At 37.1% G+C, this 144179-nt stretch overlaps 3 protein-coding genes across 20 annotated transcripts; 2 read left to right on the top strand and 1 right to left on the bottom strand.

Moving 5' to 3' along the window:
• The first annotated feature begins 28863 nt into the window (after positions 1-28863).
• On the top strand, positions 28864-76784 carry SUPT20H (SPT20 homolog, SAGA complex component). Of its 15 annotated transcripts, none has more exons than XM_058548022.1 (27): positions 28864-28958; positions 30358-30501; positions 31102-31199; positions 33828-33863; positions 34498-34556; positions 34816-34882; positions 37279-37408; positions 38396-38499; positions 40789-40905; positions 41028-41081; positions 43379-43518; positions 46564-46720; positions 46818-46874; positions 55961-56032; positions 56811-56968; positions 59344-59370; positions 59943-59975; positions 60522-60639; positions 61184-61286; positions 61435-61593; positions 63302-63608; positions 64106-64260; positions 66338-66393; positions 68270-68389; positions 73994-74099; positions 75592-75695; positions 76458-76784. In XM_058548022.1, exons 3-27 carry the CDS (start codon positions 31197-31199, stop codon positions 76593-76595), a joined length of 2580 nt encoding a protein of 859 aa, XP_058404005.1. In that variant the 5' UTR covers positions 28864-28958; positions 30358-30501; positions 31102-31196; the 3' UTR covers positions 76596-76784. The 15 variants fall into 15 exon arrangements, with proteins under 15 accessions (XP_058404005.1, XP_058404009.1, XP_058404012.1 ...); XM_058548029.1 differs by having other exon boundaries at positions 28870-28958; positions 33831-33863; XM_058548035.1 differs by having other exon boundaries at positions 28870-28958; positions 37282-37408; positions 63539-63608.
• Positions 76785-76872: 88 nt separating this feature from the next.
• Positions 76873-83858, bottom strand: EXOSC8 (exosome component 8). The gene is made up of 11 exons (XM_058548043.1): positions 83799-83858; positions 82642-82678; positions 82334-82397; positions 81696-81769; positions 80364-80409; positions 79518-79623; positions 79383-79428; positions 78478-78574; positions 78064-78184; positions 77439-77545; positions 76873-77089 (listed from the first exon to the last, which is right to left on the bottom strand). Exons 1-11 carry the CDS (start codon positions 83813-83815, stop codon positions 76974-76976), a joined length of 831 nt encoding a protein of 276 aa, XP_058404026.1. The 5' UTR covers positions 83816-83858; the 3' UTR covers positions 76873-76973.
• A 1137-nt stretch (positions 83859-84995) lies between these two features.
• On the top strand, positions 84996-132173 carry ALG5 (ALG5 dolichyl-phosphate beta-glucosyltransferase). 4 transcript variants are annotated; one of them, XM_058548039.1, is made up of 11 exons: positions 84996-85102; positions 88810-88981; positions 89366-89412; positions 90635-90703; positions 101037-101129; positions 104966-105079; positions 116927-116986; positions 122714-122865; positions 129676-129761; positions 130499-130553; positions 131962-132038. In XM_058548039.1, the coding sequence occupies exons 1-10, from the start codon at positions 85037-85039 to the stop codon at positions 130522-130524; spliced, it is 885 nt and encodes a 294-aa protein (XP_058404022.1). In that variant the 5' UTR covers positions 84996-85036; the 3' UTR covers positions 130525-130553; positions 131962-132038. The 4 variants fall into 4 exon arrangements, with proteins under 4 accessions (XP_058404022.1, XP_058404021.1, XP_058404024.1 ...); XM_058548038.1 differs by lacking the exon at positions 130499-130553 and having other exon boundaries at positions 131962-132173; XM_058548041.1 differs by lacking the exon at positions 131962-132038 and having other exon boundaries at positions 130476-130523.
• Positions 132174-144179: the final 12006 nt, after the last annotated feature.

Here is a 144179-nt window from a genome sequence, read left to right as displayed (position 1 = left end):
TTTCCATTTATTTATGTCTTCCATTTCTTTCATCAATATCTCGTAGTTTTCAGTGTACAGATCTTTCACCTCCTTGGTTAGATTTATTCCTAGGTATTTTAATCTTTTGATACAATTCTGAGTGGAGTCATTTTCTTAATTTCTCTTTCTGATACTATTAGTGTATAGAAACACACTGATTTTTGTATATTGATTGTGTATCCTGCAAATTTACTGAATTTGGTTATTAGTTCTAATGGTTTTTGGGTGGAATCTTTAGGGTTCTCTATATATGTCACCTGCAAATAGAGACAGTTTTACTTCTTCCTTTCCAATTTGCATGCCTTTTTAAAATTTGTTTCTTGTCTAATTGCTCTAGCTAGGACTTCCAATACTATGTTGAATAAAAGTGGCATGGGCATCTTTGTGTCGCTCCTGATCTTAGAGGAAAAGCTTTCAGCTTTTAACCATGGAGTATGATGTTAGCTGTGGGCTGGTCATATATGGCCCTTATGATGTTGAGGTATGTTCCCTCTACATCCAGTTTTTGAGAGTTTTTATCATGAATGGATGTTGAATTTTGTAATATGACTTTTCTGCATCTGTTGAGATGATCATGTGATTTTTATTCTTCACTTGGTTAATATGCTGTATCACCTTGATTAATTTGTGAATGTTGAACCATCCTTGCACCCCAGGAATAAATCCCACTTGATCATGATGTATGATCCTTTTAATGTAACACTGAATTTGGTTTGTTAATATTTGGTTGAGGATTTTTGCATCTATGTTCATCAGTGATATTAACCTATAATTTTCTTTTCTTGTAGTGTCCTCGTCTAGCTTTGGTACTAGGGTAACACTGGCCTCATAAAACAAGTTTGGAAGTATTTCTTCCTCTTCTATTTTTTGGAAGACTTTGAGAAGGATCGGTATTAACTCTTCTTTAAACGGCTTGTAGAATTCAACAGTGAAGCCATCTGGTCCTGGACTTTCATTTGTTGAGAGTTTCTTCATTATTAATTCAATAACCTTACTAGCAATTAGTCTGTTCAGATTTTCTATTTCTTCATGATGCAGTCTCACTAGCTTGTACATTTCTAGAAATTTATCCATTTTTTCCTACATTGTCCAATTTGTCGACACATAATTGTTCATAGTAATCTCTTATGATCCTTCATATTTCTGTGGTAACATTTATAATGTATCCTCTTTCATTTCTAATTTTATTTATTTGAGTCTCTCTCTTTTTTTCTTGGTAAGTCTAGTTAAAGACTTGTCAACTTTGTTTATCATTTTTTAAAAAACCAACTTTTAGTTTCATTGATCTTTTCTATTGTCTTTTTAGCCTCTATTTCATTTATTTCCACTCTGATATGTTATTTCCTTCCTTCTACTAACTTTGGGATTAGTTTGTTCTTTTTCTAGTTCCTTGAGGTGTAAAGTTAGGTTTTTTACTTGAGATCTTTCTTGTTTCTTAATGCAGGCATTTGTTGCTATGAACTTATCACTTAGAACTGCTTGTGCTGTGTCCCATAAGTTTTGATATGTTGTATTTTCATTTGTCTCAAGATATTTTTTGATTCCTTCTTTGACCCATTGGTTGTTCAGGAGCATGTTGTTTAACCTCCACATATTTTGAATTTTCCAGTTTTATTTTTGTAATTGATTTCTGGTTTCATACCACTGTGGTCAGAAAAGATGCTTGATATGATTTCAGTCTTCTTAAATTCATTAAGACTTGTTTCGTGGCCTAACATATGATCTATCCTGGACAATGTTTCATGTGTGCTTGAGAAGAATGTGTATTCTGTTGCTTTGGGATGGAATGGTTTGTACATGTCTGTAAAGTCAAGCTGGTCTAATGTATAGTTTAAGCCCTATATTTCTTTATTGACTTTCTGTCTGAATGATCTATCCACTGTTGAAAGTGGAGTATTGAAGTCCTCTACTATTATTGTATGGCTATCTATTTCTCTCTTCAGGTCGTTAATATCTGCTATATACAATTAGGTGCTCCCATGTTGAGCGATTATTTATAAATGTCATATCCTCTGGTTGGAATGACTCCTTTATCAGTATACAATGACCTCCTTTGCCTGTTATTACACTCTTTGGCTTAAAGTCTATATTGTCTGATATGGGTATAGCCACTCCTCTTTTTTTTTTTTTTTTGGTTTCTATTTGCATGGAATATTTTTTTCCATCCCTTGGGTTTCAGTCTGTGTGTGTCCTTAAAGCCAAAGTAGGCAGCATATACTTGTTTTTTAATCCATTCAACCACTCTATGTCTTTTGAATGGAATAGTTTTTACCATTTTAAATTTCAAATACTAGATATTCAAGATGAGATGTTGATGAGTCTGGAGTTTGGGGGAGTAAACTAGGATGGATAAATAAATATAGGAGCTGTTAAACTCTAACACTAACTCTCCTTTGCCTATCTTAACCTCTGCAATTTCCTCACTTTTTAAGTTGGACTACATGTAATTGCCATTTTTTTAGGTCAAAGTAGTAAAATATTGGTTAGTGACAGCATCATGGCAGAGTGAGCTTTTTCCTTAGTCTCTCCCCCCTAAGATAAAACAAAAAGGAAATTCATAAACCAACAGAGGACATTCACACAACACAACAGACATCTGAGAGATCCACACAGCCACATGTCTGAAGGAAGGGGTGCTGGACTCCCCCAAGAGGCAGTAGAAGGAGGTAAGGGGATCTCCTCTCCCTCCCAAGTGGCAGCAATCTAGGGCACAGGACCTCGTGTGGCAGCTGGTATGTGAGCCTGAGAAGAGAAGGGGGAGAAAGCAGCCCTCCACGGGAACACTTGCAGTCTCGGAATTGCCTCCCAGCTTGTGGGAACACTCCACACCGAGATGGCTAAGCAATTGTGAGGGCGTCCATGCCAAGCTGAGCATCCCAGGCGGGCAGGCAGTGAATGCAGAGCAGGGGCGCGCAGGATCACACGTGTGAAAGAAAGTGCTCCTCTTCCCCTTCCAGCCTGGTGTACCAGCTTGGCCCATCAGCCAAGCAGGGGATCCTTGCCAGAGTGCCTGCACATATGCATGTAAGGCAGCAGCGACTGGCAAGCAAATGCAGACAGGCCTTCTGCTAGGGGCACCACTTCCAACAACATCTGCTAGGGGTCACAGAGGGCTCAGAAAACACAACTCCTGCCCTCCCCACCAGTGGTGGCAGGTGGAATCTGTGAGCAGATACAACCACTATGTGACAGCAAAAGTCCACCCCATCAAATAGCATGAAGAACTATATTAAGAAGTATATTCCTTCTGGTCACTCCAAACCAGAAGGAAAATGACAAGCACCCAGAAATCAATCCTGAAGTCACAGAAATTTACAATCTAAATGACAGAGAATTCAAAAGAGTTATCATAAATAAACTCAACGAGTTACAAGAAAACTCAGGAAGATAGTTTAATGATCTCAGGAATAAAATTAATGAACAGAAGGAAGTCTTCACAAAAGAGATTGAAACTATAAAAAATAATCAGAAATGTAGGAGATGAAAAACACAATGGGGACCGGCCCGATGGCACAAGCAGTTAAGTGCACATGCTCTGCTTTGGTGGCCTGGGGTTCCCGGGTTCGGATCCTGGGTGCGCACTGATGCACCGCTTGTCACGCCATGCTGTGGTGGCGTCCTATATAAAGTAGAGGAAGATGGGCATGGATGTTAGCTCAGGGCTAATCTTCCTCGGCAAAAAAGAGGAGTATTGGCATCAGATGTTAGCTCAGGGCTGATCTTCCTCATGAAAATAAATAAACAAATAAATAAATAAATGAAAAAAATAAAAGAAAAACACAATGAATGAGATAAAGAAAAATCTGGAGTCCTTAAAAAACAGAGCTGATATTATGGAGGACAGAATCAGTAATTTAGAGGACAGAAATACAGAAATGCTGCAGACAGAGGAGGAGAACTAAGACTAAAAAGAAATGAAGAAATTCTCCAAGAAATATCCAACTCAATTAGGAAATGCAACATAAGGATTATAGGTATTCCAGAGGGAGAAGAGAGGGAAAAAGGAGCAGAGAGCTTGTTCAAAGAAATAATAGCTGAAAACTTCCCAAGCCTGGAGAAGGAGCTGAAATTATATGTAAATGAAGCTAACAGAACTCCTAATTACATCAATGTAAAAAGACTTCCTCCAAGGCATACATTAGTAAAACTGGCAAAAGTCAATGACAAAGAAAAAATATTAAGGGCAGCAGGCAGATGAAAATAACCTATAAAGGAACCCCTATCAGGCTTTCAGCGGATTTCTCAGCAGAAACCTTACAGGCTAGGAGAGAGTGGAATGATATACTCAAAATTCAGAAAGACAAAATGCTGAGCCAAGAATACTCTATTGTATCTGAAGGTGAAACTATCCTTCAGATACGACTGAGAAATAAAAATTTTCCCAGATAAACAAAAGCTGAGGGAGTTCATCACCACAAGACCTCCTCCACCTACAAGAAATGATCAAGAAGGCCCTCACACCTGAAGAAAAAAGAAAGGGTTTACAAAAGCCTTGAGCAAGGAGATAAATAGGCAGAAAAAATCAGAAAATTGCAGCTTTCTATCAGAACAGCTTAGCAAACAATTAATTATAACATTAAAGATAAAGGAAAGGAAAGCATGAAAAATAACTATAATCACTTCATTTTAATCACAAACTCACAACACAAGAAGGAATAAGTTGTGACAACAATAACTTAGACCAGGAAGAAGAAAAGGATGGAAGCTGCTTAGACTAAGGAAATGAGAGGCTATCAGAAAATGGACTATCTCATGTATGAGATATTTTATGCTAACCTCATGGTAACCACTAAACAAAAAATCAGAACAGAGACACAAATGGTAAATAAAGAGAAAACTGAGAAAACCATCACAGAGAAACATCAAACTGAACTGGCAGTCAGAAATACAAGGGAAGAGAAACAAGGGAAATACAGAAAAACTGGAAAACAAGTGATAAAATGGCAGTATTAAGCCCTCATATGTCAATAATCATTCTAAATGTAAATGCATTGAATTCTCCAATCAAAAGACACAGAGTGGCTGGATGGATTAAAAAACAAGACCAAAAAATATGCAGCATCCAAGAAACACAACTCAGCTCTAAAGACAAACACAGGTTTAAAGTGAAGAGATGGAAGACAATACTCTAAGTTAATGGCAAACAAAAGACAGCAGGTGTTGCCATACTTATATTGGACAAAGTAGACTTCAAGATAAAAAAAACAATGAGAGACAAAGAGGGGCAGTATATCATGATAAAAGGGACACTCCACAAAGAGGACATAACACTTATAAACATATATGCACCCAACACAGGAGCACCAAAGTACATAAAGCAACTTTTAACAGATCTAAAAGGAGAAATTAACGGCAATACAATTATAGTAGGGGACCCCAACACCTCACTTACATCAATGGATAGATCATCCAGACACAAAATCAACAAGGAAATAGTGGAATGAAATGAAAAACTAGACCAGATGGATTTAATAGACATACGTAGAACACTCCATCCAAAATCAACTGAACACACATTCTTCTCAAGTGCACATGGATCATTCTCAAAGATAGACCATATATTGGGAAACAAGGCAAGCCTCAATAAATTTAAGAAGATCAAAATCATATCAAGCATCTTTTCTGACCAAAATGCTATGAAACTAGAAATCAATAACAAGAAAAAAGCTGGGAAAGTGACAAATATGTGGAGACTAAACAACCAATGGATCAATGAAGAAATTAAAGGAAACATCAAAAAATATCTGGAGACAAATGAAAATGAAAATACACCATACTAACTCATATGGGATGCAGCAAAAGCAGTCCTAAGAGGGAAATTCATAGCAATACAGGCCCACCATAACAAACAAGAAAAATCTCAAATAAGTGATCTTAAACTACACCTAACAGAACTAGAGAAAGAAGAACAAACAAAGCCTAAAGTCAGCAGAAGGAGGGAAATAATAAAAATTAGAGCAGAAATAAATGAAATAGAAACCAAAAAACAGTAGAAAGGATCAATGAAACTAAGAGCTGGTTCTTTGAGAAGATAAACAAAATTGACAAACCCCTTAGCCAGACTCACTAAGAAAAAAAAAAAAAGAGAAGGCTCAAATAAATAAAATTAGAAGTGAAAGAGGAGGAATTACAATAAATACCACAGAAATACAAAGGATTATAAGAGAGTAGTATGAAAAACTATATGCCAACAAATTGGACAATCTAGAAGAAATGGATAAATTCCTAGACTCATACAACCTCCAAAAACTGAATCAAGAAGAAATAGAGAATCTGAATAGACCAATACAAGTAAAGAGATTGAAACAGTAATCAAAAACCTCCCCAAAAAATAAAAGTCCAAGACCAGATGGCATCTCAGGAGAATTCTACCAATCATTCAAAGAAGATTTAATACATATTCTTCTCAAACTATTCCAAAAAATTGAAGAAGACAGAACACTTCGTAACTCATTCTACAAGGCCAACATCACCCTGATCCTGAAGGCAGACAAGGACAACACAAAGAAGGAAAATTATAGGCCAATATCACTGATGAACATAGATGCAAAAATCCTCCACAAAATATTGGCAAACCGAATACAGCAATACCTTAAAAGGATCATACACCAGGATCAAATGGGATTTATACCAGGGACACATGGATAGTTCAACACCCACAAATCAATCAATGTGATACACCACATTAACAAAAAAAGGAATAAAAACCATATGATCATCTCAATAGATGTAGAGAAAGCTTTTGACGAGATCCAACATCCATTTATGATAAAAACTTTCAATAAAAGGGGTATAGAAGGAAAGTACCTCAACATAATAAAGGCCATATATGACAAACCCACAGCCAACATCATATTCAACAGGGAAAAACTGAAAGCCATCCCTCTGAGAACAGGAACAAGATAAGGGTGCCCACTCTCACCACTCTTATTCAACATAGTACTGGAGGTTTAAGCCAGAGCATTTAGGCAAGAAAAAGAAATAAAAGGTATCCAAATTGGAAAGGAAGAGTGAAACTCTCACTGTTTGCAGATGACATGATTCTATATATAGAAAACCCTAAAGAATCCATCAGAAAACTATTAGAAATAATCAACAACTATAGCAAAGTTGCAGGGTACAAAATCAACTTACAAAAATCAGTTGCATTTCTATACTCTAATAACACACTAAAAGAAAGAGAACTCAAGAATAAAATCACTTTTACAATCGCAACAAAAAGAATAAAATATCTAGGAATAAATTTAACCAAGGAGGTGAAAGACCTATACAATGAAAACTACAAGACATTATTGAAAGAAATCAATGATGACATAAAGAAATGGAATGATATTCCATGCACATGGATTGGAAGAATAAACATATTTAAAATGTCAATACTACCTAAAGCAATCTACAGATTCAATGCAATCCCACAGAATCCCAAGGACATTCTTCATGGAAATAGAACAAAGAATCCTAAAATTCATACAGGGCAACAAAAGACCCCAAACAGCTGAAGCAATCCTGAGAAAATGAACAAAGCTGGAGGCATCACAATCCCTGACTTCAAAATATACTACAAAGCTATAGTAATCAAAAAACCATGGTACTGGTACAAAAACAGACACACAGGTGAATGCAACAGAATTGAAATCCCAGAAATAAAACCACATCTACGTACAGCTAATCTTCGACAAAAGAGCCAAGAACATACAATAGAGAAAGGAAAGTCTCTTCAATAAATGGTGCTGGGAAACTGGACAGCCAAATGCAAAAGAATGAAAGTAGACCACTATCTTTCACCACACAAAAATTAACTTAAAATGAATTAAAGACTTGAAGGTAAGACGTGAAACCATAAAACTCATAGAAGAAAATATAGGCAGTATGCTCTTTGAGATCGGTCTTAGAAGCATCTTTTGGAAAACCATGTCTACTCGGGCAAGGGAAACAAAAGAAAAAATAAACAAATGGGACTTCATCAGACTAAAGAGCTTCTGCAAGCCAAAAGAAACCAGTAACAAAACGAAAAGACAACCCACCAACTGGGAGAAAATATTTGCAAATCATATATCTGACAAGGGGTTAATCTCCAAAATATATAAAGAACTCATACAATTCAACAACCAAAAAACAAACAACCTGATCAAAAAATGGGCAGAGGATCTGAACAGACATTTTTCCAAAGAAGATATACAGATGGTCAATAGGCACATGAAGAGATATTCAACATCACTGATCATTTGGGAAACGCAAATCAAAACTACAATGAGATATCACCTTATACCTCTTAGAATGGCTATAGTTACTAAGACAAAAAATAACAAATGGTGGGGAGGATGTGGAGAAAAGGGAACCCTCATATGCTGCTGGTGAGAATGCAAACTGGTGCATCCACTATGGAAAACAGTATGGAGATTTCTCAAAAAATTAAAAATAGAAATACCATACAACCCAGCTATCCCACTACTGGGTATTTATCCAAAGAACCTGAAATCAACAATTCAAAGAGATTTACACACCTCTATGTTCATCACAGCATTATTCACAATAGCCAAGATGTGGAAGCAACTCAAGTGCCCTTCTAAGGATAAATGGATAAAGAAAATGTGGTATATACATACAATGGAATACTACTCAGCCTTAAAAAAAAAAAGACAAAATCGTCCCATTTGCAACAATATGGATGGACCTTGATGGTATTATATTAAGCAAAATAAGCCAAACAGAGAAAGACAAACACTCCATGATTTCACTCATATGTGGAAGATAAGCAAACACACGGACAAAGAGAACAGATTAGTGGTTACCAGAGGGGAAGGTGGTTGGGGGGAGGGCATAAGGAGTAAAGGGGCACATATATATGTTGACTGACAAATAATAATGTACAACTGAAATTTCACAATGTTATAAACTATTATGACCTCAATAAAGTAATAAAAAAATAGTAAAATATTAGCAATTTCATATGGTTCAACCAAATATAAAATGGGAAGATTCCTACCTATTTCACAAGGCAGTTAAAATGCTCACGTGAGATTAACATATGTGAAAATTTACATAGTAAATGTTTAAAGTACAGTTATGAAAGAGCTTGTCTGGTAACAAATTAGAAAAGGCATTTTCATAACTCAGGATTCATTCTCATGCAAAACACACATTGGAAGATGATTTCACATTATCCATGTGGAATCTGTTTAGGGAGGCCCCATGACCAGGTAAATGCATTTAGCAAATGTCTGAATGCTCACTGTGGGCCAGCACAAAGCTCATCACCTGTTTGGGTAACGGCTCTTAGACAATGCTAGGGAGATACAATCTATCTCCACTTGCTTTTTAAAATAATCCAGTCTAGACTAATCCAAATCTGGATCAATACCCCTAATTAGCATACCAAAAGGTGGCCCAGTCGTGACCCAGGGCCTGCTGAAGTCGGTTTGAAATCCACTCAGTGCTGGGTACCTGGGTAAGACATTCTATATCTGGCAGCAATATCTTAGTTTGGGTCATTTCTTTTACCTTTGTTAACTAACCATTGAGCCCTACAGTTTTCTTACTGCTCCTGGAATGTGCCAAGGATTCCCCTGTTTCCCCCTACTCATTTTCCCATCTTTTCACTTTTTGTGGATTCACTTCCTCACCTCCTTCAGATCTTTGCACACATGTAAATTACTCACGGAATCCTTCATTAACTATCCTTTTTAAAATCAAAACTACTCTTTCATCCAACACTCCCTATCCCCTTTCCCTGCTTTATTTTTCTTCTTCATGGCATTTATTACCATCTGAGAAAGCGAAAGTCCTTGACATCTGGAAATTGGCCTGACGCTCACAGCTAGGCCATGGCGTTCTGTTGGACATAAACAATCTCACAGAATGTCAACAACAGACAAGGACACTCAATTATAGAACTGTCCCTGCTTTCTGACAACATCCAATCCAGAGCAAATGTCCACTTCATTAGACCCTCCCCAAAACTACTCAGCCAAAGCCTAAATCCTATAACAGGTTCTTTCTAACACCTTCTTACTGAGCATCCCCATGGTTCCCCATGATGATAGCTCTCCCTCACTGCAACAATAAACTCCAGTTGTTCAACTACAGGTGTTTTCCTGGTGATCTTTGCCTGAAGGACAGACACATATATATGTTCTTCCTGTTTATTTGTTCACTGTCTGTCTCTCTCACTAGGATGTATCTCTATGAGGGCATGAATTTTTGTCTGTTTGGTCACTGCTAACATCCCCAGCAATTAGAACCATGCTGGTATATTATAGGCTCTCAACGAATAGTTGTCAAATGAATGACTGAACATTAAGCACTCAGATTTCAGTAGGCATTAGAGACGCAAACACAAATCAGAGCAAGTCCTTGAGATGTTCAGAGAAGTGGCCCAGTTTTACCAATATGGGTTCAGTAAGTTTGCCTGAGGAAAGGAAGAAAGGGACGGAGGCAGAAAGTCAAATTCTGCGTTGGGGACTGCTGCGCTACTCTACTTTCCATTCCCACTTTATTTTCTTTTCCTTTACTTCCTTTCTTAACCAGGGTCATCCTTGGGAAAAAGTCAGACAGACTCTCCTAAAACCAGCGCCAGCTAAAGGAAACTTGAGTTTAGCCTGTGCCAATTAGAACTGGACATGCTATGGAATCTTATGCCAAATCTACAGAACATTCTCTTGATGGCTTCACTGAGACAATATTCAAGAATTACAGATTCATTCATCACAATTTATAAATCCCTCTTATGGTTCTCAAACTTCAGGGCACCTAAGAATGCCCACGAGTTAGAAAAAAAGACTGTTTTTAATGGAAACAAAATGTACTATTTATCATAAAATTAGCAAATTGAGCTTAAAGTCTTAAAAGATATAAATTTACAAGTTCACAACTTTAATAAATTGAATAGTCATTAAAACACTGCCAACTATAAATAGGTTTTTTAAGCCCAAAATCTTCCCTCAAGACAATTAGCGATACAACTGACATTTCTCAAGGTTCTTTGCAAATCCTTTTGCCTTCACAGATGACACACACACCTCTTCTTTATCTTGGTTTCAATTACCATCTTTATGCCAATTATTAATAAATTAATAATTCCGATTTAGGGAATCTCTTAAAAGTGTGGTAAGTTTCCAGACCTGGTGGGGCCTGTGGTGATCCAGCCAGGAGTTGTCTCAGGTAGGATCTACCCCAGTGGATAAAAGCATCCTTTAACAATACCGTTAGCCTTTTACCCTCTGACTGCAACAATGTTTATTTTAGGTAAACTTTAAAGAAGATATATAAAATATGGATTTCTAAGAAGAGGATAATTTGTTCAAGGAAAATACTAATACAGTATTGGCTATTCCATTTGGTGCCACAAGATGTCACTGATACACAAGAAAACTCTCCATATGTAATAGAAACAATTTTAATATTTTTCAGCAAACATTTTTTGAGGCCCTAATTTGTAAGGACACCGGGATATGCATTCTCGATGATAAAACTATGAACACTACTTCACGGTTCCCAACCTCAGAGGCCTTAAAATATCACAGATAAACAGATGTGTGTTCAAGTAGCTAAATATAACGCATGGTACATATAATACAATGCCAGAAATACGAACTGTCAAAGCAAAAATTGCCCCAGATAAAGTTAAAAAGGTAAGGAAGACTTTATTCAAGGCTACCTAAATAGGTAAGAGAGAACAGAATGCAGCCTGAACTTGACTCCACTGAAACAAAGGATAGGAGAGTTGTTTCAGGGGCTTTAAAAATTTTTTTTTTTTTTGGTGAGGGAGATTAGCCCTGAGCTAACATCTGTTGCCAATCCTCCTCTTTTTGCTGAGGAAGATTGGTCCTGGGCTAACATCCATGCCCATCTTCCTCTACTTTATAAGTGGGACACCTGCCATAGCATGGCTTGATAAATGGTGCGTAGGTCCATACCAGAGATCCGAACATGTGAACCCCAGGCCGCTGAAGCAGAGCGTGCAAATTTAACCACTATGCCACCAGATCAGCCCCCTAAAATATTTTTTTATCATGGTAAAATATACAAGCAAAAAGAGGAAGATTGGCAACAGATGTTAGCTCGGGGACAATCTTCCTCACCAAAAAAAAAAAATTTACCAGTTTAACCCATTTTAAATGTACAATTCAGTGGTATTAAGTATACTCACAAATGTTGTACAACCATCAGCACTATCTATTTCCAGAACTTTTTCATCTTTCAAAATGGGAACCCTATACTCATTAAATAATAATTTCCCATTCCTCCTTCCCCACAGCCCCTGGTAAACTGTTCTATCTTCTATCTCTTCAAATTTGACTCTTCTAAGTACCTCATTAAGTGGAATCATACAATAATTGTCCTTTTGTATTTGGCTTATTTCCCTTAGCATAATGTTTTCAAGGTTCCTTCATGTTGTAGCACATATCCGAGTTTCATCCCTTTTTAAGGCTGAAAAATACTCCATGGTATATATATACCACATTTTGGTTATGCATTTATCTGTTGATGGACATCTGGGTTGCTTCCACCTCTTGGCTGTTGTGAATAATGCCACTATGAACCTTGGTGTACAAATATCTGTTCAAGTCTCTGCTTTCAATTCTTTTGGAAATATACCTAGCAGTGGAATTGCTGGATCACATGGTAATTCTATGTTTAATTTTTTGAGGGACCACCATAACGTTTTCCATAGCAACTGCACCATTTTACATGCCCACCAGCAATGTACAAGAATTCAGATTTCTCCAAATCCTTGCCAACACTCATTATTTTCTGTTTTCTTGATAATAGCCATCCCAATGGATGTGAGGTGGTATCTTATTGCAGTTTTTATTTGCATTTCCCTAATGATTAGTGATGGTGAGCATCTTTTTCATATGCTTATTGGCCATTTGCATATCTTTGGAGAAATGTCTATTCAAGTCCTCTGCCCATTTTTTTCCCCAGAGTTTCTTATTGCAATTTATGAGTTGCAGAACAGAAACTGAAGTGGTAACAGAATTGCTTTGAACATAAACATCATATTATTTCACTGGATTGGTGTTTGCATAAGATGATTAGTGCTCTCATCAGTTGAAAGAAGTTATCAGCACTAAAGAAACAATTAAAAGTATTTCTGATCCTATGAGGTGCAGGCTAGTAAAACTACTCCCTCTTCGGGGGAAGGTGCTTGTCCGTATGAGGTAAATTATCTCCCAAGAGAGCCAAGTGATGATAATGTAATAATTCAGCAATGAGTAAAATTTTTCCATAGCAAATATGAGTTTCGAGTATTTATAGATTCCCCAAGCCTTTCACATTAGAAATATAGCAAATAGCCCAATAATTTGATATTTCTAAACTTAAATGCATTTACCCAACATGTAGCTGGTTATTAGAGGGCACAGCAATATTTATGACATGAGTTTGCTGGCTCTGTTGGTGTATACCACATAGAGGCTTGATGACATCATGTAAAACTTTAAAACAATGAAAATTGTTTTACAATACACAGTGAAAATTGAGTAATTACACATATGTCACACACATCTATTCCCTCTCAAGGGTACAGCTAAAAAGTCTACCACTATTCAGTCAGACATGTTGCCACTTGTCATAAATATTTTTATTTGTTTTCTATTATGGAGCTAGTACAGTGGATGCTGAGGCAGGTGACTGAAGTATATTGTTTCCAGCGTTTTCTCCAGCTTCTTTTTTAGGAGTATTATTGGATCAATCTCATTAGCAGGCCTTCCAAATAAATTTACAGCAGATCTCCATAGGGCTGATGGGCAATTATGCCTATGGGCAGTGGGTACTTAGAATGGTGGCAAGCAGTGAGTCTTCTCTAACAGGATATTTAGTTCTGGTACAGTCAACGAAAAAGAAAACATAGCTGAGTCTTCAATAAAGCTTAAGACAGTCTTCCTTCAATATTATACTGACTGAAGTATAAAGGTTCAAAGCCAAAACAGCAAAATCTATAGGAGAGAAAATAGTCCACTTTCTCATGTAATGAAAAATATATCAATTTATCACATAGTATATATTCTTCTAGTCTGACTTCCATTTTTTATAAAAGCAGAAAGAAATTGTAGATGTCTTTCAAGGCAACTTGAGAAACTATTGCAAACTCATCTCAGGCCTGGTCTTACCATTACTTTCATCTTATTTTCTCATTCTCTCCAAATAGCATTCTCTTGTGTTTCAAAAGATCCCTTAAATAGGTTATTATTCAAATGCTCTTGACATAACCTCTTTCTTTTTAAAACGACACAAATGATCATTCAGAAGAATAAGCTTATAGGAATCACCAGAAAAATCATTTACCAGTTTATTATAATATAAAGGATATTATAATGGATACAGGTGAACAGCCAGATGAAGTGGTATACAGGGCGAGGTCCAGAAGGGACCCAGGCACAGGAGCTTCTGTCCCCATGGAACTGAGGTGCTCCACCCTCCAGGCATGTGGATGCATTCACCAACCCGGAAGCTCCTCCTTTGCCCATTTTTCAAATAACTTGTATTGTTGTTGTTGTCATTGAGTTATAGGAGTTCTCTATATATTTTAGATATTAACCTCTTATCAGAAATATGATTTGCAAATACTTTCTCCCATTCTATGGGTTGCCTTTTCACTCTGTTGATTGTGTCCTTTGATGCACAGTTTAGCAGGAAAGGTTTTAAGAGCTGGGGTGAGGGAGGTGTAGGCCTTCTGTGCTAATTGGCCTTATCCAAAGGAAAAGTAAATTTTCTCTTATCTTCATGACGGGGGTAATTTTACAACTTGGAGCTAGGCATAGACAGAAATTAGGCTTCTACTCTCCCAGCAGACACTGGGAAATAGGGGTGTATGTTACTTGATGATTACCTTTCAAAGAGATGGCTCCCAGCTCCTTCAGTCCTGGGTTGTAAAACTGGTTGGAGGCTTTTTAAAAATCGTATATCTCAAAGGGGCAGAGAAAGAACTTTTACAAGTTTTCCAAAGTAAATGCTCTAAGAAAAGAGAAGTCAGGGGCCTGGAGTCAGCAAGAGCTTGTCTAAAGTTTAGTCAACCTGAGAGGAATTTTAGGCTTTTTTGGTCAAAATAAAGCATTTGGCGGCATCAGAGATGAGAAGAACGAATTCGAACTAGGGGAATCCCAGACAGTGCCTCAGAAGTGATAACGTTTATGTTGCCTAGAAGGCAGTGTAAGATTCAGCAGGCAAACTTACTGAGGAAGAAAATGCCAAGTAAGGTAACATCATTAGTATTAAAAAGAGAGAGAGAGAGAGAGAGAAAGACCAACGAAAGTTCAAAACGAGATAGGGCAGTACAGCTAATAATATACCAGTGTGTAAAAGGAGTTATTGTGGAATGCTCTGTCTGGAAACATGAGTGAAATCAGACTGTGTAGGGCCCGAATGTCATGTTAAGGAGGCAGACTTTATTTTGTGGACACTGAGGGCTCAATGAAAAAATTTAACAGTGGGGATACCACATGATCTGAGTTTTGGAAGTATGGAAAGCAGCTAAGCGAGGCGGGGGACAGGCAGGAGAGGAGGTCCTGCCCGTCAGGCCTTCCTGTTGCCACCATTGTGACCAGCACACCTGGCAGGACAGCTATCCTTAAGCCAACAGGTAGGTTCTCCTGGAATATTGCTGCAACCACCCTCTCCCTGCACTCACCATCCCCTCTCCCCGAGTCCTGTGAGGAGCAGCCTGAGCCAGAAAAGAAGCTGTGACAGGAGCAGCAAGGGCACCAGGTAGCCAAGCATTTCAGAAGGAAGGAGAAGGTGACAGGAAAGAAAATAATCTCCACTCAGAGCAGAGCCATGCAGTCAAGCCTTCAATTCTAAAATTGAAGACACCCTAATGTGTCAGGGCAGGCAACAGCCCTGACAGCAACCAGGGAAGGACTGTGAGGCCCCTGATGAGTAACTTACATCACAAGTGCCAAACACAGCCAGATTTGGGCAGGTCTCCTGTTTTTTTTGGGCACCACCACTGTTGGGGACTGTAAGAAGAGAGAACATTTGTAGAACGTGTGATGCAGAGACTCACAACCTGTGAGTCTCTCAGCTGTGTGATCTGGGGCAATTTAATTAAACCCTTTAAAATCTCATCTTCTTCATTTGCAAATTGGGGATAATAATAGAACTTCCCCCATAGGATTGTTGCAATTGTTAAACGTAAAGCCCTTAGAATAATGCATGGCACATGCTCCGTAACTACTGTTCAAGAAAAAATTATTCTGACACTTGTTAAAAGTGTAAAGAAAACTTCATTCCAGACTATAGCAATAGGTGTAGGTGTCAAGACTCTCACAATAGGGGAGGCTGATGGGGCTCAACTCCAAATAAAACAAGGAAAAGTGGGGATTTATAGCCAAGGAGCAGGCTGTGGGAGTGGTGTTAGTGGATAGAAAATTACTAAGAGAAAACATCAAAGATAGGGGGATTCTTGCTAAATTGACTTAACAGGATTCTTGCCCAAGGCAGGCCAGGTCATCAGACATCAAGGGTGGGGGGTTCTCTCTAAACTGATTTAGCAGGATTCTTGCTAAAACTGTGCTATACAAGGACAGCCGGGGGAGGAGGAGTGACAAGGGAGGGTAAGGTTGAGAGCTAGTCCAGAAGAGGGCTCAGAGGAGCCTGACTAACATTTGGTCAAGAAGAGAATCTGTCACTGTTAAGTGTTGTTTAATAACACATAGAGTTATGAGGATTAAATGAAAGGATACATATCAAGCATTGAGAATTATGCTCAATAAACATTTTTCTCTGAGTAGCAGTATAACTTTAGTTATTAAGATCATTATCTCCGGAGCCAAACAGTCTGGATTCAAAACCCAGCTCTGCCATGATCATACCTCAGCCTCAGTTTTCTATCTGTAGAATGGAGATAAAAATTATACTTCCCTAGTATGGTCTTATGAGGGTTAAATGAAGAAATTAGTGTAAAGTAAAAAGTAAATGAGTTTTGCTATTATTGTGATGATTTGGAGGTTAGTGGTATGAGGTACAGCTTATCAACCTTTCATTAATTCATTTTTTATTAGGCAGCTTCTCGGTGCCAAATACCCTGCTAGACGCTGGAAACAGAGTTAAGAAATATAGTTTTAACCTTAAAGTGTTCAAGATCTAGCAAAGGAGAAAGACAGTTACATTCCAGCGTAAGTGCTGATAGAAGGAGGCATAGGAAGCCAAGGAGCTGAGAGTTGGAGCACTGAAACCAGGCATAGTAGGATAGTAGGGAAGAATGGTTAGTGATTCTTTCTAGCTATGACACTTGAGCAGAAACACACAAGGCAACCCAGGTTAGGGGAAGTGGGAAGGAGGTTATAAATGTATGAAAAGATGTTCACCTTCACTCATAATTAAAGAAATGTGAGGGCCAGCCCTGGGGCATAGTGGTTAAGTGCATGTGCTCCGTTGCTGGCAGCCAGGGTTTGGATCCTGGGCGCACACCGATGCACTGCTTGTCAAGCCATGCTGTGGCGGTGTCCTATATAAAGTGGAGGAAGATGGGCACAGATGTTAGCCCAGGGCCCATCTTCCTCAGCAAAAAGAGGAGGATTGGCATGGATGTTAGCTCAGGGCTGATCTTCCTCACACACACACAAAAAAAACAAGAAATGTGAAGTAAAACAAGATCATACTTTCACATAGACTGGCAAGATCAAAGAGTTTAATAACACAGCTTCGGTGACAGAGAGGAGAAAGAGACATTCTTGGAAGTGTTTGTTGATGTAAATTCTTAAAGGAATATTCTGCAATACTATGATCTAACAAAATTTAAAATGCATATATCCTTTGATGCAGCAATTCTACTATTTCTACTAACAATTTATTCTACAGATAAAGTCTCACACCGGAACAAGAATTTATATATAAAGACATTCATTACACTACTGTTTGTAATTGCAAAACTATAGTGAAGAACTATGTAAATGTCCACAATGGAAGCCTTGCTTAAACAAATCATGGTATAATCATCCAACAGAATGACTGCATATGTTAGAAGGATCTGGTAGATCTGTATGTGTAAATATAGAAAGAGTTCCAAAATGTATTGTCAAGAAGGGGAAACAGTATAGACAGGTATGCTCTTTTTCCATTCATATGAAAGCAAAAGAGTATATATCCATACATATGCCTACACACAAAGGTTGTATATGCATAGAAAATTAATGGAAAGTTAAATAAACATCCTGTTAACAGTGGTTGACTCTAGGGAGAGAAGTAAGGTATCTGAGGTGGCACCATAATAAATTTTATTATAAAAAATTTCAAACATGGACAAAAGTAGAAAACAGAGAGAATCGGCCTCCCATCCACCAGCTTTAACGATGATCAATTCATGGCTAATGTTGATTCACCTAAACTGACACCCATTTCCTCCACTACTGTCCCTATGTATTATTTTGAGGCAAATCTGAAACATATAATTTCATCTACAAACATTTCAGTATGTACCCTTTCAGGATGTATCTCTAAAACATAAAGATTCTTTTAAAAAACAAGCCATGGTACCATTATCACATCTAAAACATAGCAATAATTCCTTAATATTATTGGATATGTAATGTTCAAATTTATTATCTCAAATTTTTATAGTTTGTTTTCAACAATTTCTTTCTTTTTTTTTTTTTTTTGTGAGGAAGATCAGCCCTGAGCTAACATCCATGCCAATCCTCCTCTTTTTGCTGAGGAAGACTGGCCCTGAGCTAACATCTGTGCCCATCTTCCTGCACTTTATGTGGGACGCCGGCACAGCATGGCCTGACAAGCGGTGCATTGGTGCGAGCCCGGGATCCAAACCTGGGCCGCCAGCAGCAGAGCACACACTTAACCGCTACACCACCGGGCCAGCCCCCAACAATTTCGTTTAATATGTAAGTTCTCCTTCCCCTCTGTTTTTTCCTTGTGATACATTTGTGAGGAAACACCATTACATGTCCTGCAGAATTTCCTATATTCTGGATCTTGCTAATAGGGACTGCATCCCTATTATGTCATTTAACATGCTACTTTGTCTTCTTTATTCTTTATAAATAATTAGTTAGATATAGAGGCATACTTGGATTTTTTGCTTTTTGCAAGACTCCTTCCTACGTAGTTCTGTGTACATTCGTCAGAAGGAACGTGTCTGGTTGTTTCTCTTTATGTGATGTTAGCAACCAATCAATGCCTAGACGCATTATTTCATTTGGAGTTTCAAAGTGATTCTGATTCTATCAATCTTTCTGCATTTATTAGCCTTTACTCTTCTTTAAAAAGAAATTTTCGGGGCCGGCCCGGTGGCGCAAGCGGTTAAGCGCGCGCGCTCCGCTGCGGCGGCCCGGGGTTCGCTGGCCCGGATCCCGGGCGCGCACCGACGCACTGCTTGGTAAGCCATGCTGTGGCAGCGTCCCATATAAAGTGGAGGAAGATGGGCACCGATGTTAGCCCAGGGCCGTCTTCCTCAGCAAAAAAGGAGGAGGATTGGCGGGTGTTAGCTCAGGGCTGATCTCCTCACACACACACAAAAAAAGAAATTTTCACTCATGATGAGGTACACTGAATTACAAAAACAGGATAAATGCTTAATTGTATCTCTTTATTTGCCAATTTCCATTAGTATTGGTAACAGGAGGCATAAATATTTATCTGTATTTATATATATTATATTGTATACCATATTAAAAAAACAGAATAAACCAAAAATCTAAAATATAATAGTTACCAATCAAGGGAGGGAGGAACAGGATGAGAGAACTGGAATAGAAGCTAGAATTTCTAAGTTTAACCTTGTTTTGTAGATTTGATTAGTAACCATATAATTATTTTACATACTTATAAAAATAAATCATTAAAAAATCAATTCCTAAAAACAAATATCTCTGTATATCAAGTTGTTGACATAACCAACCAGAAAAAAACTATTTTAAATGACTTAAAAAACACACATAATTTGTATATGCATTTCCAGTAGTATACACTCTAAGGACAAAAAAATCTTCAAAAATTCTTTAAACGTGTCAGTGAACATATTGTTGATGGTAGCATTGCTGTTGTTATTCTGAGACAGTTGCAAATGTTACGTTGGATAAAGCAATGAGTCATTATTTTGATGCAGTTGGGGACCAGCATTTTCAGTGTGGGAGAAAGGCTATACAGATGCAAGATGAAGAGGTTAAATAAAAACCCTATAGTACTAAATTTGAATTGGAATGCCCATATAAGTCCATGATGTATGTTATCATATATTTATATTTTATTTTTATTTATACTTATATTTATTTCCTACCTCTGTCCACTGAAATACCTAGAAACAATGATAATCCAGTAGCCATCAACATTATTATGCCAGGTTGTGCTCTACTTTCCCACTAAAAGGAACTAGAGCTCATTACAGGTGTAGGGCTTTTTTCACATAACAATAGATGCTATAGACAGAGATAGTCCTCACTCCTTTTGATGGCCACAGATTACTCTATTATGTAGCCCTATCACAGTTTATTCAAGTTATCTTTTAACAGAAATTTGTTTCCTTCTAGATTTGTGCTATTATAATATAGTGTGCTATTTATAAATAATGCTACAATGATAGACTCACTTTTTTTATTGCTATATACTTTTGCACTGTTTCATGTTTATGTATTATCTGTCCACTTTCTTAAAAAGTTATGAGAAAAGAAAGACTAGCAACAATATGAGGGAAAGTGGGAGTGGGAGACACTGGGTGAGAGAGGAAGCAGGGACTAAAGGTAGCAGGTACCTGTGGCCATCCAGCTAAGAATACCTCAAACCAGAGCAAGAGCTGTGGAAGTGACCCTAAAGGAGAGGAGAGGCCAGACCTGTGAGGGATTTAGAAACGGAACTCCGGGGACTTGAGGACCAGTGGGATGTGGGGCCTAAGAGAGGAGATCTTTAAGCCAGACTCTTGTCTGTGAGAAGTTGACAATCGCGAGGAGGGAGAATACAGAAAATCTGAGGAAAAAGATGATGAATTCACTTCAGACATTTTACGTTTGAAGACCTTTGGTACATCAAGTTAAAATGTTGAGTTACCAGAAATGAGTAGAACTAGACTTAGAATCCTCAGCATACGGGCAGTAGCTAAATCCATGAGAGTGGATGAGTTTGAGCCAGAATCCTGAGATAAACTATATTTACATTTGGCATATATTGGCATGTTGCATGTATGTGTGTGCATGCACATGTATGTATGTTTCACTGTTTACTGTGGACATTTTCAAACATATCAAAAAATGGAAATATAATGAACCACTAATACCTCTTAGTTTCAATAATTACCAACAACTTACCATTCTTATTTCATCTACCATCTCCTAATTTTTTTATCTTAAGTATTTTAAGCCAGATCCCCAAATTCGTAATTTCACCTGTAAATGTGACATTTTATATCTCTAATACATAAGGTCCATTTGTCTTATTCTCACAACCAAAAATCACTATTCCACCTAATGTTACTGTATTAGTTTGCTAAGGCTGCCATAACAAATACCACAGACTGGATGGTTTAAATAACAGAAATTTATTTTCTCAGAGTTCTGGAGGCTGGAAATCCAAGATCAAGGCCAGAGCATGGTTGATATCCTCTGAGGTCTCTCTCCTTGGCTTACAAATGGCCCCATTTTCGCTGTGTTCTCACATGGTCTTTTTTCTATATGCTCGAATCCCTGGTGTCTCTCTGGGTGTCTTAATCTCTTCTTGTAAGGATACGAGTCATATTGGAAAAGGACCCACCTTAACAGCCTCATTTAACTTAATCACCTCTTTAAAGGCCCTGTCTTCAAATACAGTCAACACTCTGGGGTACTGGGGCTTAGAGCTTCAACATATGAATTTTTGGGGGGACACAATTCAGTCCTTAACAGTTAACAGTAATTCCTTAGTATCATGCAGCCAGTTCACGTTCAGTTTTCCTACAGGGTTTACCACATTGTGTACTGGGCAGATTGTATTATTATACTACCACTTATGTTACACTGTGCCTCTTTTTTCAAGTAAACTGGTAGTTATAGCTACCAGTGAAACTATTTCATAAATAGTAATAACGCGAAATACATCACATCAGGAGACATATAATACTGATTATCTCACTTTTAGTATTGTTAAGATTGATCAGGTTGTCCTCCTGATCCATTCCTTATAAAGTTCCTTTTCAATCTTCCACCTAAGAGTTATTTGGCAACCATTAGTGATTATTTCCTCAGCTGTGTCCCGTCTACTACGAGGCCCATCAAAGGCATTCTTCATTTCTGTTTTGGTGTTTTTTACCTCCACCATTTCTTTTTGGTTCTTAGGATTTTCATCTTTCTGCTTAAACTGCCCATCTGTTCTTGCATGCTATCTACTTTACCCAGTAGAGCCGTAAGCATAGTACTCATAGATTTAAACTGCCAGTCTGATAATTCCAACATCCATGCCATCTCTAGTTCTGATGCTTGCTCTATCTCTTCAAACTGTATTTTTAGCCTTTAGTTTGCCTTGTCATTTTTTCTTGATAGCTGGACATGATGTACTGGGTAAAAAGAACTGCTGTAAATAGGCCTTTAGTTATGTGGTGGTAAGGTGTGGGGGGGCAGGGCGTTCCATAGTCCTATGATTAGGTCTCAGTCTTCTAGTAAGCCTGTGTTTCTGAACTGTGAATTTAACAAGCGCTTCTCAGACTCCCCCACCCATAGGTGGGACAGGATGGCTAGAATGGGCTAGATAGAGGTGGGTACAGTCGTCACTCAGTATCTGTTGGGGATCGGTTCCAGGAAGCCCCACAGACACCAAAATCTGAAGATGCTCAAGTCCCTTAGAGATAAATGGCATAGTACAATGAATACAGTTGGCCCTCCATAACCACGGGTTTTACACCTGTGGATTTAACCAACCTCAGATGGAATGCAAAACCCATGGATAGGGAGAGCCAACTATATTTCTTTTTCCCCAGGTAAACTAGGCTCTGATAAAACTCCAGCAGATTAGGCTCAGGTTAACTAGCTTCCCCTGAGGGCAGGCCTTGTTAAGAACAGAGTGCTGTGGTGCATTTTAAAATGGTTCCTTTTCCCCTCCTCCTGCCTGAAGCACAGGGCAGGGGATTTTTCTCTGATAGTCACTGTGAGAACCTGATAGAGCTCCTGGAGGTAAAATTTACAAAAGCGTGGGGATTACCTTGTGACTGGGTGCTCCTGGAATTTTTTTTTTTGTGTGAGGAAGATCAGCCCTGAGCTAACATCCATGCCAATCCACCTCTTTTTGCTGAGCAAGACCAGCTCTGAACTAACATCTATTGCCAGTCCTCCTCCTTTGTTTTTCCCCCTTCTTCTCCCCAAAGCCCCAGTAGACAGTTGTATGTCATAGCTACACATCCTTCTAGTTGCTGTATGTGGGACGTGGCCTCAGCATGGCTGGAGAAGTGGTGCATCGGTGCCCGCCCGGGATCCGAACCCGGGCCGCCAGTAGTGGAGCGCGCGCACTTAACCGCTAAGCCACGGGGCCAGCCCCTGGAATTTTTAACTCTCCGAGTTGTCCACACTGAACCTCCAGCAATTCATCAATTACAGTTTAGGTTTCCCTTCCTCAGCACTGGTTTCCATGGAGGTTACTGCTTCATTAAGTTGTGATTCTATATTCACTTGTCAGTCTCTCTTATTTGGGGACAGCAGTTTGCCCTTTTTACTTGTCAGGATGAAGTGGTAACTTTCAAGCTCCTTACATGTGGAACTGGACAGATTACTGCCTAGAAGCATTATTTTCTTACAGGTTGCAAAATGGTGATAGTCTATCATTCCTCCTTTATTTATTCACTGGACTTTTTCTATAAAAAGTTTTCCCTCATCGACAATTTGGTTACTCCAAATTTCAGTTTGTGTAGGAAAAGGGGGACAATTTTGATTTTTTTTTCTTTTTTTGATGAGGGAGAGTGGCCCTGAGCTAACATCTGTTGCCAATCTTCCTCTTTTTGCTTGAAGAAGATTGTCCCTGGGCTAACATCCACACCAATCTTCCTCTATTTTGTATGTGGGACGCTGCCACAGCATGGCTTGATGAGCGGTGTGTAGGTCTGCACCTGGGATTTAAACCGAGAACCCCAGGCCACCGAAGCGGAGCATGTGAACTTAACCACTATGCCACCAGGCTGGCCCCACAATTTAGATTTTTTTAACCTTTATTTACCAATTTCAGAATAATAAGTTGGTGTCCTAGCAATCTTAAATGTGACCAGTGAGTTTAAGCATTATTAAGATTTCATGTATTTTTAACATATTTGATGTGTTTCAATACATTGCAGTAAAAAATTTTTTTGATTCTCCTTGGTGCTCAATTATTCCTTCTTTTGCCAGCAGGAGCCCTTGAAAACTGAATACTATATCATTGCCTGCAGAAACACACACACATGCACACAAAGCCAAAAGATTCAGAATACACGTCTCCCCCTTCTCTCTACGACCCCATCTCATACCCCAGCTAGTAGACTATGTTACATCTGTTCACGTTCCACTGGTCAAAGCAAGTCATGGCAAAATGCAAAGTCACTAGAGTGGGAAAGTATACTCCACCCAAACTGAAGCTATGAGAGCCATGAGAAGGGTGGGAAATTTTCTTTTAAAAATTGTGAACTAATACTACTATCTACCACAACTGGGAGTAATGGTTGGCTTTATGTGTCAACTTTGTTAGGCTACAGTGCCCACTTATCTAATCAAACACTAATCTATGTATTGCTGTGAATGTATTTTGTAAATGCGTTTTTCATCTACGATTGGCTGACTTTAAGTGAAGGAGATTACTCTTGATAAGACGAGTAGGCCTTTTTCAATCAGGTGAAGGCCTTAAGAGCAAAAACCAAGGTTTCTCACAGAAGAAGAAATTCTGCCTCGACTCTACCATCAACTCCTGCCTGAGTTTTCAGCCTGCCATACAGATTTCACACTTGCCAACCTCCACAACTGCATGAGCCAACTCCTTAAAATGAAGAAAGGACTCTAGCCAGAGGAATTCGGCAAGGAAAAGAATTAAAAAGCATACAAATTCTAAGGAAGAAGTGAAACTATCTCAGTTAACAGATGACATGATCCTCTATATAGAAACCCTAAAGAATACACACACACACACACACACACACACACACACACACACACACTATTAGAGCTAATAAACAAATTCGACAAATTTTCAGAGTACAAGATCAACACTAAAAAAAACAGTTGTTTTTTAATACACCAACAATGAATAATCTGAAAAGGAAATTAACAATTCCATTGTAATAGCATTTGCTATGGACTGAACTGTGTCCTCCCAAAATTTTTACGTTGAAGCAGTAACCCCCAATGTGATTGTTTTTGGAGACAGGGCCTGCAAGGAGGTAATTAAGGTTAAATGAGGTCATAAGGGTGGGACCCTAATCCCAGAGGATTAGTATCTTTATAAGAAGAGATACCGGAGCTCACTCTCTCCCTCCTGCCCTCTCATTCCCCCACTGTGTGAGAACACAGTGAGAAGGCAGCTGTCTACAAGCCACCAAGAGAACTCCTGCCAGAAACCAAATTAGCCAGCACCTTGACCTTGGACTTGCCAGCCTCCAGAACTGTGAGAAAGAAATTTCTGTTGTTTAAGGTACCCAGTCTGTGGTATTTTGTTATAGCAGTCCAAACAGACTAAGATAGCATTCAAAAAGATGAAATATCTGGGAATAAATTTAACTAAGGAGGTGAAAGACTTGTACACTGAAAACTACAAAACATTGCTGAAAGAAATTAAAGACCTAAATAAACGGAAAGATATCACGTTCATAGATTGGAGAACTTAATATTTTAAGATACCAATAATTGTCAAAGTGATCTACTGATTCAGTGCAATCCCTATCAAAATTCCAGTGGCTTTTTTGCAAAAATGGAAAAGCTGATCCTCAAATTCACATAAAATTGCAAGGGGACCAAAACAACAGTGGAAAAGAAGAATGAAACTGGAGGACTTACACTTCCCAATTTCAAAACTTACAACAAAGCTACAGTAATCAAAACAGTGTAGTACTGGCATAGGATAGACATATAGACCAATGGAATAGAATTAATAGTCCAGAAACAAACCTATACATCTATGGCCACTTGATTTTTGACAAGGAGGTCAAGACCATTCACTAGGGGTAAGAATAGTCTCTTCAACAAATGGTTCTGCGACAACATGCAAAAGAATGAAATGGAACCCCTACCACACAACATATACAAAAATTAACTGAAAATGGGTCAATGGCAAACAAAAGAGCTAAAACCATAAAACACTTAGAAGAAAACATAGGGGTAAATCCTGTAAAACCAAAACTAAAATGGAGTCACGTATATTGGAGACAAAACAGAATTGGCCAATGCAGGCGCATTAAAGAAAAATGAAACTTAGCCTTACCTAACATAAGCTGCAGGAATTTACAGTTGTTCTCAGAAATTAGCACAGGATGCCAGCCAATCCCCAAATGCCAAGTCTGTTCACATCATCTTTAGACTTCCTTGTTCCCCTGACTCAGTTACCTTGACACAAACAAGGAAGAACATCACTAGGCAACCAATCAGTTGAAAAAGCCAAATAACTTCCGCATTTACCCCATAAAACCCTATACTCTGTGAGCTACGAAACACATTGCCCCTGTAGCCTTGAGTTTCCCAGCTTGCCGGTCAAAAGCCTTGTAATAAACTCATCTTTCTGCTTTGTTTTCCTCAGTGTGCAGAGCTTGGTTTTCAACAATCCTTATGAACTTGGATTTGGCAATGGATTCTTAAGTATGACACCAAAAGCACAAGCCACAAGAGCAAAAGACTTCAAAAATTTAAACGTTTGTGCATCAAAGGACATTAGCAAGAAAATGAAAAGACAACCTACAGAATGGGAGAAAATATTTGCAAATCATATATCTGATAAGGGTCTGGTATCCAGAATACATAAATAATTCATAACTTAAACAACAAAAAAACAAACAACCCAATTAAAAAGTGGGCAAAGGACTTGAATAGACAGTTCTCCAAAGAAGATATACAAATGGGCAACAAGAACATGAAAAGATGCGCAACATCACTAGCCACTAGGGAAACGAATATCAAAACCACAAGATACTATTTCATACCTACTAGGATAGCTATAATCAAAAAAACAAGTGTTGGTGAGGATGTGGAGAAATTGCAACCACCATACATTTCGGTTAGTATGTAAAATGTCTCAGCTACTGTGGAAAACAGTTTATCGATTCCTCAAATATTTAAGCATAGAATTACCATATGACTCAGCAATTCCACTCTCAGTTATTGACAAAGACTCTCTCCTTGACTAAACTTCAGTCAGGCTCCTCTAAGCTCTCCAGGCCTCTACCTTAGCATCCGCCTTGTGGGACTTATACCAACCAGTTGTAGCAAGAATCCTGCTAAGTCAGCTTCGAGAGAACCCGCACCTGGATATCTGATCACCCTCAGTATCTGATTAAACTCTTGATCTCCCACCCATGGTATCTGATCACCCTGATCTGCCTTCAGTCAGAATTCTCTAAAGTCAATTTAGCCACAATTCCCCCCTTACTCTTGATATTTCCTTTTAAGAAATTTCCATCCACTGACCCCTACCCTGCTCCTTGGCTATCAATTCCTACTTGTTCATGCAGTATTTGGAATTGAGCCGAGTTCTATCCTGAGGTCTCTTTTCCCCTATAGCAACAGTTCCTGAATAAAATCTGTTTTTACCGCTTGAACTACTGTCTGGCTCTAGTTTTCTTTAACACTATATACCCAAAAGAACTGAAAACAGGGACTCAAACAAATACTTCCACACAAATATTCATAGCAGCAGTATTCACAATAAATAGCCCAAATGTGTAAACAACCCAAATGTTCATCAATGGACAGATGGATAAAACTGTGGTATCTACATACAATGCAATGGAATATTAGCCATAAAAAGGAATGCAGTACTGCTGGTTGCTACAAGGTGGATGAACCTGAAACATTATGCTAAGTGACAGACACAAAGAGGTCACATTCCATTTATGTGAAATATCCAGATTATTACGTGAATCCATGGAGTCTGAAAGCAATTTGTGTCCGCCAGGGTCTGGGAGAGAGAAGAATGGAGATTAACTGCTCAATGGGGGTGATGAAAATGTTTTGGAACTAGACAAAATTGGTGGTTGCACAACATTTTGAATGTGCTAAATGCTACTGAATTGTACACTTCAAAATGTTTCCTTTTATGTTCTGTGAATCGCACCTCAATAATAATTTTAATAATTGTATAATCCAACAACCAAAGTTGTTTAAAGGTGCAGAATTACAATCATACATTACAATGTGTGGTCGTTTAGTCTCTGAATTTTTACAACTCTTCAGTGAGGTTTTTTTTTTAGCTTTACATTCATTGGCATTTGATATACTATTTAAGGCTGCATGGCTTGGACTTCGTCATGTAGGAATATGTAGGAATAGCGTCGTTCCCTTTCTATTTGGATGGGCTGAGCAACAAGGCAAACTAGTTCCAAGTTTCTTCCACTCTAGAAATTCAACAGGGCACCCAAGCCCCCAAATAACAGCGGCATCCTACCTCACACTTTATGGAACTGGACGCCAGACCCCGCCAAGCAGCTCGTGGGCCCCGCCCCCTGCTGGACCTGAGTCACGACTGGCCTCGCGGGGTCCCGCCCCCGGCGGCACCAGCCGCGGCCCAGCCTTCTCAGCCCCACCTCTTCCGCCCGCGATCGCCGGCCCGTCCCGCCCAGCGTGCCAGTCGGAAGGCGGGAAGCGTAACAGGCCTTGGGCCGGGCTGCGGCGCCGCGCCCGCGAGGGGTCGTACGGAGCGAGCGGCGGGCGGGCGCGCAGCCGGCAGCGCGGGGCCGAGCCCGGCACGTCGCGTGCCGGCCCAGCCCGGCGGCGGCGGCGGCCCGCACAGGTGGGCGGCGGCGCTGGCGAGTGGCGGCCCGGCGGCGGGCGGGTTAGGCGCGCGAGATCTGGACGGGGTCAGAGGTGAGCGAGCGGCTTCCCGAGTGGCTTCTCGCTGCTTTCCGGAGCCTGCGGGAGGAAGACGGTGTCCCTGGAGACGCGGTGGGCCGGGCCGAGCTAGCCGCGCTCCCTGCGGTCTCCTCCGTTGCCTCTTGAGGTGCTGGCAAACCACGCTTTTCATTTTATTTTTGAATTTTGGGTTCCAGTTATTTCCGGGAACTCGCAAGAATTTGTCTTAGCGCTTTGGGGCGGGTGTCTTGGGGTCCATGTTGAATAAAGGCTGTTCGCTCCGCTGTTACGTTGCGGCGTTTTGCAGGAAAAACGTAAGTTGTTAGAAAAGCTCGAGCGGTTGGAAGAGACTCAGGTCGATCAGGGAAATCAGTAGAATCGATTGCGACATTTAGAATTGGATTAATTACTGGTCCTCGCCATGTTTACCGGGCGTTCAGTAATGAACTTGGTGAAGAGCTGCCCCTGGAAGCCATCTACCGTAACCGCCGCACGGGAGAGGCTGCGCTTCCCTGAGACAATACGTTCAGGTTCCTGGTAGGACTCAAAATAGGAAGATTTTCGAAATTTGAGTACAGTGTACGAATGTTGACAACCATGATGTAAAGTTAGGTCAAAATTAAGAAAAAAATGTATTAGTCTAAGCAGAATCGAGTTTTTATTTTAAATGCTCTGCTTTTAAAAATCTAAAAACGGACGCTGGATTCAGTGGCCTGACGGTTGTAAGATTTAGTAGAAAGAATCTAAGATTAAAAATTGAGAGAGGTCTGAATTCCAGTCTAGTTGTGTGGTCTTGGGAAAGTTGTTCTGAGTGCCTTATTCTGTAAAATGGAGACGACAGTGATTACAGTTGTTTTCTCACAGGATTCTAGTAAATTCACTATACAGTCAATGTTTGCTTTGTAAGTGGTGTACGTAGTTACTGGTTTTGGTCTGTAGTAGTTAATTTAAAGTCACTAAACTTTCCTCTGCCCCATCCACCCCAATTTAGTGAGGAGAGATTTAGTTTTAAAGTCATCACATTTTGCCTGTAGATAGTGTATCTTCATCTTTAGAATCACTGGTCAAAATTTTTTCAGTTTAATTCATCTTAAGTCTCCTATGAGCTCTTCGAGGGTAAGATTAATATCTTATTCGTTTTTTTAATGATTATTCCTGGAACCGGTATGGTGCCTGTCACTTTTTGGTGGGTTTGTTTTTTTTCCTGTTTTCTTCCCTTTTTTTTGTTTTGTTTTAAACTGAAACTGCAAAACCTAAGTTTTGGGTTTGCCAAAAACAAACCAAAACAATTTTTACGTGGGAAATACTGTTTTCTGTCACTTGAAGATGTGCTTTTAGCCCAGCTGTGTCTGGGTTACAGGGAGTTAGGTAAAGAATAAGATTAAAAATAAGCTTTTTTTAGCATCACTCTCAGAGCAGACATATACCTCTCTGTGGGAGGCAGAAAGGATACAGCAGCAGACTTCAGCGCTGGCAGCACCTTTGAATCACCTGGGAAGCTCCAAAAATGCTGATCTCTGGGCTCTACTCCAGACCACTTAGCCAGAATCTCTGGAGGGTAAGGCATGGATATCCCACTTTTTAAAGCTCCCCAGGTTACTCTGTGTTGTAGGCAGGGCGAGAACCTGTATGTCAGAGGAATGAGGTTCTTCAGAAGTGTATCAGGTTTGCTTGAGGAGGGCAGGGGCTGGAGGGACTGGAGCTGCATCTGGAAGATGTAGCCTGGGGTATTTGACGGAATATCGTTAGAGGACTTCTGTCAGCAGATATGATGGGATGTATGATTTGTAAAGTGAACCTTACTGTGACCAAAGCCAGTGAGCAGGTTGTTAAAATAATCCGAGGAACAATGAGAGCAGCAACAATGATGATAGAAGAAATTCAAAAACATTTATTCTTTTCTCTCCTGGATGTTAAATATTTTTGAAGAAAGTGAGTAATGATTTTAACCTGCAAACTGTATTTTGCCCTACCTAGTTAAAACTATACTTCTCGCCAGTGAGTGGATAGATCGTGGTACGTGAATTTTGTTGTTGCTGATTATTAAAAAGAGTGTTAGAAATATATATGCCTCAAATAATTTTTCTAGTTAGTTACTGAATCTCGTTTCTCTTAATAGCTTTATGTTAATATGGGGTTTTTGTTTTTGCTTTTACAGTACTATAAGATTCATATTCAAGACATGGTTTTCATCCCACTTCATCAACGCACATAAGTTTTCTCTTCTTTTTGGACCCGTTTTTTTGTACCACAATGGTAAGCTACAGCTCAGTATGTTCATATTTGTGTTTTAGAATGTATTCTTCCTTCATCTCCGTAAAAATATTTTTATTATAGGTACAGAAATTCTCTTAAAAGCTGCCAAAGTTACCCTAACCAGGAAATTACTTAGCAGTCACATTGCTGATCTACAAATCTACAAAATAGGAGGTTCATCTCTCAATTTAGTGTTATAATTATCATATCCAGGTTATACAGATAATCTATCTGTTCTTATCTTTGTGAAGCGTTAAAAAATGTTTACTTCTGTTTACTTTACCGTAGTCCAAATCATTGGCAAGGAGGATGCGTATAAATACAAATAATTTGGGGAGCACAGGTTTCTCGTGTTTTAAAGTTCGTCTTAATTTAGATTTTTTTTTTTAATTTACAAACAAATGTAACCTGCTTACTGCAAATGACATTTTAGGCAGCATCATTGTTAGCCTTCTGATGGCACATTTCTGTTCACTGACTTGCAGTCACTAAACATACTGAGGGCTGGGCATTTAACTTTTGCCATTAAAAACTTAAAAGATGGAAAGAATCACTTTCTAATGTGTCAAAGCAGCAGCAGCATTTGACAGTGAGAGAATAAATGAACACTGACCACCGTGTTGAATAAACCTCAGAAAACATTTATCTTCTTTCTCCTCTTGGGATCTTGCTTGTCTTCTCTGCCCTGTTAGAGAAAAGTGGAGCTGTTGCAGTGGGATTCTGACCTAGCCTTAGACCTTTTGAAGTTTTGATTTCAGAGGAGGAAATAGTCACTTGAGAAGACTACTTAAAATTGTCCTAGAGTATATATTTGATTGTTTTTATTATAATTTTTTATATAAACTTACTTTAAGGTTTTATGGCCGAAATAATTCTAAGAACCTTATGTATTTGTCAAGAGTATATATCCAGAGTTATATTTTTGTGCTGGAAAATGGTTTATACTCAAGAATGTCATCTTGAATCCTGGGAACCAGTTTCATTGGGAATCTGCTCCTCATAAGATTTTTAAATAAATTCATATAAATTTATTTTAACTGAACCTTTTGAAATGATGGCAAATTTCAGACTTTTTTCACTTATTACGTTTTAGGTGTTTGATAATGTGGGTTGTTTTTTATTACAGTCTAAAAAGGCTGGCTATTTTTGTAAACATATGAATTCTCCATCCTTAGGACTACGATGGCAGGGTCACTTAAACCTTTCCATGATTACCAAAGGCTGGCAATATTTATTCTTCCCATTACCCTGTTAGGATTTTGATGGGTGCTGAGAATTTTTACCCCATGCAACTTGGTAGGTTGAATTATTGGAGGCTACAAAATAAAACAAATATTTAGGTCCTTGTAAATAAAAAATGAAAGTTCTAGGGCCGGCGCGGTGGCACAAGCAGTTAAGTGTGTGTGCTCCACTTCGGCAGCCCAGGGTTCGCAGGTTCAGATCCCAGGCACGCACCGAGGCACCGCTTGTCAAGCCATGCTGTGGCGGCGTCCCATATAAAGTAGATGAATGGGACGAATGTTAGCTCAGGGCCAGTCTTCCTCAGCAAAGGGAGGAGGATTGGCATCGGATGTTAGCTCGAGGCTGATCTTCCTCACCAAAAAAAAAAAAAGTGAAAGTTCTGTGCCTCTCATTGGAATTTAAAATGACTGTCATTGTAAGTGAAAAATACTGTAACCCCATGTGGTACTCAAACCACAAAATGAGAAAGAGAAATCATTGGTGTAATATTTGCTTAATTTTGTTTAAAACTTAGTACTTTTTATTCTTAGGTGTCATTACAAAGGAAGGCTTTACGAATGAGGAAGACAGAACTTACCTTGTTATTTCTCCCTCTTGCCTTAAAATAAGGTCTTCAAGAAATGGATGAGGAGTGGGGATCTACAGTAAACTGTACATGTAGTAATAATAATATATTTGATCAATTCCGAGATGAATTTTCTTTTACAGTTTAATATTACTGAATTGATGAGTCTACAATCAGTGATATCTTACAATTCTGATTGGCGGCACTTTTTTCTTTCTTGATGTTACCTAAAATAATGATGCGTGCTTATAATTGATGGTATCTTAAAGTCATTGAAACATGGTGGTGATAGCCATCATTTATTGCATATCTACTAGGCAGTGACCTAGAAACATTATATTATAGATTCTAAGTTAATGTTAGCTACCCAGCATAACAGCACCACCATTTTCAGGATTCCTAGCAGATTAGGAGAGTTTAGTCTTCACTTTACTTTAATGGCATACTTGATGGCCAGTATATTTTCCTGAATGGTGCTCTTAGACTATTAAAGAAATTAGAGTTTATAAAACGGTAGTACTTACCATAACCAACCGTCGGCCCTATATCAGCCTCACAAGCACTGGCCAGAGAAAACCATTTTAGCTTTTCTTACCTAATTTGTTGTCATAATCAGGTGCCCAAGACTGCCATATTTTTTCTTTCTACTCTGTCTTGAGCATACGATGGAGTGGGTGGAGGAGAGAAATAAAGGAAAATATGTTAGACTTGTTTTAGAAAATAAAACACATTTAAACACTTAATTAGAGATGTTATATGTATATTAAATTATCTTTTGTGAAAGTAACGATATTATCAAATACACTATTTACTTTTTACAGCAGCAAGCTTTAGAACTAGCTTTGGATCGTGCAGAGGTAAGGCATGACTAAGTTACATATTGAAATGTTGTCTTTGACAAACCTCAGTTTGTATGTGATTGTCAAAGTAGTACATTAATATTATTGTAGGAAAGTATGCAAATAATTTTGCTGTAAATATATAAAAATACCAGGTGATGTTTGGATTATCTGTTACTTGGAATCCTCAGATAATAATGTTGTGGAATAAATATTATTTGAACAAGGATATAGAATTTCTGAAATTATGTTTTCTTGTTTTGACAGGTTTTCTATATCCTATTATTAAAGGGGAAAATAGCTCAAAAATATATAGAGTACTTGCAATTACATATGCTATGCATATTCTGAACAGCCATAGAACATACATTGAGAATATTTCTGACCCATGAAATCACAGTTGTGAAACTATATGATTTTGCTTATAGCATTGAAATATTGTGCTAAATTTTAGTGCAGTTTAAATTTCATTTGTTTGTAACATATATTTAGAAGTTAAGTAGTTTTTCCTACGAGATATAATTTAATATGAATCAAAGACTTGAGTGACTGAATAGCCTTTTTAGCCTTACACATGTTTTAAATATACTTAATACAGTTGTTCATGCACTAAGCAAAAAGCAAGCTGTTTTCATAAACTTTTCTTTTTTAGTATGTCATTGAAAGTGCCCGACAGAGACCTCCTAAAAGGAAGTACCTATCTAGTGGAAGGTATGAATACTTAATTAATTGATGATATCTTAGACTTATTGAAATATGATGCTAGCCACCATTTATTGCACTCGTACTAGCCTCTATGCTAAAAATGTTGTATTACAGGTACTTTGCATGTATTAGAAATTTCTAAGCTACCATATCCACACCCAATTTTTGGGAAATTGGGAAAAAATTAACAAAAAATTCAAAATAAAGTTTATTTTACAATTATAATATTCACATTATTTTGTATATTGTCTTTATTAAATTTTAGAAAATCTGTATTTCAAAAACTTTATGACTTATATATTGAAGAATGTGAAAAAGAGCCTGAGGTTAAGGTAAGTATACATTTTTATGTTATTATGACTTCTGAAATGTAGAGGAGGAGAGACATTTGAAGGAGTTAGCTTTGAAGGAGATAATGATTTTATATTTTGTGAGTGAGCTAACATGTTTTCTAGCCAGACTCTCGCCAGTTCTGCAACTGACCAAGAGCCCTGGCTCATCTGGCTTCAGGCAGAGAGCACCTGCTTAGGTAGGAGAAGGAAACAGTGTTTACTGAGGAACAGAATATCTCATTGGGAAGTCAGAAGAAAGAAAGCCACCCTGTATGTTATCTTTTGCTTCTTTCTCCCCCTGCGAAGTGATTTGTAGGTAAACTAAAGACAGGAGAAGAAAAGTAGCCTATTTCCTCATGGTGATTTGCACTGGAAAGTTAAAGCTATTACAGGACACGTAGGAAATTCAAGTGTGACAATAAGGTGAATTTGGTCACAAAAATTAGTTCAAGGCCAGGTTAACTTAATTCATGTTTATTTAGCATAAAAGTATGGGCAGTAGAAATGTAATAGAAATTGGTTTATTGACATCTTTTGGACCTTTGAGTTGTAAGGGCCTAAAGGGCTCTATGAGCTTCTCTTGTCTATCTTAAAAGGTAAATACCTTTTAGGCAAAAAATTAATGGCATTTCAGTAGTATCTAGCCTTTAAAATCTTAACATTAGGGGGGAAAAATGATTGTTAAACTATGAATAAATCTTATGGTATGTTTTCTGTAAGTTTTATTGAGGTATAATTGACATACGCTAAATTGTACGTATTTAAAGTATTAGTTTTGATATGTATACACCCATGAAACTTTCACCACAATCAGTATAATGAACATATCCATCACCTCAGAGACAGAACTAAATAGGAGAGATACATAAATAAACATTCTAAATTGGGGTTGGCAACGATTGTCTGCCAGCCATGTTTTTGTAAATGAAGTTTTATTGGAATCTAGCCACACACATTGGTTTATGTCTTGTCTGTGGCTAATTGCAAGGTACAACAGCAGAGTTGAGTAGTTGCAACGTACACCATATGACCCACAAGCCTAAAATACTGTCTGGCCCTTTCACCCCAGAACTAAATGGGAACCAACTAGTTTTCTTTTTTTTTGTGAGGAAGATCAGCCCTGAGCTAACATCCATGCCAATCCTCTTCTTTTTGCTGAGGAAGACCGGCTCTGAGCTAACATCTATTGCCAGTCCTCCTCCTTTTTTCCCCCAAAGCCCCAGTAGATAGCTGTATGTCATAGTTGCACATCCGTCCAGTTGCTGTACGTGGGACACCGCCTCAGCATGGCCGGTGAAGCAGTGGGACACCGCCTCAGCATGGCCGGTGAAGCAGTGCGTTGGTGCGCACCCGGGATCCGAACCCGGGCCGCCAGGTGCGCGCTTAACTGCTAAGCCACGGAGCCGGCCACTACTAGCTTTTTTTTTAAACATCAAAGTGATTAAAAGTTGTTTTGCCTTTTTTTTTTTTTCCCCCCAAAATGTAGTTTTTTTATTCTATGGTGACATTAGATCAAGAATTTATCATTTCTCTCTGCATATGACTATATATATATTTAAGATAAGATACTAAACGCATTTGTTTTTTGAGATCCTGCAAAAATATTCTGTTGACTCAGATATCTTTTGTAAATAAAATTTGATGAAAGAAGTTGTTATATTTATAATTGGGTTTCGTTTTTACATATGCATTTCTAAAATAATAAATTTTGATATATGTATTATATTTCCTGATGGATTTTTTTTAATAGTGGTTTCTAAGGAGCTATTAAATGTAATTTGAAGAAAATTGCTCAGATTTCTTTCTCTTACCAATTAGATATTTTTAGGTTTAACATTTCAGCTAATTAAAGCTCTTGAACTTGTTTGGATCTAATTTAGGCCATAAAATGTTTAAGAACTGTGCATCTGTAACGGTACAACCAAAGAGAGTGCCCCAAATTCTTTATTTATATAGATTTATTTATATAGACTTAATAGAAACTAATTATATAGCATCTATGTTTTATATATTTACATTTATATTTACATACATTTTATATATTTATATTTACGTTTTTACATTTTACTTATTTAAATATTTTTATTTTAATATTTTCTACTTATGTATTCAAAGGTACATATTGTATATTTAAGTATTTTTCTTGTTTTATAAATCACTGGTTTTTCTTTGTCATATGAGTTAATTTGCATGAAACATAGAAATAGATCAAAATTGAGTTTAGATAGATGTTCCATACTTGGTGGCTGTAGTGTTTGTGAGTCTTCCCCATATATTCAGGATCGTAATGTAGAAGGGTCACTACAAGATTAGTTCAGGTCTGATTATTGTAAATCGTAGCATTTTTTGTTAAGGTTATGCTGGATTATTTTCATGAGCTCTGCTTCTTTTTAAAGCAGAAATTAAGAAGAAATGTGAACTTGTTGGAAAAGCTTGTTATGCAAGAGACATTGTCATGTTTAGTGGTCAACCTATACCCAGGAAATGAGGGATATTCTCTGATGCTCAGGGGAAAAAATGGATCAGGTAAGACCCTCCAGAGAGCAATGGCCACAAAAATCCCTCTTCCAGGCAGGATGTGCTATCTTTTAGAAGTAATGGTCTGTCCTTCGGCTCAGTGATGACTTGATAAAAGAAAACTTTGAGCCCAAATTTTCCTCTTTATGATGTTTTGTTAGAATATTAAAAGTTATCTTTAATATGATTAGCCTTCCTGAATATGCATTTGAAAAATATTCTAATTGAGATAGGTCTTTGAAATTCAGTTATAAAAGAGGTAATTTTTAAATAATTGTCAAAATTTCCTTTCTGTTGCTGTTTATTTTTTAAGATAGCATGAGGTGTTTTTTAAGTTACATTTTTTCTTCTGCATTTTGAATATACTCTTGAGTCTGAAACCTTCAAAATTAAACAGACTCACTGCCTTTTGAATAATTTTCGTATGTTAGTATTTTATTTCTATTAATGTGAATTTGAAGACAGTTTTAAAATAGAAATTACCCTTAGATTTCACTAAAGAGACATCTGAAAATTTGATATGGTGATGATAAATGGGTTTTACAAGGAACTCACCTAATTAAGAATTTTTTCTTGTGTTGATAATTCTAAAATGTAAAACCATGAGAATTTCATAAGTAAGTGACCATTTTTGAGATAAGGTACCATATTATCACTCTGGTTTCCAGATTAGATTAAGCAGTCTTAAGGAACTTTCAGTTACCAATGTTGGAATTTTATCAATTCTGATTATTGTAGTGCTCTCTGTGATTTGTATTGTGATTGTTATGCCAGATGTTTTTCAGTATTACGTTAGGCATTTTTCTCCTTTCTGTTCTAAAATTGTATACAGTTTATCAAGTCTTTTAGCAGTATGTAAAGTGATTCATTTAGAAAAGACTTAAAGATTTTAGGAGAACCTTTGGCTTTATTCTCTTTTTTATGAAAAGTCATTTAAATTATGCACCTAGGCTTTTCAAAGGTGAGCCTGATCATTTTCTATATTTTAAAATTAAGATTCTGAGACCATTCGGCTGCCTTATGAAGAAGGAGAATTGCTTGAATATTTGGATGCAGAAGAATTACCTCCTATTTTGGTTGATCTCCTAGAAAAATCTCAGGTACAAAATTTTTCTGTTTAAAATGTTCTTAGATTTGTCAACTGTATGTCATTTTGTGATAAAGGATATTTAATTCTGTTCTCAACAGTGCTTAGAACATGGAATGAGACGTCATACATAGCTATATGAAAATTGGTTTGTTGTGGGATATTTATCTTTTAGACTGTACTGAAATATATAGGTTTAGTTGATTCTTCTAAAATTGATATAACAATTAACTCATCTACTGGGAATCTCTCTATAGCTACAATCAAGTTATAGAAGAAATTACTCCCTTGCCTTCACTCCACCCATACTATGTACTTTACTGAGGAAAAAGAAGCCATCAGATGGGAACTCTCATTTCCTCCTAGCACTGGTCCACCAGCATCCCCATATGTCTGTCCACACTTTCTTCCTGCCTTCCTATTAAAATGAAGTAAGCTGTTCCTAAGGCACTCTTTCTACTTGTATTCTGGATTCTCCTCCTTCTCCTTAAGGACTTTCAACGATAACCTCCCTCTCTTCTATCTTCTATTTTCCCCTCTCTATTAGGTAAAGAATACAAACATATTGTACTGTCTCTCAACTTTAAAACAAAATCCTTTTCTGTTCTCATCTTACTTGGTCTCTTAGCAAAGTTCAATGCATATGATTACTTCCTCTTTGAAACACCCTTCTTTTGGATTCTGAGACGTCACGTGCCTAGTTTGCCTCTTCCCTCTCTATTCTTGCTTTCTTCTCTGTTTCACCCATAAATGTGTGCAGGGCTTAATCCTAGGCACTCTTTTCTTTAGTAACATTCTCCCTGGATGATGTCAACCAGCTGTGAGTTTAAAAATGGCATTTAATCCCTTGCTTATCTCTCACGATGACTGTTCCACCAATGTCCAAACTTACATATTTACTAGGATATAGAACAGGTTCTTTAAACTTAACATGAGAGAACAGAACTTTTTATTTTATCTCCCAAACCAGTTCCATTACCAGTCTTAACAACCTAATGGATGACCCTACTCTCACCTTTCACATTCAGTCTCTCAGCACATGTCAGCTGTACCTTCAAAATATGTGATCGTTGACCTGCTATTGTTACCTTGCTGAACTCCTTCCTTTCATTCTAGAACCCCAGAAATCAGTTCTCCGTGGATAGCCAGTTAAGCTTAACAAAACAAAAATAGAAAAACAAAAGCAAAAAAACAAAGTTCCCTGCTTAAAGTTGTCTAGTGTCCCCTCATTGCACAAATCCCTGCCTTCCTGTTTGTCTTCACCTCCTGATTCTCGTACCCGCTCACTACACTCCAGCCATCTGTGCCTTCTTTCTGTACTAAAACACACCAAGCTTATTCCTACATTATTCATCTGTTATTCCTTCTATCTGGAATGATCTGTCCCAGATGTCTGGTCCTTTGGGATTCAGGTCTCAGCTGAAACATCACTCTCTCAGAGAGGTTTTTGTCTGAGCACATAACCTAAATTAGCCCTTCCCTGTTTTATTTCCTTTGTAGCATTCATCACTATCTAAAATTATTTATTTGTGTACATGTTAATTGCTTATCTTCCCACACTGAGAGCAGTTGTTGTCTCACCCACAGTATCTGTGAAGCTTCTGGGATAGTGCCTGGCACATAGGTCACATTGTAGTGGCTCAATAAATAGTTGTTTAAAAGCATGAGCATGATAATGACTGATAACATGGAGGTCACAGTACTCACTAAAAGTTCTGAATGGGTGAAAAAACGTAATACTATGAGTGACTGTGGCAAGTGATATCAGCAAGACTTGAATGATTAGAGTTCTTACCTTTGGACTTAGAAAAATGATTAGAAAATATATTTAACAGAAGATTATTATTTGAATTTATAGTTAGCTTTCTTCCTCTTATTAATAAAGACTGTTTTTTGGAAATTCTAGCAGAGCAAATATAGCAGTTATATAGCTGAATCTCTGGTAGGGTTGATTGACAGTTTATAACAATGACGAAGTTAGCAAAGTATAACAGTGAGCCAGTGAGTGTCAAGAACAGCAATTCTAATGATTTATAACGTTAATAGTATATAAATGCCAAAAAGTCAATCTATAACTAGAAACCATTAAACAGTTTTAAGCTGCTTCTTGAGTCATAGTGATAAACATAATTATTTTCCTTCTAAAAGGTTTATGTAAATCCACCAGGGATATCCGTTTGAGAGTATGTGAGTGGCCAGAAACATTGTATAATAATGTAAAGAACCTAAAACACTCAATATAAACCCACTTATTTAGGCTTTTGAAAAATGTCATTTACTTAAATATTTTCACTCAAAACAGGTTAATATTTTTCATTGTGGATGTGTCATAGCAGAAATACGTGACTACAGGCAATCCAGTAATATGAAATCTCCTGGTTACCAAAGTAGGCACATTCTTTTACGTCCAACAATGCAGGTAAAGAATGTTTACTTAAGAAGTATTGTTTTAGATTTTATTTGGAGTTTTATTTATTAAATGTCTTTATATGTTTGTATGCCTATACATTAATGTGTTTTTTAAATTTTTATTTCCTCTAGACTTTAATCTGTGATGTACATTCAATTACAAGTGATAACCATAAGTGGACCCAGGTTGGTGGTTTGGTTTTTTAATCCCAAACAGGCAAAATATAGGATGAAACAATACTTATCATTAAGTTTAGCAACAGATATTTTCTGCTCGTAATTTTATTCATGAGTAAAGTTTGGGATACCTGTATGAGCTTTAGAAGTTAAGGATCTCTTCATACATGCAGTAATTCCTCAAGGAACTAAAATAGTTCAGTCCCAGTTGCTTTAGGACATGGTGAAATAGGGTCAGGTTGACTTGATCTGCCTTAATGGTGAAACTTGGTTTTTTATCCCCTCTCAAACAGAAGAAAAATGTTTTGTTTGTACCATGGGTACAAATAAATATTGATTTTCTTTTATCTAGGATTCTAAAGCCGGCCCAGGTTTTTTGCCGTTCATACTGGTTGCAGCACTAGGAGACCACTCTTACCCCTGAAATAGCCAGTTAACCCTCCACTGCTGGCTCAGTATATCTGAGGTGCCCACTCACAGGAGTGTTCACTTACTTCTCTGCTTCTATAGAGAGGAGTAGTTACTAAAGAAAATATCAGTAATGACAGTTATTCTATCTGAAATATTATAAAGTAGAATTCAGTTCAGTAGTAACTATCAAGTGTTGTATGTTACTTTGGGCTATAATCTTTTCATTCAAAAGAAGGTTAAAAGTTATTAAAAGAATATTCAGTAATAAAAAAACTCATTGGTCATCATTGGAGGTTGCTAGGGTATCAGTTTCTTACTCTGAAGACTGATAAAGGGAGAAACAATAGCATTTATTCAGCCTTTCCTGTATGAACTGTATGTTAGGTAGCCTTCTAACTACCTAAGGAAAAATTCTTCTTTAGAAAAATTCCAGCTAATAGGTGCAAAAGAAATGATAGACTTTTTAAAATATCATCAATTTGGAAATCTTACTGAATGTGTACAGCTGTAATTCTTAGATGTGAACAACCATTAGATTATAGGTTCATGGGAATTGTTATAATACAGAGATGTGACTAAGCCCACTTGTGTAAAAATGGGGCACATCATTGTGTGCCTTCTGATGCATGAGAAAGTACACAATAGTACTAATGGAAAACACGTCTAAAAAATAGAATCTGAATTAAATCAAGCCTCTACATCTAACACTTTATAGGAAATTCAAGAAATGTCCTATAGAAAATTTCCTATAGAAAGGAAGCAATTAAAGGGCATGATGAGGAAGCAACTAGCTAGGTCCAGTTAAATGATAGCATGAGGAAGCAGTTAGTCAAATCTGACAAATCAATTGCATGAGAAAAGAAAAAAAAGATGGGGGAAGAGGTGATCATTACAGAATAAAAAAAATGTTTGAGAGAGAAAAACCAAATACAACACATAGACCTTGTTTGAGTTCAAATTCAAACAAACTAAAAAATACTCTCTTGAAATAACGAGAAATTTAAATCTAGACTGGGTATTAGAGGTCCTTAGCAGTTAGCAATGCATGCTGAAATATTTCAGGTTAAATATGTCAGAGATGTATTTTGAATTACTCCAGCAAAACAAAAACAGAAAAAGGTTAAGAGAGTACAGTAGTTAAATGAAATTGGGTGTTGGTACATGTGTGTCGTTACATTTCTGCTTTTATGTATTTTTGAAAATTTCCATAATAAAAAGTTGAATGGAACTATTGAAAGGAGGAAGGTTTTTTTTTGCAAAAATTCTTATTCAGCAATATTAATTGACTAATTTGACTTCAAAAAGTTTATAGTTATTAAAATATTTCAGAGATTAAGTGAAAAAATAGGGTTCAGTAAAGTAAGTTACATGATACCAGTAAAAAGCTTGTATGCACTTTGGAATTTGGTTTATAAGGTTTACACATTATTAGTGTAGTCATTTTTATTGTAATGAAGTGAAGCTGACTGTAGAGTGCGACCATTATCTCTTAGTTACTGAAAGTGCTACAATCCATCATGATTTTGTAAGCTTTGTAGGAGCAGAGGATTTTATTTGTTTTGCTCACTGCTTGATCCCCAACTTCTAGAACAATACCTAACACATCGTAGGTACGCGGTGAAGTATTTGTTGGATTAATGAATAGGCACTCTTATAATTTGACCATTTTGTATGCTGTACAAATTTCCATTAGTACTTTTGATTATGCTGTCAAATTTCTAAAGTTTACACGCTAAAGTTGGAACTTGAAATACTCTATTTTACTGTAGTCCTTAGCAGAGTTCCAAGCACTATTTCTAGATCTTAATCTAGATCTAGTATGATCTAGATTAAGTAAGTAAGTATGATTTGAAAATCTTAAATCTGGTATTGACATATGCTCTTATACATTTCAGGAAGACAAACTTTTGCTTGAGAGCCAACTGATCCTGGCAACAGCTGAACCACTATGTCTTGATCCTTCTATAGCTGTAACCTGCACTGCAAATAGACTGCTCTATAACAAGCAAAAGATGAACACGCGCCCAATGAAACGGTAGTTACATTTGTGGAATGATAAACCAAGAGATACTCCTAGACGTGTAGCTCTAAATTTTGCTATTTATGGTCTTTTCCCTCCAAAGTATGTAAGTGCTCTGATTTTTTTGTTTGAAAATAGTATTTTTAATTGCCTTGTATTACTTTTTTTGTGTAAGTATTAGGATTTTTTAATACTCTGCCTTATTTTTTTTTCTGATTTTTTAAATATTTTATTTTGCGATAAGAACACTTGACATGCGATCTACCTTCTTAACAGATTTTTAAGTGTCCAGTGCAGTATTGCTAACTAAAGCACACTGTTGTACAGCAGATCTGTAGAACTTAATTCATCTTGCATAACTGAAACTTTGTGTTTTTGTTTTTACTGTGGTAACACTGGTTTATAACATTATAGAAGTTTCAGGTGTACATCATTATATTTTGATTTCTGTGTAGATTACATCATGTTCACCACCCAAATACTAATTACAATCCATCACCATACACATGTGCCTAATCACGCCTTTTACCCTCCTCTCTCCTTCCTTCTCCTGTGGTAACCACTGGTCCAATCTCTGTCTCTATGTGTTTGTTGTTGTTTTTATCTTCTATTTATTAGTGAGATCATACGGTATTTGACTTTCTCCTTCTTACTTATTTCACCTAGCGTAAAACCCTCAAGGTCCATCCATGTTGTCACAAATGGGTGGATTTCATCATTTCTTACCGCTGAGTGTCCATTGTGTATGTGTACCACATCTTCTTTATCCATTCGTCCCTTGATGGACACCTAGGTTGCTTCCAAGTCTTGGCTATTGTGAGTAATGCTGCAGTGAACATAGGGGTGCATATATTGTTAAGCATTCATGGTTTCACATTCTTTGGATAAATACCCAGCAGTGGAATAGCTGGATCGTATGATAGTTTGATTCTTAATTTTTTGAGGAATCTCCATACTGTTTTCCATGGTGGCTGCATCAGTTTGCACTCCCACCAGCAGTATATGCGAGTTCCCTTCTCTCCACATCCTCTCCAACACTTGTTATTTCCTGTCTTGTTAATTATAGCCATTCTGACGGGTGTGAGGTGATACGTCATTGTAATTTTGATTTGCATTTCCCTGATAATTAGTGATGTTGAACATCTTTTCATGTGCCTGTTGGCCATCTGTATATCTTTGGAAAAATGTCTGTCTGGATCTTTTGCCCATTTTTTAATTGGGTTGTTAGTTTTTTTGTTCTTGAGTTGTGTGAGTTCTTTATATATTTGGGAGATTAACCCATTATCAGATATGTGGTTTGCAAATACCTTCTCCCAATTGTTAGGTTGTCTTTTCATTTTGTTGATGGTTTCCTTTGCTGTGCAGAGGCTTTTTGGTTTGATGTATTCCCATTTGTTTATTTTTTCTATTGTTTCCCTTGCCTGGTCAGACATGGTTCTTGAAAATATGCTGCTAAGACCAATGTTGAAGAGCATACTGCCTATGTTTTCTTCTAGAAGTTTCATGATTTCAGGTCTTACATTCAAGTCTCTAATCCAGTTTGAGTTAACTTTTGTGTATGGTGTAAGATAATGGTCTACTTTCATTATTTTGCATGCGGCTGTCCAGTTTTTCCAACACCATTCATTGAAGAGACTTTCCTTTCTCCATTGTGTGTTCTCTCTGCTTTATATTGAAGTGATACATCGTCTACATTCTTTTAAAGAAGAAACTTCTTAAACTTAAACTTTTTAAACTTCCTAGAAGTTTAGAGTCTGTTCACCCAAAAGATAGAGGTTGAGAAAAGACAAGTATGAACAGAAACAATTTCTTTATTACTCCCTCATATCCTGTAACCCATTTAATTTTTCTTAATAGCACTTTTAAAAAACAATTTATAACTTATTTTTAAGATTTGGGAAAATATCACAGTTTTAAAAATCAGTCTATAACTAAATGCCTTTTTATAACAGTAGTTTGTTTGCAAATGTTTTAGCTATCTCTGAATAAAATAAAAGAGCACATATTAACTTGGACTGTAGGTAATAGTTGGCTTATCACTAAGTTCTCTTTACATTATTGTTTGAGTTGCCCACTTTGGATCTTTTTTCAAGTTTGAAAGGTCTCAAAAAACCTATCCATTTCTAAATTCCCTGATTTACTATTGAAATAATATGTGCTGAGGAAAAGGTACAGCTTTGGAAATAGTGAAATCAGTCCATATAGGATCTGTCAGCAGTCCTATAAAGTCTCCTTGTATCTCTGTCCACATCTCTCCATGCCCACTTCTAATACCTTAGTCCAAGCCACCATCTTCATCTTGCCTTCTATAAGAAACTCCTACCTAACTGGTCTTCCTGCTTCCATGTTTGCTCCCCTCTGGCCTTTTCACCATATAGGTTAACCAGAGTATACTTTTAAAAACCTCAAAGTAGATCATGCCACCACTTGCTTAAATTCCCCCAACAGCATCCCTTCACACTTCACATTAAATCTAAACATGTTATCATTGATCTGCAAGGCCCCTTGTCTGTCTCTCTCTGACCTCATCTCCTTTATGGGCCCTGGTGCTCTAGTCACACCTACCTTTTTTTCTGTTTTTAAAACAAACCAAGTTTGTTCCTGCCTCACCACCTTTTTAAATTCTTCTCTCTACTTCAATACTCATTTCCTGATCTTTCCATAGCTAGTTCCTTCTCATCATTCACGTCTCAGCTCACATGTCATTTCTTCACAAAGTCCTTCCCCAACCTAATGTTGGGGGACCTAATGTCCCTACGCTTACCACAGTTCCCTGTTTTTTTTCTCCCTACTATTTATAGCTTTCTGAAACGATCTTACCTGTGTACTTGTGACTGTCTGTCTTCCCTCTGGGCTAACAGCTCCGTGGTAGAAGCAATTTTGTCTGTCATGTTCATTTTTGTTTCACCAGTGCCTAGAACACTGCTTGGCCAGTGATAGTGTTCTACAGATATTTATGATTTAATTACATATTTAATGTTTATTAATTTAATTTAAATGCATGTATATTCTGAGTTTCTTTTATTAGCTTTGTTTAGTTCAAATTTCTTAATATTTCAGGTGTTTCAAGAGGTATTCCAGGTCCTCTCTGAATCGACAGCAGGATCTGTCTCATTGTCCACCTCCTCCTCAGCTAAAGTTACTTGATTTCTTACAAAAAAGAAAGGAAAGAAAAGCAGGTCAGCATTATGACCTCAAAATTTCTAAAGCAGGAAATGTAAGTATGTATTCTTTTAAATGAAACTTACTACTATGCCAAAAGCCTTGCCTTATTTTGAATTTTCAGTATATTTACACTGTTTCTCATTTTTCAGTGTGTAGATATGTGGAAACAGAGTCCCTGTAATTTGGCTATACCTTCAGAAGTGGATGTAAGTCAATTCATGAATTGCACTTATTTTCATGTAAGGTTCCTAAGTTTAGCTAACAGTAGCTTATACTTTTGGAAAACAAGGAATGTTACATCTTTTAAAAACAAAATAATTCTTTTTAAAAAAAAAGCAACTGGTCATTTTTAGAAGCTGTGTTTTACTTTCACATTAAGTTGTATAAGAATATAATGCTTTAATATAGGTCTGTGTTTAGAGCAGGAATAATAACTAAAGAATTTCAAAATGTGGAAAAAGATGGTACATATTACATAATATGCATAAAATGCCTGTGGTTTTTTTCAGAGTATTTCATCATGATTTCCTGATAATGCTTCTTTCTTCAAACTGATCAAATTTTAAAATTAAGGCCGGCCTGGTGGCATAGTGGTTAAATTCACACACTCTGCTTCGGTGGTCCAGAGTTTTCGGGTTTGGATCCTGGGTGTGCACCTACACACTGCTCATCAAGCCATGCTGTGGCGGCATCCCACATACAAAAAAATAGAGGAAGATGGGCACAGATATTAGCTCAGGGCCAATCTTCCTCACCGAAAAAAAAAATTTTTTAATTAATAATATTGGAGCGGTGGCCAAGATTAGGAACCTCTGGTGGTATTCTTTGCTGATCCATAATTCACATGAACTATAAATGATCAAAGACAGGAAAGAGATCTTTTGGTGAGAGGTCTCATATTCCTTTTATTTTCCTGTTTTCTTTTTCTTGTGTTCCTTTTTATTTTTCACTCAGCTCTTTACAGTTGGTTAGTTATTTTAACAGATGTTTGCCCTTCTTGTTTCGCATCATTCCCAGGCTAGCACATGTACTATTCTTATTATCTGTGATTTAAAAAAAAAAATTGTGAAAAGCACAAAGCTGGAAACATCAGAGGTAGAATGTATATACAACAGAAGGGAGTAAGCCACATTATCTTTTGGTAATTTATGTGCTCCTCAAGGAATGTGACCTGAGAAGAGATGTTTAGTGTAAATACCAGAGAGTGCAATTGCTCTCTGGAGGGCAGGCTGGCTATCTAAAGCAGTGCTTCAAACTTTAGTGTACATACGAATCACCTGGGTGGCTTGTTAAAGTACAGATTTCAATTCAGCCAGTCGTGCTGAGGCCTTAGATGCTGCTGCTGAGCTTGTGGGTTGCATGGTACTGGAGTCCACAGACCACACTTTGAGTAGCAAAGCCCTAATAAAGAGTTTCTCAGTCTGACTCCATCAGAAGAATCATCTAGGGTACCAGTTAAATATACAGATTTCTATCCCCACTTCAAACCTACTTACTGAGTAAGGTCTCCAGGGGAGAGACGTGGAAGTCTGAAATTGTTACCAAGTGCCCAGGGGAGCCTAAGTTACTCTTAAGATTGTGGTTACCAGGAAGGTGTGAAGATTTGAGTCCCATGAGCTTGTATGAGATATATGGAATATATGGTCCAAGTCTGACTAGAAAATGGAAAAGGTTTACAAAAATTTTGTCAACTTTAATATAACTTCCCTAGTCTCCAGTTTTGTCCCCACTGTTACACAGCAACTCCTGTTGCATTAAGAACCGAGTCAAAGGAAAAGATCCTGGTCCTAATCATCTCTCTGACATTCCAATTTTTCTAAAAGACAAATGTGATATCAACTTAAGGAGTAAAAAGAGGCACTGTCCAAAAAAGCAGCTGTGTTTATTATATTTATTTAATGGCAAAATGTTTTATTTTTAAAACCAATTGGTTTAATTGAATACATCAGGAAAGTTTTTTATCATGAAAATTTTATTGTACATTATTGTTTATCAGTCACCATGTAAGTGCTTCCCTCCACCCCTGGTGCCCACCCCCCATACCCCTAGCCCATGGTAACCACCAAACAGTTCTATCTGTCCGTATGTTGGTTTATCTTCCACATATGAGTGAAATCATGCACTGTTTGTCTTTCTCTTTCTGGCTTATTTCACTTAATATAATACCTTCCAGGGCCATCCATGTTGTTGTAAATGGGAAGATTTTGTCTTTCTTTATGGCTGAGTAGTATTCCGTGGTATATACATCTTTATCCAATCATCAGTCGAGGGACACTTGGGTTGCTTGCATGTCTTGGCTATAGTGAATAATGCTGCAATGAACATAGGGGTGCATAAGACTCTTTGGATTGTTGATTTCAGGTTCCTTGAGTAGATACTCAGTAGTGGGATAGCTGGATCATAAGGTATTTCTATTTTTAATTTTTTGAGAAATTTCCATACTGTTTTCCATAGAGTCCCCACCAGTTTGCATTCCCACCAGCAATGGATTAGGGTTCCCATTTCTCCACAGCCTCTCCAGCATTTGTTGCTTTTTGTCTTGGTGATTATAGCCATTCTAATGGGTGTAAGATGATATCTAAGTGTTGTTTTGATTTGCATTTCCCTGATGATTAGTGATGTTGAGCATCTTTTCATGTGCCTATTATTGGCCCTCTATAATATCTTCTTTGGAGAAGTGTCTTCATTTTCTCTGCCCATTTTTTGATTGGGTTGTTTGTTTTTTTGTTATTCAGTTGTGTGAGTTCTTTATATATTATGGAGATTAATCCCTTGTCAGATATATGGTTTGCAAATATTTTTTCCCAGCTGGTGGGTTCCCTATTCATTTTGATCCTGGTTTCGTTTGCCTTGTAGAAGCTCTTTAATCTGATGACATCCCACTTGTGTATTTTTTCTTTTGTTTCCCTTGACTGAGTAGACATGGAATTCAAAAAGATCCCTTTATGGCTGATGATGAGTAGTGTACTACCCATATTTTAGACTTTCAGTTTTAGACTTGCAGGTCTCACTTTCAGGTCTTTGATCCATTTTGAGTTAATTTTTGTGTATGGTGAAAGAAGATGTTCTAGTTTCATTCTTTTGCAAGTGGCTGTCCAGTTTTCCCAGCACCATTTGTTGAAGAGACTTTCCTTTCTCCACTGTATGTCCTTAGCTCCTTTGTCAAAGATTAGCTGCCCATAGATATGAGGTTTTATTTCTGGGCTTTCAATTCTGTTCTATTGATCTGTGTGTCTGTTTTTGTACCAGTACCATGCTGTTTTAATTACTGTCGCTTTGTAGTATGTTTTGAAGTCAGGGATTGTGATGCCTCCAGCCTTGTTCTTCTTTTTCAGGATTTCTTCAACTATACAGGGTCTTTTGTTGCCCCATATGAATGCTAGTATTCTTTGTTCTATTTCTGTGAAGAATGTCCTTGGGATTCTGATTGGGATTGTATTGAATCTGTAGATTGCTTTAGGTAGTATGGACATTTTAACAGTGTTTATTCTTCCAGTCCAGGTGCATGGAATATTTTTCCATTTCTTTATGTCATCATTGATTTCACTTAGTAATGTCTTATAGTTTTCATTGTATAGGTCTTTCACTTCCTTAGTTAAATTTACTCCTAGATATTTTATTCTTTCTGTTGTAATTGTAAATGGGATTGTCTTCTTGAGTTCTGTTTCTGTTAGTTCGTTGTTGGTATATAGAAAGGCAACTGATTTCTGTAAGTTGATTTTGTACCCTGCCACTTGGCTGTAGCTGTTGATTATTTCCAATAGTTTTCCAATGGATTCTTTGGGGTTTTCTATATATAAGATCATGTCATCTGCAAACAGCGAGAGTTTCACTTCTTTGTTGCCTATTTGGATTCCTTTTATTCCTTTTTCTTGCCTAATTGCTGGCCAGAACCTCCAGTAGTGTGTTGAATAAGAGTGGCAAGAGTGGGCACCCTTGTCTTGTCCCTGTTTTCAGGGGGATGGCTTTCAGTTCTTCCCTATTGAGTATGATGTTGGCTGTGGGTTTGTCATGTATGGTCTTTATTATGTTAAGGTACTTTCCTTCTATACCCATTTTGTTGAGAGTTTTTATCATAAATGGATGTTGGATTTTGTCAAAGGCCTTCTCTGCATCTATTGAGATGATCATATGCTTTTTATTCCTCGTTTTGTTAATGTAGTGTATCACATTGATTGATTTGTGGATGTTGAACCATCCCTATGTCCCTGGTATAAATCCCACTTGATCATGATGTATGATCTTTTTTTTTTTTTTTTTTTTTGTGAGGAGATGAACCCTGTGCTAACATCTGCCAATCCTCTTCTTTTTTTGCTGAGGAAGACTGGCCCTGGGCTAACATCCGTGCCCATCTTCCTCCACTTTATATGAGATGCAGCCACAGCATGGCTTGCCAAGCAGTGCGTCGGTGCACGCCTGGGATCCGAACCAGCGAACGCTGGGCCGCCACAGTGGAGTGTGTGTACTTAACTGCTTGCGCCACCGGGCCAGCCCCCTGTATGATCTTCTTAATGTGTTGCTGTAATCGGTTTGCCAATATTTTGTTGAGGATTTTTGCATCTGTGTTCATCAGGGATATTGGTCTGTAGTTTTCCTTCTTAGTATTGTCTTTGCCTGGCTTTTGTATCAGGGTGATGTTGGCCTCCTAGAATGTGTTGGGAAGTGTTCCATCTTCCTCTGTTTTTTGGAATAGTTTGAGAAGGATAGCTCTGAAGTCTTCTTTGAATGTTTGGTAAAATTTTCCAGAGAAGCCATTTGGTCCCGGACTTTTATTTTTTGGGAGGTTTTTGATTATTGTTTCAGTCTCTTTACTTGTGATTGGTCTATTCAGGTTCTCTATTTCTTCTTGATTCCGTTTTGGGAGGTTGTATGAGTCTAGGAATTTATTTCTTCTAGATTGTCCAATTTGTTGGCATATGGTTTTTCATAGTATTCTCTTATAATCCTTTGTATTTCTGTGGTATCTGTTGTAATTTCTCCTTTTGCTTTTCTAATTTTATTTATTTGAGCCTTCTCTCTTTTTTTTCTTGGTGAGTCTGGCTAAGAGTTTGTCAGTTTTCTTTATCTTCTCAAAGAACCAGCTCTTTGTTTCATTGATCCTTTCTACTGTTTTTTTAATTTCAATTTCATTTATTTCTGCTCTGATTTTTATTATTTCCCTCCTGCTGCCTTTAGGCTTTGTTCTTCTTTTTCTAATTCTGTTAGGCATAGTTTGAGGTTGTTTATTTGGGCTTTTTCTTGTTTGTTAAGGTGGGCCTGTATTGCTATGAGTTTCCCTCTCAGGACCACTTTTGCTGCATCCCATATGAGTTGGTACGGTGTATTTTCATTTTCATTTGTCTCCAGATATGCTTTGATGTCTCCTTTAATTTTGTCAATGATCCATTGGTGGTTTTAGTAGCATGTTGTTGAGTCTCCACAGCTTTGTCACTTACCCGGTTTTTTCCTTGTATTTGATTTCTAACTTCATGGCATTAAGGTCTGAAAAGATGCTTGTTATGATTTCAGTCTTCTTAAATTTATGTAAGCGTGCCTTGTTTCCCAACATATGGTCTATTCTCGAGAATGTTCCATGCGCGCTTGAGAAGAACATGTAATCTGCTGTGTTTGGATGGAGTGCTCTGTATATGTCTGTTAAGTCCATCTCATCTAGTTTTTCGTTTAGGTCCGTTATTTCCTTATTTATTTTCTGTCTGGATGATCTGTCCATTGATGAGAGTGGGATGTTAAGATCCTCTACTGCTGTTGTGTTGTTGTTCTCCTTTTACGTTTGTTAATAGTTGCTTTATGTACCTTGGTGCTCTTGTGTTGGGTGCATATACATTTATAAGTGATGTGTCTTCTTGGTGGAGTGTGCCTTTTATCATTATATAATGCCCCTCTTTGTCTCTCATTACATGTTTTATCTTGAAGTCAACTTTGTCTGATATAAGTATGGCAACACCTGCTTTCTTCTGTTCGCCATTAGCTTGGAGTATTGTCTTCCATCCTTTCACTCTGAGCCTGTGTTTGTCTTTAGAGCTGAGATGTGTTTCCTGGAGGCAGCATATTGTTGGGTCTTGTTTTTTAATCCATCCCACCACTCTGTGTCTTTTGATTGGAGAGTTCAGTCTATTTACATTTAGGGTAATTATTGACATATGGGGGCTTGTTGTTATTTTATCGCTCTTTTTCCGGTTCTTTTGCGTTTCTTTTTTCTCTCGTCCCATGTGTTTCGTCCCATGGCTTCCAATTTAGTTTGGTAGTTCTGTATGGGGGTTCTCTTAGTTTTCTCTTTCTTTATCGTGTGTGATTCTGTTCTGATTATTTGGTTAGTGGTTACCATGAGGTTTGTATAAAAAATCTCGTGGATGTGATAGTCCATTTTTTGATGGCCTCTTATTCCCTGAGACTAAATCGATTCCATCCGTTTCCTCTTCCCCTTCTATGTTATTGTTGTCACATCTTATTCCTTCTTGTGTTGTGAGTTCGTGTTTAACATGATGAGGTTATATTTATGCTTGGTGCTTACCTTCCCTTGATCTTTGGTTTTATAATTAAGTGTTTGCTAATCTATTTTGATAGAGGACTGCAATTTTTCTGGTTTTGTTGACCTGTTTTCCTCCTTGTTCAAAACTTTGAATCCCCTTTCTCTTTTTCTCTTCAGGGCTGAGGGCCTTCTTGAGCACCTCTTATAGTGGGGGTCTTGTGGCAATGAACTCCCTTAGCTTTTGTTTATCTGGGATAGTTATTATTTCTCCATCATATCTGACAGATATTTTTGCTGGCTAGAGTATTCTTGGCTGAAAGTTTTTGTCCTTCAGAATTTTCAATATATCATTCCACTCTCTCCTAGCCTATACAGTTTCTGTCGAGAAATGGGCTGAAAGCCTGATACGAAATCCTTTGTATGTTTTTTTTTTTTTTTTTCGTCTAGCTGCCCTTAATATGTTTTCTTTGTTGTTGACTTTGGCCAGCTTTACTACTGTATGCCTTGGAGAGGGTCTTTTCATGTAGGTATATTTAGGAGGTCTGTTTATTTCATTCACTGGTGTTTGCAGTTCCTTCCCCAGGTTTGGGAAGTTCTCAGATATTATTTCTTTGATCAAGTTCTCTGCTCCTTTTTCCCTCTCTTCTCCCTCTGGAATACCTATAATCCTTATGTTGGATTACCTAATTGAGTTGGATATTTTTTGGAGAGTTTCTTCATTTCTTTTTAGTCTTAGTTCTCTTTCCTCCTCCATCTGGAGCACTTCTGCATTGCTGTCCTCAATATTGCTAATCCTTTCCTCCACATTGTCAGCTCTGGTGCTTAAGGCTTCCAGATTTGTCTTTATCTCCAATATTGTGTTTTTCATCTCCAAGATTTCTGATTGATTTTTTTTTTTTTTTTTACAGTTTCGATCTCTTGTGAAGAAACTCCTGATTTCACTGAATTGTCTGTCTGTGTTTTCTTGTATTTCATTAAGCCTTTTTATGATGACTATTTTGAATTCTCTGTTGTTAAGATTATACATTTCCGTGCTTTCCGGGTTGACTTCTGGGTGCTTGTCATTTTCCTTTTGGTCTGGAGATTTATTATATTTTTGCATGGTGCCTGTCGGTGTTGGCTTACTTTTCCTCATAGGGAAAATATGTGGTCTCAGTTTCCTCTTGCTGCCTCTGGGTGGGGGTCAAGGGCTGTATATTCTGGCCCGCCTCAATCCGCGGGCACTGTCATCAGCCCCCGGCTGATCTGAGGCGTGGCTGAGTGGAGGCTGCTGTGGGGGAGGCGTGGGAACAGCTGGAGCTGGAGCGTGGGAACACCTGAGACCTGCGAGCGCAGCTAGGCTAGGCCGAAGCACCTGGGGCTCGGGTGCAGGTGGGTTGAAGCAGCTGCAGCTGAAGTGCCACTGGGCCAAAGAAGCAGGGTCTGGAGCGCTGCTGGGCTGAAGCAGCTGGAACTGGAGTGCTGTGGGCCAAAGAAGGAAGAGCTGGAGCACCACTGGGCCAAAGAAAGTGAACTGGTGTGCATTGAGCACCCAAGAAGCTGGAACTGGAGTGCACTGGGCCAAAGAAGCTTCAACTGGAGTGTGCTGAGCCGAAGAAGGAGGAGCTGGAGCGCAGCTGGGCAAAAGAAGCTGGAAGTGGAGTCCACTGCACCAAAGAAGCTGGAACTGGAGTGCGGTGGGCTGAGGTTGCTGGCGCCAAGTCAGCTGGAGCCTGAGCACAGGCCAAGCCGAAGCCTCTGGAGCCAGCAGTGGCGGGGGCGGTCAAGCCCAAGGAGCTGGGGCTGTCGCTTGGTCCAGCCAGAGCAGCTGGGGCTGTGGTGTGGTGGGGCCTGAGCTGCCGCAGCCTCTGGTGTGGGGGTGCAGGCTCACCTCACTGCTGTTCGGGCCCAGGCACCTGGGTGCCACTGCCTGTGGCGGTGGGGCGCGGTCACGCTGCCCCTGCTGGTGGGGCCTGGGCGCCTGGGGGCCGCTGCCTCTGGGGACGGGGCTGAGCTGAAGTGCTGCTGTGCTGAAGCACCAGTCGGGGGTCCCGGATGGGAGAGGGGCCCTTACTTTCACCTCCCTGATCTTGTAGGTTTCTTGCCTCGCTGTCGTGCTCTGCACTCCTGAGGGGCTAGCTTGTTGAAACTACCCTCGCAACAGTTCCACTCCCTCCGTAGGCGGATCCCCTCGGGCTGTGAGGGTTCTTGGAGAACTCCGGTTTTCACGCGGCAAGCTGCCCCTCTCCGTCCTCTGAGAGCTACGTGGTCTCTGTCTCTGAGTTGAAGTCCTTGGGAAGGAAAGGAGTTCCTCTTAACTCCTTCCACTTCCTCTGGGGATTCCAGCACCTCCGTCCTCAGGTGTATGGCTGCCTGGGTGCCTCAGACATCCCTTGTGTTGTGTGAATAGCTTCTGTTGGAATATGAATGTCCTTTTTGTTGTGTCTTAGAGGGGGAAGCTTACTCCGCCATGATGCTTATGTACTCAGGAGAGTTTTAAATTACAGTCATGCATCACATAATGGTGTTTCAGTCAATGACAGACTACATATATGACAGTGGTCTCATAATATTAGTACTACGTAGCCTAGGTGTATAGTAGACTATACCATCTAGATTTATGTAAGTACACTGGGTGATGTTCACCTAATGACTAAATCGCCTAACAATGCATTTCTCAGAACATAAGCGACATTAAGCTACGTATGGATATGCTTAAGCATAAGTAGTTGGTGATATTAGTGATTCAAGATTCTTGTGCTAAAAAATAAGTTACTTAGATTTTTCTCTTTAGTCATAATACTGATTCCATTATATCTGCTGTCTCTTAATTTGATTTCTTAGGTGGAGAAATATGCTAAAGTGGAAAAGTCTATCAAATCTGATGACTCACAACCAACAGTCTGGCCAGCCCATGTAAGTAACCATTGCATTCTCCGTTTCTAATGATGCTTTTTCTAATCTGAGATCTGAATTTATTAAACATAAGGTACGGTTGCCTTTAGTTTGGGACCTTCCTCTTTTTTAAGAACCTTCTGGGGGGTTCAATGAATTAAAAGAAGGAACAGCTATTTAGTTTTGTTTTTTCTAAAGTATGGTTTCCATTTTAAAGGGCAATCTTAATGCATAACTGCACTTTTACTTTTGTTTTGGTTGCATATTGGTAGTTGTGATTTGTTTTCCATTTCAAATTAGTAATTAGTAAATTATTCTAAGGATGTCTCTTAAAAGAAATGTTCCATGTAAGTTTCCCTCATTGCAATAACTTCTTATAGGGAGAAATAGCCATAATACATTAAATTACGTGAATCTAGGAGTGAAATGATAGGAGATGTTGTATATGAGCGATGGCAAAAAGAGTAATGACAGATAGAAACAGATCTGCCTTTGAAAGTTTTATCCTTTTAATATTTAATATTTGCATTCATATATCCAGTATATGAAATTCTGCTGTATTTCACTGAAGCTTACTTAACTAAATACCACATTGGAACTCTCATTTCCAAAGTACCATTTGAAAAAGAGTCCTGGGCTTTATTCTATTAAGCAGTCTTCAACAGGTCTATAGCCCAAGTGCCATGTGTCTTCCTATTGCCTGGTACAAGCTCGTATGCCATTTACATCTGATTTTTGTTAATTGTGATTGTATATTTACTGGAGAAGGTATTTATTTGGGATGCTCTGCCTTTTTCAGGATGTAAAAGATGATTATGTATTTGAATGTGAAGCTGGTAATCAGTATCAGAAAACAAAGCTGACCATTTTACAGTCACTTGGTGATCCACTTTACTATGGTAAAATACAGCCATGTAAAGAAGATGAAGAAAGTGACAGCCAGATGTCTCCATCCCAGTGAGTTCTGTAAATTGACATGTAATTGACAAAATCAGTCATCACAATTCATTTTGCAACTGTTGATGAACCATTAATGAATAAAAATTTCTCTTCAAGGATTCATTTGTTAAATACTGCAATTAGATTTGGCAGTAGACCTAAGTAAACTTAAATTCTAGTTACCGTGTTGTCCAAGAGTTATTTAAAATAATAATAATTTCTTTTAAAAAACCTATGGTAGGGGCCGGCCCCGTGGCTTGGCGGTTGTGCTCCGCTACTGGCGGCCCGGGTTTGGATCCTGGGCACGCACTGACATACTGCTTCTCCAGCCATGCTGAGGCCGCATCTCACATACAGCAACTAGAAGGATGTGCAACTGTGACATACAACTATCTGCTGGGGCTTTGGGGGGAAAAGAAAAGGAGGAGGATTGGCAATAGATGTTAGCTCAGAGCCGGTCTTCCTCAGCAAAAAGAGGAGGATTAGTATAGATGTTAGCTCAGGGCTGATCTTCCTCACACACACACACACACAAAAACCTATGGTATCATTAGTTTTATATTTGCTTTGAGGGATATGCCTGTGGTATCCCTCTTGGTATTTTTCTGTGTTGCCTCTTTAACCTCTCTGTGAACACGAAGTGTTTCCAGGCAATCGTTTGTTTAAATGGGATGCAAGTTTATTATAAATGTAAAAGTTGATAAAGATGCTTGGTATTTCAGCATTGTTTGTAAAGACACAGATTATGCTTAATATAGTTATTGGCTATAGAAATATATATAGTTAATCTTCCAAAACTTATGTACTACATTTATTTAGTACCAGGTACTAGTACTTAGTTTTTTTATTTAGATATAATTTACATATAACATTATATTTCAGATGTATTTCAGATGTGCAACATAATGATTCGATATTTGTATGTATTGCAAAATGATCACCACAATATCCATCGCCATACATAGTTAAAAATTTTTTTTCTTGTGATGACAACTTTTAAGATCTACTCTCTTAGCAACTTGCGACTATATAATACAGTATTATTAACTATGGTCATGCTGTACATGTATTTATTTTTATTTTTATTGTTAGTTTTCTTTTTGAATCAAGTTGGTGCTGTTTTGAAAAGAATAAAAAAGAGGAGCTCAGCAGAAAAAGCAGGGGCCAGGTCTATGTTAAATCATTTGTAAAGCCTTACATAGAATGCTAATTGAAACTACAGCAGAAGGATGAATTTTAAACATTAACCTCACCAGTACATAAAAAAAAGTTGATGAGAAGAAATAGTATAGTAGTGGTCAGGGAATCCTCAGCTAATTTTTTTTACATTAGTGGTTTCTATTGTTGAATACTAAGTAAAAAGATCAGATATTTTGATTACAGCAGTCCCTCCTTATCCTCAAGTTTGCTTTCCGTGGTTTCAGTTACACAGTCAACTGTGGTCTGAAAGTATTAAATGAAAAATTCCAGAAATAAACAATTCATAAGTTTTAAATTGTGTACCCTTCTGAGTAGTGTGATGAAATCTCGAGCCGTTCCACTCTGTCCCGCCTGAAACATGAATCATAGCTTTGTCCAGCATATTCATGCTGTATATGCTACCCACCCATTGTTCACTTAGTAGCCATCTCGGTTATCAGATCAGCTGTCAACAGTATCACAATGCTTATGTTCAAATAACTCTTATTTTACTTAATAATGGCCCTAACGCACAAGAGTAGTGATGCTGGCAGTTCGGATATGCCAAAGAGAAGCCGTAAAGTGCTTCTTTTAAAGCGAAAAAGGTGAATATTCTCGACTTAATAAGGAAAGAAAGCAGATCATATGCTGAGGTTGTTAAGATCTATGGTAACTTTTATTACAGTATATTGTTATAATTGTCTATTTTATTATTAGTCATTAATCTCCTTAATCTCTTACTGTGCCTAATTTATAAATTAAAATTTATCATAGATATGTATTGTACAGGAAAAAACAAAGTGTATATAGGGTCCGGTACTATCTGTGGTTTCAGGAATCAACTGGAGGTCTTGGAATGTATCCCTCACAGATAAGGGGGGACAATCATACCTATATTTTTAAAAATCTTTCCTTTAAAGACATACATTGGTCATTTTAAATAAACTTATTGACTTTTCTTGAACACAAGGGAATAATATTATTTTTAATAATTAAAAAAAAATTGGTTCAGAAAGCCAACTGACTAGATTTGTTTAACAAGAAGAGAATTGAATTTTTTTCTTTACATCAGGGAGTTGCTGCAAAAATGCTGCATGATTTATTACCTTCCAGTCATTCTTCCATATTCATAAATTACTTGATTTAATAACTATGAAGTTAAAGTTTGAGCTGCATTAACCAAGTTTTTTCTTTTTTTACATTTTATATTTCAGCTCCTCCACAGATGATCATTCAAATTGGTAATTAAAAAATAAACAAACTGACTATTTTAATCTGTTAAGAAATCATATAAATGTCAAACTCTTTAAAAAGACTTGGTAAAGACATTTTATTTGAATTGGCAATAAACTATCTTCCTTGTCTAAAATATATTCTAAGATCCTGCTATGTAGACATTAATATTGACTTCCAAAATCAGAAGTTGACGTGAGAGGAAGGCCAAAGGCCTTGCACACCATAGTTCAGTGAATTTTGCTATAGGGCAGACACTTACAAGGGTGTAAAAGCACTTGGTAACTTTCAACCCGGATTTTGTTTTGGTACATAAGTTTTGTGCCAAAATAAATCTCCCTTAAATTAAATCAGCCAAATTGTTCACAGGATTATTTAATAATGCATGCAAAACTTGGTCAGTGCTTCATAAGTTGAAATGTATTTTTTAATTTTTTTTTTTTTTTATGATATCTTGGTTGATTTTAACTCAATTTGTAAGTTACCTATCACTAAAATAAGGAAGCCTTCAAAAGTACTCCCAGGGCTCCTTACAACAACTCTTACCTAATAACTTTTCTCTCTTTTTTAAACATTTTAGGTTCGTTATTGGATCAAAGACTGATGCTGAGAGGTAAAAACATTTGCATCTTTATTTTTGATCTGGATTGATTTGAAGTTCACTCTTAGAGGATAGAGAGTACTCCATTAGGAGTCTAAACTTTCATTTTAGTTATGTCTTAGGTATTACTAATATTTAGGAAAATAATTAAAAGAATAACATGCAAAATATAGTTTTATTTTAAATAAGAAAACTTAGAAATTTCTATTCTAGCTAAGGAAGATGATTTCTAGATAGTACTTTAATCAGAATGTAAGTGAAAGTCACTGGGTAATTTCTTTGGCTGCTGATTGGTTCAATAACCCTGTAATTTCTGTATTAGAAATAAGATACTGAAAGTATATCTCTAGGTTGTTAATTAGCAAAATGTTTTTGAGCATTAGCTTATCATTGAAAAGATTAGAATATACTTTTAACACAAAGATAAATTGTCTAATTTTAATTTTTGTGTTTTGATGGAACATTTTTTTCATTAGTTATTATTCATTTCCTATATAATAAATTCGTGTTTAAAACAGAGTTAGCTAATCCTTACTTCTTTTCCCCCTAATATTTCAGGGTAGTCAATCAGTACCAGGAATTGGTCCAGAATGAAGCCAAATGCCCAGTCAAGATGTCACACAGCTCCAGTGGCTCAGCCAGCTTGAGTCAGCTTTCTCCAGGGAAAGAAACAGAAGTGTGTTTCATTACTTTTTTGTGCCTAATGTTTTCTCAAGGAATCTGAGAAATGTTAAGGGCTGTTTTGGGGGTCATGTGGGCATTAGTTTTATTTTTACTTTTAACTTTTTAAATTATTATTATTTAACTTTGTACAATGGAAATTTTCAAATGTACACAAAGATAGAGTGAAAAGTATAATGAACACCTGTGTATACTAAGCACTTGGCTTCAACAGTTAAATTATTTTCTTGGAAAAATTTAAGGTGGAAGCTTTGCCTTCATGTTATTACTCTGTCCTTCTCCCTCAAACTCTTTCTCCCCACCTATTATTCAGAAATCCTTCCTTCATCCTTTATATATACTGTAATTTATTTCATGGATCTCTGTATGTGAAATTATATTCTTCTGTAACATCTGTAATAGCTAATCTATAACCATTAAGAGTACTTCGCGGAGTTTTAAATTGTGTGTTTTCATTTAGGAGTTATAGTGGTATTAACTTATGAATTTCTGATTTGACCTAAATTTTAACAAGTATACTTAATGTTGCTGTTTCTTAGCAGCCTGAGACTGTGTCAGTTCAGTCTTCAGTATTGGGGAAGGGAGTAAAACATCGACCTCCACCCATCAAACTTCCCTCGAGCTCAGGAAATAGTTCCTCAGGTATTGTATTCCTTAGTTTTGTGTAGTCTAGAGTAAGAAACATCATAACGATCATAGATTGTTTTTAAAACTTTGCTCATATTTTGATTTATACAATTCACAGAATTTTGAATTGTAAATCTGGGAAATAACTTTTAAATTCTTCTAGGTAACTATTTTACGCCACAGCAGGCCAGCAGCTTTCTTAAATCTCCAACTCCTCCTCCTGCTTCTAAGCCACCAAATCTTTCTCGGAAGTCATCTGTGGATCTCAATCAAGTTAGCATGCTTTCTCCAGCTGCCCTGTCACCAGCCAGCTCATCACAAAGTGAGTCATGACTTAAGTTCTTCATTAACTCTTGATAAGCTTTTGCATTAGTGTTTCTTAAAACAGCTTTTTTTGACCAGTGAAATAGTGAAATCTGAATGTACTGTGTACCCAAAAAGTATAAGTTTTGAGAAGCTTTAGGCAGATCTCTTGTTGATTGTATGTATTATGTGTTTATTGTAATTGTATTTGTTTTTCTGTATCTATGTATGCACTTTGTGTATACCTTTCTTATAGACTTACAACCTACACATCTCCTTAAAAAAATAATCTAGTAGTTAAATATGGCAATAAGATCAAAAATATTTTTTATTCCAGTGTACCCTAGGATCATTTTACATTTTGTGTAAACTATGCAGCTGATATGAAAAAAATGTCATAAGAATTGTTGCTGCAGTCCTTTCTTTGTATATAAGAAGCCAACTAGTTCCAAGGTGGTGATACAATAAACTGAAAGCTGACTTTTCCAAAACACTCCTACACTCTTATAAATTGTCGTCAGTTACTAAAATGTGATGATCATAAAGCACTATTCTGAAGATATTAAAATGTAATTTTTACTACTGAATACTTTTTTTTTAACATGAAGGAATTAAACAAGAATTCTGGCATTAGTTTGGCAGAATTTCTTCAAATCAGTAAATATCTGAGATATTTAGACACCAATTTGCAAAAAAGCATTCCAGTTTTTTAGATTTTTTTATAGGTAACTAACGTGTGCTGAAAGTTTTAGTACACTGCACAGTGATACGGTGGTCTTTGCATTAGATATAAACATCTTCATCTTGATAGCTCAAAAGGTGTAATTTTTCTGCCTTCTTGTTTTGCACAAAGAAAAATTTATAAATTTCCTGAAAGTCTTATTCACACTTCTTATGTTGTGGGTATGGATTATGTTAATCTACTGCACACAATTGTTACTTTAAGTAAGGGTTGAGTGACAGCTTCTGGACATTCACATTTCTTTCCTTTCTTTCTGCAGGACATGAAAGCTAAAAAAGAAAACACCTCAAGAGCTTTTGGTTTTATTTTTTCGGTTTTTGTTTTTTGTTTTTGTTTTTTTTAAAAAGTTGATAAACTGTGCATACTTCATTCACAACAGATTTTCTATACATTCTACATTTAAACAGAAGTACACAGTTACTGTTAAAGATGCAGTATTATCTATCATATTTGCTTTATTACTGTGTTTTGTAAATTTGTTTGTCAGGATAAACTTGATGTGTTAGGAATTAAACATGTATATTTAGGTGCCAAATATGATTGTTAACCATATGTAATTTATTAAATATGTTCAGAGTTTATCTCAGACTGTTACAGAAAATAAGCAATATTTTTAAATGGAGTCCTAAATTAGTGAAATTGTAAATAACAAAAATTAATTTGAATTCCTTTTAAACTTTTAGGCCAAAGGTAGCATGTAGGAAACTAACTTTTAAATGGGTATTGTGGTAGAATACAAATGTATATTTTTACTGTTACTGTAGTAGCATCTCTGATGGGATTTTTAGGTGATATACTGCATCCTTAATTGTAATTGAGTGTAGCAACACTCATGTATCATGTGTAGAAATTAACACTTGCAGTTAACTGCTTAAAAAAAAACTGGAACAAATTGTCAGTGCTAAGTAAGATTCCATTAACCTTATTTTAAAAAGGACTGGCCATTTATAACAAACTAGCAATTTTTATTTTTCTCAATGAGCAGGATCTGGAACTCCTAAGCCATCTACTCCTACACCAACCCCTTCATCGACCCCACACCCTCCTGATGCTAAGAGCTCAACTCCTATTACCCCTTCAGCCACCCCTACTCCCCAAGATTCAGGCTTCACCCCTCAGCCCACTTTGTTAACTCAGTTTGCTCAGCAGCAAAGGTCTCTGAGCCAGGCAATGCCTGTAACAACCATTCCTCTTTCCACCATGGTAACATCTATAACTACAGGAACCACGGCCACCCAGGTCATGGCAAACTCTGCTGGACTTAACTTCATCAATGTAGTGGGCTCTGTTTGGTAAGTTTGCACTGATGCCCTGATGTTTTTTTTTTAAGATATTCTTACCAATCTGAGTAAATTCATATTTGTAAAATTAAAAACAAATTGTGTGCTACTGAAAGAAAATAGTTTAGATACGGATAGAAGCTATCTCAACAAGTATGTTTTAATTTTAGGTAATACATCTGTTACATGCACTAAGATTATACTCCTACACGTTGACAGCAGCTTAGGTTTTCCTGTTCGTCCTCTGTGTTACCATCTTTTAATCCCTTGATTAGTGCTTTACTCTTCCAAATGATATTTTAAACCTTGATAAATAGACAGTACTTAATTTTAGTCAACTTTGCTGTCACTTTCTAGTGTAAAAATGAAACTGAATCTTGAAATTGATATATAAGACAGAAATATCTAATTGCGTTTGTTTAGTAGTTTGTTTTTTAATCCAAGGGATTGTTATATGGCTGATTTTTCCTTTTATACTGCAACTTATACTTTGTCTTATTCTCCTGCAGTGGAGCTCAGGCTTTGATGAGTGGTTCAAACCCTATGCTGGGCTGTAACACTGGTGCCATACCTCCTGCAGGAATTAACCTGAGTGGCCTTCTACCCTCAGGAAGTCTGCTACCAAATGCATTGCCTGGTGCAATGCAGGCAGCTTCTCAAGCAGGTCAGAATATTGGAAATAATAACCTCTAAAAAAATTAAAGTACGTGCTAATTTAAAAATGTCATTTTAAGAGTATTATTAGTGACATTTAATGTCCATATTTCATGAAATATTTTGTCACAGGTATTTTTTATTTCATTTCAAAAGCCTTTAATGTTCTAATATTTGAATTAAAAACCATCTAGCTACCAACTTCTGTGAAGAAACTTGATAAGTCTCTACAAATGTTTGCCTTCCAAACATTAGAATAAAATTAACTTTGATAGTCTAATTGTTGTCCGTGTACTCCTATTCCAGGTAAAAGAAATGTATTTTGCAAACATACATTGTGCAAGAAAGGCAGCATAGCATGGCAGTTAAAAACCTAAGTTCTGCAGCCAGACTGCCTGAGTTTGAATGCCAGTTGTGCAACCTAACTGTGTAATCATGGGCAGCTACCTTTGTGCCTCACTTTTCTCATAAATAAAATGGGGATAGTAATACCTTACCTCATAGTTGTGAGGATTAAATGAGTAAATACAGATAAAGTACTTAAAATGTGCCTGAGACATAAGCACTTAAAAATACTTGCTGTCATCATGAGTAGTAGTAGTAGTTTTATTGTAGTAATTATTATTATACAAATAAAGCATTAAAAATAACTATAACCATTTCAGTTTAGTAACAAACTCACAATTCAAAAAGGGATAATTTGTAACAACAAAAACATGAAAGGGAAAGAGAATAAGAGAATATATTGTAATATCTTGGAACAATGCAATTTCTTACTACTGAGAAAAAATTTAATAGGAAAGACGAACTTGACATTGTAAGGAAAATTTACCTAAAACTTTCTATGAGTTATGAGAGAGAACCCAAAGAATATAAACATGTTAACGTATTGCTTTAATTTCCTAATTCTAGCTTATGTTCTTATTTTAATGTGCATAAATGTGCTCTAGTGGCAGAAGCTCTGGGAATGGAGTCAGATGTTGAATTTAGGGTGTTTATATTTACATGTAACTCTGCCAGTTACATGTGGCTCCAAATGCTAATTGTGGGACCTGAAAGAAGTCACTTAATATTTTTCCCTTAGCCTCAGTTTCATCTGCTCTAAAATGAGAGTAAGAATATTTAAACTTCAGTTGGTACTTATGAGAAATAAGTGAAGTGATATGGAAGTGGCTTTGGTAAGCTATAAAGCATTGTACAGTTGTCATTCACTCTTGAAGAAAGTTATATCATTTCTTTTCATTATAATTCCTGAAGAGGATATCAATATTGTCATAGTTTCATATGATTATGCTTTTTCAGTTTCTTATCCAAGGCTTTCATACTATCACTTGTCAATTTCCTGCCTCTTTTTTTTTTTTAATACAGTTATCTGCTTAGAGGACTAGATACAGTTTTAATTAGTGTTCAAATTGGTATATTTTGGTAATGAGCAAAATATACAGATACTTGGAGACTGAGGTCAGCAAACTACAGCCCACAGTCCAAGCTAAGAATAGTTGTACATTTTTAAAGATTTGTTGAGAAAAAAAGTAAAGACGACGAAAAGTAATATGCAACAGAGGCTATATGTGGCCCACAAAGCCTACTGAAAAAGTTTGCTAAACCCTGCTTTATGATGTGCTTCATGTTGGGTCACAGGTTTTTGGGAATAAGTTCAGAATTAACAGTGTTGTTGCGTGACTTTCCATTTGATCCTTACACAGAATTCATTGTTCTTTAGCATTATTAACATTAGCATTTGTACTTAAAAAATAGCATAGAGGGGCTGGCCCGGTGGCGTGGTGGTTGGGTTTGTGCACTCCGCTTCTGCAGCCTGGGGTTCACAAGTTCGGAACCCCGGGCACAGACCCACACGCTGCTTATCAGGCCATGCTGTGGCAGGCGTCCCACATATAAAATGGAGGAAGGATGGACGTGGATGTTAGCTCAGGGCCAATCTTCCTCACCAAGAAAAAAAAAGTATAGAAAATAAGCACATCTATGCAGAAAGTACTTAAAATGTTGTATTTGAATATACTTAAGTATAAAATATTTTCAAGTGTAATAAACTTAATTCCATTTTAACCATGAGTTTTATTTAACAGGTGTTCCATTTGGTTTAAAAAATACTTCAAGTCTCAGGCCCTTAAATCTACTCCAGGTAAACCTGAAACACTGCTTTTGATTCAAGTTTTTATACTTTAATTTTTTTTTTTTTTACCTCTGTATATCTGTACATTTCAGCATTTGAAATTTTGAGTTTGTTTACAACCTTCTAAGGTTGTGGTAATTATTGCTACCTTTGCTTGGTCAAGTGAATAAAGAGAAAGAATTGGTATCCAGCACCCCTGCCTAATCAAGAACTAGCTGTTTCAGTGGGGAGAATGACTACCAAGGAGAATACTTACCTACAATAGCAGCAGTAGATATTATTAGAAAATAATTCCTCTCTCAACAGACATTTTATGTATACATATATGTATTACTCTTTGCTTAAGACAGATTTCATGCTTGAATAGAGATTTTAAAAATAGGTATATGTTCTTTTTCTGAGGAGAATATGATTTCTTAGCACAATGCAGGGCACCTAATAGTCATTCAGTAAACATTTGTTAGATTGTAGTTTGTGTCTAATGATGAGGCTTTTCTTATACATGTTACCAGTGTTAACATATAAAAGAGAGATTGAAGGTGGCAAATTTAGTACACATTATGAATTTACAATATTCTGGGTGTTATGCTAGGTCCTTTAATTTAAGGATGGAGTCCAGTATTAAGCCAGTAGGTTGGAAAATGGATGAGATTATCTACAGAGAATTTTTGGAAAAGGTAGACATGAATGTAAAGATCTGGAGACATAAAATGGCAGAGCTATGGATTATTGGGAAATAACGATAACAGATAGATCAACCCCACCTGGTGTTCAGAAATAACAAATCAGGAAATGCGTTTAGAGCCAAAACTTAAAACAAGATGCAAACAGTGTCAGTATTTACAGACTAATTGCATAACAATCTACTTGTAATATGGTTGAACCACAGATCACATTGCTTTATTTAGCCAGCTTTCCTGCATATTGCAGTTGGAATTTCTCTCAGGGATCAGTCGAGTGGAATTCCTTAATAGCACTGATAATAAGGAATAAGGACAAAGCCACCTTATAAATTAATTATATTTTGCTACATTTATTATCTAACTGATTGAGGAAAGAACATTTGACCTGTGCTATGTCCAAATTTACCTAACAGTGAGCTGTGCTGGGTGTAGAGATTTTGACCCAAGGACACCTTTTTTTGACTATACAAACCTGAGAGTTCTGTATTTGGTAGTACTTCCTTGGACTTTTTCCTAAGGACTTGAAAATGCTTATAACTTAAACTCCTGTAGAATGAATAAAATGGAAAAACCATTTGTTTGCTGATGCACTTAGAATACAGAGTTTTAATTTTTAATGTGGAGTTTTCTGAATGCTTCTTTTAAAAAGTGTGTATTTTTTTTAATCAATTTAGATTTAGAATAACAGCAAGTAATGTCTGCAAATTAAATGTGGACATGTAAAACATTTTCTTTTCACCTTTGGAATTCCTCACTACGGTATATAAGAATCCACGCATTTCTGGTTTTTGGTAAAGCTGGAGCAAATTTTGGGCGATGAGTTTTCTTAACATATATATCTGATTATCACTGGCTTGTTTATGTTTTCTAATGCATTTAATGCTGTTTTATATTGATGTATAAGAAGAGTTAAATAAAAGCAGTATGTATATTTGGATAGCTAGCTATTAACTTGAAGCAGAAATATTTGTTTGAGAGTATTAACATATTCGAGAGCCCAAAGGAATGGCACTTAGAAATTATTTTCAAATAGATCTTTTTATTTAAGGGAAGGGTACTTGTTTTGATTTTTGTTCACCTCTGTTTCCTGAATCTCTAGAAGAATGCCTGACGTATAGTGAATGCTCCAAAAATATTTGTAGAATAAAGAAATTTAAATAATGTGAAATTGGCTAATTAATTCTTATTTAAATTCTTAATAGCTTCCAGGTGGTTCACTCATTTTTAACACTCTGCAGCAGCAGCAACAGCAGCTCTCTCAGTTTACACCACAGCAACCTCAGCAACCCACAACTTCTAGTCCTCAACAGGCAGGGGAGCAGGTATGTGCTTTCTGGCCTTCCATATACTTTATATTATAGAATTGTGACTTTTTTTAATATATTCCAAGCATATTTAAAGTGCTTTTATTTAGTTTGTTCAAATAAACATTTCCTTACTGTTTTTATTAACAATAGTAGCTATCAGTTATTGGGTGGGTATTTCTAATTCGCACAGTGACCATACTGATTACATGATGTCACTTCCATCTTGCATAGTATATACCAGGTTCAGGTGAATAACTTGCTCATGGCCCTACAGTGAGTGGCAGAGCAGGGATTCAAACCCAGGTCTTTATGCCCTTATCGGCCATGTATTTTCTACCCAATCATCATTCTTCTGTTTATAGTATTTTGTCTCTTAGAACAGAGATGTCCCTGTTATCATGAAGCCTAGGGCAGAGGGAAGATAGACAAAAACAAATACTTGTATATTGCCAAAAAGAATGAAATTGAATAAGAAAAGAGAAGGAACTATAAGTTTTTCTGAACTTGTGCTACGCTTAGGAATTATCTGGAAAACTAAATAATACTGATTCCTGGGCCCAACCCCTAGCATCTCTCTTAGCTCACAATTAAATATATGAAATGTCCACCATCAATCCGACTTCTGCCAAAGATTCCTCAGTCAAGTCTTGGTTGGGTAAAGCTCATCCTTTAATAGATTTCTCAGGAAGGGCACATTTAAAACTAACTTTTTTATTCTTAACACATGAGGGATTACTTGGCTGGATATAAAATTCTTGATTTGCACTTTCTTTACATTTGTTTTTAATTGTAGTAGAATACATGTAACATAAAATTTGCCATATTAACCATTTTTAAGTGTACAGTTTAGTAGCATTAAGTATATTCATCTTGTTGTGCAACCGATCTCCAGAACTTTTTCATCTTGCAAAACTGAAACTCTGTACCCATTAAACAATAACTCCCCATTTCCCCCTCCCTCTAGCCCTGACAACCACCATTTTTTTTGTCCATTTTAAAAGACTGTTATTAACTTAGAATTAACTTTTAAGTCATTATTTCCTAAATCAATTTGTTGTTGTTTTTAAGCTCTGAATTTTTTTTTTGTGCTCATTCTTTTTTTAATTGAGGTGACGTTGGTTTATAACATTATATAAATTTTAGATGTACATCATTTTATTTTGAATTCTGTATAAACTACATTGTGCTTGCCAGCAGAAGTCTAGTTGCCCTCTGTCACTGTACAGATGTTCCCCCTACTTTCTGTTTCTGTGAGTTTGACTACCCTAGGTAGCTCATATACGTGAAATCATTGAGTATTTGTCTTTTTTGTGATGGGCTTATTTCTCTTAGCATAATTTCCACAGGGTTCATCCATGTTGTAGCATGTGTCAGAATTTCCTTCCTTTTTAAGGCTGAATAATATTCCATTGTATTTATTTCCCACATTTTTTTATCTATTCATCCACAGATGGACATTTGGGTTGCTCCCATCTTTTATTTATTATGAATAATGCTCTTGTAAACATGGGTGTACAAATAGCTCTCAAGTCCCTGCTTTCAATTTTTTTGGATATATACCCAGGAGTGGGATTTTTAATTTTTTGAGGAACCTCCATACTGTTTTGCATATGGCTATACCATTTTACATTCTCACCAGCAGTGCACAAGGGTTCCAATTTCTCCATATCCTAACAAGTTTCAACACTTGTTATTTTCTGGGAGGTTTTTTTTTTGATAGTAGCTATCCAGATGAATGTGAGATGAAATGTCATTGAGGTTTTGATTTGCATTTCCCTAATAATTAGTGATGTTGAGCATCTTTTCAGATGCTTGCTGGCCGTTTGTATATTGTTTTTGGAGAAATGTCTCTTTGGGTCCTTTGCCCATTTTTTCAGTCAGGTTATTTGTTTTTTTGTTGTTGAGTTGTAAAGTTTTTTATATAGTCTGGATATTAATCTTTTATCAAACATATGCTTTGCACATAGTTTCTTCCACTCTGTGGGTTGCCTTTTCAGTCTTTTGATTGTGTCCTTTGATGCCCAGAAGATTTTAAATTTTTTTTTATTGCGGTAACATTGGTCTATAACATTATATAAATTTCAGGTTTACATCATTATATTTCAATTTCTGTGTAGATTACATCATGTTCATGATTTTAATTTTGATGTAGTCCATTTTATCTACTTTTACATTTGTTGCCTGTGCCTTTTATGTGTCATATTGAAGAAATCTTTGCCAAATCCAATGTTATGAAGCTTTTTCTTTGTTTTCTTCTGAGAGTTTTATAGTTTCAGATTTCTTTAAGTTTATTGTAATGCTGCCCACTGTTAACTTGCTTTGTGTTTTTGAGAAGTCTGACACCAGTCTCTATAATTAACTTGCTTTTGTAAGTTACTTACTTAGTTTGCCTAGAGGCTCTGAAAATTTGTCTTTATCTTTAAAGTCTATAATTCTCATTAGGATATGCGTCAGAATTTACTTTTCCATGTCTTTCCTGTGAGTCCTTTTTTTTTTTTTTTTTTTTTTTTTGTGAGGAGATCAGCCCTGAGCTAACAGCCGCCAATCCTCCTCTTTTTTTGCTGAGGAAGACGGCCCTGGGCTAACATCTGTGCCCATCTTCCTCCACTTTATATGGGACGCCGCCACAGCATGGCTTACCAAGCAGTGCGTCGGTGCGCGCCCGGGATCCGAACCAGCGAACCCCGGGCCGCCGCAGCGGAGCGCGCGCACTTAACCGCTTGCGCCACTGGGCCGGCCCCTCCTGTGAGTCCTTTTAATATGTCGATTCAGGTCTTTATTTCTGGAACATTTTCTTGGATTGTAGTTTTAATTTGCTCCTCTCTTTCTAGTTTCTTAAGGTGAAAGTTTAGATTATTGAGTTGAGGCCTTTCTTTTCTAAAACAAGCATTTAATGGTAATAAATTTCCTTCTCAGTACTGCTTGAGCTGCTTTCCACAGATTTTGATATATGTGCCTTAATTTTCATTCAAGAATATTCTCTAATGTCCCTCATGAATTCCTCTCAAATCCATGAGCTGTTTAGGTGTTTGTTGTTTGATTTCCAAATATTTGGGGATCTAATTGATTTCTAGTTTAATTCCATTGTGGTCTGAAAACATATTTTCAGTTCTTATGAGTTTATTGAGGTTTTTTTTTTTTTTTTTTTTTTTTTTAAGTGGTCTGTCTTGGTGAACATTCCTGTATGCCTGAAAAAACATGTATTCTGCTGTTGTTAGATGGAGTATTCTGTCAAGATAAGTTAGATCAAGTTGTTTGATGGTGTTATTCAGGTCTTCCATATCCTTACTGATTTTCTTTCTACGTGTTCTGTCAATTACTGAGAGTAGTGTTGAAGTCTCCAACTAAAATTATGGAGTTTTCTGTTTCAGTTCTATTGGATTTTTGCTAAAGGTTATTTTTTTGAAGCTGTGTTGCTAGGTACATATACATTTAGGATTGTTAGGATTGTTATTTCCTTGATTAATTGACCCCTTATCATTAATAAATGACCTTCTTCATCTCTAGTAATATTTCTTCTTTCTTTTGATTAGTGTTAACGTAGTATGTCTTTTTCCATTCTTTTACTTTTTTAGCCTGAGTCTTTTATTTTTCATATTTTATTTCCCATTCAAAGTGTTTAGTCATTTTTCCAGGTTGTTTGATAATATTTAATTCCATTTGAGGTGTTGTCTTGCAGGTTTATTTAGCTTTGTGGGGTATTTTTAGGGGGAGAATCTGTGCCAGCTGGCTTTTGTTTTGTTTCTGCATTTTGGGCTTTTTCTTTTGTTTTATAGTAGATGTGTATTGGAAGTGATGTAGTCTGTTTTTTTCTATTGCATGTCATCTCATGAGCAGAGTTCCGAGTTGAAGAGTGTCCTCTTCTGTCAGTTTGTTGGTTCTGTGCTCTTCTGTGCAGTTCTTTTCTGTATCTGGGGAGGTCCCCTCCAGAAAAATGTCTTGTAACTTTTGAAATGTTTAACTTGTATTATATACTGAAATGTGATTTCAGACAACATTTTAGGTGGTAGCAAAGAATGTCTTTTTCAGAGCACAAGTTTTAGTTTTGATGAAGCCTGAGTTATCAGTTAATTATTTCTTTTATGGATTGTCCTTTAGGTGTTATGTTCTAAGAATTCCTCACCTAGCCCTAGGCCCCAAAGATTTTCTCCTATTCTTTTCACAGTGTTATAGTTTTCCATTTAAATCTATGATCCATTTTCAGTTAATTTTTTATAAGGTGTGAGACTTAGGTCATAGTTCCTTATGGCAGGTGTGGTGTTGATGTCCAATTGCTCCAACACCATTTGTTGAAAAAGCCATCCTTCCTCCATTGAATTACTTTTGCACCTTTGTCAAAAGTCAGTTGGCTCTATTTGTGTGGCTATTTCTGTGTTCTTTATTCTATTCCATCAATCTGTGTGTCTATCCCTCTGCTGGTACCACACTGTTTTGATCTCTTTAGACTATATAGTAAGTCTTAATATCGGGCAGAGTGATTCCTCCCGTTTTCTCCTTTTTCAAAATTGTTTAGCTATTCTAGATCTTTTGCCTTATCCATATAAATTTTAGAATCATTTTATCAATATCTACAAAAAACCTTGCTGGGATTTTTTTAAAGGAATTGAGTTAAACCTATAGGTCAGTTGGGGAGAAACTTACCATCTACACTATGAGAGTTTTCCAGTCCATGAACACCGTATGTTTCTAGCTAGGCCACGATCAGCTAGTTTTCAGCATATGAGTCCTGTATATGTTTTGTAAATTTATACCTAAATTTCCCTTTGTTTTTTCTTTTTTTTGAGCAGTTGTAAATGGTATTGTTTTTAATTTCAGTCTCCACCTGTTCATTGTTAGTATATAGAATTGATTTTCATATGTTGTTCTTGTATTCTGCAGTCTTACTCAACTCACTTATTAGTTCTAGGAGCTTTTTTGTAGATTCCTCAGGATTTCCTTTTTAGACAGTCATGCCCATTTGCAATTAAGGACAGTTTTCTTTTTTCCTTTACAATCAGTATGCCTTTTATTGACTTATTGTGCTCACTAGAAATTCCAGTACAGTGTTGCAAAGAGTGTTTTAAGCCTTAAAAAGTAGTTTTGATGGGGGCTGGCCCTGTGGCGTAGTGGTTAAGTTCACGCACTCTGCTTTGGCAGCCCAGGGTTCACAGGTTCAGATCCCGGGCACGGACCTACACGCCACTTATCAAGCCATGCTGTGGTGGTGTCCCACACACAAAATAGAAGATTGGCACAGATGTTGGCTTGGGGACAATCTTCCTCAAGCAAAAAGAGGAAGATTGACAACAGATATTAGCTCAGGGCCAATATTTCTCACCAAAAAAAAAAGTAGTTTTGATGAAGCTTTATAGAAGCCTTAGGCTATATTATTAATACAGCATCAAACAATAAACCAATACAGAATCAATTCCAAATAATTAGGTTTTATTGTCTTGCTTTCAAAATACCATAAATTTATTCTTGCTAATTCTAAATACTTTTGAGGTCTTTTCCTTATGTTACTCTTTTTACAAACCTAATGTTGATATTTTTCCTCATACAGAAAAAATTCTAATTTCTTTTCACCAACTTAAAATTGTGTTTCTTTTTGAATAAGTCATTTATTATTTTTTTATTCAGGGTTCTGAACAAGGTTCAACTAGCCAAGAACAGGCCTTATCTGCTCAGCACGCTGCTGTTATTAACCTTGCTGGAGTAGGAAGTTTTATGCAGTCACAGGCAGCTGGTTGGTATCTTCATAACTTCATATGTTGCATTTACTAAAAGTATCTAATCTATTTGGGATCTCACCATTTTAATTATTTCTTTTCCTTCTCTTGCAAGCAGTAACTAGGAAAAAGTTTAGTTGTATTTAAGATCTGAACTATTAAATTGATTAATTGATGGCCCTCTGGGATTTTTTTCATAAACTTGACAGTTGTTTAATTCAAAGTGCTTTGACCTACATATAGCAGTTGTGTTTCCCTCAGTTACAGTTTGTTAGCAAAATTTTATACAATTATCCAACTAGGAAGCTACCAAAGCTGTTAACGCTTCAGTTTTCCTGGGTTATTGAGACCGCATTTTTCTAGGTTGCGTAATCTTTTGTCTCCTTCTGTTAGCTTGTAGTTGCATGAATTAAGACTTAATGGTCAGTCGCATAATTTCTGTAACCCACTTTTATCATTTGTAAAAAATTAGATTATACTGAATGCCTGCTCACCACTTCCAGCAGTAAATGGTGAACCAAAGATTTACTTTTAATGAAGATTATCTCTCCAATTGAAGACAGTAATTATAACTTTACATTTAACTAAAATCAGTAAGCCACATGACTAAGAAAGGTGTCATAGAGTTTGAGGATTGAATGAATGAACCTGTTGTCAACATTTTGAATTATCACTTAAGTAACAAGGCTTACTACAGTGCCTTTAGAATCCTATACAACTCCCAGTGTCTAAATTTAGAATAAGCAAGGTGTTATATAAAAGTCCTAATTTAGAGCTAGTGAATTTCCAAATGCAAATTTATGATTATAACCCCTTACCACACATTATAGATTTCCTAAAATAGCTGGAGTATGATTTAATTGAAAGAACTCTAGGCTGAAAAATTGTGAGACTGTTCCTAGCTCCAGAACTGCCACTACTTACTTTTGAGTGAGTTACTCAAATCATCTAGGTCTGAAATTTCCTCACCTGCATAGTGAGAGGGTTGAACTGATTATTGTGGTCCCCCTCAGCTTGAAAAGGAGTAATGCACAGTCTCAGTTCACCACCTTTGTTGCTAATAGTGTAGTCTGATACTCATTGCAACATCTTTTGTTTAAAGAACTTGTCTACCAGTTGTGTCATTATGGTAGTTATTTCGCCCAACCCCCTTTCCTACTTCATTGATTATACTTTTAAAATATCCTACTGTGGTTTACATTTTGCAAGAAAGCCTTCTCAACAAAATAGCACTAGTATCAAATTTCATTGAGATGGAAGAAAAGAGAGGGATAGAGTGCTTTGGCACATTTGCACTCCCTTCCCTTTCATGTCCAGGAAGTTCTATAATCAGTGGTACCCTCAACTAACAGGAGACTAAACTAAATTTATTCTGAAATGTCTGTGATTTGATACTTAAGATTAATCATACTGATAACTTTTCTATTTCATTTTCTGTGTTGTCCTTTTCTAACCCTGGTAGCCTTCAAACTTTTTGACTGGCCTGCTTTCCCCTTCTCCTCTCTGTAGTGTTGTCTCAGCTTGGCTCTGCCGAGAACAGACCTGAGCAAAGCCTTCCTCAGCAGAGATTCCAGCTCTCCTCTGCCTTTCAACAGCAGCAGCAACAGATACAAGTAATCCAGCAACTTCACTCTGATTACATTTTTGAAGATACTCTGCTCCAAAAGTACTTCAAAATACCTTACTTCAGTTTTATTTTACTGTCTTTTAAGACTGTACAGTAATTGGTAAATAATTTAGCAAATTTTATTTAAAAGTCTGACATTTTAGCCAGTCAACTTGGAGCACTGAATATATTTTGTACATTTACGTCATACTCTTTTCCTAATTTAAAATCTTTCATGAAGTGCTGGTGGCACATTGACATACATTTTTATAGTTTCTGGTATATTTTGAAATAGACAGTCGTAAGTGCCAATTGTTAACTTTTTAATATTGTACTGCAGAAAAAGGCAAGTATACCAGTGTTCCTATTAGTAAATGTCCTGTTTTAGAAAAATGTTATTCCATTTTGTTAGAAGTCAGCATACTATAGTTGACTATCTTTAATATGCAGGGTGGTTTTATATTGCTATAAACTATCATACAACAAAATGGTAACTGAAGTTGCTGAGTTACTGCAATATAGACTGGCAGGGCAAAGTAACAGAAATACTTTTGAAGTTAACCAAGAACCATTTTTAAAGCCCTCAGCAGGCTTCTGTGCCACTGGTGCTGTTTGACTGTGCATTGTCTCAATGTGGTATAGTCCCTTTTTGTTATCTTGGTGCTTTCTCCCTTTCAGTTTTGTTGTTTTCATCACTCTCAGGAAAAGCACCTTTCCATACCTGCCTACATTTAACATAATTTGATTTTTTTTCCCCTCCCTTTTGCAGCAGTTGCGATTCTTGCAGCATCAAATGGCTATGGCAGCAGCAGCAGCACAAACAGCTCAGCTACATCGGCATCGGCATACAGGCAGCCAGTCAAAAAGTAAAATGAAGAGAGGCACGCCAACCACTCCAAAATCCTGAGTCTTGCATTAATTTTTTTCTCTTTTTTAAAAACATAAGAGCATTGAATCAAAAGGATTCTGAGTTTCTACTTCATTTTTTTTTTTAATGTGTCAGTATTTTACATTGCTAGATGTACAAACTTTATACAGAAGCACAACCCTATGATTTTTAAATAAAAACAGGGAAATGGTTTCATGAACCATTAGGGTTGGCTTGTCTACGTCGTTGCTTTTTAAAAACAGTTTCACTGTATTATAATACATATGGAAGTGACCTAAGAAATACTAGAAACATCTTTCAAAAGAATGTAGTTTGATATTTATTTAGTATAAAAGGTTTGTGCACAGTGTAACAAATACAGTTTTTACAAGTCTGTTTTGAAAATGTGGTGGTTGCTTATTTGGGTTTCATACTGTTCATTACTTCATCCATCAGTTTTTTTACTTCTTTGTGTCTTGTAACTGCTCGGCTCATACAGTCCTGAAGTTTAGCTCCAGTTAGCCCACTTCCACCTGAAAAATTATCGTGCCAACACTTTTAATATCTGTTATTTTACATGATCAACATCGTGTCAAGTTATAAAACAAAAAAATTCAGTGATGTAAACCAGTGGTATGGCATCAAGATTTGCAAGTTATGTTTTAACAAAACCTCCAAGTGATTCTGATACATGCCATAAGTTTAAGAACCACTCACTGGTATACAATATAAAAATGTAAGAAATTTGAGATAACAAAGAAACTGTAGTAAACTTACATTAGGTAAACAATAAAACATTCTACATTCCATTTGGCTCTCCCTAATATAAAGAAGCTCACACTGAATTTTCATGTACGTTTTTAGGACTGAAATGGAACATGCCTGGTTTGTGAAGACAACATAGCTTGCCTTCCTCATCCATTACTACTGTTAAGGTTCCGGTCGCCAGATGTTCCTCCTCTCCAGTAGGGTCAACTATGAGCAGAGTGCTATTTAGAAAATAAAGTGTAAAATCAGTCCATGGAACAAATTTTATTTTAGAAGCATACTAAACTCACTGCCTGCATTTTAGCTTAGGTACTAATGTCAGATACAAGAGCTAGAAGAGAACTGGTAGGAAACCAGAAAAGTTAATAAAGCAAGCTACAATTCTACTACTTGTAAGAATCTTTGCCCTTTAATTAATTTATGACTATGTTAAAATCCTTGGCAAATACTGAAGATAGCCTAAGGTAAATCTTTTGTGAAATAATTGAAAATTAACATTACACAGTAGTAAGCAAACCAAGGAACAAGTAGGGAGAGCACAGAATTCATCATCCAAATCAGGATGCTTTTGAAATAATAATTGTGCTAATAATAATTATGCAGGGACAGCAAGTATAAAGTCAGGTGTCCAGGGCAAACTAGGATGTATGATCACCTTAGGCATTTCCTAGAAAGTTAGAAAACTGGTAACAATTCATTACTTTAAATATACAATTTTTAATACGTTTCATTAACTTACTCATCAAACACAGCAAAGGAAGTTGCAACTGGATGAGTTCTAATATTCAAAAAACTTTTTTTCTTTAAATTAACTTCTGCTAAAGCAGTTTCTTCATTTATGGTAACTTCAGGCAACTGTACTAGAAAAAGGAAATAGGTTAAGTAAGTCTCTAGTTTAAGTAACAAATATGGCTTTCTATGCTTTGTAATTCACTTTTCCTTCTGTTTAACTTTCTAGAAGTATTATTTTTAAACAAATTATCTTAGAACAATTAAAGTAAATACAGTGGATATAAACATTGTTTTTCTTTAATTTAGAAACACATGAATGATAGCTAAATCTTAAAAAGTTTTAAGTTTATTGAGAAAGTTTAACAAAACAGAAAGAACATTCTGACACTTAAGTAGGAATACTGCTATTAAGGCTGCTTACCATTTTTTAAAGCTGCTAACAAAGCAAATGTACAGGCATCCAAAATGTTTCCATCATAGTCGAGGCAAATGAGATCACAGTATAGAACCCAAGCAAGCTAAAACAGAGTTTACGTAAAATATAAATTAAAGCCTTCCTACGGGTAGAACATAGTATTTGCTTTAACTTAAGAACCACAGAATCCTTGGTTAGACAAGCAAGATAACCTTCAAGGCTCAAAAACTTTAAAAAAAAAGCTTTACCTTTATAAAATAAACCAAAAAAAGTGGACAGGGTTGGTTAAAGCTGGCTTTTGACTACCAAGCTGACAAGTGATGAACATCTCCATTTCCCTCAAGGGAGCTGTAGATATAGAACGAATTTCCATTCTTGCTACTAAGTTAGCAGATTCAGGAAATGCTTGTAAAAGTCCCAAATGAAACTCAAAATGTACTTTCCCACAGAAACCTTAATACATGAAATGTTTAGGTCTTACAATGCTAATATATCAGTATTTAATCAAATAGGAAAAGCCTCTAGATTTTTGTCAGTTCTAAGTTTTCAGACTTGGAATTTACAGTGTGGATTCACCTTCAACACATTAGTTGATCAGATATTAATAACCTGCTATAGGGAATAAAAAATGACTGCATCATCTGCTGTAAAAGTTAAGGGAAAAAAATCTACCTCAGCTTAAAAGGTAGCTCCCAGTCAGGCAATAAACTAGTCAAAATTGATTTTTTTTTTTTTATGAGCTACATAGATAGTTACAGAGTAAGACTGATTTTGTCTACTGAGTTCCATCTAAAAACAATAAGACATCCATATTTAAGGCTACTGTGGTTGGTTATTTAATTTCTCTGTTTACTTCTTCCCACAAAAAAAAACTTTAGAATAAAAACTCATAGCTTCTTTATTCCTCTTACCTTTCCTGGAGAAATGCATAAGTCCTCTTTCTGAATTATCTGTGAACTTGATTTAATGAGAAAGAGCACAGTAAATGAAAGGTCAAAAACAATCTGAAAATGAATCAAAGTCAAATTTTATCATGATGATCTTACTTTTCAATGACATCTGCAATGAACTGGCTAGCCACTTGGGCCTCTTCTCCAGGAGGTCCAGACCGAAATCTCGATGAACACAGAGGTGGTAGATCCACATTAGGAACTGAAAGAAACACTCTGCAGCTATGAACTAAACTTCACCTCTGGTTTACAGAAGTGTTAAAGGTATTAACAATCAACTGCAAAGGCAACTGTAGCCATGGATAGGCTTTTCCAAGTGGAAGTGCACTATAACACATCAGTTACATTGTTTTTGGTCTTTGTAAGTAAGACTCTTAGGCTTAGATAAAATAAAATTTACATTTTCTGACTTCTTTTTCCCACACAAATAATACCACACAAAGAAAAAAACATCTGTTTAAGGCCTCAGTCCTCCTAAAGCCTTCACGTGAGTTTTCTAGATTTCTTTCAAAATACCTCAATCTGTAACAGAAGACAGCCCCTCTACTCATACCCAACTGTTCTGCATTTTTAAAATGTTGGTTCCTAGCATAAAGAACAGATGGTCCAAGTCAAGAAAATCACACAGTATAAATTAAAAATATGGAAACAGAAGTTTGCAATTACAGCTCTTTGCCTGAGAGTCTGTTTTCTTGGTTGATGACGTCTGAATGTATAAACAAAAATTGATCAAGTTTGATAAACAAACTTACTAAATTCGGTATCTTGCTAATATGCTGTCTTCTAACACAAAACTTTTCAGGAATATCTGCTTCATTCCTGTATATTTCTGAATCTTACGAATAATTTTCTTCTTCAACTCAACTACCAGGACTTAACTATAATATTAGTATTAAATGTGTTAAAGTATTTGTATCAAAATTACAAAACCATTTAACTTACCAACATATCCTTTATCAGGGGCATCTGTTGGTGGTGCTGCAAATTCCTATAGAAGCAAACAAATGTTTCGTATGAAAGAAGCTACTAAAAAATTGTGAAGACAGCTTAACAGTCAGTTACAGAAGGCTCCACCAAAGACCATCTTAGCAAGTTAACTGCCACATCATGAGCATCTACTATGCTTGGGGAGTCATATCGGGCTCTGTGGACATTAGCACCAAGCCTCACATTAGCTCTGCAAGGTAAGAAGGCAGTATAGCATAATTGACTACACTATGATGAGTGCTACTCATCAAAATTACCTGAGGCTCTTAAAAAATATTAATTGGATTTCTGCGTCCCCTCTCTTCCATTCATTCAGTAGCCAAGAATCTGAGTTTAAACCCAGGTGATAATAATGACAGCCAGATTTAGGAACTGATGGTATAGTGGGCAACAGCAAAAGCTCTGGAATCACTGACCTGGTTCAAATGTCAGACCCATATTTTTTGGCTGAGAGACTCTGGGTAGGTTATTTAATTTCTTACCATTCAACTTCCTCATCTGTAAAATGGGAAATTAACAGAGCCTACTTTTAGGGAATGTTAATGAGATCAAGTGAGATGTAAAGTCCCTAACAACCTGGCAAGGAGTAAGTGCTCAAATCTTATTATTAGGTAACACCTCAGCTTTATGGAGGGAGAATCTTAACTTAGGTTAAGTAAACTCACAGAGTGCAACATACTCAAAAAAGCAACAGGCTTTGGAGTCAGCTATATCTAAGTTCTATTTGTGAGACATGTTCCTGTACACATTACTGAACCTCTGTAAAACAGGAGACAAAGAGATAAATTATATCTCAAATGATTCTTCTGAGGATTAAACTGGATAAATCTGTAAAGCACCTAATACAAGGTGCCTGAAATACAGCAGATACCCAGTAAATAGCAGCTGTTGTCCCCTCAGTAAATAGTAGCTATTGTCCTCTCAGGCTTCTCTTTTGAACAATCTCGATTTTCTACACATTTGCACAGATTAAATGCCATCACGGGACAAAAGGATGTCACCAAAAATCTCTCAATTTCTCAGATGACAAATTTTCTAAAAATTAAAGGTGGTGAGGATTTTTTAAATGGTTTTATTTAGTATTTTGTGAATGTTCATAAATTAAGACTCATTAAACTTGGGTCATATTATCTAATACTCAAAGGTGAAAGCTCTTGGAAAATGAAAACAAATACTAAAAAACTGACACCTGACTGCTTAATCAACAATAGAATTATAGGTGTCTATAATAAGTATATGAAGCTAATTTGGTAACTTAAATCTCAGTAAGACATATATTAAACCTACCGCTTTAATTCCACAAATTACTGTAGTATTTCCCAGCTTCACTAAAGCAGAACCATCGGCAGTACTAATTGAACCTGAAAAGATAAGTATTTAAGCAAAATGAAGACCATAAGAAGTATTTTCGTTTTCTATGATTTTATCTTGCTACACATCTCAGTGGCTTATGAAAATTTATTCCTAGCCTGAGTCTTTTTAAAATGGTATAATTATTTAAAATTATTGTTTTAAGTATTATTCACCTGTCCTTGAATTTGTTAATCATTTTCATTCAGGCACAGGACTGTTATACAGATAAAAATCTCATGACACAAAATCATTGAAATCCCTTAAACATGGTAGAATTTGGCTGAAATACTGTTTAAGTGGCTGAGAGGCTACAACTTGGCAATGTCATACAGGTAAAACTAGAAAATTCAGTGTTTGCAACAGAGGATTTAATAAGTTTAAGACATATAAGAACACCCTGTGTTGGAGATTCTGAAGGAAGGAAGGGGAAAAATAGTTACTTTAAAATTTTAAATAACATATCAATTGAGAGAACAGTGAGTTTAAAGAAAAACTTTACAAACAAAAATTCTTTACTAGTATTAAAAATCAAAGCAACTTCAACATTCTATTAGAATTCAAAATATCCTCACCTATGTTGACAGTTGTGGTTCTGAATTCACCAAGTTCTCTTCCATCAGGACGGCAGTTCTCTTTCTAAATATATTTTTATGAAAGATTACATCTATATTTTACACACACCAAGGAAAACACATTAAACCTCGTTAACTCGAATTAATCTGAATTACTTGAAATTGTTTTTTTAAATTGAGGTATAATTAACATATATTAGTTTCACATGTACAACATGGTTCAACATTTGTATATATGAAAATTGTCTTTAAAAGAAGCATAAGGTATTATCAAAAGGCATAGCATGTACATAACCACCTTTACTCACCAAAAATCTCCTGTAATACTCCAGAGGTTCCACAGTTCTGAAACACGTGTTAAAAATATATCTGAGGTAAGTTAATGAATCTTAACATAAATCCAGAAATTGGCAGTGTGGTGATGCAGCATAAATTTCCACAATTTGTAACTAAGAGTCTTTCATGAATTCTGATGTTTGTGTTGCCACATGTAACTAATTATAAAAAGTAGATAGGCTTGCAGGAGCAATCACACTCGACTGCTGTCCTTAATTCTGCGTTAAACAATTACAGGATTGGAGCCCAAAGTTCTTGTGCATCTTTAAAAGAGGATTAATCCAGGTGTTAAAATAATGATGTCACTCTCGCTCTGAAGCAGGAATTCTTGGTGAACATGAAAAAGAGTTACATCTTTACTTTCACTATCTAAATTACACTGAAATTGAGCATATTCTTCAATTATGACTGTAGGCAATAAACCGTCATATTAGCAGTATTTGCGACTTTAAAAAAATCAGAGATTAAATGTTTTCGTTTTTACTTCATAATTGTCGAAGGTATGTTTAGACTCATTGTTACTTTGAAATTCCAAGAGTTAGTTACTAAACTCCCCACAGATTTTGTTGTTTAAGAAAATCAACTTTAAAACAAGTACCTAAAATACCTGAACTCGCAGTTTATACAGATAACTGTTTCAATATAATTGGTTTCCTTTGAAATCTTATTTCATCCATTTAAAAACTTGCCTCTGAGAACGAAAATCTATAGGCTTCGCCAGAGCGGCACAAAAAAGGTTTAAGTAAAACCTTCCGAACAAGGCATAACCCTTTTAGAGATAAATTACAGGAGAGGAAGAATACGATAGCGTGTGGTTCTGATGCAACACTTTTTAAAAGATTACAACTGTGCCTCCTGGCGCCGCACGTCCACCACACACCAAGCCACAAGCGCTCGCCCCAAGTACCGAACTCGAGGCACAGTCCCTTCCATCCTCCCTTTCGGGGAGAAGCCCCCTTTCCTTTCACTACGACCACCTCCGGTCCTGCCGCCTCTCGCCCGCTTCCGAGGGGGAAAGAAGTGGGAACCTAGTGGGATGCCCTCCAGGTGACAAAATCCCAGCTAAGGGTTAAAGGAAGCCGCGATGCACCAGCGCACAAACTCGCGCCCGCCGGCCACCGACACTCACTTGAACCCGGCCGCCATCTTCCCGCCCGCGTGCCTGCGCCGGCGCCGGCGCCGGGGCGACCCCGCGCTCCGCTCGCGCGCCTGCTCCGCCTCCACACTTTGGACACGGACGCCTGCGCCCTTCTCCCGCTGCAGAGACGCAGGAGGCTGGGGCGCCGCGAGGGGGCGCTCGCACTACGTTCGCTTCCACCGTCCGTAGCCGGACGCCTGTCTGGCTTTCCTTGCCTTAGAGGTGTTTTGGCGAATCTGCTGTTAGTGAAGTGACGAGCGGCTCTCTTTAGAAACAGTCTGGAAGTTCAAGAATTTAAGAGAAAACCGACTAACAGCCAAGAATCTAGTATTGAGTGTGGAGCATTATTCCAATGTTTCTCCGTCCTTTCCCCGCCTCCGGCTCAGACCGGGCCCTGGGCTTGTCTTCTCCCAGGTAAAGGGCTCCCTGCTCCAGCACCGGAGAAGCACGTTCTTTTTCTGTGCGCTCGTATCCGCGCCAGGTTACTCTTTGCAGGTCCCCGGAGCGGGTTCCAAAGGAGCAGCTTGTGTTGAAGGCTGTGTCGTGGCTTACGGCTTCCGCATCCCTCCTTGATAGGGTTGCCAGATAAAATACAGGATATCCAATTAAATTTGAATGTCAGATAAACAAAGTATTTTTTTCTTTTTACTATGAGTACGCCTGGAATAGTGCATGTTACTTTGTTGTTAACAAGGGCTGCGGGGAGCAGGGAAAGTTTTAGAAATAGAGTGGTGATGGCTGCAGGAAATTGTGAATGTAATTAGTACAACTGTATTGTACACTTAAAATGGTTAGAATTTTATATTTTATTTTATCACAGTTTTAAAAAATGTAGTATACCAACACCTTTTAAGTGGATGGGTTGTATGGTATGTGAGTTATATTTTAATAAGGCTGTTAAAAAACAATTAGTTGCTTATCTGAAATTCAAATTAAGTAGACATCCTATATTTTACTTGCTAATTCTGGCAACCCTACTAGGGAAACACAGTGCCTGCCTCTCCACCCTCTGAGCGCCTAGCAGACAAGAACTACTAGGTGTTCTTCGCCTTGCCGCGCGGGGGCGCTGTGGGCGGCGGCTGGTCCCGGTCGGGCCGCGCGGGGGCGCTGTGGGCGGCGGGCGCCCGGCCGGCGCGTCCTCTCTGCGGGCGGGAGGCGGGGCTGCCGGCCGCGCTTCCGCGTGTGTGTAGGTGCTGGATAGGGCGGGCGCGGCGGCCCGGGCATGGAGGATGGTTCCGCTTCTCCTGCAGCTGGCGGTGCTCGGCGCGGCGCTGCTGGCCGCAGCTCTAATACTGGTGAGGAGAGGGGTTGGGGACCGACGCGGGCCTGGGCTCACTGCTCTCCTGGAAACGCGGCCCCCAGGCGTCCTCGCCTCCGCACTGCCCGCTCCTCGTCGTGTCCCTTTTTACCTTGCTTCCCCCGAGCCTGGACCCCAGAATTTCCTCTCCTAGAATTTCACGCCCCCTTTCTTCCGCTCTTTATTTTTATTTTGGAGCTTTATCTCCCTTTGTGCTCAGAGCCTTGTACGCTTGTTCATTTTGGGACGTGCTCGCCCAGTCTTCACTTTCCCCTGGTACCCGGACCCACTGCCCACCCGCCCTGTGTGCCCCGACCTCTCCCGGACTTCTTCCCGGGTCTGCAGCCTCTGCAGGTCTGGCTCCGTCCGGGGAGGTCTTGAGCCCCCAGAAGGTGTGTGTGGTTCAGCAAATAGGAAGTGGTGACAGCACTGACAGCAGCCGTCTGTTACAGGTTGGAATCAGTCGTTGGATGGGGAGACCCCCTACGGACATAGGGAGACCAAAATAGATGAGGCCTGAGGTTACCATATGTCTGGAGGTCTTTATCTCCCAGAACTAAACACCCTAAATTTGCTGCTTCTAAATGAGGCAGTACAATGGAATTCAAACTCGAATTTTCTTTGCCATTACTCTGGAAACACGGAAATACATTGCTGTTCCATAAGTAATAGAAAATTTGCCAAGTGACCTTTCTCCCGTATAATTTGGAATGGGCCTGCCATCTAGTTAGTAAATGGAGAGGTTTCTGCTTCCTTGACATTCAGATTAACAGCCTAAATAACACTCTGCTGTCTTGCCGCAAATATTGTAAACTCACAGCTGGAAACAGTTTCGATAGAGAAAAAGCAGTGTATCTTGCCATCTTTCGTGATTTGTGTCTGAGTGAGAAAGAAGTCCTCTTTCCCTTAGTGGTATATAGAGGTTTCAGGGGTTTTGTGGGGCAGAGTTTGACAAAATCCTACATTGGATCTGCCTCATGTTGAATCTGTTGCACAAATCTAAATGTGTACATTATGAGGTTGTGCTGGAAGTATTTGATCCCACTAGCCTGAAGTGATTATGAGAGCTACCATTTATTGAGTCCTTACAATATGTTGGGTATTCAGTGTTTAACAGGGATTATCTCATTTGATGTTGGAAACAACACTGGCATAAATGTTATCATTAACTTCATTTGACTGGTGAGGAAACAATTTGGAGAGGTGAGCTCATATATGCAAATATCACATAGCTAGGGAAACTTCGTTTTTTAAAAATGCTAGAGCATTTAAATCATTCCCCCTTACCTAAAAAAAACCACAACTAATCTTCTATCTTATATATTCAACCTCCATACATGCTTCCCCCCCCACTTCCTTTGTGAATTATTTTGAAGTAAATCCAAGACATAACATTTTATCTGTAAATCCTCAGCATTTGTCTCTAAAGGTAGGACTCCCTCTTAAAAATAAAACCACAGGGGCCGGCCCGGTGGCGCAAGCGGTTAAGTGCGCGCGCTCCGCTGCGGCGGCCCGGGGTTCGCTGGTTCGGATCCCGGGCGCGCACCGACGCACTGCTTGGCAAGCCATGCTGTGGCGGCGTCCCATATAAAGTGGAGGAAGATGGGCACAGATGTTAGCCCAGGGCCATCTTCCTCAGCAAAAAAAACAGGAGGATTGGCGGATGTTAGCACAGGGCTGATCTCCTCACAAAAAAAAAAAAATAAATAAAACCACAAAAAGGTTGTCACAGATGTTTTTTTAAGTGTAGCCATTATTCAGTGATGTCAAGTATCCGGTCAGTTCAAATGCCTCCTGTGTGTCTTGGTACAGTCAGGCTGTTCCAGTCAGCATTCACACACATAGCACTTGAGCAACATGCCTCTAGTCTCTTAATCGATAACCTCTTCTCTTCTCTTTTTTTCCTTTTCCTTGTCTCCAACAAGTGGTCATTTGTCCTGTGTCATTTCTCACAATTTAAATTTCACTGATTGCATCCCCTTGGTGCCTTTTAACGTCTTACTCTGTCTCCTGAATTTCTTGTAAACTGGTAGTTACATGTAGCGACTTGATCAAATGTGTGTTTGAGTTTTTTAATCAAGAAAAGTGTGTGAGTGATGCTGAATACCTCCTCTTTTATCACATCAGGAGGCGTGTAATGTCTGATTTTCTCTGGTGTTAAGATGGACCCACAGGTTCAGGAGTTGTTAGCCTGACCCACCATTTATCAAGCTTGTTATTAACCTAATGGTTTTAGCAGTCATTGATGATCGTTACCTAAATCCATTATTTCACTGGGAGTTGCAAAGTGAAATATTCTAATTGTATCATTCCTTCGTGTATTACCTGGAATTCTCTAATGAAAAAAAATCTCATCCTTGGCTATTCAGTTACCCTGAAATACCTTTCATATATAAAAGGTAAGATAAAAAAGGCAAGTTTTCAAAATAATGAGATAGTTGCCTGGAATTTTACAAAAGTGACCAATTTTTTATTTTTAGTATCATTGTGAATCCATAATATAAAATATATTTCATATGTTTCAATCCATTGCAGTAATTATTCTTTTTGGTGCTCAAATCCTCCCATCATAGGCCAGTGGGAGCCCCTCACGTTGGCTACTTTGTCCTTTTGGCGTGGCCCTCACAGTCGTGGATACCTTCCTTGCTTTCTGGTCTAACTGTTCTTCCACTGTTGTACATTTCCTGCCCCAGACCTGAATCAGCCGTTCCTCTTAGAAGCACTGGTTGCTTTTAGTGGGAAACTGAATTTGGAAACCACAGTCTGGACACTAGGGGTGCAGAACAGAAACTCTTAACCACTAGTCTGGATACTGTCTCCATGCTCATACTAATCAGAAGCATATTCAATTTCAGTCTGTACCCAATGGAATATTATAAATGGTCATCAAATTACAAATGAGTAGCATTCCAAAAATTTGTAGATTGATTGTTTTGCAAGCAGAAAGTATACCAATAGAAACAATGTTACAAAGAATGGTATTTCTAAAGCTAGCTCCCAAATGAATATGGAAAGGAGCTATATAATGTTAGTAGTGCATGGTGCCTACAGCCTACAAGTTTGATACTTTACTCTAGAAAATACTGTATTCTGAATTCAAATCTGGGATAAGTATCAAGAATATATTCTTAAGCATTAGTGGTTCCTACTATGAGGATTGAGGGAATCTTCCCTTCGTATCCTAAGTCAATCTGGTCCTGGATGGGAGATCTGCCCTCACCCCACACATTCCACTGCAATATGAACTTGTCATCTGTCACATACAGGCTCCAAGTAGGGGTGGGACCTCATTGTGATTGTGCCAGAGTTCAGGCATTCAGGGCATCTAATAGTAGATTGCACTTCTGTAGTGACTGTTCCCTATTAGATCTGGAATGACAGAGGGCTAGGGAATGACAGGTTGGAAGAGACAAAGACCCTCCTAAGCCATTAGTACCATATTAATGGAAAAAAAGGACAATAATCAGTTCATAAGTGGAGACTGACTGGTTTGAATTTTGGAGTCACCTCCAGACCATTGTTAATGGACTAAAAACTGAGAGTAAATATTCCACACACACACAAAATAACAAATGTAAACAAAAGGGCAATATAACATAATTTCTTTTTTTCCCCAGTTTTATTGAGAAATAATTGACATACAGCACTGTATGAGTTTAAGACATATAGTATAACATAGTTTCTTGTTAACATATCTGCTTTTAGATTTCCTTTGTTGCATTTATAACTGCTGCGGGAATGCCACACCTTCATCGACATGAGCAAGAGAAGTTCTTCTTAAATGCCAGAGGGCAGAAGGAAGCTTTACCCAGCATATGTGACTCACCTACCAAACAGCTTTCTGTTGTTGTGCCTTCATACAATGAAGAGAAACGGTGTAAGCCCTATTTGATTTTTTGGTAAGGGGTAATTTGGGAAGAAAAGGAAATTTAAAGTATGGACTTCAGTGTTTTTGCCAGAACATGAATGGATGTTGGCTGTGGTGAGTGCCAAGTTGGTAATTGCAGCTCAGAAGAGGGGAAGTGAATATTAGCTGTAAAGGGTGGGAGCAGCATCGTGAAGCAGTGGGACCGAGTGTTCTAGAGAAGTAACAGCAAGATGTGAACAGAAGACAGATGTTCCAGATGGGAATGGCACTGGGGGAAAGTCCCAGAGGGGCTTGTTGGATTATTCAGACTTTTCCCATACGTAAACTGAATGTGCTGGGGCTTGGTAAATGATTTTCAAAATCAATTTTTAATATATCTTGTTTTGCTTTAAGTGCCTGTAATGATGGATGAAGCTCTGAGCTACCTAGAGAAGAGACAGGTATCACATCTTCTCTTTCAATATAAGATCTCCAATTAAAACTCGACCAGGTCACCCACTTATGGACCCCGGGCTAGACTCACTGTGAGAGGCAATGCCGGCTGTGCTGAGGCCATTGTGATCACTGGGCGACCCCGTGCTCAGCTTGTTGTCCACGGTCAGCTGTTAGCAAGCAAGCCCAACACATAGCACCCCACCTCCAGAGGTGGGGGGGACCCCAGAAACTGGAAAGTTGAAATTTCTCCTTTGCACCCTCTCACCCACTTTTCATCCTCTCTTGCCTGGTAATATTTAAAACTGAGTGACAGTGTACGTTGGCAGACTTTATATGATAGCACAATGCTGTTTTTACTTTTGTGACTTTTAAAAAAGAGATTTATTTAAAAAAGACTTACAATTAGGGTGAAATTATTTATTATTCTGAAGAGTCCCCCTCATTTGTTTTCCTCTTCTTTCCCTGCATAAAGAGAAGAAAAGTAATACGTGCCCCTCTTGTAGCATGAGCTGCTGTTGGGATCTCCTTGGAGAGTTTAAGGAAACAAGTGAGCTTTGTGGCTGCTACTTTTTTTTTTTTTTTTAGAAAATTCCTTGTTTTGATTTACTTTAGTTTTAGGTTTTTTTGTGTAAAAGGAAGATAGAAGATTCATCAAAAGAGAGGGGGCCTTACTCACAAATTAAATTTAAAGAAAAGAGAAAGAGAATTGAGCCCTTATTATATGTGAGGCTTCTGCCTCTTCTGTTACATGTAATCTTCACAACAGCCACATGGGCTAGGTTTTTTTTGTTTTTTTTTACAAATGAGAAAACAGGTCAAAAATGTAACTTACGCAAGGTCTTAAGGCTAAGAAGTGGTGCGGCCAGGTTGGAATCTGCACACACTGACTTCACACCTCATGGGCTTTTCCTCGTACATCTTGTAGCCTCTAAGATGAGCTCAGCACCACAAGAGCCTGGCTGCTTCCGCTGACGTGGTACAGGGCGGGCGAGTGGAGGAGCAGGAGGCTCATGGAGATGTAGTCAGTGCTCGCCCTCCACTCCTACCCAGTGTCTCTCCTCCTTTTTGTTCTTGGAATTTTCATCTTATGTGGTTTGTGTACTTATTTATATTCATATTTATAGACATCAACACTAAAACAACTATTTTTTAAATTCCTTGCAATTTTATTAGATTTCTTGGTGGCAGTCATAGCAAATTGTGGTATTTTATTTTTGCTTCTTGCAGAAACAAGATCCCATGTTCACTTATGAAGTGATAGTAGTTGATGATGGCAGCAAAGACCAGACTTCAGAGGTAAGTAAACTTGCTTTTAGAATCCCAGTAAATAGAAAATACAGAATAATTTAGCAAATGTAAAATCTTATTTCTGCTCATCAGAGAACCCTAAAGCTATGCCAGATACTATCTGTTATTATCGTGTAGGTAGTAGAAAAAGCAGAGAGTTTTCATTTATGGAAAGCTGGAAAATATATCTGCTGTTCCACTGCTCCACAAGACCAGGGAATCCTTGAAGGTCACCAGATCAGGAGAAAACATGCATAATAACAGTTTACCTTGGCCACTGGGGAACTCTCTTTGCCTACCAATTGAGGGTTCCTTCTTTCCTCAGCGTAATTCTTTTCTTTATGCTCCACCTTGCCTTACAGTTTCTAAAGCAGTCGTGCACGTAGGAACATGCCTTCCTATCTGCCCCTGGCTATCAGGGGTATCCTTTGGCATATCCCCATCTAGATTAACCCCTAGCGGGTAACAGTGTCTTAGAGTATTATCCCGCTCATTCCCACATTCCTGGACCTGTGACTGCTGGGCCCAGTGTGCACCAACCCTTGTAGTAGTACATTCATTAAATCTTGCCAGTGATCTGGATAAATTGCTCTACAAACATCTAAATATTTTTAATATTAAGAATGCTTCGCATTTTCTTCTTTGACATTCATATTTCTATAATAAAAGATTCATTTATGGTGCTATCATATTCTTGTTAAATAGCAACATAAGAGACCTTTAAATATACAAGAAAACATCTGTTCACTTGATTATTCATTGGTAATTTTTGTTAAATACCAACTATGTGCAAAGTGCTGGACGCTGGGTGGACCATACAGATACATGAGCCCGCCCCTCTGTGTAAGCAGCCTCCAGGACAGTGTCCAACATGCCTACAAATTCTATAATGCAGGTAAAAAGTGAGGCCGAAAATAAAATGCTACCAAGAATTTGAATGAGAGAAGTGACTTTTGAACTAAACCTTTAAGGATGGTTATGACCAGAACAGAGAGGATGGTGCATTCATACTGAAAAAATAGTGTAAACAAAGGCATAGAGCCAGAAGTTATTGGCAGGATCTGTTTTAGGAAGAGTAAGTGCTGCCCTTTGAATAGTGAGTATGACATGAAAGATATGCACACAAACTATTCCAGCAGTTTATTAATATAGGAAGGGAATACCATAGAAAATAAACATCAGGCACTTGCTGCTGAGATTACAGAAGCAGCTTCCACCATGCTGAGGAAAAGCAGCTTTTCCTGATGAGCTGTTTTCTCAGAAGCCCTTTGGCATGTGAGTGGCAGGCTGCTCTCCTGGAAGAATCGGTGAGAGAGACCTTAGTTTTTTCTCCCAAGGTTGGAAGAAAGAGAAAACTTGAAGTCCTATTTAGTAGAAGTTTTAATTTAAAGAAAAGAAGCGATGACGTCAGCATCATGGCAGAGTGAGCTTCCCCTATGAACTCTCCCCCTCTAAGACACAACAAAAAGGACATTCGTATTCCAACAGAAGCTATTCACACAACACAGGGGACGTCTGAGGCACCCAGGCAGCCGTACCCACGAGGACTGAGGTGCTGGAATCTCCAGAGTAAGTGGAAGGAGGTAAGAGGAGCTCCCATCCTTCCCCAAGGACTGTAACCCAGAGACTGAGACCAGGCAGCTCTCAGAGGAGGGGGAGGGGTGGCTCGCCATGTGAAAACTGGAGCTCTCCAAGACCCCTCACAGCCTGAGAGGATACCCCTACAGAGAGAGCAGAACTGTTGCAAGGGTAGTTTCAACAGGCTAGCTCCTCAGGAGAGCAGAGAGCGACAGCAAGGCAAGAAACCTCTGAGATCGGGGAGGCGAAAGTAAGCGCCCCTCCCCCAACCAGCCTGCTCGACTGGCACTTCAGCACAGCGGCGCTTCCGCTCAGCCCATCCCCACAGGCAGCGGCCCCCAGGCGCCCGGCCTGACCAGCAGTGGGGCGAGCCTGCAACCCCACACCAGAGGCAGTGGCAGCTTAGTCCCCACCACACGCAGCCCCAGCTGCTCCAAGCCACAGCCCCAGCTTCCCCTGCTCCACCGTGCCACAGCCCCAGCTCTCTCAGCTGGACCGTGCCCCACCCACAGCTCCTTCGGCTTGACCACCCCCCCACCCCCCTGGCTCCAGCTGCTTTGGCTTGGCCTGTGCACAGGCTCCAGCTGACTTGGCACCAGCAACTTCGGCCCACTACACTCCAGTTCCAGCTTCTTTAGCCCAGTGGCACTCCAGTTCCTCCTTCGTCAGCCCAGCTCACTCCAGTTCCAGCTTCTTTGGCCCAGCACCCTCCAGCTCTCCCTTCTTTGGCCCAGCACACTCCAGTTCCAGCTTCTTTGGCCCAGTGGCGCTCCAGCTGCAGCTGCTTCAACACACCCGCACCCGAGCCCCAGCTGCTTCGGCCTAGCTGCGCTCCAGCTCCAGCTGTTTCCACACTTCCCCCCCAGCAGCCTCTACTCAGCCACACCACAGATCAGCAAGGGGCCGAAAAAAGTGCCCACGGATTGAGGCGGGCCAGAATACACAGCCCTTGACCCCCACCCAGAGGCAGCGAGAGGAAACTGAGACCACATATTTTCACTATGAGGAAAGGTAAGCCAACATCAACAGGTACCATGCAAAAATATAATAAATCTCCAGACCAAAAGGAAAATGACAAGCACCCAGAAGTCAACCCAGAAAGCACAGGAATGTATAACCTTAATGACAGAGAATTCAAAATAGCCATCATAAAAAAGCTTAATGAAATACAAGAAAACACAGACAGACAATTCAGCGAAATCAGGAGTTTCTTCACAAAAGAGATTGAAACTATAAAAAAACAATCAGAAATCTTAGAGATGAAAAACACAATAGAGGAGAAAAAGACAAATCTGGAAGCCTTCAGCACCAGAGCTGAGAATATGGAGGAAAGAAATAGCAACATTGAGGACAGCAATGCAGAAGTGCTCCAGATGGAGGAGGAAAGAGAACTAAGACTAAAAAGAAATGAAGAAACTCTCCGAGAAATATCCGACTCAATGAGGAAATCTAACATAAGGATTATAGGTATTCCAGAGGGAGAAGAGAGGGAAAAAGGAGCAGAGAACTTGTTCAAAGAAATAATATCTGAGAACTTCCCAAGCCTGGGGAAGGAAGTGGAAATACCAGTGAATGAAATCAATAGATCTCCTAAATATATCAACATGAAAAGACCCTCTCCAAGGCATATAGTAGTAAAGCTGGCAAAAGTCAATGACAAAGAAAAAATATTAAGGGCAGCTATACAAAAAAAAATAACATACAAAGGATTTCCTATCAGGCTCTCAGCCGATTTCTCAACAGAAACTTTACAGGCTAGGAGAGAGTGGAACGATATATTCAAAATTGTAAAGGACAAAAACTTTCAGCCAAGAATACTCTAGCCAGCAAAAATATCCTTCAGATATGATGGAGAAATAATAACTATCCCAGATAAACAAAAGCTAAGGGAGTTCATTGCCACAAGACCCCCACTACAAGAAGTGCTCAAGAAGGCCCTGAGCCCTGAGGAGAAAAAGAGAAAGGGTTTTCAAAGTTTTGAACAAGGAGGAAAACAGGTCAACAAAACCAGAAAAATTGCAGTCCTCTATCAAAATAGATTAGCAAACACTTAATTATAAAACAAAAGATCAAGGGAAGGTAAGCACCAAGTATAAATATAACCTCATCATGTTAAACGCAAACTCACAACACAAGAAGGAATAAGATGTGACAACAATAACATAGAAGGGGAAGAGGAAAGGGATGGAATCGACTTAGTCTCAGGGAATAAGAGGCCATCAAAAAATGGACTATCACATCCACGAGATTTTTTACACAAACCTCATGGTAACCACTAACCAAATAATCAGAACAGAATCACACATGATAAAGAAAGAGAAAACTAAGAGAACCCCCATACAGAACTACCAGACTGCATTGGTAGTCCAAAACACATGGGACGAGAAAAAAAAGAAATGCAAAAGAACCGGAAAAAAGGCGATAAAATAACAACAAGCCCCCATATATCTATAATTACCCTAAATGTAAATTGACTGAACTCTCCAATCAAAAGACACAGAGTGGTGGGATGGGTTAAAAAACAAGACCCAACGATATGCTGCCTCCAGGAAACACATCTCAGCTCTAAAGACAAACACAGGCTCAGAGTGAAAGGATGGAAGACAATACTCCAAGCTAATGGCGAACAGAAGAAAGCAGGTGTTGCCATACTTATATCAGACAAAGTTGACTTCAAGATAAAACACGTAATGAGAGACAAAGAGGGGCATTACATAATGATAAAAGGGACACTCCACCAAGAAGACATATCACTTTTAAATATATATGAACCCAATACAGGAGCACCAAGGTACATAAAGCAACTATTAACAAACGTAAAAGGAGATATTAACATCAACACAATAGTAGGGGATCTTAACACCCCGCTCTCATCAATGGACAGATCATCCAGACAGAAAATAAATAAGGAAATAATGGACCTAAATGAAAAACTGGATGAGATGGACTTAATAGACATATACAGAGCACTCCATCCAAACACAGCAGATTACACATTCTTCTCAAGTGTGCATGGAACATTCTCAAGAATAGACCATATGTTGGGAAACAAGGCGTGCTTATATAAATTTAAGAAGATTGAAATTATAACAAGCATCTTTTCAGACCATAATGCCCACCTTAACAAACAAGAAAAAGCCTAAAAGCAACCTCAAACTACCCCTAACAGAATTAGAAAAAGAAGAACAAACAAAGCCTAAAGTCAGCAGAAGGAGGGAAATAATAAAAATCAGAGCAGAAATAAATGAAATTGAAATTAAAAAAAACAGTAGAAATGATCAATGTAACAAAGAGCTGGTTCTTTGAGAAGATAAACAAAATTGACAAACCCTTAGCCAGACTCACCAAGAAAAAAAAGACAGAAGGCTCAAATAAATAAAATTAGAAATAAAAAAGGAGAAATTACCACAGATACCACAGAAATACAAAAGATTGTAAGAGAATACTATGAAAAACTATAGTCCAACAAATTGGACAATCTAGAAGAAATAGATAAATTCCTAGACTCATACAACCTCCCAAAACGGAATCAAGAAGAAATAGAGAACCTGAATAGACCAATCACAGGTAAAGAGATTGAAACAGTAATCAAAAACCTCCCAAAAAATAAAAGTTCAGGACCAGATGGCTTCTCTGCAGAATTCTCTGCAGAATTTTACCAAACATTCAAAGAAGACTTAATACCTATCCTTCTCAAACTATTCCAAAAAACAGAGGAAGATGGAACACTTCCCAACACATTCTACGAGGCCAACATCACCCTGATACCAAAGCCAGGCAAAGACAATACTAAGAAGGAAAACTACAGACCAATACCCCTGATGAACATAGATGCAAAAATCCTCAACAAAATATTGGCAAACCGAATACAGCAATATGTTAAAAAGGTCATACACCATGATCAACAAAATATTGGCCAACCGAATACAGCAATACATTAAAAAGATCATATACCATGATCAAGTGGGATTCATACCAGGGACACAGGAATGGTTCAACATCCGCAAATCAATCAATGTGATGCACCACATTAACAAAAGAAGGAATAAAAACCGTATGATCATCTCAATAGATGCAGACAAGGCTTTTGACAAGATCCAACATCCATTGATGATAAAAACTGAACAAAATGGGTATAGGAGGAAAGTACCTTCACATAACAAAGGCTATATACGACAAACCCACAGCCAACATCATACTCAATGGGGAAAAACTGAAAGCCATTCCTCTGAGAGCAGGGACAAGACAAGGGTGCCCACTCTCGCCACTCCTGTTCAACACAGTATTGGAGGTTCTGGCCAGAGCAATTAGGCAAGCAAAAGGAATAAAAGGAATCCAAATAGGCAATGAAGAAGTGAAACTCTCGCTGTTGGCAGATGACATGATCTTAGATATAGAAAACTCTAAAGAATCCATTGGAAGGCCGGCCCCGTGGCTCAGTGCTTAAGTGCGCGCACTTCGCTACTGGTGGCCCGGGTTCGGATTCTGGACGCGCACCGACACACCGCTTCTCCGGCCATGCTGAGGCCACGTCCCACATACAGCAACTAGAAGGATGTGCAACTATGACATACAACTATCTACTGGGGCTTTGGGGGAAAAAAAAAAAGAATCCATTGGCAAACTATTAGAAATAATCAACAACTACAGCCAAGTGGCAGGGTACAAAATTAACTTACAGAAATCAGTTGCCTTTCTGTATACCAACAACGAACTAACAGAGAACTCAAGAAGACAATGCCATTTACTATTGCAACAAAAAGAATAAAATATCTAGGAGTGAATTTAACCAATGAAGTAAAAGATCTATACAATGAAAACTATAAAACATTGAGCGAAATCAATGATGACATAAAGAAATGGAAAAATATTTCATGCACTTGGATTGGAAGAATAAACATAGTTAAAATGTCCATACTACCTAAAGCAATCTATAGATTCAATACAATCCCAATCAGAATCCCAAGGACATTCTTCCCATAAATAGAACAAAGAATACCAACTAACATTCATATGGGGCAACAAAAGACCCCGTATAGCTGAAGAAATCCTGAAAAAGAAGAACAAGGCTGGAGACATCACAATCCCTGACTTCAAAACATACTACAAAGCGATAGTAATTAAAACAGCATGGTACTGGTACAAAAACAGACACACAGATCAATGGAACAGAATTGAAAGTCCAGAAATAAAACCTCATGTCTATGTGCAGCTAATCTTTGATAGAGGAGCTAAGGACATACAGTGGAGAAAGGAAAGTCTCTTCAATAAGTGGTGCTGGGAACACTGGACAGCCACTTGCAAAAGAATGAAAGTACACCACCTTCTTTCGCCATACACAAAAATTAACTCAAAATGGATCAAAGACCTGAAGGTGAGACCTGAAACTATAAAACTCCTGGAGGAAAATATAAGTAGTACACTACTCACCATCAGCCATAAAGGGATCTTCTTGAATTCCATGTCTACTCAGACAAGGGAAACAAAAGAAAAAATAAACAAGTGGGACTTCATCAGATTAAAGAGCTTCTACAAGGCAAATGAAACCAGGATCAAAATGAACAGGGAACCCACCAGCTGGGAAAAAATATTTGCAAACCGTATATCTGACAAGGGATTAATCTCCATAATATATAAAGAACTCACACAAATGAATAACAAAAAAAACAAACAAAAAATGGGCAGAGGAAATGAACAGACACTTCTCCAAAGAAGATATTCAGATGGCCAATAGGCACATGAAAAGATGCTCAACATCACTAGTCATCAGGGAAATGCAAATCAAAACCACACTAAGATACCACCTTACACCCGTTAGAATGGCTATAATCACCAAAACAAAAAGCAACAAATGCTGGAGAGGCTGTGGAGAAATGGGAGCCCTAATCCATTGCTGGTGGGAATGCAAACTGGTGCAGCCTCTATGGAAAACAGTATGGAGATTCCTCAAAAAATTAAAAATAGAAATACTTTATGATCCAGCTATCCCACTACTGGGTATCTACCCCACGAACCTGAAATCAACAATCCAAAGAGTCTTATGCACCCCTATGTTCATCGCAGCATTATTCACTATAGCCAAGACATAGAAGCAACCCAAGTGTCCCTTGACTGATGAATGGATAAAGAAAATGTGGTGTGTATATATATATATATATATATATATACACACACCATGGAATACTACTCAGCCATAAAGAAAGACAAAATCCTCCCATTTGCAGCAACATGGATGGACCTGGAGGGTATTATGTTAAGTGAAATAAGCCAGAAAGAGAAAGACAAACAGTGCATGATTTCACTCATATGTGGCAGATAAACCAACACACACATAGATAGAACTGTTTGGTGGTTCCCAGGGGGTGGGGGGTGGGCACAAGGGGTGGAGGGACACATTTATATGGTGACTGATAAACAATAATGTACAACAAAAATTTCACAATAAAAAAATACAAATAAATAAGAAGCTAGTTTTCTCCTATGTTGCATATTTATTTTCTGCCTGTTATGTGTCTCACTCTGTGAGGGATATGAGAAAAAATCTGGATATACTTCTTGTTCTTAGGAGTTTTAAACTTAGGAGGCAGAATTTTTGCACAAAATACAATATAAGAGTATTGCAGTTGTACAGTGATATTTATTATACTTTTAGATAATATAAGATACCAGAAAGGTAAGCACTCAGTATGAACTAAATTCACAAATGGTGGGCAAGCAGCAGCTGCTGCAGTGTCCAAAGGGCACACTGTAAAGCTTCAGTGTTCGTGCATTCCACACAGGAGTGGCTTCAACAATATTTGCTTTCGTCAAAGCTAGATAGCATCCCCTTTGGAACAAGCCTTTTATCCTAGCCTGGTAAAGTGTCTTTTGTTTCAGTTACTTGCACAGTGACTTCGTCTTTCTGATTTTGGAGTCTTGTGACGACTGTCAAGCTTTATGCCATTCCAGAGCAAACATCTACAACTCGAATGTTCTCTGAATACACATTCCCTGAGCCATTGACATGGGTCACAGGCTATGACTGGTGCTAAAATAACAAAGATGGAGACCTGTCTCTGCCTTCAATTGAGGAGTTCTCATCTAATACTGGAGACATGCACCAGATAAACGGAGCACAATGTGTTAGATATTTTTATCAGTTAGGTGCTATCTCATGAGGAGAGCTTAGGTAATAAAAGGCATTTTGTTATCTCATACACCAGGAAGTCTGGACGCCATTGTTTCAGGAGTTGGCTCAGCATTTGAACAATGCCAACTTGCCAGATCTCTGTCTTCTCGGTTCCTGCGTGCTTCCTCATAAGAAAATGGCCACCGCTCCAAATATCATGTGTCCGGAAGCAATAAGAGACAGCCAGGACATTAAGAGTTATCTTTGTGTGCCTCTCTCCATTTTAAGTGGAAATAAAAATCTTTACCAGAAGCCTCAACTCTCCAGCAGACCTCTGGTAGAGTTCATAAGCCAGAACTTGGTGACATGGCCACCCATGCTTGCAAGGGGGGCTGGGTAAGTACTTGGCAAAGAGGATTTAGACCAATCATGATTCATCTCCTACGGCTGCACACACTATAACTATGTAAGACTGGGGCTGTAATAACAAGGAAGAAGGAGGCATTGTTTGTTGGGTAGGCAGCTAACAGTGCCTACCACAGTGCTATACTAGGAGTGTGTACAAAGGATTATGGCTGCATTTGTTCATGGAGATTAATCAATTCCAGACTGTGTGTCAGGCAGTGGAAATATTAGTCTTTACCTTTAAGTAGCTCACAGCCTAGTGGGGAAGGTCTACAGTTACGTTATGTGATGAGTGAATGGGAAAATGCCTTAGGAGCACATATTATTATTAGAATTATACTTTTCCTCTGGGACAGGTGAGGATGGGCATGGAAGCCAGGAAAAAGAAACGGTTTTTGAGCTGCATCTTAAGCTGGCCTGACAGGAGGGCAAAACATCAGATGAGAATAACTTCACAACCGCCTGTGGAAATGAGTCGCAAAAGGAGAGGGTGCTGTTGATGGAGAGAGGTGAAGGAGAAAGGCAATGTGTAAAAGCAAAGGGCGTGAGCCGTGCCACAGTGAATTGAAGACTGAGTGAGTGATGAAGAGCTGCAGATAGCAACTACAGATCACCGTTTAGTGACTGATTATAAATCACAGAGTAATGGCAGTTGCTGAAGATAATAGTGAAGTCAAAGGAAAAGTTTTAGGATGCTGGAGTCTTGAGCACATTTGAGGCTGAGGAGCCAGCGGAGAGGAAGAGATTGAAGTTTCAGAAGAGGACAAATTTCGGCTTGGGTATCTGCTGAGAGAGGGGAATTTGGGTAAGAAGATTTGAGGGAAATGGTCCACGATACAAACAACCCCTCTGGGGAATAAGATCAGTTGCTGACAAGTAAATAAGTCATTAAGCAGTCCTGGGGGCCCGATCACAAATTTCTAACAGTTGGTTAGCACGTGGATTTTATTTTTTCTAGCAGCTCAGTAGCTTAGGTAGAGGAGTCAAGAGAGTTAAGAGACAGCGGCTGCCTCTTCTGCTGGTTCCTCTGCAAGAAAGTGAATTGTGACTTCAACCTACTGAGTCAGTGTCAGATCTTAGCACCAGGAATTTAACAACTCCCCTGGGCCACCAGAGTGTATGGTGGATATAATCTAGTCACAGGAAAAGGGCAACTGGAATAGCAGTGTTTAAGCCAAAGTGCGAAACCCAATTATGTTACTGTCTTGGAATCCAAGTTAATTTTTGTCTGACTTTTATATAATTTGACAGGTAGCTTTTAAATATTGCCAGAAATACGGAAGTGACAAAGTACGAGTGATAACACTGGTGAAGAATCGTGGAAAAGGCGGAGCTATTAGGATGGTAATACATATTTTCAACATTTTTATCTAAAACATAAAGATATTTTGAATAACTGCTTTTGCAGAGTATAGTACATGTGTGTCATTTCATAACTGAAATACCAGCGTTTCAAGTTAGTGACAAATTACATTTAATAATAACTTCATACATATTTGTATATATAATATACAAATATAATATATAAATATATATGTTTGTATATATAATATACAAATACAAATATATTTGTATATATAATATAATTTGTATATATAATTTGATCAAATCTAAAACTGTCATGCCATATCTATAACATACTGGGTGATTTGGAAAAATATGTTTATCTTAATCAAAATTTAAAATGTTACCATCTACCTCTGTGTCTTTGATATAGTTACTGGATAAAAGATTATGTGATTTTTTTGCAGTTTATAAAATGCTTTTGTGTATTAACTTTTACCTATATGAAGGTACTGTGCTAAGCATGGTAGCATGAACTAAGATAAACCTGCTGTGGGCTTATCCTGATGAAATTACAGTCTAATAGAAAAGGCGATTGTACTTATTAGAGAGCTACAGATGAAGTGCTATAGAAATTCCAAGAGAGAAGAGGTGGCTTTCAGCTGAGGCATATCAGGTAGGAATCGGGATACACTGAGAGAAAGACCAAAAGTCAAGATATGTGATAGAAAATCCAAAAAAGAGTGCCTTAAATGACTTAGAAGTTTACTTATTTATTTTGCCCCTCATAAAAAGAAGTCGACATATACGCAGTTCAGGGCTTATTCAACAACTCCATGGTGTCATCAGAAACCCCGGCTCCTACCTTTTCACTCCCTTTGCTTCACGCACACAGGTGACTCCTGGAGCACTAGCCATTGCATCCACATTCCAGACAGAAAGAAGGGCAGAGGGCAAAAGATGCATACCAGCTGGTTTGCCCCCTTTTAAAGAGCTTTACCAGAAGCTCCACCCATTGACCTACTGAAATCCCATTGGCTAGAACAGTGTTACAGGGCCAACCCTATTTCCAAGGAAGGCTGAGAAATGTTTTTTCTAACATTTTCATTCCTGACCAAATCAGGATTCCATTAGTAAGGAAGAAGGGAAGAATAAATATTGGGTAGGTAACTAGCCATCGCAGGCACATGAGGAAAACAGCGGACTTCACAAAGGAGATGTCACTGAAGCTAGGCCTCCAATGATGGTGAACACTGGTTTCTACTTGCTGATTGATTATTTTGAGCTGGACAGTAAATTAACCACTTCAACATAATTATCACATTTAATCTTCCTCCTGTTTTCTCATGAGTTAGGTCATATTATTTTTATTACATAGATAAGGGAAGTGAGGCATAGATAGGTAATGTAACTTATTCAAGATCACATAGATATTAAGAGGTAGATTCAAGATTTGGATTAGGTTAGTTTAACCCTGAAATCCATGCTCTTAAGCTTGCTGATACTGTATGGAGAAAAAGTTGAGAGAAGAGCATGCCCGTCAGTGAAGCAAGAAAAGAAAGAAGTAGGAACTCTTGGAATGTGTAATAGAAACAGTGACTTTGCTCTGACTGGGTCATGGGATATGCAAAAATATCATGGCGAGCTTTAAATTCATCCATTCGTTCATTTATTCAGCCAACATTCAAGTGCCTACTACATGCCAGGTGCTTTATTAGAGATACCAAGATGAAAGATAACCATCCTATCCTTAAGGATATCACAGTTTAGTAGTGCTGTAAATGCTCTAATAGAAGTATATCCAAAATGTTGGCACCACCCTCCATCTGGGAGGAGCAGCAAAGACTTCTCATAGGAGGTAAATTCTGCAGTGAGTCTTCAAGGAGGAGTAGGAATTATCCAGGCAAAAGTTGGGGCAGGGAGCTTGCAGAGGAGGAACATGACTAAAGGCATAGCAGTGTGAAAGAAAGTGCCACAATAAAGGAACTGCTAGTGGTACATGTGGCTTGACTGTATAGAGATAAGGTTAGAAGGGCAGGTGGGTTCAGATCATGAACTTTAGGCAAAGGACTTGTACACTTTTACCATTGACAGAGTGACAGCAGCCCGCGCAGTGGTATAGGCAAGGTGCAGAGAGTATTTATTTGGATTATGATGGTGACATAACAGAAGAGGAGAGGACAAGGTGTTAAAAATGAGGTAGAATTGTATCAGGTGATCGGGAAGAGGAGGAATGAGTTACAACGGTCTTGGTAACTGAGAAGATGATGATATTATTAATAAAAGGAATGAAACACTGGAGGAGAAACTGGTTTAAATGACAATATGTTTAGTTGAGTTTGAGCCCTGTTAAGTTTGAGGTACCAAGTAGTGATACCCAGAATAGCCTGGTAGAGAGGGTGTGAGTGAGTCATCCACACACATCAGATGATAGTTGAAGCCATTAAATTGGCAAGGAAGAGGGTATAGAGCAAAAGGAGAGCCAGGAATCAAGCCTTGGAGAAATGAGGCACGTGAGGAGGAAGAAAAATCAGAGAAAGAGCAGTCAGAGAGGATAGGGTATGATTGTATGGACAAGAATGGGCGCCGCTAACAGAGACTACCTTTTCAAGAAGTTTGGGCTGAAGTGAAGGCCATCAGTGGTAGAATGGGAGAGCAGCAGGCATTAAAGAACCTGCTTAAAAAAAAGAAAGATGAGGTGGCTTAAACAGGTTTGCAGGCCAAAGGCAATTTTCCATTAATGCTGAGTAATAACCTCTAGTTCACCCTTGTCATGTATCATTGAAATAGTGCTTTCCTTTCTTTTTTTCTATTTCAAACTCATAGCTAGAGATTTTGTCTCTCAGAATGTTTTCTCTTTTCTAAAACTTCATATATGTTATTCAGATGTTAAATATAACATTTTTATTTCTGTTTTTTCCCCCATATTCTAAATGGGTATTATAAAAGACATCACAGATTCTAATGACTGGGCTTACACTGTAGAATTAATGATCAGATTTCTGTCTACATTTATACATATCTTATCTATATTCACACTGTTGAGTGATAGCAAAGCTATATTCTACTGTATTAAACCATAAAAATATTTACACTTAAGAAACAATAAATTGACTCAAATGTACCATGAAATTAAGAGTTGATATATAGTTTATTTCTGTGTGAAATATACACCATATTTTGTGCAAATACAGCCTTATTTTGCACAAAAGACCAACAGTTCAAAATTGAGTGGCATAATTTTGCCAAGTGTCAGAAACCTCAAATAACATAAAATAGTATTTGAATATATCCCTACTTCCTAAATTTTAGTAACATCCATATTTCTTTATTCAATAATTAATTTAAAATACTTTAGACTCCACAATAAAGAATACTCAAGATCTATCATCTTATGATGCATTTCACAGCAAATCTGTATATTTGTTCAATCTGTCCATAAATATGTCCTTATATGCTGCTCTAAGTAGCCCCAGATCGCTTTAAGCACCATGATATATATGCAATTTATATAGTACATATATATAATATATATATCATACATATGTCATTTATACAAAATGTATATATCATGTATATCACAGGTATTTTATTTTTTTATTCTTATTGATGTAGAATATCTTTAATTTGTCCAAATTATTTTCTTATCTTGATATTTTCCAAGGTATTAGTAGTACGACCTCATGAAGTTTGTAAAATCGTGAAATAGGCATTAGATACATTTGGAAAGATCTTATCAATGTCATTTGTTTTCAGTGAACTGTGGCCTCCTCCTGCCGTCAAATACCTAATATTTCGAGCTTAGATATTTTAAGTAAAGCAGAGTAAACTGATATGTCATTGAATTTAACGTTAATTTTAAGCAGCTTTCTTCTAATTAAAATTTTTAAATACAGGGTATATTCAGTTCTCGAGGAGAAAAGATCCTTATGGCAGATGCTGATGGAGCTACAAAGTTTCCGGATGTTGAGAAATTAGAAAAGGGACTGAATGGTCTACAGCCTTGGCCTGTGAGTATAGGAATATAGTTTAAATTATATTCAATCAAGAATGTAGGGGGTCTAAAGTAAAATTAAAATGGAGTTTACCTGTAAGTTTTAAATTACCTATAAGTTACCTAAAACTTACCTCTAAGTTTTAAATTTTTTTTTTCTTTGGTGTGAAATTCCTGTATGCAGTCACACAGAAGAGCTAATCATTTTGTTACAGACATTCACTGATTTTCTGAGATTCACTTCACAATCACTTATTTAATCTTCTGGCCATCTCTTTTGATTTTTAATTGCTTCTACCAAAGTTTTAATATTTATCATGTATATTTAGCTAAGACTTTTATTTAAAGTCATAGACTGAGACTTCCAGGTAAAGATGTGAAATGAAACTGGGTCACAGAATCTTGTTTTTGATCAAACAAACAAACAAAAACACAAGCAGCAACCACTCAAAAAAGATTATGTGCAACTTATGCTATCACTTCAAGAAGTGGAGGTTGAGGGCCGGCCCCGTGGCTTAGCGGTTAAGTGTGCGCGCTCCGCTGCTGGCAGCCCGGGTTCGGATCCCGGGTGCGCACCGACGCACCGCTTCTCCGGCCATGCTGAGGCCGTGTCCCACATACAGCAACTAGAAGGATGTGCAGCTATGACATACAACTATCTACTGGGGCTTTGGGGGAAAAAAAAATAAAATAAAATAAAATTATACATAAAAAAAAAGAGAGAAGTGGAGGTTGACTTTCACTCGGTATAATGCATTTGAGATTCATCCATATTGCTGTGTGTATCAATAATTTGTTCCATTTAATTGCCAAGTGTGGGTATACCACAGCTTGTTTATCCATTCAACTGTTGAAGGAGATTTGGGCTGTTTCCAGCTGTTGGCAGTTACAAATAATACCAGTACCGTTGTGCATCACTTAACGATGGGGATACATTCTGAGAAATTCGTCGTTAGGCAATTTCATCATTGTGAAAACATCCATCGAGTGTGCTTAAACAAACCTAGAAGATATAGCCTACTACACACCTAGGCTATATGGTACTAATCTCATGGGACCACCATTGTATATGGAGTCCGTTGTTGACCAAAATGTCATTATGGAGTACATGACTGTATCAACATTCATGTAAAAAAAAAAAGTGGAGATTGAGGAAAGAAAGAAAATCCTGGTGCCGTTCCCATAAAGATACTTAGAGAAAGAAGATGAATTTGCCAAATTCTGAGCTTTTTACCAAATACTCCCAGTCTGGAAAGAATCAGACTGAAGGAGTGAGTAAGCACCCTTGGACGACATCAGACAATACATAGTATCCCAGGATTTCAGCAGAAGCAAGAAAAATTGCTGAGGCTCACCATTTTCAGGGCTTCAAGCTAAATTTGGGGCACAGATCCGGATGATTAGATCCATTCCTCAGTGGAATGTACCCTTGTACAGGAAACGACAACATCTCACAGCAGCAAGGAACCCAAGTAACCCAACAGAGCTAGATAGAGCTCAAGAAATAAATGGCAACTACAGCAACATATTACTCCAAAAAAACGAATTAAAGTTTCATACAAAAGAAAGATAAACCCTATCTGAAAGCCAATGTAATCCAAAGAAAACGATAAAATTACATGAGAATATTTTTGCTAAAGAAGTAATGATTAATGAAAATAAGAATTCAGCAACACGGGCATTTGAAGCTGAGATGACAAAATAATAAAATGATATTAAAAGAGAAATTACAGAACTAAGGAAACACATTGAGTGCCAAAATAAGATCCATAAATAGGACTATCCATGAATGAAATAGACTTAATTTAGAACTGTTTATTATTATTATATATTTGTTAAAATAATCCCTGTTCATTATAGCAAAAACCAAATAAAAAAGTAAAACACACATACAAAACCTAATAAAGCAAAACCCAGAAAACTTAATATTACAAAAACTCATATCCTACTTCCTAGAAATCAGTATCTCTTAATTTAATTTCATGGTTTGTGAAGTATTATTTCTCCCTCCACCATCACCCACTCCCCCTTTCTTTCCAGCAGTTTTTCTTTAAAGATACTAAATGAGTTAATTAATATAATTCTTAAAATATTTAGTTCTGAAAATATCCCTTTTACCTGTGCTATTCAAAACAGTAGCTACTAGCTCTGTGTGGCCTATTTAAATTTAAATAAAATAAAATTTCAGTTCCTCAGTCTCACTGGCCACATTTCATATACTTGTGGCTTGTAGCTCCCTTACTGGCTAACACAGACTTAGAACATTTCCATCATCACAGAGAGTTCTGTTGGACAGTGCTGCCTTATACTGTATAATACAGAATTATTGTTGGCTATGTTTCATGTTCACTCTTACTAAAAATGTATGTCTTCTTCCACCTCTTACTAAATCATGATAAACTAGAAGAAAAATCCAACTGATGAAGCTGTTGGGTTTGATTTCCTAGTTCTCCCCAAAGAACCCACAGAGACTTGATCAGTGTTTCTCCTGCATTATCCCTGTAGCTTGGGGAGCCATGAGTGGGAGGAAGGGTGGAAGGTGTCAAATTGTTGGCAGCTGACTTTATGTCATTCTCTACTAGGGCAAAGAGAAATTAAATGGTTTAGCCAAAATTAGGAGGTGAACCAAACAATAAACAGGAAAATCATCTGATCCTTCCTCTTGTGAATCCAGTTCCCTTTATACTACTCTGAAAAGGAAAGGAGTTCTGATGTCATCTTTTTTTCTTATCGTAATTCAATTTACTGCATTGTTACTGTAAATAATGAGCTTTAAAGAACTAACGCATCTGATTATGATTAAGCTGTTAATTCACAGCCTTGGTCTATGGCACCTCAAGGTATGCCTAATTATTTAAGAGGATCACAACTCTCTTGAATTAATTTGAACTCAGTTCGTTAAGAATTTTTATCAATATGCATCATATAACACTTTTTGGAGGAGTTGGAAAGGAGGCAGATAAATGATAGGTAATTAAAGTTCCAAATTCATAGTCTTTGGATCAACCCAATGAAAATTATTTTTGAATCAGGACCTCTGTCTACTCATGATTCTGACAAAGCTTATAAACAGTCATCACTCTCAGAAAACTTATACTCTGAAGCTAACGTGCATAGACGAGTTAGAAAGAAACTTTTTAATTATCTAATTCAGGTGTTGGCAAACTTTTTCTGTAAGGGGCCATATAGTAAATATTTTCAACTTTAAAGCCATATATTTTCAACTTTAAAGCCATACAATCTCTGTTGCAACTACTCAACTCTGTGGTTGTAGCACAAATACATAAATGAATGACCATGCCTCTGTTCCAATAAAATTTTATTTATAAAAACAAGCAGCAGGCCAGATTTGGGCCCTGGGCTGTGGTTTGCAGACCCTTGATCTAATTTAATCATTTATTCAGTATTGGAAACTTTTCATAACTACCAAGTGATCTTTCAGTGTCTGCTTGCATAGCTGTAGTGATGCCCAAGCAGCCCATCCATCTCAACTCAGCTATAAAGTTCCTCTTTATATTGAATGCAAATCTGTCTCCTTTTAATCACCCCCTTTGGTTGGTTCTAGTTTTTCTAGTTCCAGTTTTTAAACAGCTTATTTCTTTTTCTTATCATCCTGGTCATCTTCCACTGAAGATGCTTCAGTTGGTATGGATCTGGTTACCACGTTACATTGTGACCTCATGCAGCCAACTCTTTTTCATGTGTTGCCATTAAACCTTGTCTCCACATCCTTATACTGGTATCGTTGTTATTTTTATTTCTGTGTTTCTTTTGCTTTGTTTTGTTTAGGAGGGAAAGTATGGCTCTTTATTTATCCCTATTAAACCTCAGCATGTTCAATTTCAGTTTCTCAAGGTGTAGGTTCTTATTCTATCTTTAATGTAATTGCTATTCCCTTCTCAATTCATTTAAGCCACAAATTCGATAAGCATACCTTGCATAGACTCCCTTCAGCCCTAATAAAAACTGACTAGAATAGTTCTGAAAACAATGACACGGGAACATGGGTTTCAAAGTAATCAAGTGCCATAATGACTACACGACTGACTCACTAGATGGCAGTAGTTCACTTAAATGTCTTACGGTATCAATGGCTTCTAATATTTTCTTTCTTCTCAGCTGATTTTATTTTTAATTGCAACAAAAAAGAAATTTCCTGCTACTTCTTACTTGTATTTCCTCTTAGAGTAACCAGGTCATAGATTCGGGTCTGATTATTCTTATATCATGAACTTAGAAAAATTGCCTATAATTCCTTCTCTGAAGATAATTGTTCTTTTAAGATTTTAAACTAAATGTACGTAATTTAAGTAGAGCTTTGTATGGTAAACAAATAGATATTTACCTATTTCCAAATATTTTATTTGTATTATCTTTTTTAAGTGCAAAGCTTTCCTCCCAGCCTTTCGAGTTCCTAACTAGTAATTCTACCTCTTTTAATAAAAATATGGTTGATTTTACAGTAATTTTTCTAAGTAAAGCATATGATGATCACTTGTTTAGTGATTTAACTTCGAAATAGAGTCAAAAATCCCCGAACAAGCAACATAGATGACAAAAAGTCTGTACTCCATAATCATAGAGTAATTCCTCAGGCTATGACTTGGATCTTAAATTCTCATTTAGACATAGTTCCAACAAGCTTAGTTTTTAGTTTTTTAAGTCCACAAATGATTAAAGGTAATGGATATGGAAGAGATATGGAGTAAAATTACATTAAGAAAAACTATGGGAAACAAATATTAACCACACACACTCACACCCTGTACGTTCCTTTGTCTTCAATATAGTAATCCTTGGCCAAGTACTGTTTTGGTACACCAACATTTCATATGTGTATGCATGGTTTGGTTGTTCCTTAAACAAAAGAATAACAATTACTGCTTCCTTTTTTTTGGACCATGTGGGCAGGTCTAAGAGCCTAGTGTATTTGTTTCACCCTCTCAATACGTGGGTAAATGACCAGGCTTCCAAAAGAGATCCCTTAATTTCCCAAATCATTCGTTTTAAAGCCCAGGCAGTTACACAAGCATTTTGCTGAAATCTTTGTGAAAATAAAACAAAGGAGAATACGAAAATTAAAAAGGCAGTCTTGGAAATGTAAAAAGTGGTAGACTGTACACAATAAAAATTTTAGGAGAGTCTGTCTCAGCAGATCACAGTCTGTTTCCCAAAGCTTTGAAGGACAAGGGCTGCCTATCAGAGCAGGTGTTTAATGCCAACAGACCTAGTTTGAAAGTGGATATCTCAGAACAGGGAACAGCACACTTTTTCTGTAAAGGGCAGAGAGCGAACACTTCAGGCTTTGTGGACCACGTATGGTCTCTGCTGCAGTATTCTTCTTCTTTTGACAACCCTGTAGCCCATTCTTGGTGCATAGGCCATCCGAAAACAGGCAGCAGACGGGCTTTGGCCCACAGGCCGGAGTTACTGCCCTTGTTCTAGAAGATTAAAACCTTGACTTTAACAACCATGATGTTTGCTAACCACAGAAATTTTCATAAATTTAATATCCTCGTGATTGTCAGGAGAAAATACTCTTAATTTAAAAGGCAGGAAAGTAATAGGGCACCTTTCATCAAATAAAAGGAAGAAAAAGAACAAGTGTTGCCAAATTTATCTGTTGTCTCTGCAGATTGATACAATATTTTTTTAGAACGACTTGGAAATATGAATCAAAAGCTTTAAATAATTCACATCTGTTGACCCAGTAATGCATGTCCGTTGACCCAACTTTGAGAAATTTAAGTAAATAATTAAGAATGTGTATAAAAATAAATTTTCAAGGATTTTTGCTTATTTGTTTTTTATATAGCAGTGTTTTTAAATAAGAGGAAAAAACTAGAAACAATTTAAAATGTCCGATATTAAGTTACACTAGTTAAATTCATTATTATATAGGATGGCTATTCATTATACATAATTAAGTGAAAATAGCAAATTTTACACATCTGGATATATATGGATAAATCTATCTTATATATAAAATAATGTGTTAACATCAGTTGTCTCTGGATGGTAGAATTATGGGTATCTTTCCAAATTTTTTTTTAGATTAATTTTATTGTTTGTTTTTAACAATGGGCCTATATTACTTTTGAGGAAAAAAGGGGGGAGATGATTTTTTTTAATCAAAACTTTATTTTTTAATAAATAAAAATTTTTCTTAACTCAGTACTTTGCTTCACATGCTGAGTTTTCCATTTCTGCCCATATTGGATGAATATCGCTAATTTTACTATCTGACTTAAAGTAATTTCTAAAGTTTTTCAACTTTGTTTCTATATGTCTACCTTATTTGGAGTCATTTTTGTCTTTTGGAGTGCCTGTGCCAATTTCCATTTCCATTTCAGTATGTTTCTTAACTTTGGATGTGGAGTTGAAATAGACCTAGTTTAAAATTCCTTGCAAACTTGGGCAAGTTAATCCATCCACCTCACTTTCCTCATCTCTGACATAAGGACAATGCACCCAAGTTCATAATCCTGAGGTAATAATTAAAATTAGAAAAATGTATGTCGAGTGTTTAGCATGTGTTCAGCACTCAGCAACCATTACCTCTAATTATTAACATTAGTCTGTGATTGATTTTCAGAACTAATTCTAATGTTGCTGTTTATAATTGTTAATGTAAATTGGATTTGCCTAGTTCTTCTAGTCTATTCCTTCTCTCCAATGAATTCTGAGAAAACACTTAACTAAAGAAGTATTAGGAAAGAGAGATTCTGATTAAGCATTTCTTTCTAGAATACCATGCAGTACCACTTTCTCCACTTTTAAAAGCCAACTGTCCACATGAAAAGATGTTCAACATCACTAATCATTAGGGAAATGCAAATCAAAACAACACTAAGATACCACCTCACGCCCGTTAGAATGGGTATAATCACCAAGACAAAAAACAACAAGTGTTGGAGAGGATGTGGAGAAACAGGAACCCTCATACACACCTGGTGGGAATGCAAACTGGTGCAGCCTCTATGGAAACCGGTATAGAGATTCCTCAAAGAATTAAAAATAGAGATGCCCTATGACCCAGCCATCCCACTACTGGGAATCTATCCAACGAACCTGAAATCAACAATCCAAAGAGGCTTATGCACCCCTATGTTCATTGCAGCATTATTCACCATAGCCAAGAAGTGGAAGCAACCTAAGTGTCCCCCGACTGACAATTGGATTAAGAAAATGTGATATATATATACAATGGAATACTACTCAGCCATAAAAAAAGACAAAATCGTCCCATTTGCAACAACATGGATGGGCCTGGAGCGTATTATGTTAAGTGAAATAAGCCAGAAAGAGAAAGACAAACACTGCATGATCTCACTCATATGTGGAATATAAGCCAACAAATGGACAGAAAAAACTGTACTGTGGTTACCAGGGGCAGTGGGGGTGGGGGGTGGGCACAAGGGGTGAAGGGAGTCATATATATGGTGATGGACAAACAAAAATGCACAACCCAAAATTTCACAATGTTAAAAACCATTAAAACATCAATAAAAAAAAAAAGCCAACTGTCATAGTAACTAAAATATTAATTTTTTAAAAACCATGAGAAATTCACCTATACTCTGAAAGAAGCTTAAAAGAAAGAGACTCCATGTCTACATGCATTTTCTAATATGGACAGTTTTTAAAACAAGAATATCCTTCATTCCAGAAGAACAGCTAACTGTTCTAAAAGCTATTTAGATGAATCCCACCTGACATTGAGATCAGTATCAGGGATTCAGTTCTTACATCAGAACTCCAGTTATACAAAACCCTCTTAAAAGCTTTTAGAGACTTATGCTGAAAGAAAAGGAGATTTTAAATGAAAGCCTTTGTTTTTGATTTGTTTTTAGGTTAATTAAATGATATTTTAACTTTACTCAGTCTCTGAAAGGTAGAAGGATGTCCTTTTTTATCTGTTGCTCAGTGATGTTACTGTTCTTTTTGGATTCAAAGTTAAAGCTTATTTGTCCTATACTATCTGAACTTTTAACGTGGTTCTTCTCTAGGAAAACCCTTCTCTCCCTCCTTCAGCAAAGTACCTCTGCCAGGAAAAGAAAGGAAGAAATTATTCTACTATGAAATAGTAAGCAAAGTATATAACAGATAATTTCCAAAAGAAAATGTAGATGACTAACAAAAATTCCTCAGAAATTTACTTTTTTATTAAAAAAAAAAAGGAAATTAGAGATGTGTGGTTTTATTTTCCCATTAGCAAATTAGCAAACTGAAATAAGAATAATTAGAACCAGCAAGAATTTGATGAAATAGTCATCAGACCAGTTAGTGGGAGTGTAAAGAGCCTTTTAAAGAATAATTTGTCCCATAGACATTAAAAACATTCATAGTTTTAACTTAGTATTCTACTTCTATGATTTTCTGCAAAGAAAGCAATCCAAAATACAGTTAGAGTTTTATATTCAAAGATGTTCTTTTAGGCACCTTTATAATAACATGAAATTAGAAATGGTAATCTATACGGTGAAATATTATATTATCCTTACAATGAACACAAAAAAGAAGACAGACATGCAACACTACTATGACAAGTTCTTGAAAAATAAACCTGAATCTTATCAAGCCTCCAACTCTGACAACCAGTTTACAGGAAATACAGAGGACAGAGGTACATGTTAAACATCACCGGGGGAGTGCAATCAGCAAAATCCAAAACCTGGGAAGCTCTATAAGACAAATTACATGGTTTCTTTAACAAATAAATTATAAGAAAAAAATTTTAAAGAGGTAAGAGGAGCCCATGGATAAAAGAAATACCAATCAATTTGTATGGATTTTATTTGGCTCTTGATTCAAACAAACTGAAAACATTTATGAGATAATTGGGCAAATTTAAAAACTGACTATATTTGATGGTGTTAAGGAATTATTATTAATATTTTCAGTATTATAGTGGTACTATAATTGAAATATATCAATTTATAATATATGATGCTTAGAATTTGTTTCAAAATAATCCCAGGTTGGGTGGGGTGGTAGTGAGGGGCTTTAGAAGAAGTGAGATTGGCAGTTGGCCCTGTGTTCATAATTGTTCAATCCAGGTGACAGGGACATGGGGGCTTTATTTTCTTATTCTCTCTACTTTTGTGTATGTTTGAAAATACCCATAATAAAAAGTTCAAAAACAAGGAACTTGAATATAAGAAATTTTTAGGTTATTTTAAATGAAAAAGAGCATGATGTACATGAGTAAATTTCAGCTATGGGTTTTTAGATGCAAAGAAAAAAAGAAATATACAAAATGTTATCAGTGGTTGCTTTTAGGTAGTGAGATTATACATGACTTCTCTCTTTATAATCAAGTTTTATCATATATATGTAAATTTATTTGCTTTCCAATTTTTTTTACAATGAGCACTTTTTAATTTTATTTATTTTGGTGAATGGTTCAAAATTCAAATAGTATAAAAAAATATATAGCGCAACTAGCTCCACCATTCATTTCTCAGTCACCCAATTACTCCTAGAAGTAGCTAGTGTTATCCTTTTCTTATATATCCATCTGGACGTTTGTATATGTATTCTTTATTTAGACTTTTTTTTTTTTTTTGAGGAAGATTGGCCCTGCGGTAACATCTATTGCCAATCTTCCTCTTTTTTTTTTCCTTTTTTCTCCCCAGAGCCCCAGTATATAGTTGTATATCATAGTTGTAGTGTTGTAGCTCTTCTGTGTGGGACACCGCCTCAGCATGGCTTGATGAGCAGTGAGTTGGTCCACACCCAGTATCCAAACCAGCAAACCCCGGGCCGCCGAAGCTGAACGTGCAAACTTAACCGCTGTGCCACCGGGCCGGCCCCTATGTATTCTCTATTTAAAAATGCAAATCGTAACACTATACACTGTTCTGTTGTTTCCATTTAACAATATATCTTGGAGATTAAGCCATACACACATCAAAGTGCTTGCTCATTCTTTCACAGCTTCATAGCTAGTCCCTTTGGATGGACATACAAGTTTGCTGCTTCAAACAATGAAATGATTAACCTTGCATGAATGTCATACACAGATGCAAGTTTATTTTTAGGAAGAATTCCTAGTTGTGGAATCGTGGAATTGTGGAATTGCTAGGTCAAATTATATGTATATTTGTAATTCTGATAACAGTTTTCAAATTGCTGTCCATATAGAGTGTGTAGGCACAATATGGTAAAAACTTATAGGTTTTATTTATATTGCTCTTGGCATAAGGGTGACTGAGGATCTTTTCAGTTGTAAGAGCTATTTTCACTTCCTCTTTTGTGAACTCTCTGTTCATAGCCTTTGCCTCTTTTCCAGCTGAGTTGTTGAGTACTTTTTTAATAATTTGTAGGAGCACTTTGTGCACTTTGGACATTAGCCTTTTGTCTGTAATATAAATTATCAATATTTTCCCCCAATTTATTTGTCTTTTAATTTTTAATATGGTTGGATTTTTGTTGTTTTGCCACGCAACAATTTTTTTATTGTCATTTATTTATGTACTTGTGCCTTCCTTGAGATCAAATTATTTCTATTTTACACTTAAATCTTTGATGTATCTGAAATATATCCTTGTCAGTGTGAGGCTTGGTTTCCAAATGGCTACCAAGATGCCCCACAGCATTTATTAGTTCATCTTTTTACCACTGATTTAAAAAGTCATCTTTATCGTATTCTAAGTACCCACATGTTTTGAGTGTCTGTGTTTCTGGCCATTCCATTCTGGCCTATGGATTTATCTATTTACATTCCAGTACGTTTTTAATTATTGTAGCTTTATAATATATTTTTAAATCCTCTGGAGCTAGTCCTCCTTCCTCACTCTTAGAATTTTCCTAGCTCTTCTTGGTTCTTTATTTGTCAATATTAACTTTCAAATCAGCTTGTCTAGTTCAATGAGAAATTAGTTTGGTATTTCTATTGGTATGGCCTTAATTTAAAGATTAACTTAGGGAGCATTGATTTTTTTTAATGCTGTCTTCACATACTCTCATCCATAATCACGGTATGCCCCTCTATATGTTTTATTGTTTTGTTTCCCTTGGTAGCATTTACATGTTTCCTTTATTTAGATCTTGCTACATTTCTTGTAAAGTTTACTTCTAGATTTTTCTTTTTTATTGATGTTGTAAATGCTGTCTTTTTTTCCATTTTATCTTCTGATTATTGTTTGTACATATGAAGGCTAAAATATTATATATATATTCATTTTGTGCCCAGTTATCTTTTCAGATTCTCTTATTGTTTGTAGTAGTTTTCTGTTGATATTCTTAGATTTTCCAGAATGTGATGATTATATATAAAATCATACTATCTACAGATAATCCTTTTCTTTCTAATACTATTAATTTTTCTTTCTAAAAAATTGTACTTATATTGATACAGTATTTTATTTTATTTTATTTTTTTTAATAATTTTATTTATTTATTTTCCCCCCAAAGCCCCAGTAGATAGTTGTACGTCACAGTTGCACATCCTTCTAGTTGCTGTGTGTGGGACGCGGCCTCAGCATGGCCGAAGAAGCGGTGCGTCAGTGCTCGCCCGGGATCCGAACCCGGGCCGCCAGCAGTGGAGCGTGTGCACTTAACCACTAAGCCACGGGGCCAGCCCTGATACAGTATTTTAAATCAGAAAAGTCATTTAAATATATGAATTTTGAAGTAATACATGCCCCTTATATTTAGCCCTAAATAGTGTCCTCTTAGTAAGTACAATTAGGCTTCTTGAAGCTGTACCTATTCTGAACTCCTCAATAAACCTTTAATGATATTTAATGTTACTTTTTTAACAAATCAGTTTCTTAAAAATGAGATATTCACATTGAAAATAAATATTTTTATTAATGATACTTAAACAATGAAAAATTATTTCTTTTTTTTCCTCAGGATCAAATGGCTATTGCATGTGGATCTCGAGCTCATTTGGAGAAAGAATCAATTGCTCAGGTGAGGCTTTCATTAACTGGCATGGATCAGCAGTTTTTTCCTTGTTCACATGTACATCAGTACACAATAAGCCATACTTAATCTTGTAAAACTGAGGCACCTTTCAAAAGAAAAGAAAATAATTTTTTTAATTTTGGAAAGTTTATAAAGAATTGGCACATTTAGGAATTGATTTTTTTTTAATGAGTAGACAGAAGGATGTAAACTTCACTTTGACTTAGGATGCAAGCAGCTCTTTTTAATTTTTTTTTTTTTTAAGACAGAGTCCCCATTCAGTTATAATATATGACATACTTTTCTAAATGATGCATTTTTGAACCTATTAACAGCCTTTAGTTTTTCTCATATTGGCACACAGAAGTACTATATTTTGAGTTTCATTCAAAGTTTAAAATTTTTTTTAACTTTATTCCTCTTAGAAAAGCACTGTACCTTAAAATTTGACAAGTTGTAACTGCCCTTTTTAGGATTTTTTAAAAACAAATCACTGAAGACATTAAATTCTTTATTTTACAATTTGCAGATTAGGCTAGAAAAGCTGGAGTAACTTGAAGGAAAAAATATATTAAGGAATTATTCTATGTAATTTTTTTTATTTTAATCATTTTTTCACTTAAAATTGTCGATCTAGTGTAACAAGCCCAGTAATTGTCCTTTATATTCTTAACAGTTCATCTACTAGAGTGGTCAAGTAGTTCGAGAATAAAGCTGTATTTTTCAGTGCAAGGTCAAAATTATTTGGTGAGTTTTTTTTCAAAATGCATATTTCTAGGTCAGTTCCAGACACACTGAATCAGACTCTAGGCATGGGACCAAGAGTCTGCATTTTTAACAGTTTCCCAGGTCACCCTTATGCATACCAGAGTTTGAGAACCAGTGGCATAAAAGATTGAAACTTTTTCTCAATGATTCTGAAATAAGGTATGAAGAAACTCTAATTTTTTTCCAACATATACTGATGGCAGTCATAAAACCTCTTAAGGATTATGCTCAAACGTGGAAACCTAGACTCCTTTTTTTTTAAGAAATAAATTATTTTAACATCTTGAGCATCTAGCCCAGTATTCTACATCCCTGTGGACTCACGTTAGTATTTGAAAAAGGTTAATCCATTAACCATAGAGAATATCATACTCCTAGAAATTTAAAACTGAAAGAGAGTTTAGAGATTAGCTAATCCAACTTCATCACTTTACTGATACACGAGGGATAAGGAAAGGAAAAGTGTATGTCCAAGAGGTTCAGCATATTATTTATAATAATACTAGAAACTATAAAATACTAAATTCCAACACTTTGATATTTCCCCTGGATGAAATGTCATGCAGCCAATAAAACACATGATAATGGAGACTACATAATAACATGAGAAAATACCTAAATTATTAGGTTGTATGAAAAAAAAAGTATGATATTGTAAATACAGTATAATTGTGTAAAAATATCTATGCAAACAAAAACATGTAATGAAAATAGACTGATATTAATTTAATGGTTTGGTAAGTAAATTTTTTTCCTTTTTTCAAAAAATATATTAATAGAGAAAAAAAGGATAATCTACTTGGTGAAGGAAAAAAAGATAGATTGGAGAAATAGGAAGCAATAATTAGGAAGCTATTGAAGTAATCTAGGCAAGAGATAGTTTGGCCCTGTATTTATTGTTGGTGGCAGTAGAAAGAAACTATTTTGTTCTTTGGTTTTGTTTTTAACGGTGTAAATTCTTTTCACATAGAACATCCATTAGTTGAAAACTCTTTTAATTTTTCTTAGAATAGTATTTAAATGAGACTGTGCTATAGTCTGTCTTCTTTTACCTATAAGTTTTTAGTTATGGATTTATATAGTATGTATAAACTTTATACTATGTAGTTTATTTATTTATTTTTTAATTTTTATTTATTTATTTTTCCCCCAAAGCCCCAGTAGATAGTTGTATGTCATAGCTGCACATCCTTCTGGTTGCTGTATGTGGGACGTGGCCTCAGCATGGCTGGAGAAGCAGTGCGCTGGTGCACACCGGGATCCAAACCCCAGGCAGCCAGTAGCGGAGCACGCGCACTTAACCGCTAAGCCACGGGGCCGGCCCTATACTATGTAGTTTATAGTATTGCTTTTAGCCAGAGATCAGGGGATCCGTCCCAGGATCTGCATGTTTATAATTTATCTTGTTATCCATCCATCAATTCCTCCATCTCTAAAACTTAGTGATTGATTTAGTGCTTTTGGACGCCACAGAGTTGGCTGCTACTCTGTAGGAAGAAAGGATAAACTGATCTACTGACTAGAGACCAGCAGTTGTCTATTGCAGATGCTCAGCAGGCTTGTAGTTCAAGTCCAGATAATTCTCGTAGAGCTTTACTTGTCTAATAGAAGCTCTTTTCCAAGAGGCAACACATCCATCTGCCACGTGTCCAAGAAACTGCAGTGTAGCCTTCCATTTCTGAGCCACTCAGGTTTGCTCTTAATGTTCTTGCATGGTGATCAATCTGTGGACAGTGAAAAAATTATAAAAGAATTAATTAATCAAGATAGTAGGGCCGGCCCCGTGGCTTAGCGGTTAAGTGCGCGCGCTCCGCTGCTGGCGGCCCGGGATTCAGATCCTAGGCGAGCACCAACGAACGCACCGCTTCTCCCGCCATGCTGAGGCCGCGTCCCACGTACAGCAACTAGAAGGATGTTAAACTGTGATGGACAACTACCTAGTGGTGCTTTGGGGGGAAAAAAAAAATAGTAAACAGCAACCTCAATAGCTTAACTCCATAGTTTTCAGACTTACCTTTCCTAAATACCTTTATACACATTTTCAGTTAATTATACCATCTGTTCTACTGCTCTCTTGGAAGACAAACATGATATAGCACCAGTGGAGTCTTTTAGCATCCTTAAATTTGTTCATGTTCCCATGTGTTCTGTATAACAGTTATAACAATGATGTTTATATTGTCTGGGTATTCTTGAATTGATCATTTTTAAAGGATTTAAAATAGAGTCTATTACCATTTATTTGATGTCTTCAGATTTTCTTTGAAGAGTCTTTTCTTAAGTCTTGGGACTTCTTTGAACTTCCCGATTTTAAGATAATGAAATTACCAGTCAGCTTTAAATTTCACCTGAATTCTTTGTTTACATTTCATAAAGATTAGAGAGATTGTTGTTAATATTGAAGTAGTGAATGTCTTTTTCCTTCATATTTTTTTTTTTAATAATTTTATTTATTTTTCCCCCCAAAGCCCCAGTAGATAATTGTATGTCATAGCTGCACATCCTTCTAGTTGCTGTATGTGGGACGCAGCCTCAGCATGGCCGGAGAAGCGGTGCGTCAGTGCGCGCCTGGGATCCGAACCCGGGCCGCCGGCAGCGGAGCACGCGCACTTAACCGCTAAGCCACGGGGCCGGCCCTTCCTTCATATTTTTAAATGTCTACTTCAGAAATTCATATAATGCTCCTCTATGACTTTGTTAGCTTCATTTAACTAAATAAGTCTATCCTATAATAATATATTTTTAGACGTCTTCTAAATTTTTAGGTTTTCTGCCAAGTTCTCAAAATTAAAGAAAGATCCTCTTGTTTGTAGTTTATCTTGTCATGCTTTTAAATGTCGGAAATCAAATAAGTTAAGGTCTTCATGTGAACTCCACATGTTTCTGGTTTTTCAAAAATAACTATTATCCTAAAACAAACAAAAATCTTCTATTAATATCCAAGCAAAAGCAGTTATGAATATTTTCATTTGGTAACTAGTAAGCTCACCTAAATCATGTTAAAAATCATTCAAGGAGAATAGTTTATAGGTATTATATTTCTACCTTTTAATTTTTATTTTTCTATCTTTCAATTTCTATTTGTTCCTTTCCTAAGCATAAATATTCTTTTGGAGGTTTAATCAGTCAACCAGTATTTATTGGAAGTATTTTTTTTGGAAGGCACTGAGCAAGCTGTTGTGAGATTTCCAAAGTATTTTAAAATGAGGTTTCTGCCCTATCTACTTAGAGAGGTAAGACATATTCATCAAAACATAACTAATGGGGGCCGGCCCGGTGGCGCAAGCGGTTAAGTGCGCGCGCTCCGCTGTGGCGGCCCGGGGTTCGCTGGTTCGGATCCCGGGCGCGCACCGACGCAATGCTTGGCAAGCCATGCTGTGGCGGCGTCCCATATAAAGTGGAGGAAGATGGGCACAGATGTTAGCCCAGGGCCGTCTTCCTCAGCAGAAAAAGAGGAGGATTGGCAGATGTTAGCACAGGGCTGATCTCCTCACAAAAAAAAAAAAAAAAAACATAACTAATGATTCTAGATAATAAATAAGAAGTGCTAGATGCTTTCAAAAAGTTTGTTTTACATACTTTATAGAGAAGTATTTTATTCTTCCTTTCCTTCCTGCCTTTTTTAATACACAAGTGAAATTGTGGTCAGGAGACTAAAGTGAGCTTTCAGGCTTTCTTCCTTGATTAAAAATGTTTATTGAGTTTCTGTTACTTCCTGTGCCAAACACTTGGCTAAAGGCTTTAATGTTATCTCATTTAATCCTTACAATAACTTTATGAGTTAGGCATTTTCGTTCCCATTTTATAAATGAGGAAAGTGGGACTTAGAGAGTTGAAGTAACTTGCTCAAGGTCACCCTATTAATTATTAATGGAGACAAGATTCAAATATAGGTCTGCTCAGGTCAGTAGCTTTTTCTACTATGTCATGTGATCACTGGTCAGTCACGGTTCTCTACAGTGATGATTGAAAAAGCCATGTGAATGAAGAACGATACTAAAGATTACAATTATGAAAAGCAAAAGCCAAAAGGAGGAAGGGACCTTTATTTAATAGTATGAGATATTAAATGTTCTACACAGACTCTTAATAGGTTCCTTATGTGCATACGTAATGTATCATTCCATGCGTCTATTACCTTAATTATAGAAAATTTTAAGAGATTCCTATCTTTTTTTAATCCTAAAAATGGAAGTTTTGAGTACAATGATAATGATCTATTATTCTTATGTTTTAAAGTTTGTTTGCAATGTTTAATGAATAATGGAATATTAGGTCCTGTTACTACTAATAATAAAATTAATCACTAATAACAATAGTGAATACTCAAGATTAAAGACTACTTAAGTTTAATATCCAAAGTATTAAAGAACTTATTGTTAAAATATATTTAATCAGATATCTGTCTTACCTAATTAGAGAGACGGAGTTTTTGTTTCACACTTCTTTCTAGTCTGTCACTTTGTGACGCTCTGCTCTACCTCTTTTGTTAATATTCTCATTACCTAGGTATTGAACTTCAGGTTCAAATCTTAGTGTTTTGCTTTTCCAAAATATTCTGGTAACTGACACCTTTTTTGAAACTGAAATATATTTGGGGCAAAGAGGCACAAAATATGTAAGTGAATGAAATGTTTTCCTTGCTCATAGCAGCCCAAAACTGCTATGGTATGTTTCCAGTAGGTTGAACCCCTGAACTCTCACAGGGACTGTGATTCTTGTCAGACTCAACCTCTAGGACATGAGTAACTACCTGTCTAGAGCCTCTGCCCTGCTCTCAGCAGTAGGCATCCTCACCCTTTCTGTGATATACTTTGCCAATGAAGCTAATGGAGCAACGGTGTTCATATGGAAGATGTACCCAGTCAATTAAATATTAAAATGCAGTTGTCTACAGCCAGGTGTTTTCAATGTCTCCTGTATAGATAAATGGAAAAATCATTTATATTTTGCCTTTTGTTTCAGCGTTCTTACTTCCGTACTCTTCTCATGTATGGGTTCCACTTTCTGGTGTGGTTCCTTTGTGTCAAAGGAATCAGGGACACACAGTGTGGGTTCAAATTATTAACTCGAGAAGCAGCTTCACGGACGTTTTCATCTCTCCATATTGAACGATGGTAGGTTCCTCACTGGAATGTATCTGGTATATCTTATTATACAGCAATTATTCCAGGTCATGAGAAGCAGCCCTATAGTCTCACAATGAACATCCAGATTTAAACAAAATTGACACTTTTATATGTAAACTTAACCTGTGCCTTTATACTTTTACTGGTTTGGATCTTATTTTGAAAAAGTCAAACCAAACATAGGATATAAAGTCATGTATTCACCTTAATTCTGAACAGTATAAATTGGGAGGCCTGAAAACACCCTGTTTCCTTAAGCTTCATTTTTTTCCTTTGAAGAAAAAAGAAAAAGCTCAGAAATATCAAAGCAGAAGAGGGTACCCAGGTTCTCTTCTTTCCTTCCTTTTACAGGAGTAAGTTCTTTCTCCTGCCTAAGACCAATCCTTTGACCTCTGCGTCCCCTTCCACCTTCTAAGAACCTAATCCTTTTGGCTTATTTTCTGTCTTGTATATTCAGCCTTTTCCCCTCAACCACCTCTTTCCCATCAGTTCTTAAAACAAATTTAAATTTCTCTTGCCATTAAAAAAAACCCTCTCCATTGACACCCCAAGACCCCTCCAACTCTAGCCTCGTTCCTTTCACAGCAAACCTTTTCTTGAAAGAGTTGTCTGTGTTCACCGTCTCTATCTTCTCACTTCCCACTCACTCCTCATCCTACCTTACTGTGGACTTCCCCCATCCCTCCATCTAAACATCTAGTTAACCTCGTGTCATTAAACCCAGTGGTCATATTTAAAAGACCACTTATTGTCTTAATTAACTGATCAGCAGCATTCAATACTTCTGAGCTCTCTGTCTTGAAATATACTGTTCCCTCAGCATATCTTTATCCTGAACCTCACCTCAGCTGTCAACCTGTTTAATGAATAATACTGTCACACAGAACAGCCGCAACTGTTGGCCAGCCCCAGCATTCCCCACAGCCCCTCCATATATCCAGTCCATGACCCAGTCCTGTTGATTTTAGCTTTTATGTCCCCCTATTTCATCTTCACTTTTATGTCCCCCTTCATCTTCACTACCACCATCTAGGACATCATCATTCCCTATTCTTCAGCCCAAGGAGTCCTTTCAAAAATTAAAAGTGATCAATCGAATGCATCTCTTCTGCTTAAAATCCTTCAATGGCTTCCCATTGCCTTTCGGCACCTTCCTGTGGCCTTGACAGTGTACTGATACACAGTATCGATTGCACAGTCTGGCCACCTGAGTCTCCACATGCACATTCTTCCTTTCTCACCATCCTCCCACCCCTTACCTTCTCCTTCTCCTTCAGATCTTCCCTAGGACAACCTGTCCTCACTCTCCAGACTAGATCAGACACCCCTAATTGTATGCTGTTGCAGTACGATAAGCCTTTCACATAGCACCTATCGCATCTGTAGTTTTTTCTTATTTGTGTAATGTTTCTTTTTCTCTATTAAAACATAAGCTCCACAAGAGCAAGAATCCCATCCGACTTTGCTTACTAGCATATCCCACTGTCTGATAGAGTGCCTGGGCCATCGTAGGTACTCCACATTGTTGAAAGAATTAGTACTTAGTGTTAGTCATGGGCTCGGTGTGAATTCTTTTCAATTATTTCAGTAGATGTTCATTTTTGTAGTTTCTACAACTTTCTTGCATCTATTTACAAAGATCTATAATCTCCCTAGAAATAGATGTCATTTAACGCCCCAAATAACTTTAAAGAAACTATGATTTCAGAATTATCATTCAGCCGTTTTTCAATCTTTTTTTCCTAGATTAAAAAATTTTAATTAATGTGTATTTGGTCTTCGAATTCAGATACATGTTTCTATTACGTTGAAGAATACAACATGCTGATAGTTAATGGACTCCAAAATCAGAGAATCTAATTTAAGGAGCCACTCTAGAAGTAAAGCCCTTCTTCTGCATTTGATATTTTGCATTCAGCTGTTACGTCCAGACCTAGGGTCAAAGAACTAGGTTCTCTGTAGTTTGAAAGGAAGGACTTAGAAATGGAGAACATTAGGACTGATAACTAAAAGTTAGGATTGATAACTTAAAAATCATGAAGCTTCCTTGTCAGGATTGTTCTAGGGCAGCATTGTCCAATAGAAATATAATATGAAATACAAATGCAAGCCATATATGTAATTTTAAATTTTCTAGTAGCCACATTAAAAAAGTAAAAATAAAGATGAAGTTTATTTTAATATACTGTAACACAGTATAAAAATATTGTCATTTCATCATGCACTCAGTATGAAAAAATATTGAGATATTTTACATTCTTTTCTTTGTACTACGTCCTCAAACTACAGTACATCTCAGTTCAGACTAGCCACATTTCAAGTGCCCAGTAGCCACATGTGGCTCTCGGCTCCTGTATTGGACAGCATAATTCTACTGTTTTATGGGGTTTTTTTAAAGAACATTTTTTGATATTTTTCATCTTTAAATTTTATGTCCAAGTGCATGCTTTTTTAATTATTCATTTTGGACTTGATTGACATAATATTGATCTGACTTAAAATTTGAGCCTCTCACATCTCTCTTCAGGGTTCAATTATGTATATTTTGTGCCTGTAAATGAGAACCACCAAGTATGTGTATATCAACTTGATTAGCAGTATACCCTTCACCACGGTAATGTTTCATCAGTGGTTTTTATTTAAGTATCTCTGTTCCTGCACTTAAGTCAAGGAAGACTAAAGAAGAGATGTACTTTTTTCTTATGCAGCATAAATTATAGAAACCAAGTTGTGCAATTACTCCTTATTTCCCTTTAAGTGTCACCTTAGACTGTTCTTTTTTGGATTTATTGTAAGAAAGATTCATTGAAATTTTTCTCCTAACTTTCAGGAAATCCAAGTCAAGTAGAGTTTCTAGGTATTAGAAAACATCAAGGAGTACAGCTGAAGTTAAAAGACTATAGGCATCTCTTTGATTCAGAATTACAGACTTGAGTATGGGTAATGTTAAATAAATATGTATGTATAATTTCCATCCGCAGAACTGTACCTCACCTGAATTCTTTCCATTTAATGTTAAGGTATAATTTGACCCACTTTATGAGTAATTTTAAAATTGGATTTTTTGAAGTGTGCTTTCTTCCAATGAATACTTTTTATTTTTAATCAATGTTATACATTTTTATAATTTAAAGTCAGTAAGACTTATAACAGAAAAACAGTTGTCCTTTGCCCCATCTCCCTCCACCCCCAGTTCCTACTCCATGGCTTTAGCCACTTTCATCTTTTTACTTGGTCTTTGTGGTATTTGCTTTCATATTCTAAATAATGGGTCTGCATAGCTATGTCTCAATTTTTCACTTTTAGATGTTACTTTCCAAAATAGGAAATCAATGGATAAGTATTTAGTTCTCTTAAACTCCTGTACACCCCCACACTTTTCCTCCTGATACAGTTTTAAAATAATGTTTGGTCAGATCAGTATTGATTGTTACAGCTGTGTGAAGATAATTCACATTTGGGCCATAGCATGCAATATGTTTATATTACCATTCTTATAGTACTTTTTGTTTTCCTAGAGATAGTAAATATCTGGAGTTTTTTGCTGGCATTCCTCTACTGTGCATCTGTCACTTGCTCGTGCTCACACTCCTTCAGGAGTATAAATTATCTCTCAGCGTGTTCCAACGCATCAGATTATGAATCAGTTTGGTGTTTTTTTCTTGGAGACATCTTGTCAGCCCTTATCTTTCTAGCTCTTCTTTGGCCGGCTGCACAGCTCCTGTCCTACATCTCCTTTTCCTTGGTTTACCCCCGTTTTAGTAGAGCACATCGTCTAGTAAACTTCCTAAAAATATGAGAAAGAAACTTGGAGACCTTGCATGTGAAAACTTGTCTTTATTCTACTCTCACACTTGTTTAATAGTTAACTGGAAAAAGAATTATAGGTTGGACATCATTTTTCCTCAGGATTTTGAAAGCATGGCTGTATTGTCTGTGGCACCCAGTGTTTCTGTGGAGAAGTCCAATTCTGTAGATAATCTGAATCCTGATTGTCTGTGGCATGTTGTTTCCACCCCGCTTTGGAAGCTTTGCTCCACAGTGTTTTAAAATATCATGATTCAGGGACTTAATGTGGCTCTTTTCCATGCATTTTGTTGAGTACTCAATAGGCCATCTACATCTGGAAACTCCTGTCTTATTGTTCTGAGAAATTGTCCTTTAATCATTTCTTTGACAATCTCCTCTCTATCGTCTTCTCTCTTCTCTCTTATTTAACAGATGTGGAACCTCCTTACTGATCCTATAATTTTATCTTCTTTCCTCTTTTCTGTTTTTCATCTTTTATGTTTATTTTTATCCTTAAAGTCTATCCTCAGATTTCTTTAGTATGATACTAAAAAGCTCATCAGAAGCTATGTGCATGGTCAGAGCCTCTGATTGAACTAGTAGATTTCACTACAGATTAAATAGTGGGGCCATTTTGTGTAGGAATTGTCCCAATTGTCATCATCTTTTGGGCTGGTCATTTTCACTAAAGTGGGATCCCTCAGCTCCTGCCTGGGAGATAAGAGCCTGGCTGCCAGCATTCACACAACCAACTGAAAGAAAGGAAAATCTCATACAGATTTTCAGTGAGTCCTCCCATCTGCAGCCCACCTGCACCCCTACTTGCAGACGTCATTTGAGGCTCTGATGCCTGAGCCTTTAGGGGGCTCTGTGGCAGCATTAGCTTGCTTCTGGGCTTCTCCCCCTGCCATTGTCTACCTTCCCTAGTTACCACTTGTCCAGGTACTTTCCAACTTGCAAATTTGTTTTTACTACTATCATCTCCTCTTCTCTTTGTTCTTGTGTGTTTATTCCACGCTTGTTTTAATTTTAGTGGGATTTCAGGAGCGAGCACCTAGGGTACGTGTGTGTCTGCTCTGTTTAACAGAGTCTCAGCCTACTCTTTGTTCTTCAGGAATACGTCTGTTCCTGAGGTAACAGCTATTCCAGGAACTGAGTAACAAAAGAAAACATGGTGGCTCTGCCCTCCGCACATTTGCAAAAACACATGGAGGCATCTTACTGGAGAATAACCCTTATACTGCTTCTCTGTAATAGCGTAAGGTTCTGTCCAGAAGTACTGGTATTTTAATTATAATGTTTGCTTTGGTAACAGATTGGTCTCTTATAATATGGTGATGTGAACTGCAATTTTTAAAAAATGAACGTCTTCATTTCACCTAAAATGTTTAAGGGGAGAAGGATATAGTAAAAAGTTTAGAAGATGAATAGCCCTTTCAGGTTTTTTTTAATATAAAGCAATTTCACTTAATCAGTGTTTTTTCCCCCACTGCTTTTCATTCATCATTCTTATGTTGTTTTATGTCTTTGGTAAGTCATTAACTATATACTGATATTCTGAGAAAAATACCTAATAATCTTGTTCAGGTTATTGAGTATCATTAGAACTAACTCAGCCCATTAGGCCATTTTTTGTTTTTGTGTTAAAGGAGAGGGTTAAGCGCCAAGCTTCATATTCAGATTATCGCCTCCTTTCACGAGTGTCACAATTCTAGTTAACAGAAGTTTCACATAGTCCTTTTAAAAATACAAAGAACACTTTTGTAGATGGTCTTATCGTCTTAAGTATTTATTAGGATACGAAAAAGCATTAAGTGTTTTAAAAAATAGTTTTCTTATTGAATTATCCAAATACTTGTGATTTAAACTAGTTGCATAATGGATGGTGGTAATATTATGGCCAAGAAAACAAAACTCCCAAATTCAAGTTGTCTGGGATCAGGAAAATCAAATAGAAGTGGGTTTTAGGCGTTTTCTTGTCTGTGCTAATATTTTAAAACCAAGCCCTGGAAGTTTGAAGTGTGTTCCATGCATTCTAGAAGGCCTGGTGACTCAAGGATGGACTTGAAGGACTTGAGCGCTTTTAGAGGCAGTTAAAAGAGCATGAAGAAGGTTTAACAGGTAGTGGTGCTTCTCTTCCTGAGCTTAATGCCAGAGAAAGGAAGCAGCTGCTTCAGAGAATTTTGTAAACAGAATCCAGGAAAACTTCTGAGTCGGGATTCAAAAACTTGAGGGAAATCAGATTTGACCTAAACCAAGGGACTGACTGAAGAGGAGCTTTAAGAACCTTGCATAGGTAGAAGGAAGGATGACTGGGAGTTCAGACTAGAAATGCTTTTAACAGTGTATGTTAAAACGAGACAATATATCCAGTTCCTATGTACATGTTAGTTATGCCCAAAGAGCATTTCAGACCAGTCTAAACTGGCTTTTCACTTTCAACAGCTGCCAGTACTGTACTATCCAGGACGGCATGGGGAAGAGAAAAGGAAAAGACAGGGGCCTAGGGACCCTGTATTTAGAAAAGAAACCTTGATCCTTTGGTGATAGAAAAATGTAATCAAGCAACTCTAAAGTGATTGAGAACATTCTCTCCAAGAGCCTCTCAGAGTTCTGTTTTATCAGCTCTCTCCATCAGTTGAAAATGCTGTCAGTTCTGTACCTTGAGCTAGTTAAGACTGGGATTGAAAACCATCGATCTTGAAAATTTCCAGGATTAAATTTTCTCTTGGAGCCCAAGAGGCCGGTTTTACCTCTGGGAGCTTCTGAGTTGAGAGACACCATGTTTCACATTTAAATGTTATGCAATGACACACTAAATTATTTTATTTGCCTTGAAGCTCCTGAACTACTTATCTTTTATTTGACCTTATGGGAATCTGACCTTCAATTTTACAGTATAAGCTTTACAACTGCCATGTAAGCTTCTTTAAAATATGCCAAGGTAGAGATTTAATTACACTCTATTTGTCTTTTTAAAAATAAATAGCAATATATATTCTATTTCAGGGCATTTGATGTAGAACTGCTTTACATAGCACAGTTCTTTAAAATTCCAATAGCAGAAATTGCTGTCAACTGGACTGAAATTGAAGGTGAGTATATTGTTTATGTTACAGCTGATCTTAAGTGGGGTGGGGGAGGAGACATCAGACAACACAGTTGTCCAATACAGTCAGCTGGCCTGAGCCTTTAGGGTTCCCCTCCACCCCCATCAGGGCCTACTCAGCTGTCTTGACTCAGAGAGGCAGTTCCATAGAAAGTGCTGCCTGCCTGCTAATCCCCTCCACCCTCCAGCTGGCTTACTGCCTTCTACATTTCTTCAGTCTCTTCTTGAGGCCTTCTGTAGGCCTACTGCTCTGCCCAAGAAATTCAATAAAACTTGCTACAATAGACAAGATCATGGTGATCTGAGGCTAGAAATAAACTTTATTATTTGCATCACCTTTTTTTTTTTAAGTATTGTATTACTCGTTGGGTAATTTTAGTACTATATTACTCATTGGGTAATCATTACTCAGTGGGTATTGAGTACCTACAAACCACTATGCAGAGCTACATAAGGAATTATAATTGTTTTTACTTCAGATGTCCACAGTCCATTCACAGCCAATTTTTAACTGGTATCTGTACAATATGTTCAAAAAGATCTCTAAGATATTTAAAAATGTGAAAAGCAAAGATCTCTAAGATCTGTAATAATGTTAAATCTATCATAATTCTTAATAATTCCTATTCAGAAAAGCATAGACTACTCTGGCTGTATAGAATTTAAAATATATTCTAGTTTTCTCCTTTGCTTACCTTAGAATGATCCTAACTTAATTCACAGTGTGGGAGCAGTTAACAATCAACTAGAGACTTTTTCAAAGTCACCTCTCCCCCAGGTGAGTATGGCCTCCTCTTAAGTCATTATTGCAGTAAGCCCTTACTGCTCTGTAACTTCAGAATTTTAGGGACAGAAAACAGTCAGGAACCAGTCTGGATATCATACAAACTATGTAGTCTAGAACAAACAGACCTCTTGGAGTCTTGCTGAATCAAATTGAGTTTACAGAAATTTAACCCATCTCCACAGTAGCAGCCTAGATCAAACAGGATCAGGAAGCAGGCAAAAGGGTTGCTCAGACTTATAATGATCAACTCTGTTGAGCTGTCTGTGTTGATCTAAGCCCAGCATAGACTCTAGGGGAAGCTGAAGTGGGGAAAAAGTAAAAATGTGTTTCATATTTATATCATTTGCATTTCAGAGACAGTTGTATATTATTTTTCATTAATGAGCACTCAATGAGTAGTTTTTGTATTAGTCATTTCCAGAACCCTTAGCCATATAGGCAGTCCCTCCTCCCTATTAGGGCCATCTGAAATTTTCACAGTTTAGATCCAAGTTTCATGTCACTTCAAGATGTTTTATTTTTGCTGTTTTTCGAAAAACCACTAACTTCATCTTTGAAGATGTTTAGTTCTTTTGTCCATGATTTAAACAAAATTAATGTGGATGTGTTACTTAACTTGATTGTGGTAATCATTTCACAGTGTATATGTATATCGAATCGTCACATTGTATATTTTAAATATATTTCAATTTTATTTGTCAATTAAACCTCAGTAAAGCTGGGGGAAGAAAAGAAAGAAAAAGAGAAAGCAGCTAGAGCATTGGGGCTTAAATCTGGAAATCGTCAGTGATTAGTCATGTGATCTTGGCCATGTCACTTTACCACCCAGCACCCCAGTTACCTGACCTGGGGGAGGTGGGGAGCTCCACCTGACTTACTAAAAAGCAATTCCAAGGGGTAAAATCAAGGAATATAAGCTTTTAAAACATGTTCAAGGAGGAGAATCTCGTAGTCAGCTGGGCTTGGCACGTTGCCATGTGACAACCAGTGGACAAGAAGATGGCCCAGCCAAGATGGTATTTGTTTTAGCTGATTGAGAATCTTTGGTAGAATTAGAATAAAAATTGGATTTTTGACTTCGATTTCTTATCTCAAGATTATTGATCCATACTTGTATTATGTGTAGAGGTGAACCTGATTCTCTATAGTACATATGAGACAGAAAAGTAGCATGTAAAACATGAAAATTTGTCCCAAAAATCATTTTTAAATGTACAGGTGGAATTAAATGTTTTAACATACATTCATAAATACATACATACATAAAAAATATAAATAATAAATTAAGGTTACCAGAACTCACCAAGGTCATGTAGACTGACTTCTAAAATACAATTTTAAACTTATATATTTTCTCTTGAGTTAAGTTAATTTGTTTTTAATTATTTTTCAACTGCAGGTTCTAAATTAGTTCCATTTTGGAGCTGGCTACAAATGGGCAAGGACCTACTTTTTATACGACTTCGCTATTTGACTGGTGCCTGGAGGCTTGAACACACCAGGAAGATGAATTAGGTTATCTGCCATTTTTGATTGTATTCTTATGCATCAGTGTCATATTATTTCATTTGCAATAAAAATTTTAAATAAAGCTGGAATAAACCTATGCCATCATCCGCCTTTTGATAATGTTAAAGAATTAACTGCCATAAGTAAAAAGTTTTATACACCTTGGAACAAAAAAATTTATGGTGTTTGTAAACAAAAGTCAGATTTTCTTTTGCTTTAGCAATTTTGTTTATTTTGGTTAATTATAATTATGATTCTAAGAATTATAGTTTTTAAACAGAAGATAGAAGCAATTATTCTAACTCTAAAGTGCCTGCATAATTCTCATGAACTTAAATATAAACCACAATCATATAACGGTGTTCAGGGATTTAAAAATAAAGTTAGCATGTATTTAAAAATATACAAATTCATAAATAGGAAACCCATATTTCAATCTATAAAACTCTAGGAAATTATATGTTAAAGAAAGGATGTAGGTTTGGTCACAAAGGTATCCACTTTACAGTCTTATCTCCTTCCTAATTTTACTTACATTTACTACACTTACTCTCTAACCTCCTGGCAATCCTTCCCTCTTGAGTTCATGTTATTAGAAATTGGAAATTCTTTATTAAAAAGAGAAAGTCTTTTAATATTCATAAATGTATTTACTTAGTAACATCAGAAGCCTGTGTTTTCAGATACTATAAAGACGAATAAATAGTAATTATAAAATAATTGACCCCTAAAAATCTGAATTAGATTAATAATAATAATACCTAAAATTTATTGAGTACTTACTGTATGCCCACCACTGTTCTAAGCCCTTAGTATATAATGACTTACCTAACTTACAACAGAAGAGGAAACTGAGGCACAAAGTGGTTACGTACGCAACATCACACAGCTAGGAAATAGTGGGGTCGTGATTCTTGCCCATGTAGTCTGGATCCAGAGCCTCCACTCTACTGACTATGCTACTTCAGTTTCTGAAGGCATGTAAGTAGAAAGTTGCGGAAGTACATTGAATATAACATTTTAAAGACAAGATTTAAGTGGAAAAGTAAATAAGCTAAAAGTGAGTCCTCTCCAGTAGTTTCAACAACAGTGATACTATCACATCTGCATTAGACAATAAGCTCCTTGAAAACAAACCATTTCTTACTCAAATTAGTGTCCCCAGCACAGTGCTTAGCATATAGTAAACACTTGATACTGATTAATACAAACTTCATTTACTACCAGATTTTGAGAGCATTTAAAATTTCTTAACAGAACAGGCAAGGCTTATGCAAGTCGAAATGACAGAAAGCAAATAGTAGAATAATGACCATGAGCATTTACAAGAATTTCAGTATAAGCCTTGAACCAAAAATAAGATCTTGAATGAAACTATAAGGCAAAATAATTTATTGCTCTTTGTAAGCTAGTAATAAAAATGCATATTTGAAGCATAATAGGAATTTTGAGGGAAAGTGTCAATACTTTATGTGTAGTTCATCCATGAACACTACTGAGAAAGGTTTCTGATATCCTTGATGCTAACTTACCCTTCTAGGCAGAGATTCACCTAAACTAACAGCATAATATAGAATCTGAGGCACTCTGTAAGAGAAACATGTAGTTTTATTTTTTTTTACAAATTTTATTTATTTTAATCTTTTTTTTACTTTTTTTTTTTGTGTGTGTGTATGAGGAAGATCAGCCCTGAGCTAACATCCATGCTAATCCTCCTCTTTTTGCTGAGGAAGACCGGCTCTAAGCTAACATCTATTGCCAATCCTCCTCCTTTTTTTCCCCAAAGCCCCAGTAGATAGTTGTATGTCGTAGTTGCACATCCTTCTAGTTGCTGTACATGGGACGTGGCTTCAGCATGGCTGGAGCAGCAGTGCGTTGGTGCGCGCCCAGGATCTGAACCTGGGCGGCCAGTAGCAGAACACGCACACTTAACCGCTAAGCCATGGGGCCGGCCCAAAACATGTAGTTTTAAATTGTTGACAATACAGAGCCTGCTAACAAAAATAACAAGCAGCTATATCAAAAGCAAAAATATCAGCTATCATTTTACTATGTACAAGGAACTGTGGTAAGAATGTTACATGCGGGGGTGGCCTGGTGGTGTAGTGCTTAGGTTCACGCACTCTGCTTTGGTGGCCCAGGGTTCACAGGTTTGGTTCCCAAGCAGGGACCTATGCACCGCTCATCAAGCCATGCTGTGGTGGCATCCCGCATACAAAATAGAGGAAGGTGAGCACAGAGGAAGACGAGCACAGATGTTAGCTCATGGCCAATCTTCCTCACACAAAAAACAGAATTTTATATGCATTATTTAATCTGATCAAACAACTCAATCATACAAGTATAATTACCCACATTTCAGAAATTAATAAGTGGGCTTAGACAAGTAATTTGCCCAGGATCACACAAGTAGCCAGTAGTCATACTTCTACTGAAATAAGAAATGGGAAACAAAGGATCAAGAGGCATGATTAAAACTGAGAGTATAATCTCATGACAATCAGACAACTTGACCATTCATTTTCTACCTTCTGACTTGTTCTTACAGAATATTATATATGGAGTTTATTTGACCCGAGATCCTGTCTGGATGATAACGTGTTTCTTGACATCTATAATTCTGTCTCTATATGGTTGTGTAATTCCACCATTTATAGTTGATTCTCCAGTTCTATTTTCCATTTTCTTTATTCAGTTATAATTTCCTTAAGAGCAGAAACCTTGCCTTTTATTTGTCTGTCTCCATAGCATCCTAAATTGTGATTGTTTAATAAAGGTTTCTGAAATGGTTAGATAATACCACCATTTAAATTCGTTTGTCAAAAAAAAATTACAAGAATGATGTTATCCATTTTATTGACAGCTAAATCCCCTAAAGAAGTAGTCTAGTGGGTTGTTTTGTTTTTGTGAAATCTCAAGAGCACCAAATCCACAAATTAATAATTTTATTTTAATCCAATAAAGGACTCTATGAAGTGATAACATTTGTAATTCACTGATTTTGAGGTAAAACTCCAGTTAGTATTTTGACAGTCATGAAAAACTATACCTTCCTTGATTTGATCCTATCTAGATTTTCTTTCTGTATGCTATATTTTCTTTATTTGAAACTCATCCCAGGATCACTTGCTCCACATGTGCAAGCAAAACAGATCCTATCCATGCCCTCTGAAGATTTTGCATTTTAAGGGCGTGATGCCTGCAAATCTTACCTGTAGAACCATGCGCCTAGAAGCGTTCAGCCTGTCTTCAACTTACAAGTGGGTTTCATTCAAGCCAGCTTGTAAATCAGTTGTTTGGAACCCAGAAGTCGTTTTCCCTTAAAAATAATGTTAGAAAGCATGGTTAAGTCCTTAGAACAGTCTAAAACATGTATAATATGTCTATAATATCCCTAAACTACTCTGTACTGGTCTGCAGTAAAACCTAACCATGCTTTGCAATGGTATTTCTGTGACAAATTGTTTTCCATTTTCCAAGTGGGAATGCCAGAGAACTACCTCTACCCACGGCCTCTAGGAGCCCAGTGAAAACTCAGGCACATCAGCAGTAGGTTTAAACCTCATTGTGGCCTCTGCAGAGACTATAGGCAACTTCCCCCACCAGGGAGAGTCTGCCCGGGTAGGGCAAGGGCTCCAGCAATCATCAGTGGCAGTGTGAGAGTCAGAGAAACCTGCTTCCAGGGCTACATCAAAAGGTAGACTACATCAACAGGTAGATAGTCCTACAGAAAGGACTGAGGGCAGAGAAAGGACCAAGAAGGACAGCAGTGGTCCTTATCCGGGTAGCATCACAATGCACCTCAGGAATACTCCTAGGAAAATGAAGGGATGTATACTCTCTCTCTGACCCATGAATGTGTACAGTAACAAGATGTACGTGTACGTGTGTGTGTGTGTGTGTATGTGCCTGTGATGAAGGTGGAGGGTAGGTGATTGTAAGTGCAACTCATTCTACTATCAGAGCAGGGACAGTAAAACCTAAGCTCCAAAACCGTCATGCCCATAAAATATAAAATACCCCAGCCATCCAGTGGTATGAATTTAAATTCAAATCCTCCAAAATAAAATTGAAGAGAAAGTATAAGTCTTTAAAGTAAGAATATATATGCTGTCCAGTCTTTATATTTTATATATCATTCATTCCTTCCATCATTCACTCAGTGACCACGTATTGAATGCTGAGCGTCCAAGCATTGTTGGATGGATTTACTAGCCAATTACGAGGAAAACAATAGCAGCCCTACATTAAAAAGGCATCCATCCTCAAATAGTCTACTTAAAAAACAAAATGTGAAACATTTATATAAGAATTCAAATAACGTAAGATCAAGAAGCTGGATATATTATGAGGATGGATAAATCTTTGCAGTTCACAATTAGGCAAACTTTCCCTAAATTCGTATACTTCTATGGGACTCTCCATGCACAATGTACAATTTCAATGAAAGGAGAATCACCTCCCTCTGGGAAGATAGTTGATATCCTCTCACTTCCTTTTTTTTTTCTTCTTTTAACTTTTTAATTGCTCATATGTATTTCTTGAAAATTAATATATAAGCACAGATTATAAGTGGACAGGTCACTGAAATTTTACAAACTGAACACACCCCTATATGCAATTTCTATGTCAAACAACGGAGCAATGTCAGCCTGGCACATGCCTCCTCCTCATTGACCCTCCCAGTCACTATCCTGAAGGGTAACCACTATTGTGACATCTAACATCTAAATCTCTTTACCTCTTTTGTGCTTTATATAAATGGCATCATACAGCATGAACTCTTTTGTATTTTGATTTTTAACTTGCATATATTTTTTGTGATTTTATTGGTACTATTGCATGCTGTTGTTGATCATCCATTTGCACTGATGATAGAATTTCATTGTGCGACCTTTTAGTTCCTTTTGGCCTTTGTCATTCTTCTCAAATAAACTTAGAAGAGCAGTCTTCTGCTCTTCATTTATATTTTACACTGTATTCCTTGAGATTTAAAGAAATACTTTCTCAGGAATTTTAGTCGAAGGGGCAGCTAAATCAGAATAATTATACAATGACAAAAAAAATTAAAGTAAGGACTCCAACTTCTGGGAAGATGGAGTAAATGTACTTTTCCCTATCCTTCTTGCTACGTACAACTAGAACACTGGACATTATACATAAAACAAACATAGGTAGACTTTGAAAGGTGCAAAGAAAGAAGACTGTCTAGGGATCTTGAGACACAAGGATTGACATGGTGGTGAGTTCCTTGGGTTTTCTTTTTGTCTCATATATCCCAGACTTGGAGCTGAAGCCAGCAACAGAAAAATGCCAACGAGCACAGACAAAAAAAAAAGCCCCAACAAATGCCCCTCTCTCCAGCCAAAGGACCAAGAACGGGGCAAGGCTAGCAAAAAAGAAAACCTCTAGACAATAACTGCTCTACTCCAACCAAACACCACAGAAAAAATGGTGACCCCACCTCTGCTGACAACAGCAAAGGCCCAGTGGGGAGCCCAAACGCGCACCCTCATGAGGCTGTAATAAGGAATCTAAACACTCTTACCAGGGTGGCGTCAGAGAAGACCAAGTAGAGAGCAGAGCTTTCATCCCCACCAGCCAGTCATGAGTCCTCTACCTCACAACATCCGTGGAGGTCACCAGGGGAGCCTGGACTTCCATTCCTACCCTGCAGTAACAAGCTGCTTCATCCCCTCCCTGCTGGGATGGCCTCATTTCCTCTGGTAGCCCAGCAGTAAGGAGTCCACCCCCACCACAGTGACAATGAAGACCATGTAGTAAGCAAAAACTTCCACCCCTGTGCAACAGTAACAAGTAGTCCCCCTTCCCTTTGGTGTCAGTGGAGGCCAAGTGGGGAATCTGTACTTGGTAATATGTCCAGAAAACAGTGCTCTCCCTTCCCCTGCTGGAGTAGTGTCAGAAAAAGCCAGCTAAAACAAAAGGTTTAAATAAGACCCAGAGTCTCAGAAGAAAATTAAAAATGTCCAGGTTTCCAAAGAAAAGTCATTCGTCAAAACAAGAAGCATAAAAATCTCAACTTGAATGAAAAAAGACAATCAGTAGATGCCAACGCTGAGATTTCAGAGATGTTAGAATTATCTGACAATGATTTTAAAAGCAACATAGACATGCTTCAATGCAATTACAAACATGCTTGAAGTGAATGAAAAAAATAGACAACTCAACAAAGAAACAGAAAGTCATAGCAACTAAAAGAAGATATCAAGAAAAACCAAATAGAAATTTTAGAACTGAAAAATACAATAACTGAAATAAAAAGCTCAGTGATAAGCTCAACAGTAGAATGGAGGAGACAAAGGAAAGAATCAGTAAACTGAAAGATAGAACAACAGAAATTACTCAACCTGATCAACAGAGAGAAAACTGAATGAAAAAAAAAAAGCCTCAGGAACCTGTGAAACTATAAAAAGATCTAACATTTGATCATCAGAGTTCCTGGAAGGGCTGAAAAAGTACTTTAAGAAATAATGGTTTAAAACTCCTCAAATTTAGCAAGAGACATAAACCTACACATTCAGATTCCTTACAGGATAAACCCAAAGAAATCCACACCAAGACACATCATAATTAAACTTGTGAAAACTAAAGACAGAAAGAGTCTTGAAAGGCACCAGAAAAAAATGACACCCTACCTACAGAGAAAAAACCATCAGAATGACAATGAATTTACTATCAGAAACATGGAGGTCAGAGGACATGGCATAATATTTTTCAAATGCTAAAAGGAAGAAACTGTCAACATAGACTCTTACACTTAGCAAAAAAATCCTTCAAGTATAAAGGGGAAATCAAGAAAATCTCAGATGAAGGAAAGCTTAGAGAATTTGACACTCACAGACCTACCCTAAAACAATGGCTAAACAAAGTTCTCTAAACAGAAAGAAAACATTAAAAGCAGGAACATTAGGAAAGAAGAAAGCATATGGTAAGCAAAACACTGATAAATACAAAAAACCTTCCTTCTCCCCTAGAGTTTTAAAATTCTGTTTGATTGTGGAAGCAAATACTATTACACTGTCTTATGTGATTCTAAATGTATGTAGAGGAATATATAAGACAATTACATTATAAGTGAAGCAGGGTAAAAGGACAAAAACAGAGGTAAGGTTTCTTTACTTTCCTCTAACTGGTAAAATAACACCAGTAGACTATGATAAGTTATGTATATATAATGTGATACCTAGAGCAATCACTAAAAAACTATACAAAGAGATATACTCAAAAACACTATAAGTAAACCAAAATGGAATTCAAAAAATTGTTCAAGTAACCCAGAGGATAGCAGAAAAAGAAAATAGAAAAACAAAAAACAGAACATCAATACAACAAAAAATATCATAGTGGATAAACCCTAACATAACAATAATATGTTACATTAAATATAAATGGTCTAAATTCAACAAGTAAAATACAGAGATTGGCAGATTTGAAAACATGACCCAACTATAAGCTGTCTACAAGAAAGTCACTACAAGCATAACAATATAGACAGGTTGAAAGTAAAAGATGGAAAAACATACATCATACAAACCATAAGCACAGGAAAGCAAGAGTGGCTATCAAGTAAGATAAATGACTTTAGATCAAAGAAAAATGCCAGAGACATAAAGGAACATTACATAATAGTAAAAAAAGATTCAATCCACCAAGAAGACATAGAAATATTAAATGTGATGCCCCAAACAACAGAGCTGCAAAATATGTGAAGCAAAAACTGATAGAACTAAAAGGAAAAATAGACAAATTATAGTTGGAGGCCACAATAGTTCTCTCTCAATAAATGATTTTTTAAAAAACTACATAGAAAATCAGCAAGAATATAGAAAACAACACCATCAACTAACAGGATCTAATAGACATTTATAGAAAACTCTACCCAACAACAGCAGAATATATATTCTTTTCAAATGCCCATGGAACATACATCAGCATAGACCATCTCTTGGACCATAAAACAAACCTTAACAAATTTAAAAGAACTGAAATAATGCAGAATGCACTCTCCCACCACAACAGAATCAAACTACAAGTCAACAGCAGAAACATAACAGAAAAATCTCCAACCAAACACTTGGAAACTAAACAGCACACTTCTAAATAATCCACGTACCAAAGAGGAAATCTCAAGGGAAATTTTAAAAAACATATTGAACTAAATGAAAATAAAAATAGAACATCAAAATTTGTGGGACACAGCCGAAGTAGTGCTGAAGGGGGAATTTATAGCACTAAGTGCATACATTAGAAAAGAGGAAAAGTCTCAAATCAATAATCTAAGCTCCCATTCAAGAACCTAGGAAAAAAAGAGCAAAATAAACCCAAAGCAACAAGAAGAAAGGAAATAATATAATAAGACCAGAAAAATCAATGAAATTGAAAACAGAAAAGCAATAATGAAAAATCAATGGAGCAAAGACACTCGTTGAAAGGATTAATAAAATTGACAAACCTCTGTCAAAACTGACAGAGAAAAAAAGAGGGAAGATACAATTATCAGTATCATGAGTAAAAAAGAAGATATCATCACAGACCCTGCAGACACCAAAAAGATAATAAGGGAACACTACAAACAACTCTATACAGAAAAATTTGGCAACTTAGATGAAATAGACCACTTCCTTGAAAAAACACATACTACAACTCACCTATATAATAGACAATTTGAATAGCCCTAAACTATTAAGGAAATTGAATACAAATTTTAAAAACTCCCATAAAAGAAATCTCTAGACGTAGATGGTTTTACTGGAAAATTCTACCAAACATTTAAAGAATTAACACCAATTCTACATATTCCAATCCAGAAAATGAACAAGAGGGAACACTTCCCAATTCATTTTATAAAATATTACCTTGATATCAAAACCAGACAAAGAGAGTACAAAAAAAGAAAAAAAAAGAAAACTACAGACCAATATCCCCCATGAATATAGACACAAAACTCCTTAATAAAATATTATCAAATAGAATTCCTCGACATGTAAAAAGAATTATACACCATGACCAAGTATAGCTTATTTCAGGGACACAAGGGTGGCTCAATATTTGATGATCAATCAATATAATACATCATATTAACATGCTAAAGGAGAAAAGTTATATGATCATATTAATTGTTTCAGAAAAAAAATTTGGAAAGTTTAATATCCATTCACAATAAAACTCTCAGAAAAATAGAAATAGAGGAGAACTTCCTCAACTTGATAAAGTGAATCTACATAAAATCTACAGATAACGTTATTCTTAGTAGTAAAAAAGTAAATGCTTTCCTCTAAGGTCAGGAATAAGGTAAGGATGTCCACTCTCACCACTCTTATTCAATATAGTGCTGAAAGTTCTAGTCAGTGCAGTAAGGCAAGAAAAGGAAATAAAAGTAAGTAAGAAATAAAACTGTATCTACAGATGACATCATGATGATCTACATAGAAAATCCCAGGGAATCTAAAAAAAAAAAAAACGCATCCTAGAATAAGTGAGTTCAGCAAGGTCACAGGATACAAGATAAACATACAAATATCAGTTATACTTCTACATACTAGCAATGAACATATGGACACAAAGCAAAAATGTAATATTTATGATCAATCAAAATAATTAAATAGTTAAGTGTAAATCTAATAAAACGTACAAGACATACATGCAGAAAACTACACAATGCTGATGAGGGATATCAAAGAAGATCTAAATAAATGGAGAGACTTATACCAGGTTCATAGATTGGAAGACTTAACATAGTAAAGATGTCAATTCTCCCTAAACTGATATACAAGTTTAACATGATTCATATGAAAATCTCAGCAAGATTTTTATTAGATGTAGACAAGATTACTCTAAAATTTATATAGAAAGATAAAGGAACTAGAACAGCTAAAATAATTTTGAAAAAGAAGAATAAAGTAGAAGGAATCAATCTATCTGACTTCAAAACTTGTTATATAGCTACAGCAATCAATACTGTGTAGTATAGTGGAGGGACAGACACAAAGATAGATGGAACAGAACAGAGAACCCATTAATAGGCCCATACAAATATGCCCAACTGACTTTTGACAAAGATGCAAGAGCAATTCAGTGAAGGAAAGACAATGTTTTCTACAAATGGTGCTGCAGCAACTGGACATCCACAGGCAAAAAGTGAATCTAAACCTAAGTCTCACACCTTATACAAAACTTAACTCAAAATGGATCACAGGCTTAAATGTAAAAGGTCCAATGTTTAGGAAGAAAAACATAAGAAAAAATATTTGAGATCTAGAGCTAGACAAAGAGTTCTTAGACTTTACACCAAAGGCACAATCGATAAAAGGAAAAATTGATAAATTGGACTTCAAAATTAAGACCTCTTGCTCTACAAAAGACCTTGTTAGAGGATGAAAAGACAAATTACAAAGTGGGAGAAAATACTTGCAAACCACATATCCAACAAAGGACTAGTATCTTGAATATATAAAGATTTCTTAAAACTCAGTAAAAAAACAAACATTTCAATTAGAAAATGGGCAAAAGCATGAAGAAATATTTATCAAAGAAGATACATGGAAGACAAATAAGCACATGAAAAGATGTTCAACATCTTTAGTCATTAGGGAAATGCAAATTAAAACCACAATGAAATATCACTATGCACCTATCAGAATGACTAAAATAAAAAATAGTGATAATACCAAATGCTGGTGAGGATGCAGATAAACTAGATTACACATACATTGCTGGCGGGCATGTAAAACAGTACTGCCACTCCGGTAAACGTTTTGGCAGTTTCTTAAAAAACTAAGCATGCAACAACCATGGCACCAGCAATTGCACTCCTGGGCATTTATCTTAGAGAAATGAAGACTTATGTTCACACAAAAACTTGTATATGAATGTTTATAGCAGCTTTATTCATAATAGCCAAAAGTTGAAAACAACCCAGAAGTCCTTCTACAGGTGAATGGTTAAACAAACTGTGGTACATCCACACCATGCTCTACTACTCAGCAATAAAAAGGAACCAACTATTGATCCACACAACGACCTGGGTTAATCTCCAGAGAATTATGCTGAGTGCAAAAAAGGGAACATACTGTATGAGTCCATTTATGGAACAGTCTTGAAATGACAAATTTATAGAAATGAAAACAGATTAGTAGTTAAGGAGAGGGTTGGGGTGGGAATGAAATGGGTGTGGCTATAAAAGGGCAACATGAGGAACCTCGTGGTGGTGGACACGTTCTGTATCTCAACTGTATCAATGTCATTATCCTGGTTGTGATTTTGCACCGTAGTTTTGCAGGACTTGACCATTGGGGGAAACTGGGTAAAGGGTACACGAGATCTTTCTGTATTATTTCTTACAACTGCATGTGAATCTACAAGTCAAAATAAAATGTTTAATTTTTAGAAAAGGGTAGAAAGAGGGTTTTTTTTCCCATTCCTGCTATTGCCACCACTACTACCAGCTCCTGCAGCAGCAACTACTAGTTTTGTTTCATGATTTTTTTTAATGTCCAGAGAGTCTTCTAAAATTTAAAAGTCCTAGTCTTTTAGGGTAAAAATCAGCCTTGAACATTAAAATAGGCCTTGCGATCCCCTAGGCAATCTTCTGGCATCACAGTTGGGGAGCTGTGACCCACTGTTGGAGAATCCACAAGCTAAGGATACAACTAGTGTCCAGCTGGCCCTTCCTTTAAATAAAAGGAGTATTAGCAGAATCTGCCAAATACAAGTCCAAATCAGAAGGTGACAGATTCTCCTACTAAAGTTAAGTAGGCTAACATTTTGACTCATCAACGTTTTCACCTATGATTACTTTTCTCTTCCCACAGGCCAATTATATAAAGAGTAAAATGAATTGAGATTTTAAAATTTAAAACCCTCAGTTTAGTCAGGTCCCATACAATTTTTTGAATTTCTCTAATTCACACATTTACCTTTTCTGATAATTACTAAGTGCATCATAGCTGTTTTAGCAGCAATTATATCACATTTACTTTTTAAAAATTGTCATTTTGTAAAAGATATTTCCAACAAAAATAGAACCTTATTTTTATGTCTTATAGGAAATATATGTTGGAAAATTTACTTTCATTAAAAATGTGGTTT

Source organism: Diceros bicornis, chromosome 9 (assembly GCF_020826845.1).
Source record: "Diceros bicornis minor isolate mBicDic1 chromosome 9, mDicBic1.mat.cur, whole genome shotgun sequence".
In the NCBI taxonomy this organism is placed as follows: Eukaryota; Metazoa; Chordata; class Mammalia; order Perissodactyla; family Rhinocerotidae; genus Diceros; species Diceros bicornis.
The sequence above is the reverse complement of the archived record's forward strand: the minus strand, read 5'-3'. Positions and strand labels throughout refer to the sequence as shown.

Bases quoted from the DNA above. Each gene is read 5' to 3' on its own strand.
- EXOSC8 (XM_058548043.1), bottom strand. The intron at 81,770-82,333 runs GTGAGGATATTT...TTATCTTTTCAG, and splicing joins AACCACAACTGTCAACATAG to GTTCAATTAGTACTGCCGAT. The intron at 77,546-78,063 runs GTAAGTTAATGA...TTTTCTAAATAG, and splicing joins TCCTTTGCTGTGTTTGATGA to CACTCTGCTCATAGTTGACC.
- SUPT20H (XM_058548026.1), top strand. The intron at 59,371-59,942 runs GTAATTAAAAAA...TAAACATTTTAG, and splicing joins ACAGATGATCATTCAAATTG to GTTCGTTATTGGATCAAAGA. The intron at 75,696-76,457 runs GTAATCCAGCAA...TCCCTTTTGCAG, and splicing joins AGCAGCAGCAACAGATACAA to CAGTTGCGATTCTTGCAGCA.
- ALG5 (XM_058548038.1), top strand. From the start codon at position 85,037: ATGGTTCCGCTTCTCCTGCAGCTGGCGGTGCTCGGCGCGGCGCTGCTG. The intron at 90,704-101,036 runs GTAAGTAAACTT...ATAATTTGACAG, and splicing joins GCAAAGACCAGACTTCAGAG to GTAGCTTTTAAATATTGCCA. The intron at 101,130-104,965 runs GTAATACATATT...TTTTAAATACAG, and splicing joins AAGGCGGAGCTATTAGGATG to GGTATATTCAGTTCTCGAGG.